The 104,774-nt window shown below is 41.4% G+C and overlaps 2 protein-coding genes across 6 annotated transcripts; both read left to right on the top strand.

The window, feature by feature from the left end:
* The first annotated feature begins 16,294 nt into the window (after positions 1-16,294).
* Positions 16,295-91,928, top strand: acap3a (ArfGAP with coiled-coil, ankyrin repeat and PH domains 3a). 4 transcript variants are annotated; one of them, XM_080496556.1, is made up of 25 exons: positions 16,295-16,446; positions 49,175-49,232; positions 52,590-52,709; positions 53,370-53,423; positions 63,621-63,679; positions 64,003-64,186; positions 65,670-65,714; positions 66,001-66,096; positions 66,481-66,555; positions 68,822-68,833; positions 74,966-75,078; positions 76,223-76,274; positions 76,555-76,655; positions 77,031-77,142; positions 77,691-77,899; positions 79,636-79,705; positions 80,614-80,708; positions 80,794-81,011; positions 81,104-81,193; positions 81,781-81,882; positions 81,979-82,205; positions 83,337-83,446; positions 84,684-84,794; positions 85,590-85,651; positions 91,147-91,928. In XM_080496556.1, exons 1-25 carry the CDS (start codon positions 16,400-16,402, stop codon positions 91,254-91,256), a joined length of 2,532 nt encoding a protein of 843 aa, XP_080352682.1. In that variant the 5' UTR covers positions 16,295-16,399; the 3' UTR covers positions 91,257-91,928. The 4 variants fall into 4 exon arrangements, with proteins under 4 accessions (XP_080352682.1, XP_080352684.1, XP_080352683.1 ...); XM_080496558.1 differs by having other exon boundaries at positions 81,790-81,882; XM_080496557.1 differs by having other exon boundaries at positions 81,107-81,193.
* Positions 91,929-92,427: 499 nt separating this feature from the next.
* Positions 92,428-104,240, top strand: hipk1a (homeodomain interacting protein kinase 1a). 2 transcript variants are annotated; one of them, XM_080497267.1, is made up of 16 exons: positions 92,428-93,014; positions 93,847-94,583; positions 94,777-95,150; positions 95,227-95,350; positions 95,652-95,771; positions 95,849-95,935; positions 96,119-96,300; positions 96,378-96,528; positions 97,367-97,571; positions 97,663-97,781; positions 99,677-99,828; positions 99,915-100,067; positions 100,902-101,066; positions 101,189-101,373; positions 101,606-101,736; positions 102,131-104,240. In XM_080497267.1, the coding sequence occupies exons 1-16, from the start codon at positions 92,972-92,974 to the stop codon at positions 102,575-102,577; spliced, it is 3,375 nt and encodes a 1,124-aa protein (XP_080353393.1). In that variant the 5' UTR covers positions 92,428-92,971; the 3' UTR covers positions 102,578-104,240. The 2 variants fall into 2 exon arrangements, with proteins under 2 accessions (XP_080353393.1, XP_080353394.1); XM_080497268.1 differs by having other exon boundaries at positions 99,680-99,828.
* Positions 104,241-104,774: the final 534 nt, after the last annotated feature.

Genomic DNA, 104,774 nt, shown 5'->3' on the forward strand with positions numbered 1-104,774 from the left:
ACAGCTCGGGACGTAGTCACCCACCCCCCCTCATCACCTGCCTGCTGCTGGAGGGGGGGGTTACATTTTGCTTAGACAATGGCTTCTGCACATCGTGCAACAACAGCTTGAAGTTCTCCAGTTGTTATAATGTTTGTTTATATGTACAAAAGAATACTAGAGAACTAATAACTAGATTTAGACAAAACATTTATTGTAGTATCATGCATTAAATGATATTATTCAGTGACCAGAGTACACCATTAAAGACACAAAACTGATGCATGACAGAGTCCAGTAATGTAGAACACAAACTAACAAAATGTGTATCCAGTTCATTGTCACTGAAATATTTTGAAAACAAGTATTGAAGCACAATTCATGAACATTCAAATGTTCTTATTTCAGGTGTCTGATCGAGGGACAGCTTCAGGAACTTGCTACCTATATTGCAGTAGCTCTGTTTGCTTTAATAGTATTATTATTATCATTATTGTTGATTTTATATATTAGGCTATAATAAACTCCTCTCAAATGCAAAGTAAGACATGTAGGAATGAATGCATGCATTCTGTCAAAAGACAACTTGAGGTTAGTAGTAGGTCAGAAAAGGAAGCAGTACAAACTATTTTGTTCACTTTGGACAACGTGGGGGTCTGCGTGACATAATCATCTCATAATAAACTAGTTCCATCTTTAAAACCTCAGAATCACTTGGAGAAATGCTTTATCAACGCAGCACCAACAGAATGTTTCCAGCTCTAACGCAACACAAATGATTGGTACTATGTTCAGTGAGTTTAGCGCGGAGAATGACGCAGCTTCACAGAGGTGTGAATCGCCTGCTTACAGCGGAGGAACGAGCTGTTTTGATGCCACGCTAAGCGCCGTTCACCTCGCTCATAGCGGTGCATTCACGGTACCTGGGAATTTCTATGCTAACAACTGTAGCAACAGAGAATGAAAACGTTTTCTCAACAAAAGTCACACCCAGACTGGTTTTATAACTTAAATAAACTTTCACACGGTACACAAACTCACCAGGATATTCTTGATAAACTCTCATAAGCTCCGCAACTCGCTCGGCCGCCCCTCGAAACACGACTAACAGCTCGGTATAGCTCGCTCGTACACCGTTGCGGTGCATTCATGTACCTGGGAATTTCCAACGTCACCAAAAAAAGTAATGTATAAGGAAAATAAAACAATCTAAATAAGAAAACAATACCATTGGTGGGAAAATAACCCTGGGTTACATTAGTTTTGCGGTGTTTTGAGCGCAAAATACGTTTAAACAGCGGACACGTCATGAAAAGTTGGTTAGCTGCAATGCTAACTTCCCTAGCAGAGCAACCATCAGGTAAAGTCAAAGCAGCACGCTTCATGGATCTGAAATCTCCGTAAGTTGGATCGTGAATTTCTAATTTTGCACAAATCACAGGGACTGGCCTTCGGAAACGTCTACTAGTCCGTAGAAATATGTAATGGTCGCGGATCAACCCTTATATATATATATATATATATAAATCTAAAAAAAAAAAAAAGCTGAATATTTTGATACTTCGTTATTTAAGTAAATCGTATAGAAACTATAGTGACTATATAGGCCAACTTTTTTATTATATAGCATTATTATTTTTCTGGTCAGTGCTCATTTGCATATTCTCACGAATATGCAAATCAGAAATTTTGCATCCCATAGTCCTTTGCGTCGTAGCATTTTTTGGTTGCCTGGCAACCCAGAAGCTGCAGCTCCGGTCAGACGGCAGCAGAGGTCAGAGTTGAGAGGTCGGAGCAAAGTTTTTGTGAGAGGAGAGCTTTGTTTCGACAACAGTGAGATTTCGAAATGCTGTCAAAAAAAGTTTGGAGATTTAATCTCAACTTTTTCAACACTCCAAAGACGAGGAAAAAAAAGAACACGTCTTCAGGTGAGTAACATCCTCCAAACAAATTAACAAACAGCCTTGATTATTCAATGCAAATTAGCACTCAGCAGTTCAGAGCATCCTTCTGGACAATGACAAAAACACAGATAATTCGTGGAAAATACTGCTGGACTCGTTTCATGTCAAACCAAGTAGTTTCAGAAAATCGAGCTAAACATGCTCGATTTTCTGAAACTACTTGATTCTTGCTTCATTCGATTATCAAAGTTACCCTGTTTTTATTTTACTTTCTACAACACACTAATAATTGATTTTCAAGATGTTTTTACAGTTTTATCATGGATTTTTGCTCAAATATACGTGATATGTCTTTTTTTCCTGTTGCAATTTTGGACAGTTAAAACGTTTTTTTGTTCAATGCTCCTGTGTATTTCAGCTCCTGTTGCTTTTCACCACACTTTGCACATTAAATTTCTCATTAATGACGAACATTTTAGATGATTAAACACATTTTTGTCCAGGATCCATGGTTTGTCACACACATACGAAACAATCTTTCTTCTCCACACTAACAGGACTCAACCTCCAGGAAGGAGATCTTCTCCAAAGCTCCTCCGCTGTTTACACCGTCATAGCGGCAGTTGGGGAAGGCTGCTACGGGAAAGTGTTCCATTGTAAGAACAATGAGACCCACGAGACCGTCGCCATCAAGGTCCTCGAAAAAGCCATGGCGGAGGATGCTAAGAACGAGGTAAATGTTTGGACCTTTACTTGCGCTTATTTACTTATTTTTGTATCCAAATATGTTCTTCAACATCAGAATTTGTTCGAGGATCCTGACACACATCTTCTGCTTTGTTCTCTCCAGCTGGCAATGCTTGACGCTATTAGCATCCTGGATCCTGACCAAACCAACTTGGTCAGGTACTATGGCTCTTTTGTGCACGAGGGATACACATGTTTGGCCTTCGAGCTGTTGTCCATGGATTTGTACGACCTCGTTGATCCGCCTGGACTCAAGGAGTACAAACCATTGAGTCCGTGTGACATCCGGCCCATTGCACAACAGGTTTGTCTTATTGGCGCCAATAATCTCTTGTTGTCTGATCAGGAGAGGAAAATGTGAGTGTGTCCTCGCTAACCTGTTTGTCCTCTCATGCTTTGTCTGTGCAGCTCCTGGTGGGTCTTGATGCACTAAAAGACCTAGGCATCATTCACACGGACATCAAACCGGACAATGTTATGCTTGTCGGTCCAACCACCAGACCGTACAGAGCTAAACTTGTGGATTTTGGATCAGCACTTCAGGTCCCAGACATCAAACTTGGGATGATTCGCCAACCTCTTGGCTACAGGTATGTTCACGTCCTGGTCTCATCCACACAACCTGTGTCAGTCACAGGCTCCATGTTGATCAGTTCTTCAGCTCCCCTGCATTTTCCTCCTCAGAGCTCCGGAGGTGTCCCTTGGCCTTCCTTTTACCGAGGCCATTGATGTTTGGGCGGTGGGCTGCATCCTTGCCTTCCTCTATATGGCTGACAACCTTTTTCCTGTAACATGTGAATATCGGATGGTAGGTCTGCTTGTACCAACATATATCCCGAAGAAGTTGGAAACCTTGTGGGATCATCTGCTGATGTGTCTGTGATTCTGTCTGCAGATGAGGAGCATCGTTTCGATACTTGGTCAGCCACCAGACGACCTGCTCTCCGCGGGGGGTTTCACACGATACTTCTTCACCGAGAAGCAGGCTGGTAACGATTCCAGATGGAGGCTGATGGTAAAGGAACTTTTCTGGTTGATCTTGGTTTAATCATCCGACTTGAACATTTCTATAACAGTTGTGATAATTCTGTTCCTGCAGACACATTTGGAATACCTGGTGGCCAACAATGCGACGATAAAAGGGGAGAATGAGTTATTTCAGCTGCGCAGCCTGGATGATCTAGTTGAGGTAGGTGCTCTCTCACTGCTTCCATCTTCTCACTTTGTCACATCGATTTTAACAAGGCGCCTTGGTAAAATGGCGCCTTCATTACTGACTGTAATTTATAAATTCTATACATTTTTTTAATGGTTTGACACATACAACCTTCAAGTAACTTGATGTTTAGAAGAAATGTTTTGTGGAATTACAGAACATTTCTTCAGGATGCTGAAGTAAATCATTTTAACTACTGGACCACTAGGAAAATATCAATTTATGAATAAACTAAATAATACGGTGGCTCATTTCACCAGGTTGTGTAATTTTCCTTGTTACAAAACTGAAATACGTTTTTTTGTCTGCTGCTTGGTTGCGGTGTAAATGGGCTCTCTGTTTGTTTGTTTGTGATCCGCCTCCGAGCCGATCCACTGACCTGACTTTGTTTCTTCATGCAGATCTATCCAGTCAGGGATGAGGCGGACCTTGAGGATAGGAAGGCGCTGGTCGACCTCCTCAAGGGTCTCTTAAAAATCGATCAAAATCAGAGACTGACCCCCCGTGCTGCACTCGAACATCCCTTCTTTACCATGTCGCACCAGCAGCCGCCCCCCCAAAGTGGACCCTTGGAGGATGACAGTGTGAGTGCACTAGTGCAGCCCCAAGAACCCTCCACCACTGCCCAACTGGACTGCCAAGACTCGGACTCTGGCTTATCTCAGCTGTCCGAGTCTGATAGCAGCTTTGTGATGGTCTCAGAACTCTGTGACGAGGACCTTCTTGAGGTGGGTTCCTCTGAGAGTTCTGATGACAGTGGAGCAGAACTCGCTGACCTCTCAGAGTTGCTGAGTGACATCGTGGCCAGGGTCTCTGCCACCGTCCTCAAGGACGAAGTCCTCGTTGAGGACGAAAGCCGTGAGAGCTCGCCTAAACCGGCAGCAGAACAGCCTCTGCCAGGCGCCACGTCCACAGGACGATTTAAACAAACAAGAAAGGCAATCCGCAGATTCTTTCAAAGAATCCAAAACACACTGTGTTGCTGTTTTGTCAGCCAAGCGGATTAATTCATATCGTTAATTTTATCACTTTAGTTGAGATTGTTCATATTTTTAATTTAGTTCATTTAGTTAATATTGTTGATTTAGTTAATGTTGTTAATATTGTTCATTAATTAATGTTGTTAATTTAGTTAATGTTGTTAATTTTCTTCATTTAGTTAATGTGTTTAATATTGTTCATTAATTAATGTGGTTAATTTAGTTAATGTTGTTAATATTGTTCATTTAGTTAATGTGTTTAATATTGTTCATTAATTAATGTTGTTAATTTAGTTAATGTTTTTAATATTGTTCATTTAGTTAATGTGTTTAATATTGTTCATTAATTAATGTTGTTAATATTGTTCATTAATTAATGTTGTTGATATTGTTAATTTAGTTAATGTTGTTAATATTGTTCATTAATTAATGTTGTTAATATTGTTCATTAATTAATGTTGTTAATATTGTTCATTTAGTTAATATTGTTCATTAATTAATGTTGTTGATATTGTTGATTTAGTTGATGTTGTTCATTTAGTTGATGTTGTTCATTTGGGGGTTTTTTTTGGCAAATAAAAATCTTAAACAAATTATTTGAATTGTTGTTCTTCCAGGGGTTTTGGGGGGTTGTTTTAGTTTGACAAACTGCTGCCTGAAATAAAAGCCAGTGTGGCAGTCGATGCCAGTTCCTGGATGATATCAACCAACATTTTTGAACTGAGGCTACAATATATGACATCCTGTGTGATTTGTGACGTCCCACTTATCTCACATTAAAAGGACCCAAATCAATACTTGGTCACTCAGTGGCAGTACAACACAATTAGCTTTACATTTTACTGGTACTGACTCATGTCCTGGACAGACAGATGGATGAGGAGCTTTTAAATACATTCTCTAAAGTTAATGGGATTTAAAAATGTATATCTATATATTCTAGTAAGAACAGCTGATTTTGTTCTTAATTTACTTATTTCCTGTCACATTCAATTAGGTGTCACGCGGAGCACCATTTATGTAGGGATTTCTTACCTTATAAGGATCACTTGGTACCATTTATGTTGCGTTTGGCTCTCAATACTGATGAATAATTATCGAAGATAGTTATTAATTAAGTTATTGAAATTTTAATCTGATCTGTATCACAATACCTCGGAGCACCACCTGTTTAACAGGAACTGATAGCCAATTCAGTTATGTCAGTCTCACAAGATATACTAAATATTTAATGAGGAATTTGAATTAATAGCTAAATTAATTACAATTGCCACAATAAACAGTAAAGCTTGAAGGATTTTGAGTTTGTGACACAGAAGAGGTCGACATTTCATTCAAATTCATTGATATATGTGTAGGATTGCAACTTAACAAGTTTGTAAAGCAAAGATTAGCTTGGGAAAATTAAGATTTTCAAACATTATATTTGCCCAGGTAAACAAACTGTAAGTAATACAAGCCCTTAGATACTCAGTGTTGCAATAAACATGTATAAGTTTATGTTGCATTTTCAATAAAGGAGACTCATAACAAAGCTGTCCTCACCTTCTCACAATGCGTACAATATATATACAGGTAAGCGCGAGTTTTCTTGCAGGAAAGGAGTAAATGTCCATGACAAACCTTCAAAAAGTACCTCTGACAACTTTAAAAGAATCAAACCATCCATGAATCATGTCATTGTTCTTTATTTTATACACAAGCTCAGGTGACTTTGATAGAGAAAACTCATATGAGCAAGTGTGGAAAGGAAAAAGTCCCTCTAACAGGAAGAAACCTTTGGAGAAACCAGAGTTAGAGGTGGCGTCTTTTCTGCTGAGAGGATGAGGTGAGAGGACAGAAGAGAGGACAGACAGACAGATAGATAGATAAGAGAGAGATCCACTATGAAAGATCCGCCTCCATTCTACTTTTAGAAAACCTAGAACCTCCAGTAAACCAGCACTCTGAGAACCAAAAGTAAAGGTAAAAAAACCCTAAATTTTTAAAAACAAAAAAACTACATTTTAAATGTTGATGAGGGATGGAAGAAAATAATAAGAATAAAAACTAAACTTCGATGAAGCAAACATTTATGGAAGACAGGCCAACATAACCTTCGGTGATGAATCTACACGTTTTTAAATTGAAAACTCTGTGTACGGCTCAACTGAAGAGGTAAGTGTTAGTATGAAAGCAATACTATGAAGGCAAGATCGTGAATACTTTTTAAAACCAAAACCAAAAGGAAGATTCTGAGCTGTTGATATTTATAGATTCACTTTATTTCACTACAATGAGGTCGACACATCTTGTGTTCGACTCGCGAGATTGATTTTCAGGCTGTCGAGCTTCTCTGACTTCACTATTTAAAGATGCAAAGAAGATCAAACTGTCTGATCGTCCAGTTAATTATTTTTATGCCTCCTTGCTAAACTATGACAAACCAATTTAAACATTTGCTTTACAACGACATATCAGCCTAATGCAATGCAATGAACTCTACAAAGGTACCTGTTTGTTGACTGATGATCACACAGTCAGGACAGATCCAGTCCCCCTCGGGAGCCGTACTGGTTAAAGTAGAGCAAAGGAAATGTGTACATGCCATTATCAAGCCTCCTCTGCGGCCTGTTTGATTTTGCTGATAGTGCTGTGCCGATGCTGTACAATCAGCCCTGTGGTTTTAAACCACGCAGCCTGCTTCGCCCGACGCTTCTTGCAAACTGAAGCTACTCAATGAGGAGCAGAGCCATGTGCAGACATGGTTGTGGTTGTGTCTGAACAGAGCGTCTTGGCCTCGCCGACCTCTGTTTTTGTGAGGGTAAGTGCAGCCGTTGTCGCCGCCTGTGGCTTCACCTGCTATTGACACAGAGGTCAGGAGGTCTGATGGTCTCATATTGGCGTCTTCACAGCTCTGAATGCTCCTTTTGACTTGGTCGAGTGGCGGTAGCAGTTTCATTATTTCATTCAGGGAAAAGAGTCTGTTGCCCGTGTGTGTTTTTCTGCCCTCAATAATGAGTCTGCATCACCGAATCACTCTGTCGATTGTGTGATTATACTCCACTTTATCCTGTTGAATCATCAGGGAGCCATGTACAATCCTAATTATTCACATTTGTCTCATTAATGATCTGTTTATAGAGATTGGTTTGCTTCTCTACCTCCATCACTGGCCTCAACATTTCTGTCAATCAATACTGCATGTGAATTACATATATTTTTTACATCTAGAGAAAAAGATTGCTGGTGTTATTGAATTGGAAGCTAAAGATGGACAAAATTCAACACAAATGTCACATGAAGACAACAAAACACTAGGTTTTAGGGGGGAAACATGTTTCAGTTGGAGATTTTTGCTTTTTTCAGTTCAGATTTATACTATTATCCCATTACATATAGAATCAAGGAAGCATATAATCCCTTGAGATTTAAAATGTTTAAAATTCCTCAAGTTTACTGAGAAAAGATTCCCATGGAATTAAGTGCACTAATTTTGAATGCGTTATTTATTTATTTTTTCCCAAATTGATGCATTGAAGTTCCAGCCCTACTTGGGTGATCATGTACGCTCACTAGAAAGAGGAAATGTTTAAATGTCGGCGACCGCAATATCCATTTTTAAGAGAACCAAAAGCATTTCTCAAATTCAGCCTGTCATTATGTAGTGACGCCATCTAGTGGTGACAAAGTTCTCCATGTTCTCTGACACGCACTACTAGAAACAGGGTAAACGATTCACCTTAAATGCATGTTTTGGGACAATGAATACCTGGATAATGTACACATGTACACACAGGGAGTAAGGTATGAGTGCTAACTACTACACATCCGTGTGTTTACACACTGCACTTGATTTAGTAGAAGTGGATTATACTTTCACAGGCCTGTCGCTGTTAATTCTTATCATATTAAATGGGTGCAGTAGTGGTGAGAGAAGTGCAAATTGCAAACACAGATAACCAGAAGGAAACGAAGGAAACGCTCAGCCTGAAGGATGCACAAGAAGCTGATGTGAACAGAAATTCACCAGCTGCTCGTGTGTCAGCTGGAAGTGGACACATGGGGGCAGCATCGTGTCCGCAAAGACCCAAAGTGATCAAGCCTGTCCGATATGTTTGTACCCACTATTGTTTAGACCAGGGGTGGGGAACCCTGGTCCTCGAGAGCCGCAGTCCTGCACGGTTTCTGTGTGTCCTCACACCGACACAGCTGACAGCAATTAGTGGCTCGTTATCAAGCCTTCTGCAGAGCCTCATGATGAGAACTCAGGTGTGTTTGAGCAGGGAAACATCTAAAACATGCAGGACTGCGGCTCTCGAGGACCAGGGTTCCCCACACCTGGTTTAGACGAAAATTCCACTTTGCTTTTCTTTTTCCTTGTCAACGTTTGGACTTTTAAGAAAACCATCAATGTGTTGAAAATAAAAATAAAATCTACTTTTGTTTTTACAATTTTTGTCGTCCAAACTTTATTTGAATTTGGTTCCAAAAGACCCCCCCCCCCAAAAAAAATAAATAAATCTCAAAGTTAAACTTTTCGGCCAGATCAGATTATTTTAGAGCGTGTATTTTAAATAAGATGATGGATAAACAATTTTTTAAACATATAATGTCTGTTGGCTTTAATAACAGACTACAGTCAGATAGTAAATATTAAAATAATTATTATTATTTAAAAAAACAACAAAGATTAATAACAATGGCAATAACAATCTTTCTGACATCACTTCTTACATTAAAGGAAATTAGTTTGGGAAAACAGACTGATGACATCATGGGAGCATAAGATGTGACTCTCACAGTCTGAAAATACGGATTTCACTTTAATTAGTGTTTAAACTTTGTCTGGAAGAGATGTGACCGTGTAATTGTTTCTGTTTTTGCAACATGGCCCCCTCCTCATGTGACTTTGAATCGGATAAAAGCTGCACAAAAGATGGATGAACTGGAAAGTATTTGCTCATCAGAAATCAGAGCAACATGCAGAGAAGTAGTGAGATTTAAAATGGCTAAATTGAACCCTCGTGATATGTTAAAAGTGAGGAGGGCATCCTAGTGATTGATCCAAGTAGGAACTGCTGACACCGAATGATCGCTTTCATTCGTCTTTGTTCGTCTTGAATGCAGCTGCAGAGTTAAGACTCAGGCTTGTATGGCGACTCGCCCTCTCTTTGCCCCCCCCCCACGCTGCACCATCGCTTAGCAACACCAGCCTCCATGTTTACTCAGACTCATCCATATATAGAGAGACTCCCTCACATATGCTCACTTCATCTCACAGCAGTCTATTATTGTCCTTCATTATCCTGTGTCCAAACAGTGTCATTAAACTAAGCCTGCTTATATGTGGGTGTAAGAAAGGGATGTGTTAACAAAGCCATCACATGGATGTGGGGCGACCTGTGTTGTGATTCAGTAGGGGGACACTGAACAAAGCCTTTAGCTCTTCTTGTCCCATTTCCCTCACCTTTATTGATGGGGTGTGTGCAGAGCTCAAGATAGAGCAGAGTTTGTACAAAACAAAAACTGTGCTGAAGAAAACTGTTGGCTGGTTTGTCTCTCCTGCAGACAATCACCTCTGGATCACTGGAGAGCAGCGACACTACTTCTAGTCTTCATCATTAATGTCTTTATAATGTAGCCTCTCATTTTTTAATGATTTAGTTGAAGATCATCACCAAATAAAACCCCAAACTAAATCAATAATGTGTTGATATGGTTTTTGCTAAGTGTCCTCTTTGACATGTCAAGCATCTTCAAGCCAACGATCCAGAGAGCTGGCATTTAGTCTTATAGTATATTTGCCAACAATGCACAAGTACTTTCATAGCATTAGTTCCACAGTTACTGAAGCTTTTGAAATATTTTTTTCATTAATAATCACAATATACTTGTACAGTTTGCATAAAAAAAATGTGTTTCTTATATAAACTGCATTGCTATAGCTTGAGTTTGATATCTCATGTCTATCCCAGCCAAGGCAGAGTGAAGGCCAACGTAAACTCAACTCAGCTCAACTTTATTTGTGCAGCACTTTAAAAACAACTCCATCTGAGCCAAAGTGCTGTACATGAATAGACATAAGACAAGACAGACGCCATAAAAGATCTCCAGCAGACAGAGAGCCACGTTAACACCTGTAGGCCATGTGGTGTCTAGATGTGGGCCTCAAGATATTGTGCTATCTATGTTGTGGCTCTTTGCACAAGGAAGAACATGCAGACTTGCAGGACTGGTCTGGAACCAGCTGCTTTCTTTTCATATTGAAAGGTTGAGTGGACTTTTCTTGCAAACTTGAATGCAGTGATATGAAACAGAGGTGGATGAGCAGCCTTGACTGACCTTTCGTTTACGGCTTTGACCTCAGTAATCTATTTTTCTGAAGACGTCAGCATTGCCGCAGTGATGACACCATCACTTGGACTCTCTGCGTGTCTGGCCGACCCCTCTCCTGCTTCTCCGGGTGCTTTTGCGGCGATGATAAGGATTTCCGGGAATATCTGAACTCTGTCGAGCTGACTAAGGGAAAGTAGCTTCCTGCAAAGAATTTTCCTTTGTTTTCTGTTCCACCTCTTCCATCCCTGGCGTTGCTCTCACCCCTCACTGCCCTCGGTGTGATCCCGTCACTGTCTCCCTCACCGGGATCGCTCTGAGGAGCCGAGGGGCTTTAGAGCCTGCGACTCCTTCAGCAATTAGGATTACTCCAACGCGATTAACACACAACGGCGCCAAGGTCACAACCTGTGGAGATGCGCTGCTCCTCAGAGAACCTGCTCATTATGAGCACAGTCTGTTCCTAAACACCGCCGTCCAGATCCAGTCCAGACTATGAGACGAAAAGGCCCCGCGACCTTCCTCAGGACAACTGAACTATTTCTGTTGTTTTCCTTCTTATTTGTCTTTGTCATCATTTTAGCTCTTTCTCTCATTGTGTCCTTTCTCTTTTGATTCACTTTCCATTTTTTAAGAAGTCATTTTACATCTTTTTGTGTTTGTTTGTTTTTTTTAGGTGTTTTACTTATCTATGTTGTTTTTTTGTGGGTTTAAATACTAGTTTTAAATCAATGCGTCATTGTTTTGTATCATTTTAAGAAACATTTGAGGTCTTTTTGCAGTTATTTCATGTGATTTTTTATATTTTATACATTTTGTATGTAAGTAGAAGTAACTCTTTTGATTGTGTTGCATGACGCTTCAAAATCTCAGCATTTCTATGTTTTCTTTAATATGTCCAAACTATATGTGAGAATTGTTCATGTTTTTCAAGCAGATGTGAAGTAAATGTCCAGCTCAAGTGGAGCATTAGAATCTCCCCTTGTGGTTGAGAGCTGCAGAGGGGAAGAGCTGAACGTGCGCTGTGCGAGGGCGTCACACCCAGGAGCACTCTGGCTGAGACTTTAGCTTCACGGACTAATGTGCATTGGCAGTACTGTTGAATAAGTCAGCAGTGATCTTAAAGTGACCGAAAACAGCTTCTGGCAACATGGGTCTCAAACTCGAAAAGGTCATGTGTCAAGGGCCTTCAGATGTGACCCAGTATGCAGAGTATGATTTATTAAAGTAAGTATGATTAAAGAGACACATATTGTATCTGTTAGTTTAGTGGGTCCTGATGATTATTTCGCTTGGGTGCCTTCAATTGATGATTTGCTTACATTTGACCCTCACAGGTTGAGCTTTGCTTTACTGAAATAGGTCTCAGAGTAAAAGCAAAACAACAATTAAAAGAAATCCTTAAAAAAATAATCAGGACGTTTTTGGGAGGGTAACCCATAATTAACTTGTCTGCTCCATGATACATTAGTGTTGCGAGAAACCACTTTAGACACAATCGATGAACAATAGTTGTATAGAAACACCCCCCCCCACCCCACCCCCGAATCATATTTTGAATGAAAACGTCTGAAAAATACATCAGGAATACTCCACTGTGATGATGCTCCTGCACTCTCTTGACCTGCACAAGGCCATTGCAATGAGCGCAGCAGTTTGTGTGCAAGATTAATGTGAAATACACGTTTGGGGGGTAACGCCAAAGACATATGCATGTATAATACAGAACATCCATGCAGCATCGGTGCATGCCTCATTGGCGGTGGCTTGTCGGGCCTTGCACCTTGCAGTCAGAAGGGATAACACTACAAGCAGTGTGCTCAGCAGCGCCACTTGCAGCTTTCTCCAGCAGCAGACCAAAGAGGGGAGCAAAAGTAGGTCACCATCCCAGAGACCCACACATCTCTCTGAGTGATTCTTGCGCTGCAGTGGTGCTTGCATCTGCCATGAGGGGGCCTCCAATGGAAGCGAATGAAAGAAAGAAAAAAGAGGAGCCGACAGCTTCCATTCCTTATTCCTTCCCTTCAACAAAGGCAGGAGGGCCGTACCCCTGCTCCTGCCACATGCCACTCAGTGCTGGCAACAAAAGCAGCATGACATGAATATGGATCACACACACTGATATGATAGCTCCTAATCTGCTCCCACTGTATCACCTTTCATTTTCAAGAATGCTATTTCTGTGTGCTCACGCTGCATTCACAAGCTCCTAAGATGGTTGCAATTTGCACTGACATCAATATTTTGACTCTGGTGTGTTCATTGTTCAACTCATCTTCTCTGCACAATTTATAGGTGCGCCTACATCTGAAGAATGTGATCCATTTGATTTTGGGCATGCATTCATCGTTCAGCCCTGTACAGGTCTATTGTCCATTGTTAGTTTATGTCCTCGGGAGTAACATTGAAGTGACATTGTTTGTAATGTCTGAAATATCTGTGTACAATATGTGAAATTGGGAACCTGGATTACATGGATTGCATCTGAATGATAATGAGTGAGAGGATCAAAAATGTCCAGAGCAGTGGGTCTGATCTGTCATTTGGGGGCCACCAGAGATCACAGGCTTATTGCTGTTGAGTTAGCAAAATTGGATTTTCTTCTAAGCCCATGATAAGAGATTTCCTACAATGTGGATCCGACTTTGGAAAATGCAAGTTACTAATATTTTGAAGAACCATGACTTCGTTCAATGTTGAGATTCGTGTATCTGCCAAAGTTTGTCTTGACTGTGACATTTTGACATATTACAGACTGAAGGGGATCAATCTTGGGAATCATTGCTCTAATCTACTAAATCCCCGGGAAACATATGCACAGAGTTTCCTGTTTTTCCATCCCTTAGTGGCCTCAGGTAAAGATAAATTGTCATCTGATGATGGTGTTATGACAAGTAAAAAATTCTGAAATATGAATCTTCTCAAGACCAAGAATACTTAAAATGCTTTTTTTTTTTTTTTTTTACCAACATGTGAAATATTTAAATGTATTGCAATGCATAAGACTGTGCAAGATGACATTATATTTTGGTTTTTATAAAGGTTAGCATCTTTAAATATTCACATTTTTGTGCAGATCCACATATGATATTTGCTGCAGGCGATGTTTCATTGGAAAAGTGAAAACTTTTAACACAATGAAAAAGTACATGTACCGTCAGAAGATCGTATTAGGATTTCATTGTATTCTTGTTTGTGAGATTATATAATCTTACTAACAAAATTTCAAATTAACTGGAGATAGGTTACCATATTTCTGCAACACCTGACTGAGTCTCTTGTTTTCAAAGACCTCATTTCGTTGCATAAAGCTGATTGTAGTCAGCCAAGATTGGATGAGATCACCTCCATCAATGGCCTGGGAGCTAGTCTTTTTAAAGCTTTGACAGAAGGGAACAATTGTTCTTTAGGAAAACCTGCGGTGAGATCCCAAGCCAGGTCCCTTTCTCCAAGCTTTTCCTGTTTCCTGTGAATTAATAATAGCCTCTATTGGGGAAATGGATGCACCTAACATAGCATTTACCAGCTGCATGGGAAAGTGAGGGAGATAAGGCAAACCCGTGAGGTGATAAAGGTAAATTATAAGGTACATTTTCTGTCTCAAGCAATTAGTTTCACAAAACATGATGATGAGGATGAAAACAGACCATACTGTATCAGAGGACTGGAGAGCTGAGCGGGATGAATAACAACGTGGGTGTTTGCTTATTCACTGCCTAACACTGGGGAGGATAAAAATATTTTCTTCCCACATTTCAGATGTACATATACTGCAGGACCACAAACAATAGCATTGTCCTGTATTTCTAAATGTGAAAAAACATACAAAAAACTGAACATTATTGAACATGATCATTGAACAGCCGGCTGACAACATTCAAGATTTATTTTTTGATTTAACTATTAAATATGCATTATAGATTTCCAATAGAAATATACTGAACATTATATGATTATTTCCCTTTTGGCGGGAATTGTGTCGCCGTTTTCATTCAAATGAGCAGCAGCGTGATGTCAGCGGTCTACTATGTTGCTTTCAAGTGCTGTGGGAAATTTCACATTCACTTGGTCTGAGCCTATTGGAATGTTGCGCAACCTACACGCAGTAATGCAATACATTACGTTCGTGTATTTCTGCATGGTAAAAATTGTCTTGATTTTGAGGTACTTCAGTTATTTTTTTTAATACATTTTTAGAGGCTAATGTTGCATTTCTGTTAATGTGACGACAATTATATCAAATGATAAAAAAACAACAACATCAACAACAATGGGGATAAAACTAGTGTCATCATGTATAAATGCAGAAATGGAAAAGGTTTAAAAAAAAAAAATCAATGATGTGCTAAAGTATATAGCTAATTATTGCAACTAAATTCAAATGACTTTTTACAGAGAGTTTTTTCCAGCAATTGTAAACAGACATTTTCCTTCAAGGAATTGTACTATATGCTGTATTTAAAATTGATGACTGAATTGTATTGTCTTACATTACGTCACATTATTGTGTATTAGATTACATAAAATGTCATTGGCTTGTGTGTCATGTGATGTTATTTTATACAGTTTATTGTTTGGTATTGTGCTAAAACTTTGTAATCTATTGTGTTTAGAATCATTCGGCATTTCTGCTACATATAAATATTCCCACTGTGTTCCCTTTATCCAATGACTTTGGTAATTGTGATAACTCATGAAATTCTCATTAGCAATATAAATCATATTGAATGCATAATTGTGTTTTATTGAGCATTGAATTATGCATTGAATTGAATCACAAATCTACGTAAATGCATTGACTTTTGAAATGTATTTATACAGCACATTTCACTGTATATCCTACGTGGTAGAATATACAGTGAAATTAAAAATCATACAAGCCTCCGATCATAGACTTGAATGTGTTTTAGGACCTGTAGATTATTGAGAAGAGAAGAGAAGAGAAGAGAAGAGAAGAGAAGAGAAGAGAAGAGAAGAGAAGAGAAGAGAAGAGAAGAGAAGAGAAGAGAGTCCCTTTTCCCATCGTCAAACAAGTGCAGACCGTGTGAGTTATGGGATTTCTGAGCTTTTCCACAGCACGTGAAGGCAGCGGGGGTCCAGTAGTGAGAGGACGCGGCTCCGGAGAGTCAGAGCGAAATTGAACTGAAGCGAGAGAAGCGGCGCTCTGCGGGAGACGGATACGTACATCTCTGCTTTCAGCCACCCGGGAGATGAACCCCGTGTTTTGAACGTGGTGGACAACTTCTCTCCAGCCCAAGATGACGGTGGATTTTGAGGACTGCATCAAGGATTCACCCCGGTTCAGGTAAGACGCGAACTCCGTATTCATTGAACTATTGAACGCATCTCGATTTACAAGCATTTCCAGCCAAAACTGCGACATGTTGCGCCTTTACTCTGCGGGATTAATACTGTGTCCCGGTCGGTGATGGATTACAACCACAGTTTGGAACATCAGTCAGAATCGTGCGCATTTTCTCAGCCCGGTTTCTTCCAGTGAGCAGTCACGATGAGAAAGATGAGCAATGCAGACATATGAGTTGTCACATGGGCTCACTGGCTCGTATGAGCGTCTCCAAAGCTTTAATTAGTCTGCATTTATTTTTAATATAACACAAATCAGCAATCCGCACTCAGAGAAAATGCATATTGCTCACTGACAAGTTGCACTGATTTCTCGTTTGAATGAGCCCCTGTCCATTAATGGAGATAAGTAATAATTACAGTAATAATGCATGTGCATTGTGTGATTTGTGAACAAATCAGAGGGGGTGTGTTTAAAATGGACAAATTGTGCAGGGGTGAACATTTCTCCCAGGGCCACACAGACAAATACCTGAAGGGTCGGGCCACTCGTGTGTGTAAGTTTATCACTGTAATGTTCTGTATGCATCTGCTGTCGCATGTTTCTAAAGTTTTGACATTGTTGGTCAGAAGGTGCAAGACCTTTGTTTGATCAGCTTCGTTATGTTGAAATCCGAACTTGTTCAAACTCATGCAAAACTGCAGGCAAATACAATGTGCATGTGTGTACAGTATGTGAGTTAATTACAAATGAACCAGGAGTGGGCTCTTGTCTTGACACCTCTGCCATTTTGTATAACAGGTTTGACAGTTCCAGGTCTGTTTATACGCTCAATAAAAAGTTTAGTAATTCCTAAGCTTTTTTATTGCTGAGGAATGATTAGTTGGCAAATTAAATGTCCGCTCCCTTGCTTTTCCACACCAGAAATGGTGGTTGTGTCCTAGACCTTAAGAGAAGCAGACTGGGGATCAAAGGTCACATGTTGGAATCCCACAGCTGACAGGTTACCCTGTGGGTCTCTGAGCAAGACCCCTGACCCCCAACCAGCCACCGTAGCGGGTCACCCTCTGCTTCTTGTTGTGCGAATTTAAGGTTAACCTCAATGAGAAGGGGTTAAATGTAGACAAGGAATATTCCAAACGGCATCAATAAAATATGCTTTCTTTCTTTTATTACTAAGAATCCATCCATATTCTATATTGCCTTATCCTGTGCAGGATCGCTGGAGTTGATCCCTGTTCACCATCACAGGGCAAACACACAGAGACAGACTGACCACTCACATTCACGACTAACAGCAATTCATTGTCGCCACTTAATCCCCCACATGCATGTTTTTGGACCGTGGAGGAAACCCAGGCACACACGGGGAGAACATGCAAACTCCACAGAGAAAGGCCCGGCCGGTGTTTCAACCCATCAGCGTTTTAATTATGGACAAATCTGCTTAAATGTCACACAGACACTGACTTCTAGTCGGGGCTACAGAGCCAGCAGGCAGCAGTTTAAAACAGCAGTGAGAAGTTGAAAACATTTGATCAAGAGAATTAAAACAAGGTGGCAAACAGGAAAAAAAAAAGGCATGAAAGTGCGCCTGGAACAATGCACAAGCATATTCAGCTCAATATTAATTTGCATGGAACATGAGCTACTACCGCAGGTTTACATTGTTTACCAATAGACTCTGTCGTAATTTGAGTATATTGTCTCCTTTTTCACATTCGTCTATAAGTCTTCAGTAAAATGTTTGTTTAGTTGCAAGATTAGGACCATCCCTAAAACCTTTAGGCCTCGAACTACCATACTACTAATAGTAATGTGAAATTCCTAATGACATCTGACATCATTCAAAATTTGTGTCTTAGCCTGAAACTAATTGTGCTGTGTGTGATCTTAGAGTTAAAAGCGTGAGTTTCTCCCTGCTCTCGTGAGAGCTGGCTGCCATGCTTTACTTAAATCTTAAAATCTGACCGTTTGAAGTTCAGTCTGCTGGTCAGACAGCTTTCATTACTGTGAGATGGAGATTGATTTCATTCCTTCATTCTCTCCAATGATTAAAAAAAAAAAAAAATCAGCAGAAGGAGGAAGCTCTGAAGCTTGATCTCCCCCGGCCAATCACACCGTATTTGTTGAAAACAAAAAAGTGTGTGAGAACACAATCGTCTCACATTTATCTAAAAGCCGTGCCGCAGCGTATGAATTTAGGTGAGTAACTCGGACATGAATTCTTTCAATGTCATTTTAAGATTAAACTCAAATGGCTTAAGCTCTGTGGAGCTACTAACTAACAGCAAATTCACAAAAACTCTGAGAGCAAGAGTGAGGACAGTGACTCTCTACTGCCACCTAACTTACAACCGTGACATCGCTGACATCTGGTGTACGCCACTTTTAATGTTGTGAAGGAATTCAACTTTTCACATTGATTCATTTGCTGTCTCTTAACTTCTTTTGATAATCGATTTAATTGTGTTGGCCCTGGTTCACGCGGTGTCACTAATCACTGGATCAGAGGAAACTGAAGGTTTCCACACCGACTGCGGCCAAAAAGTCTTTGTGACTGCCGTGCACCAGAGGTTACATAAATAAAGCAGGAATTTTTCTACACCCACATCTGAACCTGGTCCCACTGCGCTGAGAGCCTCTCTGGCTGTGAGAGGAGTCGGGGTCGTCTTACTGTGCTGCAGCTGTGGAAGAAGTCTGTTACCAGTGCATCAAAGGAAAAAAAACACTCCTTCAGCATGTAGAGGTCAATTCAACTGCATTCAGATAAACAACATAATTAAAAACAAGTTGGGGTTTCTGTGGGAAAAGGCATTTTAAATGAAAATAGACTCATTTAGAGTCGGGTTTCATACATTTTTATGCTGCGTGTGTGTTCGAGTAGATTTTTGGCACATTTTCCTAACTGTAGGATTTCTGGCAGCTTTTTTGGGGGGGCGAAGCTCTATGAAGAAAAAAGCCAGACCAGAAAAATTCTCATATAAATGTTGATGCTGATATACAATAAATACCTAAAACAGAGAGGGAATGGAATTATCCACCCAGGTCTTTTGCTCCTGGTGTTTGCTGGGATAAATCCCGGCTGCTTATTAATCTAACTTTAATAAGGGGAATCATAGTGTTGCACCTTGTATCATAAATATATTTTCCGATCAACATAATATAAGATTAAGACCAACAACAAGGAAAGCACAGTTATTTGGAGGTGCAGAAGTCAAAGTGCCTAAAACGTCAGCATCATCTGCATAAGTGTTCGCATTTATCGTTTTCACATCACTTGACAATATTATTGCATCTCCAGTGATCAAGATGCAAAGTGCTTTAATTTATTTTGATTTACTATCCCATTTCATTTCATATATATTTAAAATCTATATCATAATCTTGGTGTGTTTTTTTTTTTTTTTTTTTTTTATCTGATCCTCGAGGTAACATGAATGCAACTCTGAAGTATTTGTGAAATGTACCTGAGTGAATACGTGCAGTCACTTCCCAACACTGCCCTCATGTGCTCCCAGAGATAAAAATCTCCGCTGTCAAATCAAAGACTTCCAGACTTGGCAGCAGCCCCTTAATGACTGCCATCTGGAGCCGGAGGAAGGCGCATCCCGACCTTCTTTCTCGTTTCGTATGCAGATCAGCGAGGCGGCGCCGAGAAAAGCTGCATGCTAAAATAGTCACCTGGCTCATTATTTAGAGCTCTGAGATCCTTCACTGGGTCTCGACGTGAACGGCCGCATGAAGTTATCTCTCATCTGTGCACGTGGAGCGAAAATAAGCCGCCTTCTTCCCTCACGCTGTGCAGATTTTCAGATTTTCCTACTCGACTTGAGAGAGATGTTCTCACATGTCGGCTCTTCTGCGGTTCACAGTATCTCTGCCAGTCTTTTATGTGCCGCCCAGGATGTTCAAAAAGACGAGCAGAGAGGCTGAAAGCGACAATGTAAACGCACGTCCTTATAGTCATTGAGGCCTGTAACGGAGCTTTCACATGGCTCCTTTGTGGAGCTAAGAGGGACGTCACAGTATATAGTGTTATATAACAAGCCCGGAGGAGGACGACTGAAAAGACGAGGCAGAAGAGTCGGGACTTTCATTTGCATTGAACACCACTGCTTTGCACACGTGTAAAATCATGCAAGCATTTGTTGTTGATCACATGTTGGCCAACTCGTTGGCTGAAAGCTGCGCCACTTAATGGTACAATATGTAATTTTCTTTTATTCAATGGGGGGAAAAAAACCCCTAAAATTAGCAACAGAATGTGACAAGAATCAGGATAATATTTTTTGGTTGAATTGAGTCCGTCAAGAAATTATCCTTTTAATCTATGACACACTTGAGAATCTTCACAGGCTAAAACGATGATGAAGATGAGTTCATGGCTCAAAGATCTCTTCCACAAACTGTTAAGTCTGCGGCTGCTGAGACTCAGACAGATGTGAGTCTCCAGCCAGCGATTCGCTCCACATCTGTGTTGGTCGGTGGTGTGATCACACGGTCAAAGGAACTCCCTCGTGTTTGTGTTTGCTGTGGTTCAACATTGGCAACCGGCAACGTTTGAGTTGGGTTTTCTTTCTCCACTGGTGTGTTAGTTTGACGTCACGTTGACAGACGATGTGGAACCTCAGTTGTGTTGAAAAGCTGAAACATGAACAAAAATATTTAGACGTCAACCTGATCAGGTCATCATCATATGATTGTATGATGTTGACGAGTGAGAATTTAACCTCACTGCTCAGTCAGGATCGAGTTGTGTGTGTGTGTGTTGTTTTTTTTTTTTTTAATACAGACTCAAACTCACCATGAATGCCAAGCTTGGGAACTCTCATCATTAATGCCTGCTTTGCCATTCGGCGGGATTTTCAACCTCCCCTTCCCGTCCCTCAGCAGAATATGACCATTGTCCAGCGAGCTCCTTACTTCCGCAGAGAGACAGACTCTTTTCTCAGTGTCTGAATGGCCCAGGGCAAAGAGCCCTCCAGCCATCCTTCCTCCCCTCCCTTATCAACAGCTGGGGGAGGAGATCTCCCGGCGAGGCTGCCGTCACCATGAAGGGCTTCGCTTTGAGTCACAGAGTAGAGCGGAGAGCGGGGATTCAAGGCCAGTGACCTGTGGTGCTCGCTACTTGTGAGTCTCCAGCATCTGTGAGAAACTGACTGGATGGATAGATTTGTGACACACAGTCAGATGATGGGACGAGGGGAGGGTGTGCGTCACACGGCCGGAGCGGCACCGGATGAAGGAATGTGGACTATTTGGAGAAGTGTCTCAAAGAATCATGGGTTTTTGTTCGTTTTTAAGTCGTACAGCAGACAATTAAAAATGTTTGTTCTGTTCAAGCCACTAACGATTAGTAAGTGACTTGTCTTATAAACCAGTGAAGCTACTTGTAATTGTGGCAAATACAGAACGACTCGCCACATGTCAATTAATTAGGCCAGTGTCAGTAATGTGGATGGAACTGTACTATTGTAATGTTGCTGTGACTCTCGGTACTCATTACTGATTCAGTCGTTGGCTGAGTGGGAGGAAGATGCTCTATATGTTAGAAGTTACAGCCAAGTTTATGAATTAAATATAATTAGAAGTAAAAATAGAGCAGTGATGACTCATGTATGAAAGCTACAGACAAATGTCATCAGATACAGTAAGACATCCTTTACTTCGGTTGGAACGATTTACCTAAATTTAAATGTTTTCACTTCAACAGGAGGAGAGAGTGAGACCCTCCATATGTTTTCAAATTAGACGGTTAACAAGTTCACTGAAATTTCCCTGTTCTCAAAATTGTAGTTACTAATGAGCAATGGAGATATGTTCGTTCTTGATTGAAATTGTGAGGATTTTATGTTCTTTGTTGCCGTGAATGGAAAATCTTTAGGTTTTGAGCCGTTGGTCGTACAAAAGAGATGTTTGGAAGCATCTTTTAATTTTGGTGAGCATGTTTTCTCTCAGTTCTCGCATTTCGTGGAACAAGTACCGATTGTTTCCTCAGAATGTCTTTCAATTGTTGCAGGCAACCATGGCATGAATTCAGTACCTACTTTTTTAAACACTATTGGCTATTGTCACTGTTGGTGGCATGATAGTTTATGGTGTTATTACATTTTCTACGCTCTTCTGCGGCAGCTTGATTTGTCTGTTGAGGTCTGCGCCAGCTCACGGCGGTAATGTATTAGTTACTTCTGTGTGCATTTGTCAGATTCATAATGGCACCAGGCACATCGTAACGCTCCGAGGCCTCGGGTTCATCTCGGTTCACAGTTGTGACAAATCGTCTCTGAGTTGCGGGGAGCTCAGCGGATGCGCCTTGTGTTTCCGCAGGATCTGCAGGATCTCCAGCTGCACGCAGCTGCGAGGGATTTCTCCTCCACGCCGTCTTGTTGCTTCTGCTCTATTTCAGACTGACCTCCTTCCATCTTGAATCTGTGTCAAGTGGCCCTTCTGCTCAGCCAAGAGTGCTCCTCCCTGGCCTCTCTCCGGCCGAGTCAAGGTTGGAAGGGGGACGCACCGTTACTGTTAATCTGAACACATTCCAGATATCCAGCTGCTCTCCATCACTCCCACCACCTTTTTCATGCTTTATTCATTACTAATTTTCACTGTGCTTTTTGCATATTTATGTTGAAGTGGGCCCAAAAAAACATAATGCTCTTCCTGACCTCTTGATCCTATTTGGCACCAGTTTAATGACCTCTCTGCGTGATTGTCACATTAGATGCATTAAACTAGTGCTGCAGGATCATCTCCCACACGCAATGCAAGTTTATTCTGCTTTTTTTAATTTTCATCCATGTGCTTGATTTAATGACCAGGAATGCTCAGTGGCACCGAGCCGGGGGCTTTCTCACATCTTGTTACGGGCGTCAGTGAGCTCAGCGCGCTCCAGGTAATGAAAGTGACGGGGATTAAGTCAGCAGAGAGCAGTTTGATGGGTGCCCGTCTTAATCGGGGATTGGCCCACATTCGCCCGCTCAATCCCCGCATGGCAAAGGTGTCACACCTGCCTGACATTCATGTTGTGTCATCCCGATGTGAACGAGTGAACACAGATCTAATGATGTGCTCCGCGATATCATATTTTTGATGAGAACATTGTTGCCCTCCTGCTGAGAAAGCGCGGCACCATTAGCTGGAGAGGCTTTTTATCTTCTTTTTTTTTTTTTCTCTCTAAATGAGACCAGATGAAGGGCTTTTGCTGTTTGGGTCCTTCAAACTCCCCAAGCTCCAAAGCATGTAGGGCAGCTGCAAGAAGGTCACAGTGCAAAGATGATCACATAGGAAGCGTATCATCTGCAAAGAAAACACAAGAGTAGCAAATAGACTGGACCTGAGGGAAGACCTCCATGAGCTAACTGTTTATACATTCCTTGCTGCATGTTTTAATAGTGTCATCTGAAATGTTTAAGGTTGCAAAGTCCACGCCGGGTAAGTTTTTAGCAGTAGTGTTTGTTTAGTGTGCTAACTGGGTATAACTTGATCGAGCTTGACCTAGCATTGCTAAGATTCCCGACATATTAGACAGATCACAACACTGCCATCTAATGGCTAAAATGTATTTTATTCTTCGATGATTAAAGCTGGCTTTAAGTGGCATAAAACATGAATGTTTTAAGGACATGCCTTCTTTCACTGTTCTTATTGGTACAGAAGAAAAATACTGATATTTAGGTCAATTAGTTACAGCTTCTTTGTCATATATGTCATATCACCAGATATACAGTCTGTACAATTGTGTAATGGTCAAATAAAATATAAAAACACTCAGTTAAAACCATTATAATGGCTAACTTCTCATTTCTCTGGCTGAGGGTGCATTATAACACTGCCACCTGAGGCCTGAAAGGGGAATCTCATAAATATTGTTTGACTATCATGCATTTTCTTGATGTCAGAGGTTTTCAGGAGATCATAAGACAAAGGCATCTCATTCACAATGTTTCATTACTGGATATCTTTGATAAAAACAGAAAGTGATGCATAAAAATCGCAACCCCCGTCTTTATAGTGAGAGTGTCCTTCTGGGATCGTCACGCTGGATCATGTGATCACGCGTTTAATTTACCACAGATTTTATACCGGATGCCCTTCCTGACTCAACCCGAACAGTTGTGGTTAACGGCTTTGCTCAAGGAGCAAGGTTGGCAGTAGGATTTAATCCAGCAAAACTCAAGCGATAAACTTGGGGGGACAAAAAGAAACTGGAATAAAAACATTCATTTTGATGGGTAATTACAGAAGAATTGTTGTTTTTCTAACTTATGGAAGCTATTTAAATGTTGCTTTGATCTAAATTTAGCTGTTAGCAATTTTAGGCATGAAGTCTGGGTTTTTTTCTGTTTCAGCTGATAAGTAGAGTCATTGTTCTGCAGTCTCTGAGCTCATCACTGTATCTGAATGCCTTCTGTGTAGACAGATTAATAGCACTCGCTGCTGCTGCTGTGCTGCTTGCCTTTTGGTAAATGACATCCAAACACTGTGGAAACTGAGCTGAGGCTTTTTCTGTCCCTTTGTGCTGTCAATGCTTTGAGAAAAGTTTGAAAAGTGAAGAAAAAAAGTTGCTACTTTTTGATTTGAAATACTTTGCTTTCTAACTGTGTGCCAACATAAGATGGATGTGATATATTGATGTTTCAAGTAAAAATTTACTACATCCGTAGTGCAGCAGCACACTTCAGAAAAGTGGAATTTCCTCCCATTTACACAGTCAGAGAGGTTTCAAAAAGTTCCACCTTGGGGGCTGTTTGGTTGTGTCAACGGACACAGAACGCAGCAAAAGTTTTCACTTGAAAACGTTGTGTAAATGTGGCCTCGGAGATCATGCAAACTCGGTACAGTACAGCCTGATTTTCTTGTTATGAGGTAAGACTTCTTATTGCCTATACTCCTGTGTGACCTTGCCCAACTTTTATGTACGGAATCAAGAATACTTTTTTAAAATATTGCTTCTCATGTAAGTTCTGTACTGGACACTCCAGAACAGCTCAAATAGTCTGACAGCACTGTATAACTACTTATTTTTCTCTGTCCTCGAAGTTAATAGATAATTTGTGTAAATGGAGATTAATCCCTGGTGAAATACTTTGGGAAGCAGAGATGATGTCACCCCCCTTTTTGTGCCTTTTGTGATGAAGTAGGCTGCAGGAGTCCCGGCTGTCCCTTTTCATTTCGTTTTAATGAATAGCAAGACGTTTCACACAAAGAGCAGCGAGAAGCAGGGTGCTGCATACCAAACACTGCTAATCTGCTTGTGTCGGACATCCTGAGAGGTGACAAAGACCTGGACCTGCTTGCACAGGCAGCCAGAGCATGACCGGCTTATTGAGCGCGATAGAATCTAATAGCCAAACCTCAAACTGGCTGCTGTGGCAATCAGTCCCACTCGCCTCCCTTTCAGATCGACCTTCCGGTGTTGCCACAGGTTGAGCGTGCTGCGCTGCAGACATTGAATCAGCACTATGGCAACATCTTGAGCCCAAAATGATGGACGAGAAATAGTAAACTGGTATTAGTATTCCACGCACAGGCTGCTGTGAAAGAGAGCTGCGATGACTAATGCGAGGCAGGGGAGCTGGAAAACAAGAGGGCTGTATCACACAGGCTGGGCAGCGTTTTAATGCTGATAATATCAGCCTTTGGTCCTTTCGCCACAGTGTGGGTGAACAGAATTGCTCATAACTTGGCATTTTGTTTTTCCTTGCAGATTGGATTATCCAAATGGAGGCTAAATTATTTGTGGCTGTACATATCAGATGTCTCCTGGAGAAAATCCACTTTTTCCCCCTTGATATGTAGGAGAAGGCTTTCAATTTGCCCTGGATCATGTGTTCAATGCCAGGAAGCTGAGGAGAGAAACATCTTGAATCATGATTTGAGAACTTGTCTGCCGAAGCGTAGCTAACAACAGGTTGCAGGGATCTGTCGTCGATCGATTAGTCTCGTCTTTGCTCTTCGGCTGCAGCGTGACTCCGTACAAGGCGGTCTGTTATGTCCCATGTAATAGGCTATAATTCTTTGGTAATATAAATACTGGGACTAATGTTCCTGTTGGATTAGGCTGTGTCTGTAAAGCAGAACCGCTGGACGTGCTGCTGCAGAAGCCGTCGAATAATCTGTCTCTGCTTTGATCAGTCTCATTCACTTTGGGTTACAGTCACTTCATCTAAGGGAAAAATCATTTTGGGACTCATTTTTCCTTTCTATTAAAAGGTTAAAGCTGAAATTGCAGAAGCAGATGGTCTAGAATATAATATATTCTTAATATATCATTTTATTTGTCTTTGCTTTAGACAACAATAAGACAGAATAAATTAGTAATATGAAACATAGATAACACATTAAAATGCATATTCAGGTGAGGAAGGTTACCTAGGAAAAAGGAAAATGCTCTGAAAACTGTCAAAATGTAGATTGAGTAATAGGTAAACAATGTCCTTGAAATATTTCTTGTGTATTAAGAGCCATTTCAACTCTTTAATCACAACATTGAATGCTACAAAAAGTTCACTTTGTCTATATTTTGGACATAAACACTGATCCCCAAATTGCAGGGATGCGGTGTTAAAAAGTGATTTCAACTTAAACTGAAAACATGAAGAAATGAGCAGCCAGTGTTTCAAGAAAAAACTATTCAACGGCACATTTAAAGCTAATATTATGATAATTCAACCATGGTGAAATGGATAAAACAAAGTGTGTAAAACAGCTGTGAGGTTGGAGCTGCTTCCACTCATTTTCCTTCAGTAATTTCAACAGTAACACACACAAAAAAAAAGAATTCACAAAGTACTTCAACTATCATATTCAACTGTGCCCAGCTAAGTAGAGGAACTTTTCAGAAGAAATCAGTCTTCATCCTAAATCTGCAGTTTTAAAACCCACAAACCGAACCAGAAACCTCTTGGACTCGAGATCTGCTTTTCATTAACCACATCAAGTCCGTCACTCGGAAAGCCTCCATCCATATCAAGTAGAAATCTAAAATTGAGCATCTGATGTCAGAGTAGTGGTGAACCATTAATAAAAAGCAGGATGGATTCATAGTTTCATGTTATTTACACCAAATTCTGACCCCTATCTTAAAGTTGTAGCAGAAACCAAGGCTCATCAGTTGCTTTGCAATCTCCTGTCCACTTCAGTTTTAGTGATCGGGTCCAAATTTAAGCTGCTTGATGGAGATTTCTTAAGTTAATATCAGATTTTTTTTTTATTATTATTAATCACAATGCATTTGCTTTCATATTTAATATTCTGTTATCTTGAATTTGAAGAGCATGAATGCACAGTGCATGGAAATAAATTGTGTAGTTTAGTCTGTTTTTCATGTTATTTGCAGTGTATTGTACATGTTGATATGAGATAACTATTAAATTCACAATACATTGTGCTCAATCTTAGACCATACCTTCTTGGGTTTTTTTTTCTAAAGCCTTATACTGTGGTGTGCACCTGAGGGGGAGGTTCTCCCAACCAGAATGGAGTGGGTGTGTCGGTCACGTGGTGTGGTGTTGATAGTGGGAGGTGTTTATAAGGGGAAGTGCGGTGACACTGGGGGTTGGTTATCTGACAGGTGAACTGTTAGACGGTTGGAGAAAATAAAGGAAAAGCAACTCGACTCCTTCGTCCGTCTCCTCATTCTCCGCCTCCACAATACATACATTTTTTTTGCCATTTCTTCATGCCTCAGGGCATAGAGTTGCTGTCATGAGATTAGTTCATTAGATATTTACAGTAGAACACATGTCATGACTGGAATTCCTATATAATAAGTCTGAGCTTACCAAACTTTACTTTGCTGAGATATGAAGTACTTTAAGCTGAACGAGCTTGTTCGTTTTGACAGTCTGGGAGTAAATAACTAAAAGGAACTGAGCTTGTGGAGAGACAGTCAGCCAATGACATAAGGCAAATAAGTTCATATTTAATGTTAGGGCTGAACGTCCAAGTCGATTACATCACTAAGTGTTCCTGCTCAACTTAAAATAACCTTCGTGTCCACACCACAATGATGTTATAACCGCAAAGCAGACATTTTTACACACTATACTGACCTAAGTGAAGCACTCATGACTGTATACTGCATGCATATCACGTGTAGTGATCACTTCGTTGAGGATTGGAGCAAAATCTAAAAAGTAGGATCAGTATCTGGAGGCTTCTCATTTAAGTCTCAGCTTGAACTGCTGAGCGAAGGTTGTTGTAAATGTTTCCTTTACATGAGTGCATGACTGAAATGCCAGGGAAGCTTTTGGTTTTCAGGATTAACTCATTTACTTTGTATATCTCGTTTTAAACAAAGTTAAGTCACTAAGTGGAAAATATCCAATTTCCTCAACACGTAATGGCTTCATTGATTCAGTCTCATTTTAAAAACCTTTCCCTTCCTGTTGGTGGCAGAGTGTAAGAAACAGTCCTGTGGACTTTCTTCTTTTTTTTTTTTAATGATCAACCTTCATTTATATATATTGTCTTATTGAAACACATGCTCTCATTCTCAAGCAAATAGTTTCAGACAAATGTATTTTCTGTACAACACAATGAAATAACAACTGTAAAATCAAATTGCTGGTTAAAATTCCTTAAGCAGGAACACCTTTCTAGAGATTTTTTCACCTGCACCAATTCACACAAGCTCACCAATGTTACATGATAGAAGATTTTAAAAATGTTCCCAGGCCTGATGAGTCAGTTTCTCCTGCCACATTCAGATGGTCCACTCAGATTTAGTTGTAAACATAAAAGTATAAACCATATAATCCCTTGATGACCATAGTGTTTCAGAGGCGTTCAAGTAAACAATGTCACCATATTCAATAGCTGGCAGGAAAGTGGCCACTGCAAACTTTTCTTCTGGTATTGAAAGTCATATCAGATTATTTCCTGAATATAAAGCCAATGGTAATTCGAAACGTCTTTAAAAAGTGTTCAATATTGGACAGTCTCTGTTTTATCCACTGGGGACACAAAGCTAACCAACTACATTTTTGATGTAGCACTATGTTGATGAAAACTGCAGGCTGCTTTCTTTATGTGTTTGTATCTTTACTTGTGGGCGTGTGTAATTTGTCAACAGACTCACACAAAAAACCTACTCTAACCTGTATTTGGCCTCATTTCACCACTGCTCTCTCCACATCTTCAAGCGGAGTTGAAGCAGAGTTTGATAAGACAACCAGAAAGTTATGACTAACAGATTTCACTGTTTAATGTCATGTCTGTGAAATGTTTCCCCGGCTGATGGGGCTGCCTGGAAAGAGTCTCCCTCCAGAGAATAGCGGCTGGGTCGTTTCCAGGTGTGTCAACATCAGCCCCGCGCTCCATGTTTATCGCCCAGTGGAATCAGGAAACGGGATGAAGTTATTGATAGAGGTGGAGGATTTCATCTGCACAGCTGTGGCTGTTTGTCACCACCCGGGGAATAAGAAACGAATGCTGGTCAGGGGCTGCTGGGCTCGGCCTCCGCTCAGATTTGAAATGCTGAATCACACGTGTACAAGCATCTGTTTTTGATTTGTTCCATCCCTCTCACTGCCTGCTTTGCACTCTCCCCTTCTCTTCGCCTTTTCCGTCGTCCCTGCCTTCGTCTGTGGCGCGGGGGCGGATCGCTGGTCACGTTCCGGGCCAGAGCCGGGTCTGGGGACGGGTCAGGAAATGCGTCAGTTCGCTCGAATATTGAAAGCAGGTTCAGAGTGAAGGGCAACACCTCTGGGGGACGATTTGTGTGAGGTGGTTACTAACTCTCTATGTTATGATGGCCAACCATGAGGTCACAACATGAATTACTGTAACCCCTCAAACAGCTTCCACAATACATCACAAATTCATTGTTTTTGTAATGTCAACTTATACAATATATACAGTTCATTGCAAAAGACTGACTGAACTGTGATGAGTTGTGTTTCCATATAATTTATATTCCTGCTCTGCAAGTTCAAAATGATCACATTTTGAAGATTAGATTTGAACAAGACTAGTGCAATAAATCATGAATTTAACTATTTTGAAACATTCCAATCAAGTGGCTTTTGCTTTGAAGAACAAATAATGCACAAAGTCATTGACATCATGTATTTAAAAGTTTTTATTTGTCAAAAATTGTCTGGTTATTGCAACGTTATTTCTGGACATTTGACGGCAGTAATAGAGCAGCACTTGACATGATGCTTGTTTTCATTTATTTAATGTGAATCCTGTAAGTTGTAAATGACACCTACCTACCTGTTAATGCTCTCTGTTCAGCTGGATGAATGCTGCATATATTAGTGGTGCGAGGACTTGCTTTGTAATTAAAATATTTTTTTTTCTAAAATACCATCAGTTCATTTATTCAATTCAATATTTTATAAACAAATAAGCACAATAATGTCAACCTGATATTTAACATGTTTATTCTTCAGGGAACAGCATGAACAGATGAAACCAGTTGGATAAGGAGGGAAAGTCTTTCAGAATATATAGCCAAGTGCAATTGAATGGGTTTAATTGCTTGAAGATTTACTGTTGTGCCCCCCCCCCCCCCCATCATCCCTGGTAGGTTTAAACTCCATGCTGTTATTTCAGTGTATAGACACATTCGTGTCAGTTACATTTAAGTCAGGATGCAGAAAAGCTTCAGGCACACTCTCTTACTGAGGGGCTAAACATTTGAATGCCGCCCAGTACTGCTTGGCAAAAAGCAATGAAACATACGTTGTAGTTTTTTTGTTTGTTGTTTCCACTTGCGGCGCATCTGGTTAAGTTTTGGGTTTGTGTGTGTGAGGTTTCAGTCCCAGTTTTAGTACGAATGGCGTACTGTGTAAAAACTAGTCTATGGTACAAGTTCCAGTGACTATTTTTTTAAATAATTTTAATCTTTTCAAGCATAACCCTGGAATATATCTAAGTGTATTCCCATTTGGTTCAGGTGAGAGGCATCTCAAAAGCAGTTGAAACTTGATTACATTTCTTAGAAGAAGTTTTTGCCTATTAATCATGTAGCTTCACTGGTTGTGGTCTCGTGAAAGGAACCTTTATGTTTATGACATAAACTGATGAAGCCACTTGAACAAGTGAGGAAGTCTTCCACGACAGACAACCATAACTGTTTGATTCAACTGCTTTGAGTGAAAACCCTGAATAGTGTTGGAGCTACCTCGACTTTCAAATTCAAGAGGGTCTCTTTAGCTATAGCGGGTGTGTTTTTCTTTTATTTCTTATACCTATCACATTTATGGATTTTGGATGTTAATGATGTGCTAACCGCCAATTCTCTCAGAGTTTGTTTGTATATCCCACCTGAATCCCGCTCACGAAACCACGAATAGTTTCATATTCTTTTGCTTGACCTTGAACGTACTCGGGAAGCCGACAGCTCGTTTGGTGTTTCACATTCCCCTCAACTCATTTTTCATTGTTTTCTCGCTGTTTGTTGCGGCTCCCCCTGGAAATTGTGGTTTGCCGAAATGGCCAATGAGCCATGACTTGATTTCATTTCTTCTCACAAAACTGTGTAATTCTTCATTCTTTCCTCACTTTGTGAGTCTGGCAGAGCTGTCGTAGCTGCGACTCTCCAGAGGGTCGTTTCCAGTGCTGTGTTTCAGTATTGTTTAGCTGAGGGTGTTCAGCTATCCCATGATGCACTCCGCCACACTCCTTGACATTTCAGTTGTCACAAATTTCTTTCGCAATACTTTTGGCGTCATCATGCTTGTCTTTTTTACCCCTAATTTTTTGGGGCAAATGAAAAGCTCAGGTTGAGAATGTGTAAAGTTCATGTTTTCCATGGGACGCACTCTGGCTTTGTGTCCTTGTTGTGCTTCCTCGCAGGCTGCGTCAGGGTCCGGTTGGATCTCTGCTAGTTGACACAGAGGTCAGGTTAACATTCAGGTCTATGGGCTGGTGTGGACGGGGTCACGGGGTCATGGAAGGGAGCTGGGGAAATGACGTCAGGCGCTTGTTGCTGACAGCAGAGCTGAGGAAACACCTGGGGGGAACTGTAGCAGGAAATGACCCCCCCTATATGATGACATTAAATGTCTGTCATTCAGCTAATTTTTATTCCGTGACCTGAAATTGATGGGCCAATGTCAAGAGCAGCTTGAGTTATTTTGATTTCATTGCTCTCTAGTTTTCAAGAAATGTGAAATGAGTTAGATTCTGCAACTTTTCCCTTCCATGTATCTACTCAACTAAGCTTTTACTCAACTTCATGTCCCATCACTGCTGACTGGGTGAAGGCAGGGTACACTCAGGTTGTCGGCCTATCACAGGATAAACAGACAGACACACAACCAAAAAGTTTTGTATTCACACCTTAGTCGGCAATGAATCTCAAAACCCGTTTTTTTGGACTGTAGGAACAAACACATGCAGCTATGGGGCAAACTGCACAGAGCGACCATCATATCTAGAATGTGTAAATCAAGAGTGTTAACCACTACACCGCTATGTCCCCTGTCACTTCCTTTGGGAATATGGTCTGCGATTATACACATTCTGGGTTTTTTTGGGTAGTTTTCCAATTCTCTTCATATCATGAACAGCCTGTCGGTCTTAATAGGATAGGTGTATCGGGTTAATTTGGTCCAAAATACGAGTTGGCTTGAAAAAAACCAAGTGAGGTTAGTGTATTTTTTTTTTTAAACCTCTGGATTACATGTAAGACATCAGACTTTGCAATCTAAAGTCTGTTCTGCAGCTCGTTGAAGCTGTTGTTTCTGCGAGCACCATCTCTCAAGCTTCTAGACAGGAAGGAGCTGAATGCTTCACACGTCTGGTATGTCTTTCTAGTGCAAGCCAAGCTGCATGTTTAGCCCACAAAAATGCTGGGAAGACTCCCAGCTCAGCCCCAACACCGTCAGACACATCACGCCTGTGTAGGGATTTTCACAAGAAGGGAAATTTAGCTCTTTCACCAAAATGTCAGGGTGTTGCTCTGTGATATTCAGCTATTCTGCGCCTCTTTTTTTTTTGTTACTCTGCCCAAAAAAAGGCTTCAAGAAGCTCTGGGTCTGTAGGCTTTATTGTCTTCCTCCCTTCAATGGAACATTGTCCAGGCCGACGCTCACAAACCCTGGCCTCTTCACGATCCTCTCAGTGTCTGTGTGTGTGTGTGTGTGTGTGTGTGTTCCTTCTTCCGTCTTCCTCGTCCCGAATATCTCCATTGACATTTTTGCGTGTTGCAGTCATCTCGGACCACCCCGAGTTAATATAAACCTGCGCCACCGCCAGCCAAGACCTCTCATATCCCGACCTTTCTTTGGCCTTCCCTCCTCCACACCCTGCTCTTACAATACTTGCTGTGACACCGCAGACGTCCTCTCGCATCCTCTGAAATCATAAACACACAGTTCTGATGCTGTCCATTCAAGCCCGTTTCCCCTTGTGACGGCGCGAGAGGAGGCGCTCACAACTCGACCTCATGCAGAGGGCGGCTGCAGACACACAAGTGTCGCTCGGCTGAAAGGGTTAATCTGTGTCACATTTCCACTACATGACCATCTTTGTTGCCACGTCCCCATGGGCTGTGATGGCCTAATTGTGCGACCCTCTCCCCTCCCCAACACACACACTGACACCACTGTAGCTGATGGGGGATGCGTGGAGCTGGCGCTGCATTATGCATGGCGAGTACACCCAGCTGGTTTGTTAAGAGGCCTAATTGCAGCCACGGTTAATGGGGGGGTTTCCCTCTTCCGTCATTTCAGCGGGAACACTTTTGAACCTGTGCTCCTTTCAGCCTAGCTCTCCGTGTGATATCTTGAAGTTATCTGGTCTTCATCTGAAAGTCTTGTGAAAAGTTGTGTGCTTTGCGTTAAAACATGATTAGTTGATGGAGAGATAGTTGCTGTGTTGTTTGTGCAAGGTGTAAGAGGGTATGCGACAAAACTGCCACACAAGCAGCCAAACATTATACTTAGCCCATCTGTATCAGAGCCGTCTGCTTGTTTCATGCCGTTGCGAGTGTTTTTTAAAAATCCTTCAGATTTTAGAGCATCTTCCTCCAAATAAGCAGAACTTCAGATGAACTAAATAAGTAAACCAATCATTAAATTGACCCACAGTGCTAATGACTCGACTAATTTATACAGATGTGCTTCATGCAGTTGGCTTCTTGCTTAGGGTGGCTATGGATCGGTTAGTGCAGTGGTTGTCAGTAGGAAGGTTGTTCATTCGATTCCCCATCTCCCCCTGTGTACTTGACAAATTGTTCTTTTCGCAAGACACTGAACCCAAAATTGCTCCCAATGGATGACTTCAGTTCTTCGCATGGCAGCTGCCTCCATGTGTGAGAAGATGGGTGAAAGTGATTAACAGTATAAAGTGCTTTGAGGGCTGAAGCAGTGGAAAAGCCCAATACAAGTGAAATCCATTCACCATTTGCTCGAGCTCATGTTGCTACCTTGTCAATACAACAGTCAATATTCCAGGATGAAACAATTACTGAATGAATACATACAAGATGAGTCACTCAGACTGAAGTGACTCACTGACGTTCCATCCGCTACCATGATGACCTTTCATGTATTTGTGTTTTTTCCAGTCCAATGTTTTACACAAACAAAGTGGAGAATTTTTTTTCGGATATTCCTGTCCTAGTCGGGAAGAGCTGTACTAACTTTGACGCCATTGGGAGAAACCAGCTTTCCCCAGCACAATTCTGAGATTTTTACTTGATAAAATACTTCATGATGCTTCCCGTATGTTTAAAATTTGCATTAGTCGGGCCTTGTTTGCTCGGGGTGTTGGTTTATGTCACGGCGTTGCCAGACCGTTGCTCAAGAGGAGCTCAGACAGTGGTGTCAGTGGGAGATTTGGTCAGGAGTCGTTACGGGCTGTTGCATCACAGCCGCTCTGCTCTGCTCTGCCTCCGGAGTGATCTGGGCCGACACGTTTGCCTTCACGCGGATGTTTCAGCTTTTAAAAGTGGTGAGAGTGAAAGCAGGATTGTTGCGTCTTCCTGTGTTTAAAGGGACTTCATTGTTTATGAGAGCCGGAGACTTCGCTGCTGACCCACAGCAAATCAAGGTCGCACAGGATCCGCTGGCCATGTTCCCAATCATTGTTCCTGGGTTGTTGTTTTAAAAAAAAAATCCAAGACAAGTTACTCTAACTAGGAATTACAAGTGACATGTTAATGTTAAAAAAACTCACTGTTGCTTTTAAAGATCAACATCGTAGTTCTCTGTGTGTGAGCACCAGTTAAACTCTGATATCTTTAGGAACAGCATACTGTGTGCGAAACCTCTAAAGCAATATTCTAAATCTATTTTTAGTGTGTGACGTTAGACATGTTTTACAAACTAAGAGCTAAAAACAAACATATACAGTGAAGACTGCCATAAGTTACCTTACACATTTCTTCTTTAAGATTCAAGAATCAAGCTGCAGTTGTCATGTTTGTTTGTTGTTTTTTTAACAGATGCGAGTTTGCCATTCGCACTAGCAGTGTTTCTGAACTTGAAGAGTTGCATGCTTTTTCATATTTGTTGTTGTTCTTTGGTTTGACACTCTACAATTTATTGAACTTCAGTCTGGTATGGTAATGAATGCTTTGTGATGCAAATATAGAAAATGTTATTGCCATAACAATACATCTGCATTACGTTGTGGAGCCTGACTGTAAGCTGATCAAAAGTGGAGTGTATTTCTTTATTATGGTAAAGCAACTGCAATAGGTTGATCTCTATGTTTAAAAAGCCCCAAAAACCCCCAAATCATTTATTGAAAAGATTTGTTCTATGACTGTAGCTCAGTGCGTACTTTTAAAAGTTGAGTATTTTTCTTATATTTGGTTATGACTTGTAATTAAGGGGTGACACGGTCTTGGGAGTTTTCGTTGTGTTAAAAAGCAGACCAAAGGACAGAGATGGTGTTTCTGCGCCTGTCTTGTTGGATCAGAAGCCGTGGACCCCGACATACTGGATAACATGTTTTACTCTGGCCATTAGTGGGATCTAATATTGCACTTATACACTCCTGGGACTTTCTTCTGACTGTCTTCAGTGCTGAAAAGGATCCAGCTCTCCGACTGCAGAATGAAAGGAGATATTGTGCAGCAGACGTCTGTTCCAAAGCTGACCCTTATTTAAAGCTTTGAAATATTAGTGGAAGGGCTGACACTGGAAAGAAAACTATCGCAGATCCAACTCCGATGCAGTGGGAGTGCAGCTCTTTACCACATTGGGAGTCTTATAATTGCGTAGGTCAGGCCATTTGCTGTGACACATCCGCTCATATTCTCAAACTGAGCAGTTTGGCTCGGATGTTCAGCTAATAAGCCTCACTTTACCCGGCCTCTGCACCCTCAAAATAATCTGTCTGACATAAAGCTAAAAATAGGTAATCCAGATGTTTTTCTTTTTCTCTGCGGCACAAATCCTCCAGCCAGACGAGTTATAAATGGAAACAATGTTACTTTCCCTCATTTTTAAGAAAATCTCAGAGGATGACTTCAATGAGAGGAGAGAAGCTGCACTTGATATATTTGCATATTTTGTACATGAAAGGGCCTTTTATCATCTGGTGATTATTCTCTTTATTGTCTCCGACTCGCGTGCCGATGCTTGCTTCAGTTTTAATTGCTTCTCTCTCTGGTTAGACTCCGCCTGGAACAGTTCCTGCTTTGAATTTATGCATCCTGGATTTCAAATAAAGGCGGGAACGGACACCTCAGCCGTTACTTTTGCGCTTTCCTCTTCAGCCGTGAAGTAAACAGTGGGTGGTGTGCTCTCTGAGGTTTTTTTTTTTTTATTTTGGCAGAGATGCCCTCCTCTTGTCTGTGTGTTGCGTAAGCTTGAGAAGCGATCAAACAGCAGCTGCTGGAGGGCCACTGCGGGGTCTGGAGTCAGGGGTTGGCCAGTCAGCTTCTGAAAGTGTCAATGAGCCACAATCACATAAACTGCTCTAGATAACATACAGGGAATTTTTACATTTAGTTTGCAAAGTGATGCTTTGGGTTGTCAGGATCATAAACTTTCACTTTGGTTTGAGTCCATGACTTTTTTGCATGAACACACAGGGTATTACAAATTTAGTCATGCAGTTATAGTTCCTAAAGATATATTACCTTTCATTATTAGCCGCAAAGCTGCTGTCTCGCTTTGCACTGCGCTAGTTACTATTTCTCTACTGTGTTGTTTGCTGGAGGAGCAGTGCCTCATCAATCCAAATTCAGTCCATTTGACGGCAGCAGCAGGAAATATTGCTTATTTATGTAACATTAGCATGAGTGACAGTACCTGCAGTGCATCAGGAGCCTTAAACATTGACTCTGGTGTGAAAGTGAGTGTGTGGTTGTCCGTAACTTGGGTCAGCTCCAGCGATCCGGCACACAATTAATCGGTACAGAAGACTGATTATTACTCTGGATATTTGCACGTTTTGTTTACTTGCGTGAAAGTGCATTCATATCTGTGTGGAATTTGAATTATTTGTGGAGCACTTTGAGTTGCATTCCATTGTCTGAAAGTTGCTCTATAAGTAAAGCTCCATTGATTGTGAAAATATTTCCACTGCTTTAATGCAGCAAGACAACCCTGTCATGATTTACTATTTTCTAGTGACTTGCGCAACAGTGTTCATAAGTAAAACCCTTTTGACAAGTTGTATGATACTCATGTATAAAACATGTTTGTTTTTTTTATTTTCTGTTCCAGTATAGTAACAGGTATCTGCTTTCAATGGAAATAAATGTGTTCTATGTACAAGACTGATTTGCGTTGATGATCAGTTCATAACATTGTGATTTACTTGTCGATTGTTCAAAATGGGGACTGATTTCCATTCTTCTTTTTGGCTGTCTTGAAGAACAACCTTGGCCCGAGACTTTGCAGAAAGAAACTTGGCAGCGGGACCTTTGTTGGATTCAAATGTTTCTGCACTCTGTTGTCGTGCATGTGGAAAAGATGGGATTCATCTGCCCAGATTAAGTGGGAATGTTATCCCCCGCTCAGGGACCGCTTGCCTGGCTGCTTTTACTGCCTGTGAAACGCTGGTCGGCGGACAGCGCCAGAAATAACGTCTCTCGCCAAGGAAGGATCTGAAAATATGCACACGTGTTGTTCAAGGTCCGGAAAGACACCGACGGGATGATGGGAGGGGACGAACGAGAGGAGAGCATAAAAATCACAATCTGTGACGCACTGTTTGAAAAGCTTGTTGAGCTCTGTTTTGTTTTGTTGTTTTTCTTAAAGGGGCATTCTGCCAAGTTTACACACAGAGATCAGTTTACGCATCACGAGGAGTGCTAAAGTTGTCCTCTCAGGCTTTGCAGAAGCAGAGAAAAATGGTTTTTGGAAAGCCTGTTTTACACAAAAAAAAGCACTTGGAATGCAGAAAAGAAGTGAAGTGAAAAATTGTGCGAGTTGTGAAGTGTTGCTTGGGTAAGGCAGGGACCCCAAGGGACCTTTTTTCAGATCAAGATACAGACTTCTGAGGGTGTGTTGTGATCACTTGGTCTGGACTAAATTAGAAAAACACCAACAAAAGAAGAAAAATGCTCCTTGGTCCAGTTTATTCTGTAAACACACACTTTTTTTCATGTCTGAGCCAAAAGTACAAAACAAAAGGAATATTTTGACTTATAGTCTGCAATTGAACTGACACTGGTGCTGAGTGCTGGGCCTAGTGTACTTTGGGGATTATTATAGTGGGGTTTTTTTTTCTTCACCAGATGAGATCTTGGGAAAATTTTTATAAAATGTTTAAAATGAGTCAAAACAGCAAGAGGAATTCAATTCATCTTGTGCAAACACAGCATTGAAAATATGTTCCAAGAAGTCTGTCATGTCCCATGCTTTCAGAGGACCTTTGTCCATCGAGCAGACCCACAAATCAGCAGTTAAATAAATGTTAAAAAAAAGACGGATGATAGAAATCTGCTCTTTGATGACTCTACCTTTATTCGATCAATATAATACTTTATAGTACTTTATAGTATTGTATTGATCCAATGCAGGGTGGCATAGTGGGGCAGTGGTTGGTACTCTTACCTCATATGGAGGATGACCATGGTTCTAGTCTCTGTGGAGTTTGCATGCCGGCTGTTACTTATCCATGTCTGATAAAGATGATGGAAGGTCTTATGGTTCATCTTCCTTCTGCATAAAATACTACGTTACTGCAAAATGAGGTTTTCTTCCACCGAGATAAACTGATTAGTACCTCAGGCACAGTGATCAACAACTGATGTCTATGTTGTCATTTGCCACTTTGTTTTATGAACTTTGAAATACATTTGGTCTTTCTGTGCAGTTAAAATGTCAAGCGAGTATTTCAAATGGCATTAGAGTAAGAAAAATCTCCATTGGTGAGGACAACCATTTATAGCTCTTGGCAAGTAAAAAGTCCCATTATACAGGATAAATCATCAACTATTGGCATTAATCATCCAATTTTCTATTATTAAAGTTCACGGGAATCGTGTTGCGGGTCTGTCTGCATTTCAGCGGGTAACTCCTTATATATTATTTTAATCGCAAATAGATTTTTGTGTCTTTTTGGTTGTTTTCTAAGGAGATGCTTCAAGCCTTGAGCTGCTTATTTTTCCCTCAGGATTTATGTGCTGTGGTCTGTGGTGTTCGGAGAAACGCTGCGCGGCCAACTCGTGGAGGAGGAAGAGTTGGCAGGGGCGTGGCGGCGACTGAATAGGGGGAAGTTGAGCAGGGGGAGGGGAAGATATCGGGAGCAGACGGGCAAAAGTTCACACACAGCAGGCGGCCTGGTCATCTGCGGTGGAGCGCTCCACGCGCCGCCAGACGAGATATCATCGTCTGCGAGAAAAACCATCACGACTGTTGATTTTGGAGAAGTGCCATAAAGAGTCAGGAATATATATCGTCCGCGAGATTCAAGTCACCTCATCACCTTTGTTTCACCCTCGTCTCCTGCATCTCCTGCCTGACATCTTCCAGCTGTGTGCAGGTGTCCTGATGGTGGTCAGTCGCACTGGCCTCAGCTGGCCTCCATGTGCACATACTGCTATTTACTGACAGCGCGTCCCAGTTTAGACTCTGGTCAGTTCCTGTAAATGAAGTCACTGCAACACATGAAGAAGGAACGGATAGAGCGGGCCATCCATGATGCTTGCAGGCAGGGGATTTTCTTTGGGCCTCAGTGAGCCTCAATGATCCCTGATAAACAGCATCCGCAAACTGGTTTTCAGCTGGAAGGGAAAGGTTTGAGTGATTTGACGTGAGCTTATTGAGTGTTCGATTGTGTAATATGGTGGCTCAAAATGACAAATCTATCTGTAGCCTTACATCACACAGTGAGAAAAGTTTGCAGATCGGCATTTTAATAGAACTGCCTGTGAGCAGTATGTTGCAAATTCAAGGTTAAAAAAAAAAAAATTCGCTTTCACGTTTTCAGCATGTCAGGGATGGGAACTTTCTTTGCGGAAATGCTGCAGCATTTTTCTGGTATTCGCTATGATTTCGTGAGAAGATAAACTTGTTCAAGCTCATTGTTAAGACACAGAAGTACAAAGTAATAGAGTTCACGTTTGCATGATATTTTTTTTTTTTATAATTTAGATTCTTTGGCTATACAGAACTTTTTCCACACAACAAAATGCTACAAGAACAGCTGGAGTCTTGATGATCTTAATTCGGTTGTTTCCTGAAGGCGCTGGTGGCTCATGTGGATGACGTTATTCTTACATATACAAGTACTTTATATTGGTTTTCAATTTCTGAATGAGAGCAGATCAACATTGTGCCATCAAACTTACTTTTATATGAAATCAGACTGAATACACTGAATAAACAATTAAAATGATTATCCCCAACGAGGAGTGTCAATATCAAAGATGGTTGCCAAGGGCAGCGTTCATTTTTATTACTTACAGTTGATTTTCTCTGGATACTCTATAGTAGATGTCGGAGTCGGCAGCTGTATTGACACAATACGTCCCTTCATCTTCTATACAAGCATCGGTCCTTTTTAGGCTTGTGTAAGAGGATATATCCATTTTAACACTCTTTGCTTTATCTAAATTGCATTGCAGGGCTTCTCTTCACATGCAACCACAGAATTGTGCAGGATTGTCCCAGCACGGATGATTCTACGGTGCTGCATGATGCAGTCGGAGCTGCTCTCAGCCGTCACAGCCCTGTGATTTATGAAGCCTTTGCTTGTTTTGAGAGGGGACACACATGCCCTGCTGCCAAAATAGACCCAGTTTTTTTTTTTTTTAAGGGGGAGGTTTTCCAAATGGATGAGCATGACTGGGTGGCAGTCATTGTCGATTTGATTCACTGACGGAGCAATGGGGACAGTGATGGGTTTGTCTTTCATCTCGTAGATTCAGCTTTCAGATGTCAGGACTTGGTGCTAGTTTACGGAGAATTAATGAAATTTACTTTGACTGAATATATTTCTAAAGCTGATGGCACTTTGTTTGGTCTTTTAATTTTATTTTCATCATAAATGTAGTTGTATGTATTTCAACTGCTCCATTTTGTTGTCATAACAATGGATTATTTGTTCTGTGTGTTTGATTTGGCTCTTTTTACAGGCCGTTTTGCAAAAAATGACCAATTGTCTTTGAAAACTATTCGCAAGTCATTTTACATGATTGTTTATTCTTGTCAACTTAATGACATATTTGAGTAAGAATTTTAAGATACAATAATTTACAAGTGACATTTTACTTTCTTTTACTTTCGTCATGTATGATTACCTGATTATTATTCAGTCAGTTAAATTCACAAGAAAGTTGCACCACATGTTGAAAAAAAAAAAAAAAAAGGTTTTCTCAGTGATTTTCCTGTGATTGATAAAATTCAATAGATGTTCTGATTGTGAATTATAATATATGTTAGTTCAATTAATTTTTACATTTATTTGATTGCTTTCAGCTTGAAATGTTTGTTTTTGGTCAGATGCACAATTTCCTATAAAAATAACTTTAAACCAAACCTTTCTGTTAACTGGAAGAAAGTGGAATGGAACTTATTCATAATCATAGTTTTACGATAGCAGTTAATGTTGAACATTATTTATACGAATGAGTAAGTAGGTAAAATCGGATCCAAGGGAGCTGACGGTATAATAGGCAAGTACTGATAGGAATTGCAGCCTTACAAATTTCCACCTTTAAAACTCATGTCAATGCAAACCATCAATTATTCTATCAAGTTAAAATACAGTAATGTGTAAAATCTTGGATTCAAAGTAACATTTCCATTGATTTTTAGTGCTGTCGGCAGAGGATTCCCAACAATAACTCTCAATAAACGTGATCATAATTCTCAGCAGACTGATGATTCAATGGGGATGTGCTGCTCTCCGGAGTAGGGAGGCCAGAAGCCTGGAGGCCCCTGCCAGGGCACCGTGTGTTGGCCTCTGTATCGACTGAACCAGTGGGTGGGCTGGGAGGGTCAGTCAGTCTATGAGGGGGTGCGTAAATGAACGGTTGCTACTCAGCTGTTTGGCTGCGCACAAATATTTGGCACGGTTGAAAAACATAGTGGGGGGTTGTCGAAGGCCGACCTCCACTTGTAGAAGAGCAATAATGTATTAAGTGACGTGGCTGATGAGAGCGCCTGTCTGAAGACGTCCATGTTAACCTCGTGATGGACGCGAACGTCAAGTGCATGCGGCTAAATCTCTGCTTACGGCGGCGCCCTATTAAGTCGGCCTCCGGCGAGTTGTAATTGAAGCATAAATGAGTAATTATTGCCGCTGCATACATGTCAGTTCTGCGAAACCATTAGTGCAGACGCATGCTGGGAAAGAGGGCTTTTACTTTTGATGCGGCGACTGGCGATCAGTGTTTACGACGGGCCCCATGTAGAAGGCAGGCCAGACACGTCCGAGCCTTCACGTGGAAATAAAAAGCCTGGGCTTATGAGACAACAGTCACAGCTCTGAACACATGTTTGGGAGGGTATTAATGGAGACATCTGAACTCCATTTGCACCTTCACTGCATTAGGATTGGGTTACTCACTACAGATTACGGGGCTTCGTAATTCTTCAATTACGAGGATGGTGACGTGAATGTGACACCAGCTGGATGAGTGCAAAGGTCTCTTTGGAGGTCATAACCAGGTTAGGCCTGATAAAAATCAGCTACCCAAATGTTGATATTGATTTTTATTTAGTTTTGAAGGCTCAATAAATTGATTTTGACCATAAACAACAGTGAAAATGTCATCCTGCATTGCCTTTTTAAAATTGCCCTATTTAAAACTCGATGTACAGTATTTACATACTGTTAAATGTTCTGTTTTCCATATACCTGCAACAAAACTGCAGTGGTAACAAAACATTAAAAGAAATCAGCCAATCGGATTCTGAATATGAGAAAATAAAGATATTTCTCATATTTAATTTGTCAGTTTAACACATTTAAAAGACAATAATAATTTCTATCATTATAAATTATAATTTCTATCCTTTCAGAACACATCCATCATATCAGAAAAGAAACCCTGATAGAATGAACTTTTTTGCAATATTTTAGCTGTGCACTTGGGAGTCAGTTCTGTTGCATGCAAAATGTCAAGACATGCTGCTCACCTACTCACTTCCAGCTGTTCATTCAGCTCAGGTTTTCCCAAACTGGACCCATAATGAAGGGAAAAAAATAGCAATTCCAGCAGCATTTTGGCCAATTCCATGATGTTCCATGTGTTTTAGAGCTTATTAGATTCAGATGTGAGTGAATCTGAAGAGTCCAGAGCTTGACAAGCCTGCTTAGAGTTACGCTTTCTTGAATAGTTAACTGAGCGGAACAGAAGATATTTTTGAGTTACTGTTGTGAAAATGCACTCGGTACATTTTTCTTTAAGTGGTTGGCATCAGGTGGCCCAGGCTCCAGGGTCACTCCCACTCAATGTACTGGTGTGCACGAGGAGAGGAAGCCAGAGAAGCAGAGGGTAATAGGAGCCGGGCAAACTGGGAATAACTGGAGCCTACGGGGAGCTTGCTGACACTCCCCCTATTCAGTCTGTCATTCAGCCTGACAATGTAGCCTCAATTAGGCCACTAAACAATCAATAATATAATAAAATGGTGCTGGTTCTCCAGACAGGAAGTTCCTTTGTCACAATGGGGTCCCCAGACAGGGAGACCGACGAGACGCCTTCGTCTCCCTCCGCCTCCACCCCCATGTTTTCCTCCACACTGGTTCGTCTTCGAATTCAGACGGAGGATGCTGGAGAGGTTTGGGAGCATTGTGCTTGATTGCAGATACTTGAAGCTCACGTCCACTCTGTCTGTACAGCTGCTGTCATCTGTTTGCCAGCGCCGCCGCGGGACCCGGTGGACAATTTTCTCTCCCCCAGCGGGGCCGCTGTCTGGAGGCTTTTTTTTTTTTTTTAATCTGCTGTGGCCCAGCTGGAGGACGCTGTAGGTTTTGGTTGTATTTCAGGGGTCAGTACCTGGACCGCGCTGTTGGCTTCCTCTCCTGCGTCCCACCTGCTTAGTTTAATTCCAGACCACCAGGCCTCTCCGTCTCTAAAACACAAGCCCTCTGGGGCCGTCGGCCTGTGGCCAGCTGCTCTTCTCCCAGTTATCACGTTCAGGAGCCGAGACACGGCAGCAAGCAACAACATGCATTTCAAGAAGCACCACTTATTTATGTCTTCTCATCCACACTCAAACTGATGTAACTCCACGAACTACAAATCAAAATGTGTCTTTCTGGGCGCTTTCTCCTTTACTTTCCATCTTTATGCAGCACTTATCCAGCAATTCTTTTTTTTTTAAACTCTTTCAAATATTACAGATAGGTTTTCTCTCTTTCAATGCATCTAATTTTTCAGAGGTAAACGGAAGCAAATCTTGAATATAGGATATTTAGTAACACAATGCATTAAAGTACACAGTAGATGAGCAGTTTGCATGTTCTACATGTGTTTGCAGGGGTTTTCTTGAAATCCTCTGGTTTACTCTCACGGTTCAAAAAGTTGTGTTTGAGGTGTATAAGTGACTCTAAATTGACCACCCATTTCCACCTGGGAGCTTCTCCCGCTCTCAGTGGCCTCAATCTGGATATAGAAAATGGATAAAGAGGACAAAGTAAACACAACTACTTGCTGGTTGTGGTGACTTTTGTACTATTTTTGGAACATGCCCCACATGCTAATCACAAGGTCCCTTTAGAGGTACCGGAGTCCCAGGGCCACTGTGTTCTAACATCTTTTGGTATAATGCCTCAGACACATTTTATCAAACAACCTTGTCTGCTAATTTGGGATATTAGTGGATCAAAACTACAAGATTTAAAATTTTAGACCAACTTTGGTGCACAGATTCCTTGTTTCAAGTCCAGAATGTTAATTCTATAATGGAACATTTCTTTTGAATTGCAAAATTCATTGAATACTTCACACACAAAATATTTACCCTGACAGTAATTTTAGGAAAACGTACTCAGCATCATGTGCAGCAGTTAAATTGAGCAGTGGCTCAGGAATTACACAAACACAGAGGTGTTCTGCCACTTTCTGGGCCAGTAAACGGTACCTCAGCCGCTCGTCTGGATGCTCCGTCAGCACGTCACCAGCCAGAAACCACCCGAGCTGCAGCTTGCTCAGCACAAGTCTCCCTGTTTATTATGTTTTTACACCACTGCTTAAACACACCACCTCATGTCAGATAACTAGTCTCAGACCTTACAAGTTCTAAACATAATGTGTTGCTGCTGCACGGCCCTCATCAGCCATTGAGGACCGCCGTGTTTATGTGAGTCGGGCTGACGTGAGGATCTGCAAACGGGTTCCCTGTAAAACCGAAATCGACTTGTTGTTTTTTTTTGTCGCAGCTTTGTTTTGAGTCTTGTTATTGTCTGGGTCGCTCCTCGTGGTGTGAATGAAGGTCAACTCACAAGCACGTCGGGGACCTCTGTGGCCCACTTAAGAGACGGTTGCTGTGGCTACAGGCCCGGGGCTCTGTGTGCATCCATTATGGGGAGGCATGTGCACTGAGACAGTGGCAGTTGATGTGAGGGGCATGGAGGGGGGGGGGGGGGGGGGGGGGGGGTGGCTACAGCCTGGAGGGAGCAGCTGTCCCATGAACCAGAGTCTGCACATCTGGAGTAGCGAGCCGGGCCGTCACCATGGGGAGCCTCACTGGGTTTTTGGAGAGAAGTCATGTTACTGGGAACACATACCGTCGGCATATTCATGTTTTTACGGAAAGATCGGGCTTCACACATGGAAGCTCGGCAGAGGTTCACAAATCTGTGACACACCGCATTCAAAATCATGTGGTCATTCAGCAGGAAAGGTAGTGGTGGTCTAGAGGTTAAGGAAGCAATCTTGTGACTGGAATCTCACCAGTCCACCATGTTGCCACTGTGGATATAAAATGAGATAGGAGTTAGGATTCAGAGTCAACCTATCACAAACTGGTCTTCAGTTGTGCTGATAAACTTTTTTTGTGCGCTCACTGCCCAATGTGTGTGTTTTTGTCTATTTAGGTAATATAAAGTGGCAATTAAACATTAATATTGGGGTGTCATGGCTCGCTTGGAAGAACGGCCGTCTCCCATTTGGAATGTTGCAGGTTCGATTCCCATCGATGCCTGCCTACATGTTAAAGTGTCCTTGGGCAAGACACTGGACCTTAAACTGCCTGGGTGAATGTAAAGTGAGAGTGAGTGGTTGGTGGTGGCCAGAGGGACCGATGGTGCAGATTGGCAGCCTCTCTTCTGTCAGTCTGCCCCAGGGCAGCTGTGGCTACATACGTATCACACCATCAAGTATAGAGGGAATGAATAATGCAATGTAAGGCACCTTTGAGTGTCCTGAAAACTATTACTAAGCTATAGAAAATGTCTTAACATTCTGGGAAGCTTGCATTGCTTCCAAAGCCGAAGTGAGTCAACAAAGGGTTTTTCCACACATTTCAGACCACCTAAAAGTCATATCCATCAGTTTTTCCAAGCTTGGCTTTTCCCAGATTGACTACCTGCTTTCTTCCAGATGTATCAGCTATAACTGGCAGGATGAATAACTTTCATCTCTTGCCTCATCCTTTCCTTTCTGGCCTTGGGTGGATTAGCCTGCTTGGCCAGACTCAGGGGACGAAAAACGGCACGTGTTCTCCACCCCCCACGGCTTTCACTCTTTTTTTACGTGGAGAGTGAGAGTGGAAGGAGGCAAATGCTCCGGAGAGGAAATATCCGTCAAAAGCTCTAATCTATGCAGAGTGCATACACGCATTACCTAAATAATCAATACCATATTACTCCACATGTGGACGTGTGTTGTCGTAACCTCAACTGATCCCCTGCTGCACAGCCCCCGAGCCAACCACACCCAGGGATAATCTGGCAGTGAGCAAAGCTGTTTTCATTGCTGATGTCATTTTAGAAGCCGCTCTTTTTATGTGATAATGCGAGGCTTAATGGGCTCTGGCGTTTCAGGAGGCCAGTTCTCCTCACGCCTTTCTACGGCAGAAGCAGCTCCAGCCATCCACACTGATGGTATATTCAGATCTTACACCTTCAGAGGGATCCACCTATGACCTCTTCTGTATTATGTGCAGATAAATGACATGGGATATTCCCCCCCTTGCTTCAAAGTCATCATTCAATAGACTTGATGTAAATATTTTCCTACAGCAGAAGCAAGAAACTTGGTGCGAGGATATTACTAGCTAAATGTTTAATCGCTTTCATCTTTCCATTTTTCAGTCTCCTTGTATTTGCCTTCTTATAAATCACAATCTATGATGAACTGAACATTAGTTCACACCTTAGATTTGAACAATTGTCATTTGTATTTCAGTTTCACTGGACTCATGGATTCTTTAGGAGCCTTTCCAACACGGGGGATCAATTCACGTTGTTCTAAATAACAGTGCTCGTTCTCTTTCCCCTGACTTACTGTGACTTGGTCATGTTTTTTTTAATTCTTTATTTTGTTTCAAAATGTATTTCTTTTATACATTTTCCTTGATTTTTGAGCTTCTGACACTTACTGCTTTAGATATAAAATATAAAATATTAAAGTCAATTAATTGGTAATCACAATTTCTTTTTAAATTAATGTTGATTAATCACATTTTCCTTTCTATTTTAAAATTCTTTCCTTTTAGACTTTTGCAATCATGATTAATTGACAATGTATTATGCAGCTTACATGGATGGGAATCATTTGTACGGGACTGTTGTGACAAAAACATGATCTGTTGATAAAAGCAGAGCTGTGGATCATCAGCAGCAGGAAGAAATTGGAGCACCAAGACACTGGGCACTAATCACTTTGGAGTCCACAAACTCTGACATCAGCTCAGTGTGTGGAGGAGTTGAGGGAGTGGTGCTCGCAGGTTATACGTCATGCAGCCTCTGGGTGTAAATCATACCTCTACCGAAAGGGTGGAGGCTCCAGATGCGGTTGGACGTGGTTTTGGCGGTGGCAGTGTTGACAGTGAGTGGGTGGCGAGGGGGCTGCGGATGACCCAGGCAGCCTCACTGTGTGGAGACCTCGTCTGTCACTTTGTTTTGACAGAGCCGGACTGCCCCCAGGACGCCGTCTCGCTCACTTACACACTCAGAAATGTCAGGCGGTGGGCGGTGGGCGTTGGGCGCTGCTCAAACACCTCCCAACTTTGGCTGCGTCTCGCTCCCTCTGTCACTCACAGATTTACAGGGGCTCTCTGAGAAATCACAAGCAGATTGTGCAGCGGCTGCTCATCAATGACATAAATGAGCTTCGTGGACTTTGTTTATAGCTCCGATCACTAAAATATCACTTGTAGTAACAGATTCTCCTGCTTTTGTTTTACAGGGCAAATATTGACGAGGTGGAGACGGAGGTCGTGGAGATAGAGGCCAAGCTAGATAAGGTAAGAAGACATAGAGTCAAGGTGCACTTTACATCATTTTTATTTGTTGGGTTTATTCTTCATGCACATCAGCTGAAATATATATATAAAAAAAAAAAATGTAATAGTCAAAGAAGAATAGCTACCAGAATAATTAAAATTTAAATGCAGTCACGTTGTGGCTCTTTGATTATTTTCCTCCTCAACAAAAAGCGAGTTGAGATCCTGACAGGTTTGCTCCACTTTTCTGTGTGTTGAATTTAAATGAAATGGGAACTATACCCTTCGGCTAAGATTCTACTTGTCAATGCACCCAAAGGCGAAACTGCTGCTGTGATGACTTAATAAACAGCAGTGCTTTTATTAGCATTCCCTGAATGGTAGAGAGCTAACTGCACACTCCAGTTATGTACATTAATTATTGGAGCAAATCTGTTGCTAAACGTAGGAAGCTAATATTTATTTCCTGTAGATACAGGCTCATGCTAATGTTGCTCCGTTATCTCTCTCGGTTTGTTCAGGAATGATGAGGCTCTTCCAGGAGACAAGAGTTGTGTAAAATGATAACAGTGCTGCTTTTCACTGCTGTACTATTGATTTACTACTGGTATAGCTTAAAAAAGTGAATATCTACATTTGCTCATTGGCAGTACTTGTTCAGAAGTAGTATGTTTGACTTCCTTCCTCAAACAATTTATTGTTTATTATTACTTGCCTTCACAGTTGTATGAAACACAGCTTTATCATCACCTGCACTGACATGGTTTTCATGCATTGTTTTAGTGGCACCATTAATGTAATTGTTGCCTATGAATGTTGCAAATTTGCTTAGTTTTATCATCCAATGAGCAACTTGATGATAACATCCCGAAACAACACACCGGTGCTCATCTGCAGACAAAACTGAAGCTTTTCAAAGCAGCCATGAACAGCAACGCCCCAAATTTCAGCCTCTTCTTTTATCGTTTTAGTGTTTCTGTAATTAATGCAAAAGATCAAAACTTCTCTCACCACTAAACTAACTAGTTTTTTCTTTCTTTCTTTCTTTTTTTTTAAAATCCCGAATCTGAAAATGTGCTGAAACTACACATCTCATGCCTGGAAGCCTGTGCTGCGTTGCATGTCTTAAATCATTCATGAAGGAATCCATGCAACATATGGGACCTCGTGATTTTCCCAGCGATTTTCTCACACTCTTTGCAGACATGTACGGCACTAAAACTGCATATCGAATGACTGAAATGCAACAATATTTGGTTCTTCACCATATATTGTGTTGCAACACACATTCGACTCATGTGCCTCTCAGCTGCTCACCACTTGCATTACATTACTCCGTAGTGCATAATCCCACCCTGCTAACGCTGGTAGGCTTGGCCGCTGGCATTCATCTCCCGGCATAATGGACTGCGTAATGTCGCTGTGTCCCGCTGAACAGCACGGCTCAGGTTTGGTGAAACGTGACGTGGCTGCAGGGCAAGACGGGGATGACTGAGAGCATCAGACTGCATGGTTTTCAGAGCATGCGGCTGTAATGAGGCAGCCAGATGCTGCTCCTGAAACGCTCATGTCACCGGTCCATCTGGTCCTCTGTGACTTCGGATCTCAGTATGTGTCAGGATTAGTCAGGCTGCTGTTCTTCCACTGCCAATAATGACAGAAACCTCCTCTCGTACACGTGTATTCATTCAATTCACTTGCATAGAATACATCAATTCTGCTGCTGTGTGATCTTGTTTTGTTTCGGTTCTTTTCTAAATTAAAGAAAAAGAACTCTTTTGTAACTGTTGAAAAGTCTAAAGATAGATCTCGAAAGACAGAAAAAGTGTTATCCACAAGGAACTTTGCTTTCTTGAATTATTAGATGAAGGTCTCCAAAGAAGTTGATCTGATTTTTCTCAGAATAGAGAAGAAGATGGATGGATAGAAATCATTTCCATGTCTGGTTAGCAGCTGGGATATAAACAGATTTTTGTTGGAGGAGAAAAACACTGTAAAGCAGAAAGGGGCAACATACTGAAAACACAAAATGGAGACAAAAGCTTAAGTGTTGTGAATATGAGCATATGAGCCATAAAACCCAATTCCCCTCAGGCACTGATTCACTCACTGATGGTCACATGAAACCTCGTCTTTAGGGTTTGAAAAGACTGCTATTTAAAAACTCTAAATTTTTCATTTATTCATATTTGTTGTGTGTCAAGTTTTCACTCAAAACTTTAAAATCTGAAAAGCTCAAACTCAATAGAAGTATTCCAATGTGGATCGGCTGAAATCACACGAGGAGAATCTAAAACCCCTCTTCCTTTGTCTCAGTACATCTTTTGAAGAAACTATGTTTTTTGTTGGGTTTTTTTTATTTAAAAAAAATTGTAAGCGATAATAATTATGCTCTAAAAGATGGTGCACTTATATTTTGGAAAAAAGTCTTATACTTCCCCAATACGCTGGAAGCAATGTTTTTCTCCAATTACCTACATGTGTATCAGTGGGAGTGTGTCATGGAGGTGACTGATATTGAGTAAGTCGCCACATGTTAAAGAGTCACCCAAAACGAGAGGCCTTTCAAATTCTATTTGCTTCGTTGTTACAACTGAATAAAAATCAAGCATGCATTACTGGATGACAACGATTGAACTGAATTTTGTTCCCAACTTAGCCGCTAATGTACACCTGAAGTTGTACATTTAAATGAAACATCCAGCACATTTTTGTAATCCCTTCATAAAAAAAAAAAAAAACAATAAAAAAAAAAATGACTGTCACGTCTGAAAATGCATCGATCAGATCAACTTCATATAATTAATTCAGATACTTGTTTACAGTTAAATGTTACACCAAGGGCAATTTATGAATTTGCATGGCTGAAAAACTACAACAAATTAGCTGACAATAAACTCAGTGATTGTATCACTTCCTAAAAAAGATCATTAAATGACACCACATCCTTATCATGCCTATTGGTACCTGCAGCCTTGCTGATGCTAGTTTATTTAGTGATGATGTCAACATTATGATGAGAAAACTTAATTGAACCCTCAATAACTCAATCCTATGGATTGTAAGATCACAACTGGTGAAAGTATGTAGTGAGACATAAAACTCTGAAGAACAAATATGTTAAAAACAGCCAAGTAATGCATCCATATGTATTCTTCATCCCAAACCTTTTTGTGCATTTTTGTCCCAGTTGGTATAGCGATGCAGAGATTCAGTCTAAACAATGTAAAGATTAGCCAATAAAGATACTACAATATATTGTTAACTCTATCTGCAGCCATGTTAATGCTGATTTATTAGGGGAAATGCTTCACCAATAAGCAGTGAAACCTTTATTTTACCCGCCCTCCCTTAACCGCCTGTGTAATTTGTCCCCAGCTGGTGAAGCTATGCAGTGGGATGATCGAAGCTGGGAAGGCGTACGTCAGCGCCAACAAACTCTTCGTCAACGGCATTCGGGATCTGTCCCAGCAGTGCAAGAAGGACGAAATGATCTCGGTGAGGAGACACAACAATTCGCTCTTTTATTGAGACCTTGTTTGATCCATCACATTGTTGACTTGCCAGTACGGTGGATCTGATTGTTTCAGTGTGTGTTCCCAGATCAAGGGGACTTTCCTTCTCTTCAGACGTTGGCAGCTCTGGCAGCTCTGTTTGTGTGTGAATAAAACTGATTACTAACAGATTAGTCAGTGGGGATCAGATGGGTTCTGGAAACTTACTTTTGGCTCTTCCCAGCACCAGCATCCTGGACTATTTTCAATGCTGCTAACATTAAGTGCTATTACAAGTGTTTTTGGCTTAAATCAAATGAGTAATTGTGAGTTTCTTATTAAAGTCTTGTTCACATTTGTAGTTTCCATTATAAAAAAAAAAGGGAAAAAAAAGAAGTCATGAATCAGCATTGTTATTATAGCCCAGTTTCCTGTATAATGTGCAAGTGCATCTCGGTGACATTAACCAGGTCTGACTCAGTTAAAGAAATTATTTATTTATTTTTAGTTTTGATCAATCGATCTTTCAAATAAACTACATTGTTTCTTGTGACAACTTTTATTTACATGCTTCATTATCCAACTGCAAATATAGCTGTGGCAATGAGAATATTTCTGCATGCATTGCGCAGTTAAAGAAAGTCTCCTGATGTTGTCTTTGCAGGAGTGCCTGGAAAAGTGCGGCGAAAGCCTCCAGGAAATCATAAACTACCACATGGTAAGTCGGCCGTGAGCCTCACATACTGTAGATTGAGACAAGAGCTGCAGTAAGCTAACGTTAACTGGCATTTGGAGCCACACGAGGGTCCTGCCTTCTCTTTTGTACGACTCGGAGGGCCGCACTGAGCTGCAGTTGAACTGATTCCAGTTTCTTTCACACCTCATTAAACCTGTCAGTGGCTGTGTTGGTGCAACATCTCAGACGACATCACTTATGGTGAAATCTGCTATAAAAAAGACACTGGCACCCTCGATTTAAGACGTTTTGATAAGGAACATGCCGTAAGTGGCACTATTTTTCACTAATGCTCCTTGAATACGAGACAAGGCAAATAGAGGTTAAATGTTACTTTAACTGAGGCTTTGAAATCCTTTATGAGAACAAATCTCAGGTTGCCAGGTTGTGAAAAGCCTCCCACTGGCAAGTTTTTACCTTTTCTTGTTGCCAGTAAAGTCTCTCTTAGGAGCATATGAATGTTTAGTTTTCTGTTTTTATAATGAAATCACTCTTAATGAGTTGATAATCTGTGAATTGTCCCCCAGATGGTCTGCATTCCCTCTGAATGACTCAATTTCTATTCTAATGTATTTATAATTTGCAAGCTGTACATAAATATATAGGGAAGTTATTACATATAGATTTGAAGGAATTTTAAGTGTTTACTGAAATGCATGTGGTTATTAATTTATTGCATGTTCATACACCAGTAACCAGAATATTGCATATTTCTTTCATACTCTGCAACATTAGAAAAAAAAAAACCCATGTACATGACATTGTGACTCTAAGTATGCATGGAATGAAGCACATAAAATACCCTGAGTAGCCCCTTTATGATACAACTTGTAAAAATCTTTACATCCTTCCTTTGTGGTGGGACTGGAAATGTGATTTAATGTGGCTTATTTTATTGCTTCTGAATGGCAAACTGAACATTAACTAAAATTCTAAAATTTATTATCAAATGAATGTGCAAACACACTCGTTAAGTAAGAATGGACATCATGGTGTGGAATATGTTTTTGATGAGTTTACCACTGTGTTTTACACAGCAGCTCAAATATCTATTTTAATGGTTACATTTAGAAAGAAATACATAGTTAGTAGGATTAAATCCACACTTCATAGGCAAAACTCGCGTCAAGATGTAGGCATGGTTTCTCCCAGTGGTGTGAGAAGCTTTCATAGCATCAACACGATAGTGAATGTGTGTGTGAGTGAGTGAATGTGAGTGATCATTTGAAGAGCATTGAGACTACTCAAGTGTTAAATGTGCTATATAAGTAAATGGACCCCCGACTGGAGGTCCATTTAAAGTGTCAGTTTTAGAAACAAAATGATGAATATGCAATTGTGAATCACTTGAACTTTTAAGGCAGAAAGACCAGAAAGCAAGTTTGTAACTAGAATACTTCACTACTTCACTACATGTGAAACTGGGATTTTGTTAATATTTTTAAATTAAATTAAGCCTGAGTTGATTGGAAAAAACACAAATATACCATATGGATTAAGTCTTTGCCAGCGTTCATGGTAATATGTTGGTGGACTCTTGATTGTTTTGACAAACTGACATGGAAACACAGTATCCACATCCTTTGGACAAGCACAGCTTTGTAAATTGTAAATCTGATAGATTATTTAAAAAAAGTGGATGCAATGCATACATAAGAGGTACCTTCAAATGATTTACCTCCTATTTTATTTATTTTATGTCCTTAAAATGATTCAGGTAGTATTTAGTGTTTAGGCCAACTTATATCTCTTTACAGCCTGGCTTACTGTATCACCTACATCTATCCTCCGACATTAAGCACAATTTGTGTTTTACTGCCCCCCCCCCCCCCCCCCCCCCCCCCCCCCCCCCCGACCCTTTGAAGCCCATTAGCTTGAACCCCTGAGCTTGATAGGTGTGTGTGTGTGTGTGTGTGTGTGTGTGTGTGTGTGTGTGTGTGTGTGTGTGTGTGTGTGTGTGTGTGTGTGTGTGTGTGTGTGTGTGTGTGTGTGTGTGTGTGTGTGTGTGTGTGTGTGTGTGTGTGTGTGTGTGTGTGTGTGTGTGTGTGTGTGTGTGTGTGTGCGTGCGCGCATCACATTCCTTTGGCCGAGGCCACAACAAAGATACGCCATCACAAATCAGAGACCCCCCCCCCGTCCCCCTCGTCCACTCCCAGTCTACAGGAAGAGAAGGAGGTCAGTTTATAAATGGAGGGGTTAATGGCTCAGGTCGTCCGGCCAGGCAGACATGGGCTTGGCCTCTGGACAGCAGTAACCCTGACTAACCTTGACACATGCTGGAGGGTGTTTTACATATGGGCAGCCATTTATACAATATAGCTGGGCATATACATCATTGTGTATACATCATTCAGTTTTGAGAGGATGATAAACAGCGTTACATCTCATTTACAAAGATCTTCAATATGTATTTCATGGCTGCCGCTCGGCAGTTATGTTGGTTAAAAATGTCCTTGGTGTTTGAGGCCTGTAAAGTTCAAGTGTGATGGTTTCAATGGCGGTTTGCAGGGCACTGTTACTGCTGCTCTTACACTGCAGTAAAAAAGCAGACCCCCACCCCCACCACCACCACCACCACCCCATGAAGCTGCATGATTATGCTCCACGCAGGCTGCTGCTGCCTTTAATCCCACGCCTTTTTCTACCATTTTGGTTTTTTTTTTTTAGGGATCACATAATACATTTATTATTATTCAAACTCCTTCCTATTCAGGCCTAGTTGTCTGAGATATAATCTTAAGGGGACATGAAAGTGAGGTGCGAAATAAGAAATAATATGACACGACATGGAGCTGGGTCAGTACAATGATAACCTAGTAACTATAAATATCATCAACGGCAAACTCTTATTCCTTTTTTTTACTAGAAAGTATGAGCATATTTAAAATGGTTGACTTTTAATGGAGTTTTCACAAAATGTTTTAGGAACATTGTGGTGAAATGTTCAATGTTTTCATTGAATAATTGCTGGCAATGTCTTCTTTCTCATTTTTACACTTTTGCAAGGTGATGCCGGCCAAGATTAAACTCCTCTGGGCAGGTTTTGGCCCACTGGCCACATGTTTGACACCCCTGGTCAGAATCAATCAATTGCTCACACATTCAGATCCCCTCACTGGTATCCAAAGCATTGGATTTGCATCGTTTTAAAGCCTCTGAAAAGCTTTCGACCAGGTCCACCTTCATCTGACTTCTCAGTCGTATAACGTCCTCTTGTTTCTGAGACCCCAAGAGCTCGACATTACACCAAGTTGCAGATTTTACCTCAAATACAAGCAGACTCCAAAAAGTGATTAGATATTATTATGAATTTCAATTGGGATAGTTAATAGAAAAAGCATTGTTGGCTGGTTAGATGCTTTCAGCTTTGCAACACAAGCTTTTAAGGAGAAAAGTCAAAGATGTTTATCTTCTACCAAAGGGTAGGAATTTGTCCTTGTCCTTACACCCAATGAATGTAGAAAGTAGAAAGCCGCTTTTGCATTTCTCACACTCTCAGTAGGGGGTTAATACAACCATGACAGTACTTTCTGCTGCTGGAGTGTGAAATATCAGTCGACTTTTGTTCAGCTGCCTCTTCGTAAACGAATTCCGAAGTCGCCAGTCGTAGGTTCACGTTTCGTTTTGCCTTTTTCCCTTCCCGTCACGTCACATCAGAGGAAATCCACGTGAGCTCTGTCAGTCCGTCAGCATTTGTGTCAGACTTCCTGACAGATCGCCCGTTTGTCGGCTTCACCGTGTCACACTTTGGAGACCACAAGAGAGCGTGGTTTGGCCCGGGCCCAGCTGGCGTCTTTCACTGTAAGCTCAGCTGGGCTTTCCAAGCCTCCTCATTCCCCCCTTTCTCTCCCCGCAGTCCATTAGAGCCGAGAAACTGACTGGATGTCGATACCACTTCCTTTCAGACGTTTTTTTCTTTTCTTTTTTCTTTGTTTCAGTCATGCAAAAGCACAACAGAGAAGTGGCTTGTGAGATCAGTCTGACACAAGGGGGATTCCCTTGAGAGGAAAAAAAAACTGATGTGTCGTAAACATTTTTTCTTCTTTTTTTTTGGTCATATCTCATATGTTTATATTTTAATCAGGAAAGACGCCATGTGCATTTCGCTGTGCAGCCCAGGGACTCCGGCTACACTGCGCGGATGAATAAGAAATGATGATGGTTATATCTGCCACTTGTGAAGGACGTCGCTCTGTGCGCATGCAGCTGCTGCTGTGCACTCCCCTCGCAGCAGACACTCAAGAATATTAAATGGCAGCGTACAAATGGGACCGCCGAGTGCCAGCCGCCCCTGTCGCGGGCCACGCTCGGATGCCTTCAAAACCCAGAAAAGAAAACACAAACGGGCTCGTATGTCTGAACATTACACATTGGCTAGCAAACACCGGGATCTAAGTGAGGTATGAAAGGTTTTCTTGGCCTTTACTTCCTTCCATTTCCTGATAGCTTGGCTCCAGTCCGACGCCACACAACAGATCAGACTGTGTGAGTCTCAAAATCAGGCCAAGTATAGCTTTTCTTTTTTTTTTTTTTTCTTTTTTTTTTTTACTTCAGCTTCAATCCTGCAATCCTTTCTAAAGATTTCACAATCCGTAGTTTTTTTTCCCCCCCCTCCGCATACAGGCAAAAATCAGGCCAGTATTTTTATCCGTTTCTGTTTAATTCAAGCATGAAACTCCATTTGAATACTCAATAAATTATTGACTCGCGTTCGACTCTCCGAACATACATTAGACATGAAGGGAGACTGACGCAAACGTGCACGGGGCGTCATATATGTGAATTGTCAAATCTTAATGCATTGGAAAACAGTAACGGGTCCTATATGAGCGGCCGGTGGGATTTAAAAGTAAGTAGACAGGCAGAAAACATGTCTAGGTCATAAATAAATTTGGTCCTCCGATGCATTTTCTATATGATATCCTGGATTTAAATGTTTTTGATGAAAAATGAGTGTCTCTCTTGATAGACTGTACATACTGAATGAGTGAATTCCCTTTGTGAGATGCCAGTGTGTCTTGGTTATATTTGGAAACAGGAAAAAGTGGGGCGCAGTAGGAAGACGCTTTCTGCTTGCAAATAAAATCCGGATCGTTCCTCGCTGCATTCTTCGCCCGTGAAGTAAAAATACACCCAAACATGTGTGGCATGCTTAAAAGATAGAACATAGGATACGAGCACAGAAACGCACACAGACGTCTGCCTCATGTGTCCTCTTATTTCATTGTCATTGTGCTTCTTCAAGCCATTTTCTTGTTAATTAAGTCGGCAATAAGTTTTTCTTTCAGGAAAACACAACAGACTTTAGAATCTGAGATTATCTTCTCAGCTGACTGGCCTTGGTTGATGTTTATTGCCCCTATTGATTTGGGGCAGTCGAAATCAGAGGATAAAGCACGTGGATGGAGTAATTATGACAAAAGCAAAGTAGGGAGCCCGGAAGAAAAACCATTAACCCTAAAAAGCAGAGAGCCTGTCATAAAGACTACACAATATTTTCTGTACAGTTATCTCGATGATGTTGATGTTTTTGTGCTTCGAAATTTGTTCTACCTTCTTGGGCGTGACTTTGTTGAGATGTGACTGTGCCATGTTAGTATTTCTTCATTCTATATACATTATACATTAATTGCAATATAGGATCTGGCAGCACCACTTCCACCATTAGCATTCAATTGATTACCACTGCAGTAATGATCATCAAGTTTTGTTTTGTATGCTTTTTGCCATAGTGATATTTCTCTGATTTGACATACCAACATAAGTGGATTGTTGAGTCATATTGCAGTAAAGAATAAACACTTGTCTTCTTTCATTACATCACTTTGTCTCAACATGCTGGTTGAACCAGAGAGGAATTAGCCAACTGATGGCCAATACAGTAGTTCATTGTGAATGTGTCTGCAGACGCCTCATTCCTCGGCCCTGATATCAGGTCGCTGAAGATGTGCCAGATATCCTCGTCTTACGGACAACACGTTTGACAATGTTTAGTTTTCATTAAAGCACATTCCTGTGTTTATCTTGATCGGTGGAGGCATCAGAGTGAAATGTTGTAGTGATGAGTAGTTTTAAGCCCAAACAAAGCGACGCCTTGTTCATTATACTGCCCCGAGTAATGTGGATGAAATGAATACTTTAAGGATTGTGATCGGCGTTTAAGCACCACTTTTTTTTATTCATTCATAGTTTGAAGTCAGCACACTTGTTTTCAATGGGATCACTTTTACAATATAAATATGAAGGCACTCATAGAGTTCATACCGCCACCTGACAGGACAGTTTCCCTCTCCCAGCTCTCCGCTCCCAACAGTACATATGTACATTTATATATCTGGACCATTGTGGATCCAGAATATTGTTCAGATTTATCTTTAAAAAAATTATCTTCTGCTGCTTCACATATCAAATCAGCGTATTAAATGTGATTACAAGTGAATTCATGCTTCCATATTACATTTAAAGCTAAGGATTTCTTTGTTATCCTGGATCCAAAATATCTCCAGATCTCACCAAAATTTAAATCACTTCTTTCTTTGCATATTATGTGTTAGTCTGCAGTTTGACAACATCCGTCTATAATTTTTGAACACGCAAACAAACCAACGGCAATCAAAACATCTCCTTCCTGGCAGAGGAGAATTACAATATGTTACATTAATGCTTGTATGTCTTATTTATCTCTCTGATCATCCAAATCCTTGTCATTGTAATTTGTCAAAATTTAAATGGAAATATTGCAAACAAAAATACAATTCTTCATTTGACAAATGAGGGAAACGATCACATCCCATAGCCTCGCTTCCTCTGTGTGTCACATTTGGAAAGAAACATCCTCAGCTGACCTTGCGTGTTTCAGCCGTGCTGGCTGGCTCACCACGTGCAGAAGCGACCTGGTGGCATCTCGGTCTCGTGGTCGTAGGGTGTCAACTTGCCACAAAGCAGCTCCGGAATGCAAAAGACTGTACAACCATCCCCAGAGCCAGGAAGTCTCCCCTCAGCCATGCACAAACCTCACAGAGGTACACTGGCTCAGCTGAAATCTTTTTAAAAAGGCTGCGGTTTGTCCCGAGCCACCGTACACCCCGGTCCTGTCTGCACGGTGCTCAAATCAACCTGCCACAGGAGTGTTTATGGCTGCCGCAGCCTGTCGCTCGGGCTGATTTGGTTGAGTCGTGACGTGTTTGTGGGAGCGAGCCTTTCAGTTCCCACTTGCACTTTTTTGGTGGGGGAACTTGTTAAACTTCAGCCAAACAAACTGGCCACATGTATGCAATCCAGGTCCAAACAGGGTCACCTCAGAGCACGCCACTTTACGAGAGGCGGGCAAGATCGCCTCACCTACCAGCGCCGCAGGGGGGGAAGTTAAATGCATGGCCTGAGACGCGTTTGTAAGATGCTCTGTTCTTCCAGTCACACGCTTATTTGGTTCCAGTGGGTTTATGGAGCAGTAAAAGGCAGCTTTAACCCGCGATCCAAACAAACACATCTTTTATAGAAGTGTTGGAAATAGGGTTAAACTGACCACTTCCATTTTTGGCCCACATTTTAAATTAAAACTTCGCCAAATTGCATTCGTCCCCATTATTTTAATGCTGGCTCGTGGTTCTCTGTGTACACTGCTTTCTGGGACAATGACAGAGAAGCGTCTTTCTCATCATCATTGCCTGTAATCCCTCTGTTAAAACACCCTAAAGCCTTGTTTTATAAGGCCAAGCAAACTCAAATCTTCTAATCCACACATACACTCTCATATCCAATTATTCAGGCAGGATGAGGGTGGAAACCCTTTAACTAGGCTGCATGCTCACTTGTGGTGATAACACATTGGGCTGTGACAGTTTGACTGGTTTGGTTGGATGCAAACTCTGCAGTGTCACATTGTGCCAAAGGCCTCCTCTCCTCCCGCTTTCTACCCCCCCTCTTCCTTCCTCCCTCCCTGCCCGAGTGACCTATTTTTCTGCAGCAGCACAGACGTTCTGCTCAGAGGGTGAAACAGAAGAGGAGGGATCTTCAATGTAAAACACTTCACTGAAGGCAGCGTGATATTTGGTTAGAGCAGACATGTTCGAGTCAAAGCAACGTCCCTCCTCCATTCATCCCCTCGTGCTTTAAAGGCTCATTTGCATCATTTCCTTGTATAGCACACAAAGGGGCAAAAGTGCACTGTTGCCCTCTGTTGGTGACACATGGGCTGTAAAGTGGTTCAATAGATGTACATGTCATGTCATGGTTTTCACACGCTCCTGAAAGCTTTTCTAAAACCCATTTTCTCAAAAGAAACGATATAAAATAGATTAATCTCTTTATGATCTTCATTGTAATACTTAACTTTTTTTTTTTAATCAGGAATTTAAATGTAAAAATGCCTGCAAACATGATGAGGTTGAGTGGAGAGTGGAGAACAGGTTGAAGGTCAAACTGTCAAACCCGATCGCTGTTTTCATATTCTAATAATTATCTCCCACTTCACCCTCCATTGTTCTCGTCATTTTCCTTTTCTTCTTTTGGCTTTTGCAAGTTTTCTTAGCTTCAATACTCAGTTGCAGTAAGATATATAAAACATTTAAAAAAAAGCAAAATGTGAGGTTTCATAGTTTGGGGCTTGTACAGGGTTTAGTGCAGTGGTTCTCAACTATTTTCTGTCATGCCCCCCCTAGAGGACCAAAATTTTTTCAGCCCCCCCCCCCGAATTGTACTACCATTGAGAACCTGATAATATTTATTTATTTATCTGTATAAACCACTGTATGATTTGCTGGCACCAGCATTCTGCATACAATCGCCTGATTATCAAAATAAATTAATAAAATGAGCTGGAGGCCCTTTTTTTATCGTTCAAGCATGAATAAAGACACTAATACTGAAAGTTGCGCCTGCCTCACGCCCCCCCCTGACACCCCACCACGCCCCCCCAGGGGGGCTCGCCCCACCATTTGAGAAGCACTGGTTTAGTGGATGTAGTTAATGTACTAATCCTTTCAGTTCAGACATTCAGTTTGTGAGCCAATTTTCGACTGATCCATTGACAAAATATATCACGTTCAGAAATGTGCATTATGAGTGAATGCTATTACTGTCATTTAATTCATATACGAGATCCTTTTACTAAATTCATTTATCTTAACTGTCTTCCAGTTTACACATTGCATTTATTTGTTATGACCATCATTTACCTTGCAGGGTCAAACCATTCACATCAGAATACTTCGACTTTTTAAAATGTACAGCACAGAAATGGAAAGAAATCCACAGCCGGTGTTGTCATATCTGCTGCTCTTACCTACTCAATGTGCAACATTAGACAAATAAGCAGTAGCTGTTTTTACTGTAAAACTGCATTGAATGTCTTGGGAGGCCTGTGTTAGTCTGCAGGCCACACATAAAATCTTTCCATGTACACAAGAGTGAAAATGATGCCACATCACCAGCTGCATCATTTAAAATGCAAGAAGTGCATTAAAATCTTGTAACTCGTTAACAATACAAGTGTGAGTGCATATCTGGTGGTGCCAGTACCGACACTTGATAATAGAGATAATTTAAGAATAACGATAGCATTTGTCAGTTTTTGCATTTGCTTCTCCATCCAGCTTGCTCTGGTATACATTTGAAAGGCGTATGTAATTTGCTGTTTTTATTTTTTCTTAGTTTCATTTTTTTGTGTTGTGTATAGCCCATCCTAAAGCTAGTTTTGTACTTTTGATTTTCATTCATCAATTTTTGCTTTTTTTTTTTTAATTGAAGAGCAATGGGGAAAAAAGTACCCAGTTGGCATAACTTCACCCAGAGTTGAGACAATGTGACAGACTAAGTGCTTTCTAATGTCACTTAACTAAAATACAGTTCATTCTGAGCACTACAAACTAAACTTTTCACTTCAACATGTCACACACATTTCAAAACACTCAGAACAGATCTGACATCCTGCCTTTTTTTCTGTCTGAAAAAGGTTCAACGAAAGAGTAAAAGTTTATAAATATACCACAGTGCTATAGAGAAACAAATTCAAAGAGTGAATCAACTCAAAAGCTTTGAATCAAATTATCTACAGTTGTTTTGATGTAAAACAGCTTTCTTATATTTACAGTGTGAAATCTGCCATACATTGTCACGCGTCCCAAAGTCATATTCAGGGATTGATGTGGGTTTTTTTTTGTTTTTTTTCCTCTGTTCCAGATACTGTTTGATCAAGCCCAGCGGTCTGTGAAGCAGCAGTTGCACAACTTTGTGAAAGAGTGAGTAAACCTACTACACACATTGCTTCGTTTTGGGAATCCCTCCAGAACTTGAGCGTCATAAAATATTCAGCACAGGTAGAGAAAGGCAAAATCCACAAGCTTTAAAAAGCAAACGTACCCTTGTAACCCACGAAAACCATTTTTACCTTGTTTAATTATTAAACAGAGTACAACCTTTTTCACCCCAAATGCGTTGTCAGAGGCTGTTATGAACCGTTGAGCTGAAGCGGGCAGCCATGGGGACCGCCTTTTTGGAGGTTGTTTTTTTTTTTGTGTCGAAATAAAAGTGAAGTATCCTAAGCTTTGCTTCTCTTTATCAGGGATGTTCGAAAGTTCAAGGAGACCAAGAAGCACTTTGACAGGGTACGTGAAGATATGGAAATTGCACAAGTGAAGAACGCGCAGGCGCCCAAGAACAAGCCTCACGAGGTGGAAGAAGCAACCAGCACACTGAGCATCACCCGCAAGTGCTTCCGGCATCTCGCTCTGGACTACGTGCTGCAGGTCAGACAGACGAGAGTGAAATGAATGACCATCCCAGTTTGATTTACAGTGGCGATAAAAAGCACCAGTTTTATGAGAAAAATGAACGTGATGTACTAAGCCATCTTTTGTAATTTTATTGGCTCGGCTATTTTGATGTATAGATATATATGTAGCATTTTATTACCTGTGCTGCATGGAATTGATCTCGTCTCTGTACAAGGTAATTTTATCAAATAGATTTTAGGAAATGAGAATAATGATAAGTATATACAATTTGGTCAAAAATTCCTGAGAAATGAGAAAACTGAAACATTTCAGAAAAACATGGCAGATAAAGAATGTCTAGTGAATACCAGTTAAATAATGTTTTTATCATATATGCACAGTAAAAAAAAAAAAAAAAAAAGAACCTTGAGACACCTAGAACAGAAGTTCCAACTGTTTTTTTATTTCCCAGAAGTTTCTTGAGGAAACTTTGTGTGGCTCCTTTCCGGTCGCTGCAACATTATATGGTAAATGGTAACTGCTTAAGATTCAAAAAGGTTTCTTCATCTGGTTTTCTTAAACGTGTGCAGATCCACTTGATCAAGTTCTGATCCACAATCATGCAACATTTCTTTTAATTAGGCCTTCTTGCAGCATAGCAATGTTATGATCTCGATCCTTAAAAGAAGCATGTCAGCAGAAGTAAATTCATTAATGTTTTGAGGAGTGATGCTTCTATGGATACTGACTACATAGACTGCATTCTCCTCATTAGTATAAAGTAACTGCATTCAATAGAGGTCTAAATCTGATGTTAATTTACTAAATCCAGGATGAACTTCAAAAATCTTCCGATTTTACAATGGTTGTGTGGTTGATTAAATTAACGGGCATGTGTTACCACATCAGCCGGTAGCGACGTCAGCCTTCCTGTTTGTGTCACACATTCTGCGCTCTCGTCGTGCACAGCATGGTTTCATTACGCCCGCGAGTTGTAACCTCATGCTCTCGGATGCCTGCGGGAACCGAAGGGAGACTGATTCAGAGCGAACGCTGCGATGGCCGTGCCCTCTTTACATTCTTCAACTTGTCTGCTGGCTGCCTTCTCTCGCAGCTCTCAGACATCCAACCCCCTTTTATGTCATAATTGAAAGCGTCTGGAGGCAGAAAAGGTCAAAGCTGTAGGGCAGTTGGGCTATATGTACATGTGACCTCTTAAATGTACCACAAAATATTATTAAGTTTGCATCAGTCGGGCTGCACAATGAAAAAAAAAACTCAAGAAAAGACACGGAGTCTCAGTTTGTTTTCTTAGCCTAAAAGAAACAAAACACATCCGCTTCGATGCAAAGAGACGTTTTGGGTTCGTCAGCGGCTGCCTGCTCTGCAGTGCCCACTAGAGGGAGCTCTCTCAGCAGCTTATGCAGTGTCTGCAGTGATTTGTGGGTGCCTTTGAAGATTGTGTTTAAATTGTGTTTGTTCGTGTACCCACTCTTCTTTCTCCACTTCTCTGCAGATAAATGTCCTCCAGGCAAAGAAGAAGTTTGAGATCCTCGATGCTGTAAGTCAGCGACAAAGACATCAACACTTCATCCCAGCAAAATGTTCTCTATTAACTTTATACACTTAAAAATTACACGTTTTAAAATAGATTTTGTATTTGTACAGATAATGATTAACTTCACCTTAGGAAAAAATCTTGAGTGACTGATTAGTGGAAATGTAAACATTATGCATGCATTAAGACGCAGTGCTATTGCATTATTGCCTTATATTGCACAAATCTACTCTGTTGAAGTTATTAGTCAAGCACGTAGCCGTTGTGCTTGTTTGTTTCCTCCATGCAGATGCTGTCGTTCATGCACGCCCAGTACTCGCTGTTCCAGCAGGGCTACAACCTGCTGGATGAGATCGATCCCTACATGAAGAAACTGGCTGCCGAGGTGAGCAAAGCATCTTCTTCGTCATTGACGACAAACGCCGCCACCACACAGACTGGTTCGTTCTCCTTTAAACCATTGACAAGGAGCGGTTATGTCATTTGTCTGTTCAGTATTCTTTTACTTTTTGGAGCTGTTTCCTCGCACACAAAAAAGCCCTGCTCTTTGCTGCACATTGTTATTGTGGCTGTCCCGAGCTCAATCAATGCCTGATTACTCAACACTGACCCGGACATGTGATTGGAGGACGGGTTTATGCGTTGCAGTCAGCTGCTGCGAATCACTGCGGCTCTGCAGTGTTTCCCCTCCGCTGTCTGCTCGGGGTTGTTTTTCAACTGCAATATGGACACCGGACGCACCTTTGATGTGAAACAACTTATTTTTCAGCTGGATCAGCTGGTGATTGATTCAGCCATGGAGAAGAGGGAGATGGAGCACAAGCATGCAACTATTCAGCAGAGGGTGAGTGACACTCGCTTTTTAATAGAGTAAATGTTTCCTCCTACCTGTAGTTGGCAGTAATGGTTGCCTTTGTCGTTTTGATCGCATGCTGTCGGGAGACATCCAAGTGATGTGTGATTGTTTGTTGAGTGACCCTTTTAATCAAACCGACTTTAGCAGCGTCGCTTCTTTCAAGCATTGCATCACAGGTGATGACGAGGTGAAAGCAACACAGTTATAAGTAAGAATAAAAAAAGAAGAATTATTCTGAAATATATAGTGTGACATTGCAAAGCGGTGTATCGTGCAAATACATGATATTTTGTGGGTTTTGCTTGAATTAAACGAGGATTTCTAAAAGTGGTTCAAGTATAATCGCAAGCCTGAACTTTCAAATAAATAATAAATGTGCCCAGTTCAATAATAACAGGACAGGGGTGTCACGTGATCCATAACTTGCTCAGCTGTGTTGCACAGCGTAAAGCACAGAGCCTCACATCACATCTCTCCCGTCCAGTCCTCTGTGTTGTGAGTGCCGAAGGATTAGACCCGGGCAGCTGGGAAGTGTTTGATTAATCTCCCCAACAAAGTCCAGGCATCGATTGAGACGTTAAATCAGGTGGAATTAAGTCTTTTAGGAGATGATAATCCCGCCATTGTCTGCCGCACAGGTCAGCCCACGTATGCGGAGGAGTTCTCAAAGTACTCTTAGTCCTGTAAAGTGCTGACTCTGAAGTCTCTGTGAAGTTTTTTGCTGACTGAGGGGAGTGTTGAGCACCGAGGCTGTTTCTTGGACCGGAGTAAAATATTCCTCCAGTAGACTGAGTGAACTTTGTGCAGATTTTAATTGGCTCCAGGTGACCTTCTGGTCTTTTTTATTTTTGGCTGTTTTACATTTTTGTTGTCGTCTGTGTTTTGTCATGATTTTTCATCTGTGGTCAACTTTAGCCTTGTCACTGTATATTTGTGGACTTTTGTTTATCTTTGTATGGTCAATTTGTGTCTCATTGAATGTTTTGTGGTTCTTTGGAGTTGCCTTTTGTTTTCTTTGGTAATATTGTGCTTATTTGCTATGATTTAGTGACTAGTAAAGGTCTTTTGTGTACCTTTTAAGCTGTTCTATACTGTTTTATAGTCCTTTTTAATGTTTTGTGTCTATGTGTGAATATGCCCCTTTTGATGATATCGCAATTTTTTGGTCGCAATTGCTTGCATCCCATTTCTTTGGTTGTTTTCCTTGGCTGTTTTTTGTGTATCTCATTTGTTGTTTAATGTTGTTTATTTGTGACTCAATCAAGTAATTTTATAATTTTTTATCATTTTCATCAGATTTGGACCGCTTCATTTATCCCATGCAAAGGAATCATTTTTTGCTGATTTTCCACATGCATACAATAAATTAATGAATAAACAATCAGACAAATCAGATTTTCTGAGTTTGAGATCTCTGCTGTGAGTTTGACGATGTTTGTGGTCCTGATAATGAACTTTAGAGGTTATTTTTTGTGTTTACGTTTGGTAATTTTGTGTCGGTCTGATGTCATTTTCCATCTTTTGGTGGTTGTTTTGTGTCAATTTAAAGCCCTTTGGCCTTTTGTCCTCGTGCATATTTGGCCTGTCCAGTAATCCATCCATGATTCTCCAACTCAAACTGTATCATCACTGTATGTTTTAATATAAGCCTGTCCACCTTTATGGTCAATTCATTTTGAGTTGCAATGGTTTTCCATGTCTCAGCTAGCCAGTATAAATATACTTTTATTTTGTCAAAATAATAGAAACCATAAATGCAGGGTGCACTCCTTGTCTGTTAATAATTCAGAAAGCCTTATTTTGGCGGCTCCTCTGTATCTCAGGATCAGTGGCCATCTGTCAGACGGCCCCGGTCAGCTCTGTGGCCTCCAGGCGCTGCAGTCTGTGTTTGGGCCCGCAGGGATGGGCTGGGTCACATGTGGGCGCCAGTTATTGATCTGCTTTTACCAGAGCTGTTCGGCACTGAGCGTCACACTACGGCCCTCACCGAGGGCCACGTAGTTGTAAACAAACAAGGTCACCAACAAGCTTGTGTGAAAAGTTTGTGTTGTTGCAGTCGTAGGTAAGAAGGGGCGGGTTTGCTCATTTGTGATGGAAAGCCAGAAAGGAGGATAATCAGGAGGTGCACTGAACCTGAAAGATTATCTTATTATCCTCACTTAAACCAGTCTGTTTGCCGTTGGACGCCCTAACGCTTTATTCTCCTCTTTTCCTCTGCTCACATGTCGTCCCCAATGCCTCCGTCTCCTCCCAGACCCTCATGCAGGTGAGTATTTGTTTTTCCCCTCTGAATTTCTACTACAAAGCATATCTTTGATTTGTGTGTGTGTGTGTGTGTGTGTGTGCGTGTGTGTGAGGAGGGGAGTTGGCAGCGTAGCCAGCAGTGTTGGCGGGGAGGAACATTAGCAAATCCCTTTGAAGTTTTCTTCAGCTGGAGTCGAACTCCAGAAGCCTTGAGGGCGAGCTGAAGTGCATCCTGAATCATTTATACTGAACAATTAGAAACACTGAACTTAGTTTGAATGGCCTACATAGAAACCGTCTGTTACGTCAAGACACTGAGAAAAGATCATTGCAGCGACTGAAAATGGAGAGCAATTCAATGGTTTACTGCAATATAAGCTTTCCTTTGATTGGTTTTCATTAATATTAGATTTATTCATGCCAAATCCTGAAAAGAAGGGAAGATTTTAGTTGTGGTCCACTCTGTGTCTCTCTTTATTTTATACCACTATTTTATATGGTATTTTATTTTACTTGTTTTCTTTTCCATCGCATCCAGCTTGTGCAGTAAGCCTCAACTTGCAGAGAACAAAAGAAATGTCCTTTCAGTGCAAGCAAGAAAACAAAAAGCATGGGAGCAGAAAGGGACTTAAAGTGCTCTAAGCAGGGCCTGTCACTGTTGCTGGCAGGACGAAGGGTGCATGAAAGGCATCTAACTGCCAGAGCCATTCATTTTTAACTGCAGCTTTAATGGAGAAGTCCTGTCCAGGCCTTGCGACTCCGCCTCTTAGTCTATATTCCTGCATTGTGCCATCGACGGCCTCTGTGCATTTATCTTTACAGCTTTAACATCTGGATAGACACCGTAATGAAATAATGATCTATACTGTTGTTTTGTTGTGCTTTTTCAATCTGCATTGTTTATTTATTGCACAGGACAACTGAACATTGCTACAGAAAGTTTACATACAACAAGCATCATCTAAAGCACAACAATACATGTTTTATTTAGGTTGAAAGATTTCAGATTTTCTTGAGTCTTTTCAGGTATTTTTAGCCTCTGGATGTGGCATATGACCTTCAGCCCAGGAGTTTCTAGAATCGTTTTGCAGTTTTCGTGTTGGCCTGAGATAGTTTGTCTTCTCTGGAGCAATGAAAGATTTAGCCTGTTAAAACTGTGAAGAAACAGCCAAAAGTCCAGTTATTCATATTCAAATAAATGTTTTGTTGTTGATTGAAACACAACGTAAACCCCACATTTTCTGAAATTAATCTTATTATTAATAAGATTAATTATTATTATCTTATTATTTACAACTTACTAAGCTCTGAACAATGCTGCAGAGGAAAACTAGATATCATAGAACAATCAATTCAACAAAGCTGTTATATTTTTGTTTTAGACTCCTGTTTACACGTAGATTATCACAGTCTTTTCTGTGTTTTTTATTTAGTATTATACCTTGAAATAAATCATAATTTCTAATGCAATCGTTAAAGATGTAATCCATGATCTTGTGACAGGTCTGCACAATGTATTGCAGATTGATCATTATTGCAATACTGACATACAGAATATAAATATGGCCAATAATTCACTGGACTGTCTGTGATAAATCACGTTTCCATTCACTGTGGTTAAAATAAAAATTCCAAAATGTATGAAGATGAAAGAAAAGTGCAATTGATTGCAGTTGTTTTCTCAAAACAAATTAGGAACTAAGAAAACCTTTCAATTCAATGATTAACTCCCCCACTACCTGCTATGAATTTGATTGAATTTGATTTGAAGAACACATGAATTCATATTTTATTGTTTGTACTTCTTCAATTAATTGTTTACGTTGTTGCTTTGAACCACCCAACAAACAAAATGTACATCCAACCATTTCAACCCAAAATCTTCCATCTTCCATCAATTTACTGCTTTTCCGGTTACAGCTTGTTGTTTCTGATTTGTATAACACTTGTGTTGATCTACAAATAATAGCAAGCTTTATTTGTAGAGCACCTTTCAGGACATAAACATATATAAAGAAAAATGTGCATATATTTGTAGTTACATAACACATTCATACATACATGGATACATATAAATGAATGTATTAAATCACAGTATAAATATTGGCCAAGACATAGTGGAAGAGTAAGAATCATTCAAATCCTAAATAATGTTTTGGCTTTCATCAGTAGTAGACATAAAGAATCAAATACTTGTCTTGAGCTTCATTTGTCCTTTTGAAGATGCATTCCACCGCAACGTCTTCAGAAGTTATTTGTCCTCTCTGTGTCAGTACTCTCCACCTTCAGGAGTCCCAGGAGGTCTCCATATGTATGCACAGAAATAGCTTGTCACACATTTACTCATTAGCACATGATGCTTCAGCCCCGGGTCTTCATTAAGTCAGGGCATCCGATGACGAGTGACGACTGAAACGTCACCTTGTCATGTTGCCAAAGAGCTTTCCTTAGACGGCTGTGGAGGATTTGACATGCCACCAGTCGTCGTTTTAGTAGGACTTTGTCCTTTTCAATTTGACGATGATGATAGTGATGATTATGATGATGATGATGGTGGTAATTAACCAAACCTTTTATATTTTATCTTTGACGTGACATTACGGTTTGGAGTATATTCAGACAGGAATATGAATGCTTTTAAAACCAATAAAGTTATTAGAACATTTTTGAAAGGACCCAACTGCAGCATTTTGTACCATCTGCAGCACTTTGCAATGAAACTCTTTCAAAGCACATTACAATATTCAAGACAAAAAAAGTACATGCACATTTAAATGTCCACCATAGAAAAGCTTAATTCTGGCTAACTGATCTCAGGAATCATTTAAACATTAATTCATCCCTTTTTTGCCAATTGTTCTTTGAGTGATTGGTGTGAAACGTAGTCTAATTTTGACACGTAAGCAGGAGTATAGATACTAAAAGGAAGAAGTACCAATGTAACTTCTTTGCTTAAGTAAAAGTAAGGAAGTCTCGATTTTATTAGTTGTTAACGGGGTGGGGCTCGTAGACGCATATGTATGCACACACAATCTATAACTTTAGTTATTTTAATAGTTTCAATGTGGGTCCAGCATGTTAATCATTAGCATTAAGCCTCGTGTATATAAGACATTGTGAATTCTATTAAAAACTTGGAGTGACTATTGCTTTGAGTCTGCAAACCTTTAACCATTAACAGACCTGAATATTATGTCTGCACTTGCATTGTGCTTGTGTCCACTCATATCTTTGTTTACCTATTTATCGTTGGATTTGTTCTGGGTTGATGGCTGAACTGAATTGCCCTGATGAGGATGAGTCAAGGAGTATACCTTGTTCCCTCTTCAAATCAGTAGCTGCTTCCTTCAGCTGTAGCTATGAATCCTTCCAGGGGGCCAAACAAGAAGTAAAAAGCCTGTTTAAAACTTTTAGAGGTAAAAACACCAGAAGAAGAAAAAAAAAAAATAATCAAGTACCGTAACAAACTACAAATACTTTTCCCACCTCTGCTTATTCGCTGTCATCTCAGGACAACTTTCTTTGCATGTACATCAATACATAATGACATCCAGGAGGCTGCTGACCGTCTTTGACGTCTCATGTTTTTGAAAAGACGTTTTGTTTCCGCCGTGGTGACGTCGAGCAGGTTGATTGAGGATTAGCTCTGCGAGCAGATGTCCGTCAGGTACGCTCGGCACAAAGCCGGTTTGTAACGGATGAGAGCTGTCAGACAGTAGTAAAGTGGAGGCACACAGAGGGATGCTGCAAACAAACACTTGACAGGAGACTGAGTAATCGCCGCCGCCGCCTGGCGTCAGAGCTTTGCAGCTTGGCCCGCAGGCCGTACGGCAGCAGCAGCAGGTGGACGCAGCAGCAGGAGATGCTGTCGTCTGCATCATCCGCTCGTCTTGTCTTTCCTCTCCGCAACAATTTACTTTCTGTGCTCGTAACATTCGGATGTCTCCGTCTTGTTCAATAATTCACGGATGTTCAGTTTCTGTCTGTGTGACGTTGCCGCGTTAAAAATAGATGAGCTTTGTAGTTGTGGGCTTGAGAGATTGCAGAGTACCACCCAGTGTGCAGCCTGCACGGCGTCTCCTCGTGTGTTTGTGGTGGGCGACACTCGTAGCGTAGAGACTTAAGGTAAGATGCATGGCGCTGCTTTCTCACAGATGGGTTCAGTTGCATTGTTTCCCATGTAAGCTGCAATGTCAAGCCTTCACCAGTCGTTTGTTTGCTGATCTTGGCTGCCTGCCAGATAGATTCCCACTGGGTCAATGGGGAGGGGGGGGGGGGGGGAGGCAGTGAAATTCCCACCTTCCCTTGCGAGGGAGGTGTGTTTAGAGAGTTGTAAAACTGAGGCACAACTCTGGGCTGAAGCGTCAAAGCAGCCTGTGCGTTTCTGGGTCAAGAGCAGCTCCGGTGCCGCCCCGCTCCTCCGCAGCCCCCTTGCCCCGGACACTTTGGCAGCTGTATGGTAATTAGTAGTAATCCTGAGGCTCACAGGCTGGCAGGCAGGTGGCTGTGGCGTCGGGCACACATGACAGTGCTGGAATTACGCTCCTCGCTTGCAGCAGCACAAAGCGCTGCGAGAGCTGCACCACTGGGACTGACATGCTTCTCCTCTGAAGAACTCTTTTTTTTTTTTTTTTTTGCCTCTTTTTTTGTGATTTTCAATGTTCCTGGAGCGAAGCAAACGTTTAAAAATGAAGATCTTGTGCCAGTGGGACCACAGCTTGGTGGGTTGGATTTGGAGATTAGTGACCAACTTTATCGTTTGAACAATCTTGTCTGATTTTTGCTGCAACTTTTAGAACTGGGTTAGGGCGTTAAAAGCCTCCTACCAGAGAAAATGTGCTTTCTATTGCTCTCTTTGTCTCCATTGATTCCCTGCTGTTACTTTCTCTGAGCACAGGCTGGGATTTAAGTTCCCAGCCTCTATATTCGATGGGTACTGTATGCATTCTTATTATAATGAACTGCAAGACATCCACTGCCAAAACAGTTGATGTGTGCCTTAATGCCTTGAAAAAATGTTAGAAAAACAACTTTTTCTTGAATTCAATTCAATTCAATTTTATTTATATAGCACCAAATACAACACAGTCATTTCTAATGCATCTAATAATTTATTTTCAAAGATGTGTGCATACATTTATGTTTCTCAAAGAGTTTCATTTAGGAACTTTCTTATGTGAATGATACGTTTGGAGAAAATATCATGAGCTCTCCTGTTGATGTGGCTGTGATGTAGAGTTGGTTGCAACAAGCGTTTCCTTTATGCTAGAAATTTACTGTCTCATTGTGATTTTGATGCCTCATTAAGATCTTCAGCTGAACCTGGATTGTGCAAGATTTCTTCCCCTATTTATAAAATATTAGAAAATAATAGATATGTCTTTTGTTCACACACACACACACACACACACACACACACACACACACACACACACACACACACACACACACACACACACACACACACACACACACACACACACACACACACACACACACACACACACACACACACACACACACACACACACACACACACACACACAGTTCTTGGCGGACTGTGTCTATTTTTATCAGTTAAATGAGCTCCTATATTGTCGCACTGCACATTACTTTAGAATAACACTGATATTTACAATAAGTGTCCTTTATCCTTCTTCCATCACTAACATGAGATTTAGAACCATAATTCTACCTTTTTCACGTAGCATGACAGTGCCAAGTCTAACATGGTGTGTCAGTCGGAGGTTAGCAGCTAATTTAACCTGAATCACACTCTTGTTTATGTAATGATCTGCGTCACTTTCACATCTGTTGAGTTATGAAATGCCCCAGTGTGGCAGGCAGGAAGCTGGCATGCAACCTTAATACATACATGTTTGCACACGTGACCATTTCTACATGATCGCATCATTTCTAATGATTCAGTTGGACTCGTGAACTGTACATACAGTAAAGCGTACATCGAATGCCGCCGGTATTACTGGAGCAATTCACATGCAGCCTTCACACTGCAGCAAAGTGTTTTGGCTTCTTTCCTCATTTGATCATTGAAAGATTTTTCGCATCTTTTTTGGCAATTATAAGCAGAAGGCCTCCGATTTCCTTCTGGCACAGCCTGGACTAATTTCGTGTCGTTTCCGTTCCGCTGTAGGACTTTTCATATGACGACTCTAAAGTGGAGTTCAACGTGGACGCCCCGAATGGTGTGGTGATGGAGGGCTACCTGTTTAAGAGGGCCAGCAACGCTTTTAAGACCTGGAACAGGTAACAATCGGAACATGTGTCTCTATATTTGAACTCTAACATACCCCACATAGTGCAGTATATATGGTATATTCATTCACACTATATTCATTGATGCACAGTATAGATTAGATTGATTTATTTATTTCTTATTTTTATTTAATGTGAGTTTCTGTTGCAGTGTAATGTTGATAATGCTTTGTTTTTTGTCATATTTTTTCTCTCATGACAAGCTTCACTTTCTAACTTTCAAACAAAAATGACTACTTGGCATGACAAAAGAAAACTGTCTGCCTTGTGATAAACTGCTGGTGTAAATTAATTGATGGCACTGGAACAAGCCAAGCGTAAAATACATGACCGCATGCTACATATTGAAGCACATTGGGTTACTGTAGATGTGCGGCACATGATATACTCGGTGCACAGCAGTGGGCTTTCATAAGCAACATTTCAAGGAGACTATTCAAGTGTAAAATGTGCAGTTAAGTTTTGTAGTTTTGACCTCATGAGTTTCTTTCTCTGCATCACAATCTTGTCTACAACTAGTTAAAGTTCATCTAAAAATCACAATTAAAACCAGCTTTCAGTGTTACAATTTGTTTTTTGTTTTATTGTTTATTCATTTCAATTCAATAAAAATGTAATTTAAAATACTTAAGTCAAATAAACACCAACAACGATCTGTGTTGCAAAAATCAATCATCTGATTATGCTCAAACAGATATAAACTTGCTATAATCTACATGTGAAAAGAAGCTGTATTTCAATAAAAAAAAGAATTGTCTCCGCACTACCGAGTCTTACTGTCATACAATATAAAGTGATTTTTGCTACAAAGGACCTTAAATGTGGCTTATTAGTTGCACTTGATCAATAGTTGAAGCTGACATAATACTGCCAAGTAGATTTGACCAAAAAAGGGTCACTTGCCTCATACAGAGCTTTTGGTTTTGCAATTCAGGGTATTAGTTTTGAAGAATTTGAACAAACATAAGGCAAAACATCAGGGGAAGGATCCAGTGTGGGACTTTACTAAATGTGATGTATGTCACTAGGTCAGTGATGTTTCATATTGATGCTTCTTGTTCTGCAGTTATTTACCTTCAGTATTTATAGGATATACATTTAATCTATGTTTTATTCATTGGCTTTCTCTCCCCAGACGATGGTTCTCCATACAGAACAGTCAGCTGGTCTATCAGAAGAAGCTGAAGGTTAGTCCACAAATCTTCCAGCTATCACGTTTTCCCCCCGGGGGGCCGGGTAAAGGTGGGCCCTGAGAGGTTAAGTGCGGCGGTGGTGCTTCTTAATGTTCACTGAAATCCATCACTGCTGATTTGTGAGCACTCAATCCATCAGTGTGGCTCTCAGGTTATTTTCAGCATGACATCAAATATGTAATGGGCAAATATACAGAGGAATCCATCTGACAGGGTGGGGGGGTTGTTCTCAGCGAGGAACAGTTGTTGAAAAGTGCGCGTTTGGTTTTTGCAGGACTCGCTGACGGTGGTGGTGGAGGATCTTCGGCTCTGCTCCGTCAAACCGTGCGAGGACATCGAGAGGAGGTTCTGCTTTGAGGTCGTCTCTCCATCAAAGTAAGACACAGCTGTCCGAAAAATATTTCACACAGCCTAGGCTTCCTAATCCTCTTCTCGTTTTAAGATACTATGTTAACAGCTGTTGGAACCATAGGCAAAGCACAATTTGTCTTTCTACTCGTTAGTGGCTCTTAATAGGAAGTCTGTTAACTCCTTATGTTTTCTCCAAATGGTCTGTTTCACTCATTGTTTTACACTGAAACTTATTAGGTCGGTCAAGGATGGAAGCATAAGGCATTCATTTCAAAGAGGAATGTCATCTTGATTAAATATTCAAATAATTAATCAAAATTATGACAGAAACATTAAATTATAATGTAATTGTTATTCAGCTCTTCAGAAAAATACTCATTAAACCTTGAACTTTTACAGGAGCTGTATGCTTCAGGCTGAATCTGAGAAGCTGAGATTAGCGTGGATTCAGGCAGTTCAAGCCAGCATTGCTTCAGCGTACAGAGAGAGCCCAGACACCTACTACATAGAGGTGAGTCACTCATTGTTCAGAAAATATCCAACAAGTTTCATTGTTTGATTTGGGTATTTTTGTTTGGCTTGAAGTCATATTCACGCTTTTATCTCGCATACATTTAGAAATCTCGTTCTATTTATGTCAACAGCAAAAATGTATTTGACATTGAGACACTAAACACAAACACACATACATTTGTGGGAATCTGGACATTTGTCATGTTTGGCATTCTTACAAGGGTGTAAAATATGGCAGCAGTTGCATTAACACATTGAAATTTCTGTCAAATTATGGTTTCTCTCTTGTAATGCACCATAATGTCACTTTTTTTTTTTATCGACTGAAAAACTTTTAATTCTGTAGATGCCATTCAACCAGTCATTACAGTTTATATTGATATTTTTTTGCTCTGTTCTGCTGATGCATCGTCACAAGTTGCAAAACCAATTTGACGTTTTCTTATTTTGTTCTCTGACGTCTAAATGAATAGAGTCATCTGCAGCAGACCGAACAACTGAGCACACTTCTTCTAATAGCGGTAATCTTTGTCTGTTTCTGTTCAGCATCTGGACAGGACGGCGTCTCCGTCCACCAGCAGCATCGACTCGGCCAGCGAGCCGCGGGAGCGCAGCATCCGGGTGGAGACTATCCTGCAGCGGATCCAGTGCCTTCCGGGGAACGAGCACTGCTGCGACTGTGGCCACGCCGACCCCCGGTGGGCCTCCATCAACCTGGGCATCCTGCTGTGCATCGAGTGCTCCGGCATCCACAGGTACCGTCCCAGAGTGCAGGTGCAGGTTTCAAGTGGAGTCCTCCACCCTCAGTTGATTGTTTTTGGGTGGATGTGATGGATTTCTGCTCTTTGTCTCCTGGGTTTACTTTATTGAAGTGGAAGACTGATCGATGGATTAAGTATAAATAAGAATTAAACGTCCATCTTTGGCGTTGGATTAGGAGGTAACCCATTTCACAATATTAAATGATTGTGTGATATGATATCATGTCCAGTATTGGAATAATGATATGATGTGTGATCAATTCAAACACTTTAGTAAATTAGGCTATTGTTTTTATACCTTGAGATTTGTTCTGAATGCCAACACTCTTTCTCTTTCAATCAGTTTATATCTTATAATTCGTTAATCTTTCTCCTTTTTTAATCCATTGCAATTAATGCACTTTACTTTTATGTTTAATATCCTGACAATTTTGAATTTGCAGAGCATGAACGCATAGTGCATGGAAACATAATTTCTAGATCCATTTTTGTGCTTTGGGTGGCAGTAGTGAGTCTCTCAAATCTTCCCACAGTCCACTTCTAAGGGTTGTCTTCTTACTTAATAGTTTCCCACAGCTGCTGTTTCACCCTTTCGTTCATGCTTGTGCCACACATTGACTAGATGGTAGAAAATCTATCACATGCAACAATTAAATGCATTACCAATTTAGCCATGTCTGCCGTTTTAGCCGCTTAAGCAGATGCGGCTCCTTGTCAAGTTTCAGTGTTCAGGTTAATTATATGGTTCTGTCAGTTCCTTGTTGTATTGTTATTGAAAATGCCAAAGTCGGCCTCAATTTTCCAGCAATGTTTTCACAGCGCTAACCGATAGTTGGAAATTTGACTGTAAAATCCTGTAAAGTGAGGCCCTATTATCTAAATCCCCAGAAGCAAAGCATGTGTTTGAATGGAAGTAACTAATCCCTCTGCTTCCTGTAAACCTGCCATGTGCTCTGCAGCTGAATTAAAAGAAGATGTACCAGCCGTCTGTTACTTTAATGTGTCTACTTGGTCTGCTAAAAGCAGCGTGCACATTATGCACACAAACACACACACACACTGTGAAGGGATTAAAGTTTCTCATTGGATCAGTCGAGCTTTAATTGAGAGTTTTCATTGAGTAGGAAAAAGGCAGTGAGGACTTCAATTCAGTGTCGCATCCTGTGATGTAATTGAACGGGGCTTACTATCTTCATACAAACACATCACATCGCCACCGTTACATCATCGGGGTTAGTTCACAAGTGCCTCCTGGGAACAAAGCCCCCTGGGGGGGGTTTTCTGTGTGTGTTTATTTTTATGTTGCAATTATCACTGCTTATGCAATCCTGGGCTCCATCCTCTGTGTGACCGCACCTGTTGAATATTCATGCTCCATATATCTGGACTCGTCTTCTCTCACTGAGATCAGACCTCGTCTCTTGGTACAATGCAGTTTCTTTCCCAACGTGCTACTGTTGCCTGGATACCAGACAGCAATTTACATGACATTAGAAGTGCGGGATAACACTGGGAGCTTTTTAAAGCAGGTCACTGCACAACTACACGGTGTATGACTCATTTGTTGAACTTCTTTTCACAATCAATGAACGTAAGCTGTTTTTTCTTTTTCCAAGCTGCCTCACAGTCATAACCAAGTCCTCTGATTTTATGGCCAAATTGCTTGACCAGAAAACAACAGCAGCAGCAACAGCAGGGTTCTCTTGATTGAAAATATGTCTTTCTTGCAGGAGTCTTGGAGTTCATTGTTCGAAAGTGCGATCACTCACGCTGGACTCGTGGGAACCAGAATTACTAAAGGTACCAGTTTGTCTCAACTGTGCAAAGCTTTAAGGCTGGTTTACAATAATGCTGCATATTTTTCATTTAATAACAGCGGGATAACATCTGATTGGATCCAAATGTATTTGTGAACGTAAATGTAAACAACCCCAAAAACATACCTCTTGTTATCACGGGGTGCTGCAACTAATCTTGGTCTAGTAAAGGTGACGACAGGGTACACAATGAACAAGGGCAGACACACATATTTGTCCTCAAACCTACAGACATTTTAAAGTCAGCCTGAACCAGACTGTAGATCTGAGCTGAATTCTGCCTGGAAGTTTCTTCAAAAACTGTGCAAGTGTGTTGATTTATACTATATTGACTTCATTCCTTCGAATTCACTCTGTCAACTCTCATCATATTTCAAACCATTGCAGTTTTCCCTCTTAAAGCCAAAACTGTTGCACAATATTGTATCTTGATCATTTGTTTGAAGAAGTGTGTGACATTTTGAGAATATAGATTAGGAAGAATAGGCCAGAACATTTCTGTATTTACATTTGTCATTTATAATAATGCTACAACAGTCAGTTAGCGTAGTTCATCAATCAACTCCTTTCTTGTATTAACATTTGTTTCTTTCTGACTTGATACATAACATGGTATAGCTAATCTTGTGGTTGATATTATGTGATTATTTAAAATATTATAGAAAATATTATCATCAAAAAGTACAACAACATCATAGACTCATTGTTATTTTGACTAATGGCAGTTATTTCCATGTTGCACTGTTTCAAAATGCAGCTCATTGTCTCTGATTTCTCTGATATCTGCAGACTTGAGTCACGATCTGCAGCTTCATTTTCAGCATTTTCTCCATTTTACATGCTCAACTGTACATTTGTTGTGAGCAGAGTTTCTTTTATTCTTCTTCTTAGTTAATGTGCGAGCTTGGAAACAGCGTCATCAACCACATCTATGAAGGCTCCTACCAGGAACACGGTCTGAAAAAACCGCTGCCATCCAGTTCAAGGTAGGAACATCTATTGAATTTAGCCCCCTGGCATGTATGTCACTATTACATAAGCTTCAAATTATGCCATTTCTGTGTGCTGCAGGCAAGAAAAAGAGGCCTGGATTAAGGCAAAATATGTTGAGAAGAAATTCCTGAAGAAGGTGGGCGCCACAGAGATACTCATCAATGGGGAGAGGAAGTCGGGTCGGCGGTGGAGCGTGAAGAAGTGTCGGAGACACAACAGCGCCACCACGGTACCCAAAACACGGCGGAGATACCGACAAGATCCTGGCAGCACCTCCCCCTCCACCCTCTCCTCAGGTACGACACTGACCCTCCCATGTTTGTCTGTTCACATGTTTCACTGAGATGTGTGATGTTTAGCCACATAAAGTTGTATTTCTGGTTCACAGCAGCTGCTAAGTTCAGACGAGAGTCGCTGTTTTGCCCTGATGAGTTGGACTCTCTCTTCTCCTACTTCGATACGGGGTCTGGGCCTCGAAGTGAGTCACATTTTATATGCTTTCACCTTTAATATGGTAGATTTATACCTAAAAATAAAGAAATTCATGTGTCGGTAATAATTTATTTTTTTTAGATTGATGCCTCGGGGAAATAAATCAAATTATTGAGAATATTGTTTTTCTCAATGTTTATTAGTCTTACAAATGTTCCATTTTGCATATATTGGTAAAAATCAGTTTCTATTATCAATCAATCCAACAATCCACTTTACTTTCCATACCTCTGTTCATGCAGATTACTGTATTTTACAGACAAAAGTTGTGCGCAAGTTTTTTGATGTGACTCTCATTTCATAATACAGTACACAAACTGGCATTAATGATCAAATGGACTCCCGCCGACAGTTAAATGCATGAATAATTGTGTTTCCTTCTGGTTGTCCGATGACGTGTCCAGGCTGCAATGCCGCCTTTAGCACCTTGTTGGCAGACAGACTTTATCTCCCTGTGTCGATACAACACTTGAATCCTGTGCAAACTCTTGCATGAGCCTGTGCCTGTACAGAATACTGATGAGTCTGAAAGAGGCAGCGGTGACTAATGTGTCCATGTTGTGGCGTCTCCCGGTCCGGCAGGCCTGAGCAGTGACAGCGGGTTGGGAGGCAGCACAGACGGCAGCACAGACATTCTGGTTTTTGGCTCGGTGGTGGGCAGCGTGACAGAGGAGGGTGAGTTCAGCTGCATTTAGCAAAAAATAAATAAATAAAGCTGCGTTTTTCTTTACTCACAGTATGAACACAATGTTATGTGTCTGGTTCCGTCAGAGTGCGAGGTGTCTGAGGACTCCAGCGGCGAGGCCGAGCTGGAGGCGGAGCCAGAGACGTCGGACCCAGAGGACCTGAGGGACCTTCATCCCGGAGTGCTGCTCTACAAGGCCTCCAAAGCTCGCAACCTGCCCGTCATGGCCGAGGCGCTCGCTCACGGAGCAGATGTCAACTCAGTCAACGAGGAAGACGAAGGAAAGACGCCCCTCATACAGGCGGTGATCGGGGTGAGTCACTCCACAAAGCAGGTCCAGACACTTCTCGCACTGGAAAGCATGTATCCCAACATCCACACTCGTATTGAAACTCTGTGTTAAAATCAGGAGAGCTCAAAGGAGCAATCTACCAACTTTACCAGAAGGGATGAAAGTGCTCACCGCCTTTACTTCAATAGAAGTACAAATTCCTCAAGCCACAGTGTGATCTAAAGATATACTGATAATGCTGTAATGTTTAAATAAGCACTGTTGCGTTCCATTTTAACGTAATGAAAATGATTTTAAGAATGAAATGTGTCTACATTGGAGAAATTTCACCCTGAAGTTCTTTTATACATTGGCTTCATACTATTGAGCACCTTTGTCCCACTGTATTATAAAATATGACTTACTAACACCATTAAGCGGACGTTTTTCTTTGTCAACCTCAATACAAAAATCTGGGGGGAAAAAACACCAGTACCATTACTTTTGCTCAACGTTTGATTACAAATTAATCATATGACAATAATTTGTTTGAACGAAACAGGAAGAAATGCCTGTTATGTCAGCTGGGCTCCAATTCATCAACCAAAATCTTGACAGATTAGGAAATGAAATGGATGAATTGATAGATGATAGACTTAGATGTATTTGTACTTTCTTCAGCTCCATTTCATACAAGTTTTCATGTTTTAGGTATAATGACAAAATTATTATTGACATTTGGAGGCTCAGCAATGCTCCTCAGGGAAGATTTACGTATAGAGAACACATTTGGCTGCTGTATGAAGTACTCTACTTTTTGCTTATTGTAATACATATTCTAAACATTTGAAATAAAGTTCAAATTGTCTTTCAGATAATTAGTAACTGACTAAAGGTCAGCACAATTTTTTTTTAGATTCTAGCTGAAAACTATCGGAATTAAAGCAATATTATTAATCATTTATCCAAAATTCTATGCAATATCCATCCGATTATTTGAAGAATTAAACAAACTGTGACAATAAAGATGAATTTGTATCAAACCGAACACAAAAGTGTCCAGAAACAGCTGGGAATCTGCCCAGATGTATTTAAAAGTGCGTTTAGCCCCCGCAGTCGATCATTAAAGCGGCGTTGTCTGTGCCAGGCTAACTGCTGTAACTTCATTTTTAGGGGTCATTGATCGCCTGCGAGTTTCTGCTGCAGAACGCTGCTGACGTCAACCAAAGGGACACGAGAGGGAGGGGCCCGCTGCATCATGCCACATATCTGGGACACACGGGGTGAGTCAGGAGGCACAGTGCAGGCAGTTTGATGTTTGACGTCCCCTGCTGTGCTCTGTACTTGCTGCACAGGCTGTTGAAATAAGACAACAGGCACATTGTTGTTGGAGGGACGATCAGCGTGGTGACACACATCATGGATCTGTAGACTTAAATAAAGGGCATGCAAGATAATTTAGTTTTTCTCTCTTTGAGTAATTTACTGGGAGAACTTCAAGACTGGGGTGTGAATGTTCTCTATATGTAATAGTATTCTGTTGAAAAGTGTAAAACTGAGCAAAATGACATTGTAATTCACAAGTTACAGTTAAAATGTAACTGGATGTCTTCAAAAAGGCTTTCATAACTATGCCGTCTCATCCTATTCAACACATAGTGTTCTGCAGACCTGTGTTTGTATCCCAAAAGTGATGTGTTCTGTAAATGGTATTGACTTAAAATGGTTAGTTTTAACGAAACAAGAAAAAGCTGGACATGACCATGTGTGGTTGTGGTTTCCAACCCCGGCTCTTGGAAATCTGCTGTCAGGCATGTTTTAGGACAGCTCAGTGCTTCGACATACCTGAATCTAAAGGTTATGCCTTCAACAAGCTGCTAGGAAAGCCGAATTGTAGCAGTAAGATGACTAAAGCATGCCTGATTGATGGTAGCGTAGAAATGGTTACTGTCCAAAAGGTTCTGATAGTTACCTGCACGTGTACCGTAATGTGCATTTGCAGTACTACCCATTTTAGAAAAGTTCCTTTGGAAATCGACACTTGGATTTGGTGTGTTTGAACAACTTTGAACTCTGGAAAGCATAATTAAAAAAGTTAATTAGTCGTGTTGACTGCAAAAAAAAAAAAAATTCCCTTGAAAACGAAGACGATTCAAGTGAATATTTGAGAGATTCCTGGATAGCGAAATTGCTTAATATGCAACCAAGCTGTTGAAACCAGCTTCGCTGATCAGCAGTTTTTTGCATGTGACTGAACAAAATACTGTAATTTATTACTGTGTTTAAAGTTACTTATTTCAAACGTGTTACTCCCACTCACTGAGTCTCCAAACTCAGGAAATGACTCCCTATTCTCATCGGAAAGATGTCAGGGTGCCAATTAAGAACCCTAAGCACATCTTAAGATAATAGTGTTTGTATGTCTATTGTCAATATTTTCCCATTTGTTATTTAACAATAGATTTCACTGATATAGCGTTCCCTGTCACTAATGAAACGTTTTGCTTTGTGTTTTTCTAGGCAAGTGTGTTTGTTCCTCAAACGGGGGGCGACACAGAACGACGGAGACGAGGATGGCCAGGACCCTCTGAGCATAGCCGTGCAGCAAGCCAATGCAGATATAGTCACCCTGTATGTTCATTCTTCGTAGCTGTAACTGTAATTACGTAATTCATAGTGAGGCACATAACTGTTTCCAAGTTATGGTACACGCATTGAATTGGTGCTAGTATTTATCAAGTGCTCTTGATTAAAGGATGCTGACAGCTGGATGGCCGACATTCTTCAAGATGGTTTTAAATTGAATCGTTTAGTTTATTGATCATCTACACACGTTTTATCCCAAGTGAGCATCATGGAGGCTGAGCCTCCCTGAGTGTTCCCCAGACAGATCATCTGTTAGCACAACCACACTTACACCTACCAGCAATATGAGACTCACTCGTAAGCATTAGCTGACAAACCTCTTGTCGAGGAGTATGGAAGGAATCCTATACGATCGCTATAGTTGTTTCAAATATACGTTGAATCTCCACAGAAAAACTTCAGATGAGCAAAGTTGACTTTCTGTCATGAGAAACGTGTGATTTAAAGCATATTTGATTCAAATTAGCTCAGTAAAGGATCTCCTGTGGTAGAATAGCTGATATCTTTGAGAAATCTTAAAAACCATCTTTAAAAAATGGCAGCTGTCTTGTGATTTCAAGTGGTCGGCATGGTTTTTTATTTCCAGATATGACATACCGACTTCGGCACATTTAACTCTCTGGGGAATTCAAATAATTAAGGGACTTCTTCTAAACTAGCCCATATTTAATCAAAAGTATCAGCCATCTTGACAAATCATAGCGTAATTTTCCTTGTCATGTTTTGATGGACGTGTATTGTTGTGCTTCTGTTCACTTTTGTGTTGTAACTTTCCTTCAGACTGCGTCTGGCCCGGATGAACGAGGAGATGCGGGAGTCGGAGGGCCCCTTCGGACAGCCAGGTCAATACCCCATCAGCAGCCCCACTGAGCAGCAGTATAAGAAATGCATCCAGGAGTTTATCTGTCTCCACATAGCCGACTTCTAATGGAGTCTAGTCAGGCTGAGCCGGTGCAGGGGGGGGTGCCCGTTAGACATACGACGAGACATGTTGGATATCCGAGCTTGTCTTTAAAAAAAAAAAAAAGACGTTCCACTAGCAGAGCTTCTTCCTCTCTGTGTCAGAATATTTCCCACTCCCCTGCACAGTCTGTCGACTTCAGACCTGCCAGCAGTCATCTTCCCCTCTCAGGATGTACCAACAACTCAGAGTTAATCTCCTTTACATGATGTCACACTTGACCAAATCAGTGGTGATTTTTTGTTGTTGTTGTTTTTGTTTTGTTTTTTTGAGCGAGGTGCTAAAAATGCAGCAGAGAACTCACTGCCATTGAAAAGGTAGTCACTTTAGAGAATACTGAGCAGAAATGTACTTTTGGGACCAATCATGCCCTTTTGTATGAAGAATTTTAACGGTACAGGGTGCTCTGAACCAAAGACCTGCTACATCTGTCCTGGCAGTTGTTAATCTAGTTGTATTAAGTTTGAACGTTTGAAATGGACTCAATAACATGGTACAATCTTCAGCTTGACCTTTAAATGAACCTGGCTGAGTATAATTTGCACACGTTATCTGAAAGGGTGAATTATTTCTCACTAACTGTATTCGCTGAGATTTCATGAATTGTTGACTTTTGCATTAACTTCAAAATTCATACCCAGCTAGTAAAACCAGCCCTTTGTGTGTGTATTGATGGAAGATTATTTAACTAGCCATTAAGGTAAAAGTCACGCTTTCTTTCTGTCGTTCCTTCTTTGATTGAAAGCTTTGACTTTAAATTTCCACTCAGCCATTAGATAAATTAAAAATAAAATAAAATCAACCTTCATAACATTTTAATGCAGAATAATATTTGATGAAAACCTATAATGGTAATTACTATGTTGCTAGTAATTGTGGACTTTATCCGATTGCTAAAATATAAAGAAAAAGTACATTTTGATGTACATCAGGGTTAAAAAAAAAAAAAAAAAGACAACAAATTGTCCAAGAAGGTGGCTTATTTATGTTAAAACATGGCACTTAATAGTATTTGATATTTTTTGGCAAAAGTAAAGAGGCTAATTTGGACATGTATTACTTTCCAACCAGAATGCTTTTTTTTCTCCTCTCTTTTAGCGGATTATCCTTTGTTGCAAATCTGTTTCTAAATGTATTTTCCCATCAAAAAATGTAATGTTAACATGACCCACAGATGTGCAATATCTGTATTAGAGTAATAGAAATGCAGTTGAAATTAGGCATAATCATCCTTCTAAGTGACATCCGGGATATTGTTCGAAGGCTACATTCAAATATAACCAGAGTAGTTTAGGAAAACACACAGAAGTAACACATTATTCCACCTCACAACTTGTCACAGCATTTGTAGCCTGATGATTGGTCTGAACGTCAGATACAGTACATGCAGAGTTCCTCACTTGTCTGTTCAGGATCAGATTGTTTTCTAATCACGCATGTTTGACCAAATGATGGCAGAGCTCTTTGTCTTTTACATTGTGACAATACGAGGGGAAACTGTGACTGAGAGTCAATCGTGGCAGAATCATTTCTCTCATCGACGGAGAGACAGATTAGAGCTTTTATGTGAAAGCGAAATGATGCACTTTTTCTAACCAGCAGTGATTTTTGTTTTTTCATTCTTATTTATGACAACAACAGAAAGAAAAGGGGAAAAAAACCTACCAGAGCAATAGTGCAATGATTATTTCAGTGGAGATAATCAGTATTTTTTCTATTGTGTTGAACCGCAACAGTGCAGATGGTATTTTTTTAAGCTGGATATATTTTGTTAGATTTTATTTTGTTCACGCACAAACAGCACCAGTATTACAGTCTCATTGTGAGATTTTTCTCCGTCACGTCACTAGTTGGTGGAGTTTTACTGCAGAACAAGCTGCACTGGTAGATGGACGTTTTTGATAAACGACACACCAAACTGTATATACAGTATTTCTATGTTGAAATGTTTGTTCATGGTAATCTGATGTATCACACCTAGACCATTCTTAGTTTGTTGTTTGCTTATAATGCATGGGTGGCTGTTGCCCAGGTCCTCCGAAGCCCTTTTGCTTTCATATTAATTTCTGTATCCAGTATATGTGAATATTTGTCATTTGCTATTGTTGAAATCTCTAATATATATATAACTGCCAAATCATGACATCAGTGCATGGAATGACGTTCATTGCTGATATTGACGGATGCAGAAGGACGAAAGGCCCTTTTTCTAAGCTGTCTTCCATTGGCTGGAGGATTGTGACTGTGGATGAATGCCACCAGCTTTCAGTGGTGATGATCACTCCTGTAGTTGTAGAGTAGTAGGGCCGAACAGTTTGGTGGTCCCTTACCATCAATGTCTGGGAACACTGGAGACAGCAGGTTACTGCCATACATTGTCATGGTAGCTAAACTGGCATATAACCGCTCCATTGGAGCAATGCACGACTGCATTCAACTAATTCGACGCAGCTCATTGTGAAAAATGACTTTGCAACACCTGCCCATTTAACTTTGTTGAAAGTAGTTCAAAGAATACTTTGTTAAACCTGAATACAAGGTGTAAACTTTTCCCAGTTCGACATGAGCGATTTGGAAAAAATCTCCAACAGCTGTTCATTCAGGTTGATAAGGTTCAAATCTGGGGACATGGTAGCCTGGCTGTGTATATGTATTAATTTACTCAGATTTAACCCTGAAATGAGTCTGATAGGTACTTTTAATTCCCCCCTTTCTCACAGCAAACGGAGAATAGGCTTCAACCAAATTATGTAAAGGTTTGAAGTGGCTCGTCTTTAATAAAGGTCCGTTGGATTTACTTCAAACCAAAGACATCCAACAAATGTTTTTTTTTTAAATATATTTTCTTTTACATAGTCGGCTTTTCTGCAGCAGCAGTGCTATACATTTGTTGTCGAAGAGTTGGCGAATATAATATCTGTAATCAAGACTGTTATTCTAAAATCGATCCATGTTGAGTTTGCTATGAAAAATAAACAATTAATTTGGCTTTTTTTTTTCCCCTCCAAAAGTCAATGAAGCTGGTAGATTAGTAAATAAGTCAAATCAGTTTATAGACATGCTTAGCCATTTACCTATTCTGTGAAAACAACCTTATCATTTCTGTACAGTCCCTCGCATGTATTTGCCAATGAAATACTTTGGAAGGAGGCGTCAGTAGCTGCGGTTACATGGATTGTAGGTAATCCGATTAAAATGGTGTCATGTGAACACTTCCATCAGATGAATTTGGCACGATCGAATTGAAACAACGATCAGACCAGAGGAGGTGACGCAACCCCGTTTCTGGTCTGTGGAAACGGCACATTAGAGAGCATGTTAGTATTTTTGCACGTTATGCAACATCTGTGCTGATCTATTCTCTGAATGAGAAAGTTTCTTTGGCGTTTCAATTCCAAGTGAAACGCAAGACAAAACAAAAACAAGCTTAATTAATTGAGCGAACAAGTTCCAGGTCGATGTGGATTCAAAAAGTGACCATGTAAATGCAGCTGGTGACGGAAATAGCAGCTCACTCGCTACCTCTTTCTTCCTCTTCAATGAAGCACTTTTAAAATATTCTCTCTCTCTCTCTCGCTCTCTCTCTCTCTCTCTCGCTCTCGCTCTCGCGCTCGCGCTCGCTCTCGCTCTCGCTCTCGCTCTCGCGCTCGCTCTCGCTCTCGCGCTCGCTCTCTCTCTGCAGCCTTTGTCTTATTTCGTGCAGTATGAGGTGTGATGGCCACACAACAACAAAGTTCACAGATTTTACAATGAGAATGATGTCGTGCTTGATCAAACAATCGTTTGCATTAAGCCATCGAAGGATTACATGTTGTACAGCTCGGTGTTTCTATGGTGACTGTTGTGTTTATAACCTAAAAACTATTAACACTTCTTCTTCTTCTTGCTAACATGTTATTTTTACCTTAACTTGTATTTTTTTTCTGTCTATGACTGTTACCTGTACAATTCTTTTGAATATTGTAAGAAAATGTTGCATCTCTGGTTTTACAGTACATGTGAATATTAACACTAATTGCTACCTGTGTTTTCTCCCAGTGTCCTCTGAAATGATGCCTAAAATAAATGTGTGACTAAAAACTAACTTCTCCCTCTGCTTCTCTGACTCTTTAATTACTAAACTTTGTTTGATCTGCTTGTACACCTTTACTAACTGCGCAAATGTAAATTCTAACATGAATTCTAACCTACGATATCCAGTGCATGACATGAATATTCATCCCTGAAATTGTCTAGTTTTCTTTAAACACAGTAACGGTCACAAATTAAAGCATAATATTGGAGACGTTAGCAATGTAAATCCTAAATATATTCTTTAATGCAATCATAGAATTGCCATATCTCACAATAGCATGCTATTTATGGCAGAATTAGCGAGAATAATCCTGGGTTTATTATAATTTTACAAGATGATGTTTTTTAATTCTTTTATTTGACAGGGATATTGCTCGGTGAACAGAGATATAGCTGAATGAGTCATATATATATATTTATATATATATATATATATTTATATATATATATATATATATATATATATATATATATACACACACTTGTTTTATGTACTGCTGCCAGAACACACTTGTAAAAGAGATTATTAATCTCAATGTGGTTCTCCTGACTAAATATAGGCTAATGCATGAACACACAATAACTTGCTACAAAAGTCTTAAAGGTTTCAATACTTCCCTTTCAATGAATACATTTTTAAATATTTCTTAGTATTAGATGCTTTGAATGCTATTAAGGCTGTTTGTAATTCTACAAAATGTTTAAAAATGTACAACTTCAACTGTGAGAATGATTACTGATGTGATCCTAAAAGCCAGCCCCATTGATGAGTCTATCAGGCCTCATTAATGATAGTGTTTATACAGTTGAAGAAACAGAAAAAAAACAGCAATTTTTTACATTTCGGGGTGGAAATAAGAAAATAATTGATCTTCACTGCTTGATTTGACTTGAATATTCTTCTGATGGTGGAAATTGAGTGTTCCACTCATAGATTCATCTGTGGCGGGAAAAACATAAAGGTGTAAGAATTAAAAAGGAATCTTTAATAAGGTCTGAACCCTTTCTAGTTCAAACAAACAGAGGAAAGCCCAGGAATGTTCATCCCCCCGTTATTGGCCGAGCCTGGGAGCCTCTCAGCAGCACAAAGGACCTCAGCTACTTTTGTTGTTGCTGTAGATTTAGTGGTTGCCATGATGACTAGAAAAATAAAAGCTGAGTATTTGCAAAAGTTGAGGAAAGTTTCACAGCTCCGTGAAAGATGTTTTTTTTTTTTTTGTGTTCAAAGGAGAGAAAAAAAACATGAGTAATCTTGGTTGTATGGAAGGTTTCATTGATATTTCCTGTAATGTTTTTCTACAGCTGGAGACGCCACATACCTCGACATCTTCCGAGAATTTTCCCACATGGCCTCCCACAACCCGGAAAAACTCAAACGAAGGAGTTTGCACTTTCGGCACTCTTTCAGGTAGTGGGCTGTGCCTCTGGAGAGGAGGGAAAATACTTGAAGCGTGTACCTTCCGTCACAGCAGGGGTCCAGCAACAAGTGATGGAGAGTAGAGGCTTGATGCTGTCAAATATATTCCACTATCATCATCATATACTACCTGATTAGTTTCACGCCACAGACAAATCCACAAAAATCACACTTTAAAGTGCATTAAGAGAGAAAAAAAAAGAAGTTTAGCTGCATTTCAATGGAGATAAAACCTTTATTTTGATAGGATTTTGTGGTTTGGATTTGCTGGTCTTTTCCTCCAATTTGTGTCTGAATACTTCAATAGTGTTTTTGTACAGCATTAGATTAGCATTTGTTTTTGTTTTCTATTTCATTGGTGTAAATCGTTTATTTGCTGAAGGAATCCATACATAAACGTACGTAAACATTATTTCATCTATGCATACTGCATGCATGTAGTCCAGTTACATTTCATACTCCGACTTGAATTCAGTTATCATATAAAAAACATTGATTCTGTTGCTGTTGTTTTTCTTTTATTGACTATGCTGGTGTAGTCTCTTTGTGATGCCATGTTCAGATGTACCACTACCAAATGCAGTGCTCATGTGTCTGTAAAACATGCTGTAGAGGCAAATAAATGATAATATATCTCAATGAATGATGACTCAAAAATAAACATGGCCTGTGTGTTTCATTCTTGATGACGCAACAGCCCCCTCTTGTGTTGCATTGAGGCACACGTCGCATCGGCTTGATTTTGATTTAAAATAAAATCTATTTGAATGTTATCTAACACGTTAAGGGCTTGCATCTTTTCTAAGAGAAACCTGCAGAATGGAGGAATGGAGCGAATCACGAACACCTTCACCATGATAATGCTTTATCTAATTCGCAGTCATGAGACACTGATTGAAGCCAGTTAATCACAGGACAAACATGAGACACACTTACATTCATACCTCCCAGAAATTACTTGCTCAACAATGGGGAGATTTTCATTTGTCGACAGTAACAAAAATAATACAAAACAGAATAATACATACTAAAAACAGTAACAATAACAATAATCTAGAAATGATAACGGTGCCCGTATTTCACCAAAAAATGTTGTTAGCGATTGAATTGAAAATTAATAACAGGGATGATCCTGACGGCTCGATGAAAAGTCGACAATTTTGGTTACGTGCCCCCGAAACGTTACGTCGGGTACGCAGTCGGTACCGGAAGAAGAGCGAGTTAAAGGTCCTTGGTGGTGATGATGATGATGATGATGATGATGATGGAGCTCCGTCCAGGCGGCTTTGCTCCGCGGGTTGAGGTGTGACATTTTCAGCTACACGATGCTGAATCCGCCCGCTTTCCTCGCGATGTGACAGCGTACCGGAGACCGGAAGCAGGCATGACTCGATGCTCGTCGCGAGCTCGCTAGCTGTTAGCTCAGTTAGCACCTCGGGGCTCCACCGGGCGGCGGCTCGGAGCGCCAGCAGGCAGCGGCTCTGCTCGGACCTCCAGCTGGCGGTGTCGAGGACCTCCAGCAGGCGGTGGCTCGGCTCGGAGCTCCAGCAGGCTGCGGCACAGAGCTCCAACCTGCGGCTGGTCGGAGCTCCATCCTGCGGCCACACCGAGCTCCAGCAGGCAGCTTGCAGCAGCCCAGCTGATCCGCCGCAGCAGCACGCAGAGCCCTGCTAGAGGATGAGGATGAGGATGAGGATGATGAGGCCTTGAATGTCAGATCAACGTCCGTGTGAGCGGTCATCATCTGATCCAGGTAATTCCACCAGGGCTGCGCATCTTGCAAGCTTCACTAATGTGCTATACAGGTCATTTTTGCTATCGGTAGTAATAACAATTGACATTTCATTACAGTTTAGAATAATGTGTAATAAAAGTAGTAATTACATCATGATTACACATGATCATTTTAAGGTTTAAAGACCTTAAACATTTTACCAAAAAAAATTAAATAAATCATAGATATGAAAAAACTAAACATTCATGCACACTTGCATTTTTTTCAAGTAAGTTAAATTAATCTTTAGTTGAGATTGTGTGGTGATTAAAACTACAGTTTAAACGGGAAAATGGTTTCACAATCTAAATTTAGCCTCGAATTGTGAAACCACAATGATATTTGGTATTTGATCATGTAATGTCTATCCATCTTCTATAGGCCACAGCTTAATCCAGCAACCAGCTGACTTAAAGAGGGCAGGGTTCACTAGTCCATTTGAGTTGTTTTAGTCTGCAGTCTCCAAAGCTGGTCAGTTAATAATGACAACGACTGTAATTATTGTATTGTGAATTTGTCGTGACCACAATATCAGCATGTACATTATACACTGTGCAAAAGACTGACTTTACTGCCATGAATTATGTGTACTGTGCATTCATGCCCTACAAATTCAGAACAGCAGAATGTTGAATATAAGGAAACGACTGGTTCTGACTCAGACATAAACTCTGTAGTATTTGTGTGGAACTAAAACTACAACAACTCAGTCCAGACTTTAGACCAGCATCGTTCACCGACCAGCTCCTCGTCTCGGTGAGTGTTGGACGTCGTCTCGTTGACTCCTCCACGTCTTTGCTTTCGTCCACAGTCATGGCGTCGCAGCTGCAGGTGTTCTCCTCTCCCTCCGTGTCCTCCAGTGCCTACTCCCGTTCAAAGAGGCTCAAAGTGGAGAACCCGTCCTGGGATGTGTCCAACCAGCACGGAGACAACAGTTACTATGAGCAGAGCCCCTCCCAGGGGGGGCCGGCGGCCTCCACCTCCGGCTCCAACTTCAACCCGCCGTACAGCTCCAGCGGGGGGCACCCGCCCACGGCGGGCTCCCGGGAGCAGACGGTGGTGCGGGCGGCAGACAGCACAGGCAGCCTTCGCGGACCACCTTCGTCCTCCTCTTCGTCTTCCTCCTCGAGCCGTCGCAACAAGGATGCGGAGTCTTCCTCGCAGCCCTGCGACCTCTACCACAAGCAGTACAGCCTGAAGAGGAAGAGCGAGGAGGTGGACAGCAGCGACAGCGTCCAGATACTCGAGGAACTCTCGGCCCCCGTGGTCTCAAACCGCACCGGTGGCGGCGGTGGGACCACCACGGCTCAGTCCATTGCACACTCCACCTCCACCACCAAGAGCAGCAACTCCCACAGCGAGGGAGACTACCAGCTGGTCCAGCATGAGATCCTGTGCTCCATGTCCAACAGCTACGAGGTGCTCGAGTTCCTGGGACGCGGCACCTTTGGACAGGTGGCCAAATGCTGGAAGCGAGGCACAAACGAGATAGTGGCCATCAAAATTTTGAAGAACCATCCCTCTTATGCTCGGCAAGGACAAATTGAGGTAAACGTTCATACGACCATCCTTGGAATGATGAACACAATTCAAATAAAGATATTATTTTATGTAATTTCCCTTTATTTCAACCCAAACCCCACTTTCAAAAACATCCCCTTCCTGTGCACCTTGAACGTGTCTCTAATTTAGAGGATGTCCTCTAATTAACTTTGACAAATCGTCTTCCTCCCACCTGCAGGTGAGCATCCTCAGCAGGCTGAGCACCGAAAACGCTGACGAGTTCAACTTTGTCCGCTCGTACGAGTGTTTCCAGCACAAGAACCACACGTGCCTTGTGTTTGAGATGCTGGAGCAGAACCTTTACGACTTCCTGAAGCACAGCAAGTTCAGCCCCCTGCTGCTGAAGTGCATCAGGCCCATCCTGCAGCAGGTGGCCACGGCGCTCATGAAGCTGAAGAGCCTGGGGTTGATCCACGCCGACCTGAAGCCTGAGAACATCATGCTGGTGGACCCGCTGAGGCAGCCCTACAGAGTCAAGGTCATCGACTTCGGCTCGGCCAGCCACGTGTCGAAAGCCGTCTGCTCCACCTACCTGCAGTCCCGGTATTACAGGTGAGTGTTTCAACCTGCTGCATCCGCATGAAAGTGACCATCAATCTGCCCGCCCCTGATTGCGGTGTGTTTATAGAGCTCCGGAGATTATTCTGGGACTTCCTTTCTGCGAGGCGATCGACATGTGGTCTTTGGGATGCGTGATCGCAGAGCTGTTTTTGGGATGGCCTCTTTACCCCGGTGCCTCAGAGTACGACCAGGTAACGTTTATGTTTTTTTCATGATACACAATTACAGTCATGAAAAAATTCATGACTGTAACTGTGCGTGTAATTATTGAAGAATGTATTGGTTTTTATCATGGACTGCTTGTTGTAGTGGTTTGTACAGTACGAAGACTCTAGTTCAAGTCTGAGTCTGCCAGCATGGGTGTGCTTGTTGTTCCATCTCTTTTCGTGGATCTTTCCTTACTTCTAATGTTCCATCTACATTTGGTTTTGGTTTTGATTTTGAACTGAACGGGCCTCCCACTTCTTATTTTTCCCCACTCTTCTCTCTTAGATCCGTTACATTTCGCAGACGCAGGGCCTTCCAGCCGAGTATCTGCTGAGTGCGGGAACCAAGACGAGCCGCTTTTTTAACAGGGGACCCAACTCCAGCTACCCACTCTGGCGGCTCAAAGTAAGCAACGTCAGTGTATAACACTGAACATAGAACTTGCCTACAGTCCACTTAAACTGTGGCTATTCTTCCGGCAGACGCCTTCAGAGCACGAGGCGGAGATGGGCATCAAGTCAAAGGAGGCCAGGAAATACATCTTTAACTGTCTGGATGATATGATGCAGGTGAGGATCCTTTTTTGGGTACAGATAATCCTGTAATCAGAGGAGAAATCCTTCAAATGTAGAGAGAGTCACAGAATAATCAACACTAATATTGTCATGAAATGTTTGTCATATCTTCTCTTCGTCCTAGCAAATAGTTTCCCTTGTACATTAAGTCTGACCTCTTGGATAAACTTCCTGCAGGTGAACATGACAAACCTGGAGGGCACAGACATCCTGGCGGAGAAGGCCGACAGGCGGGAGTTCATCGACCTGCTGAAAAAGATGCTCACGCTCGACGCCGACAAGAGGATCACCCCGATGAAGACACTGAACCACCCCTTCGTCACCATGACGCACCTGCTGCACTTCCCCCACAGCTCGCAGTAAGAGCGGAGAGTGTTTTGCTTTGGCTGTGATTCAGCATTCCTGCTCCTCTCTAATGGACCCTGCTTTATTCCAGCGTGAAGTCCTGCTTCCAGAATATGGACATATGCAAACGCAGATGCAGCGCCTTTGAGAACGGGAAAAATATGTTTGCCAGTAACAATACCCCGAGCGCAGCCACCAACCTCACCGTCACGTTCAGTAGCCAACTCAACCAGCACAATCAGGTGAGCAGACGCCTCTGATTACATAACCTCAAAGGCTTCATTAATGGCTTAGCAGGAGCTCATGTATCTGTTTTGTACCTTTAACATGCAATATCTGATATTTTCCTCCTTTTGTTGATATCAAGAGAGGATTTCTCTCAGTTCCTCTCTCCTCCTCCTGTTCTACGGAGTCAAAGGCAGGAAAAGTCCCAGTGTTTGCTCTCTCTTACATGAATCATTCTTGGAACAGTTGCTTTCCTAAATGTGTTAGGCGCCTCCATCTGGGGATACTTTTCAGCTCATTTCTGTGTTGACTCTCAGTCGGGCTCTCAAACACACGTTCTGACTGAGTCATGCTCTTCTGGGAAGCTGCAGGGGCTCGTGCCCGTCGCCCAGATACACACAGTATTATTAGAAATGAAGAGGAGACGAGTGCATGGAAGCGGAAAGCCACAACTATCAAGTTGAAATGAACTAGAATCAAACATTTAAAATCTCTCTGCCGTCGTATGTCTCCGTTTTCTCACTGACAAATATTGATTCTAGTGCTTGCCAGTTAGTAGAAGAGAAACACTTCATTAATCCAGGAAAGAAAATCTTATGTACACACAGAGAAAGGGCGTAGAAAATAAAGTCTATTTTACAGATACAGTTGTAAAGGTTGATGGCCACAGGAAGGAGGATCTCCTGTGGCTCTGTGTGGATTCTCACTGCGATGATTTTGTTTCTGAAGGTGTTCCGTACAGTGGATCAGGATACGATGGAGGGGGAGGGAGGCATTGATCAGGGCGGGTCAACCGGTGGTTCTTCTCTCTGCCTTTACTTCATTCGCAGTTTATTTTTTTACTCTCTGTCTCAGATGGCTTCTACTGGAGGTCAGTCCCTTTCCCTGAGCAGTAACGTCCCGCTGATCAACTACCAGCCCGGTCTCTACCAGCAGGCCACCATCAACATCCCCGGTCTGACCCAGCAGGGCGTCCCCCTGCAGACCAGGCCCACCCAGCTCTGCACCCAGACCGAACCCTTCCAGCAGACGCTCATCGTCTGCCCTCCCACCATCCAGGGTGAGAAAGAAGGCAATAGTATTACCCCACGAAGTGTCACACAGACTTTCTCTTCAGTGGCATGCAAGTGTCGTCTTTTTCCACCCCTCAGGTCTCCAAAGCGCCAACAAGCCGTCTGGCTACCCAGTGAGAATGGACAACTCCGTCCCCTTAGTCCCTCAGAACCCGTCCTCGCAGTCTCTGCACATCCAGCCCAGCATGCTGACCCAGGTGCAACTCACCGCGTACACTCATCCACTCCTCTGTTGTCACGTTCAATTACTAAAACTCTAGTTATGCTGAAAGACTTGATATTAGAAATTGGTTTCAGTGGTAGTTTCGTACAGTGTTCGTGATAAAAGTTTGATGATGATCAAAAGTGTGAATAAGAAAAGAAGCAGAGAATTCAAACAGCAGCTGTTTCACATGCTGGTGTTTATCCTGTTTAATCTGTGGTGACATCTGTCAGCTAAACCTGTGAAATCCGCAGGCTGCACAGATTCAACATTGAAAAGAATCTTTGAAAAAGTGTGATGATGTTTGAAAAGATCTTTCTCGCTTTTTTTGTATATTTATTTGTATTTGCATTTTTCTTCTTTCTTTCTCTAGTTCTTTCTTTTTTATGTCTATCATTTTCCTCTTTCAGTCAATTCCTTTCTCGTTCCACTTTTTTCTCCAATTTTTTCTTCAAAAAATGTTCTTCCTTGTTTTTCATTCCAAATAAGTTCTTTCTTTTTTCTTTCTTTCTATCTCTATCGTCCTTTCTCTCTGTCTAATGACATTTCTAGAAATATGTAAAAAAAATTTGGTCTTTTCAAGCAGAACATTTCTTCAGTGGAACAATAATAATCAGAAGCTGATTGTTTTGGGTTTGGACAGACGGCTCAGTGCTCCCCCCTGGTGTTTGTGATATAAAAGTGTTTTTACAAACACTAAAGTTATGTTCACACAGTCATGGTTTGAGGCTGCATCATTGGCCCAAACGGAGAAACTCGCTTCCTGGTGAAGTGTGGATGTGTTCTTTGTGTATTTGGATCTGTTAACGTGTCCACTCCCTCCACACCTCTTCATCCTCCTCCTCCTCCTCCTCGGGCCTCCTTTGGCCCGCTGCTGGCAGGCGACTTGTTCGCCTCCATGGTGGGTTTGTCATGTTTAGGCTCGGTGTAGATACCGGTGGGCTGCAGGGGTGGAAACAGTGGTGGCTCACTGGAAACATTTACCTCGACACTGGTAACCTCTCGGGTGACCTCTTTTCTTCATGGAAAACCTTCTTTCCTTCCCTCTGTACATGCAAATACTGTATCTCAGCAGCTGGATACACATGTGCAACTCACCGGTCCGCTTTGGGCTTTGAGTTTCTGCATTTATACCCTCGTTCTGTGTCAGAAGCAGAAGAAACGTTGGCAGTTGAAGCATTAGAGTACTGTTTGGAACTTGTTCCCCCAGAGTTGTGCAACGCTTCTGCAGTGTTACAGATTATTTTCCTACTCACACTGAGGCTTTCTGGAATACTTCTTTTACTCACCTAACACTGGGGCAGCAACACTTGATGTATTAATAAAGATTAGGCTTAAGCAATATACAAAACACAAAATTTTTCCACATGTGCACTGTTAAGTTTAGTTGTTTTGGGTATTAAAAATATGTTTTTTTATAAACATCAATGTAAAATGTTTATATGGTTTATAGAATGCATAGAGACTGACAGTCGGATTTTTTAAAATACTCATCACACTTGTCAAAAATATTTAACTGTCTTTCATAATGGGCTTTCATACTATTTTTGAGATTAATTTGTGCTGTATGTGAACTGACATCCTGAATGTCTCAGTTTGAGGTTGGATTATCTCTTTTCTCTGTGTGCAGGACTATGGTTTTAAAGCTCAGCATCACACCTGATACAAGATGCAAGAAGTGGTTTTTTTTTTTAATGCAATAACTACTATCTATTAAAAACCATCGGGGTCTCTGATGGGTTTGTCTAAAGACTGCATGTTGCTAACATGTCTGATTCCCTTCATTTGACTGACTATCTTTTTTCCCCGTGCAGTGCAAATTGAATTTAACATGCGTTATTACACGGTTTGGCACGGTTTTTCAGCATGTGTGTGTGTGTTTGCATGCAGCAGGGCTGGCCAGCAGGAACACAGCAGATCCTCATCCCTTCCACATGGCAGCAGATGCCCGGCATTCCCATCCACAACCCCGGGCAGGCTGTGGTGCCCGAGTCCCCGCTGGGAGCTCAGATCTCAGACGGCCAGCAAGCGTCCAGCTGGAGGTGAGAGACCCCTGATGGGACTCGACACCTAATCACCGTGAGCAGCCCAGCACTCATAGAGGAGTGTTTATTTTATTCATGTCCAGGGGCCGTCACGGAAGCCAGTGTGACGCAGCGAGCCAGCCGGAGTCTGGCGCAGGTCGCCATGCGGGATCTCAGAACCACGGCTCGGGAGCAGCTTACTCCAGATCCCAAATGGGAAAGAGAGGGAAGGGTCGACACGCCGAAAGCAGAGTCAGGTACGCACCGTCACGCCTTTTAGGACTTGAAATAGTACGACAGGTTCAGATCATGTTATTAGAACAGCTGTCTGCTCTGCTTGCAGAGAAATGCAGCACTAAAATAAAGAATGTGTTATTGTCTCATCTGACTATTTCAAAAGAAAAATAATGGATTTATTCTTATATGTTTCAGATTTTGTTTGTTTGTTTTGTTTTTAAATCTCATTTTTCTTGATGGCTGTTTTTATTTGTTATGTGTATATTTCTTAATGTAGGTTTGTCAGATTTTTACCATTAATTCCACTTATATTTTATTTCACTTTTACTCACCCTAACCCTATTTTATATGTCTTTTTCAACTTTTTTATTTCTGTCCTGTCGTCACTAGCATGTAGTTCTACTACTTGAAACTCCTAAACACTGTAGTGTCTCAACAATTCAAAAACTTCCAGAAAGCAGGGAAATGCAGCTTGTGTACTTACTCACTAAGATGAATTATAGTGATCCAAAGATGCTTGCAGAACAACTGTCCAATCACAGACACACTAGATCTTTTCAGGACTGTTCAAAACAAACAGTGACACTGAAAAACTGAAGTCATCTGAGAAAAAGAGACACTCAGTTGACTCACTTGAGTTTATATTTTACTTTTATTCATATTTTTTTTCCCTCATCTTTAAAACAAATTAGGCCACTTAGATAACATATTCACTTAATGCAATAGTATATAATTGTTTATGTGTTTGAAAAGACAAACTACATACAATCTGGAAAATATATAATGCTTCTAGTTTTAGACAAACTTTAGAGTTTGTATTTTTTAAGCCAGTCATGTTTATTTCTTCTCTCCAGGCCAGTGTCGTCGGTTCATTCCTCCTCCGTGGTCCACAGCTCGTCTCTCGCTGGCGACGTGTCTCAGCCCATCGTCATCTCGGACACGCCGAGTCCTGCCGTCAGCATCATCACCATCCACAGCGACTCGGAGGACGAGAACGAGACAAAGTTCCCTGCTGCTTGGTGAGCTCTCCTTTCTCTGCTTGGTCACCAGTGACGATTATCTCAGGAAGGGTCAACGTTGTTATTTCCTCCCCTCAGAGAGAGATTTCACATGAGATCGTTCATCTTGTGCTTTCCTGCAGCTCTGGAACGAGCCAGAGGACTAATGTGATCAGCTGTGTGACGGTGCACGACTCCCACGACTCCGACTCGTCCACGAGCAGCCCGCTGGCCTCGTCCCAGCCCAGCAAGTCTCTGGCCATCGTCACGCCCTCGGTGAAGAGCCAGCCCGGAGAGAGCACAACACACAAGGCTCCAGCAGCTGCAGGTGTGTACACGTGCCGACTGGACTCAGGAAGGCGTCTTTCATGTCGCTGTCATGCCATGTTTTTCAGGATTAAGAAACACTCCTTCAGTAAATATGAGTTTGGTGAAATGCTAACCATAGCTAACAGTTACCTCAGTGAGCATCTCGAGTAACGTATCACTTAATATTGCAACAGCTGCTCTGTTTTACTTGCCTCCGTGCTCACACTGAACTCCCGCTTTCCATACTTCAGAACAAGCCACAAGCGGCTCTGGAAAGTCCAAGAAGGCATCAGCTCCGTCGTCCGGGCGGGCGGCAGAGTCCACTGCAGACCGCCATCATCGCGCTGGTTCCAGCAGATCTCAGCCACTCAACCTCAGCCAGGTGAGATCACAATAAGAAATGTATTTGGTAAAAAGGAAGAAGTGAAAAGAAATGCAACCAGGAAGATGTCCAGTCACAAATTCAAGATATCTTATAATAATAGAGTTGGCAAGTAAAAGTTTTAGAGGGTCAGCTGAGGAAATGCCTCTTATAGCAATAACAGTAGCATCTCTGCTGAAGGTTAAGTTGATTTGCACTATTTTTTTCAAACTCAGGAAAAACTCACATTGTGTGTTGTGTACTAGTCATGAACTGCATTTAGGGAGAACACACGTGGATTCCATGGACAGTGTGTGTTTTTTTGTGATCATAATCGCCGTTTTGTATACATGCAACCCGTCGGTGGATCCGACTCTGCCCGTGAAGTTCTGCCTCACTGTCGTCGTGTCGCCAGGTGCAGCAGTCCGTGATGGCATCCTCCCAGGATCAGAGCGGAGGCGGCAGTTCGCTGAGGCGGCAGCCCACCTACCCGCCTCCCGTCTCCTCCCACTCATCCTACCGGCTCCACGAGAGCACCCTCTTCACCTCCACCCCGAACCTGTACGCCTACCCGGCCTCCGCCGCCCTGGCCTCCGTGTCGCAGGCTGTTGATCAGATGCAGGGGGGCTCGTCCCGCCACAGCCGGGCCGGCGGGGCTTACTCCTCGCTGGCGCTCTTCCAGAAGAGCGGCAGCTTGGCTCTGGGAGGCTCGGCTGCAGGACAGTACGGCAGCACGCACCAACATCAGCAGCTGCCGTCGCAGCAGCAGCAGCAGCCGCCGCCGCAGCCACTGGGGTCGCAGCCTTTCCAGCGCACCGCTGCAGCCTACCAGAGAAAACTCAACCAGTATCCCTACCTGTGAACACTGACGGGGAACACAGCAGCTACACTTGAAGGACCGAACTGAGACCAGACCAGACGAGCACAAGCTCATCGCAGGAGGCTTGCGATCAGACTCGCTTTCAACTTGACTTTTTACTTTGCTGTGTCTTCATATTTTAGTCATGATCAAGTGTTTCTTTTTTAACCTTTTTTCAGTTTGCTCTCTGAGGCCTCAGTGTTTACAGCTCTGTTCTGATTTGAGGCCCCGTTTACACAAACGTCTTTCAGTGAAACTGGCGTTGGGAGTCGCAGAAACTTTTTGTTAAACAAGCTGCAACTTTTTTTTAACTCTCCGTCTCCATGGAAACTGAGATTGTACAGTGCTCTATGCTCATAGTAAATAATTCTACACACGCGCGCAGTAGTAACAATGGAGGGATCCGGGTGCTGTTTGTTAGAGAAGCGCTGTTAAATTCAAAAGAGTAAAGAGCACAAAGTGGACATTTACATTTTCTGGATCGCTTGTGGAGACTCATTTCTTACTTACAGCAGATGCTAGGGTTTATACGATGAAGCTTGAGCTTCGAGATCGAACTATTCTCTGCATGCATGCATGAGCACCCACTAGTGGCCTGACATGCAAATGCCGCATTTTCAAAACCTTGTCATCTCAAACCAAAAGCGCCGTTGTTTCCAGTGGATTGTTGTCGTGTAAGCGTGGCCTTAAACAAGAAATGAGTTACCGCTCCGATGTGTTTACATTAAGTCCACATCATTCGGAGATTTTAGTTCTCTTATCCTCCATAGCACCGAAACTTAATGGATGATCCATACAAACGTTGACAGTTTTATTCACATTAAACTGATGGGGAGCTGGAGCTTGTCCAGCTACAATCTATTTTGCAATCTTCAAATCATTTCATGTGAGATGTGTTTCAAACGCCTGCTATGCTGCTCGAGTAATAATTGTTTTTAATATAAATATGTTACCAGGTTAGTTTGACACATCCAGAGGTCAGTTTGTTTCAGATTGTCTGCACATTGTGATAATTTTGGTTAATACTGTGTGTTTCATTCACGAATGTAATGTGTGTGTGTGTGTGTGTGTGTTTTATTCGTGCTACAAACAAGTGGAGGACATAAGCTAAGTACTGTACTCTATAATAATGTGTCGCTGTGTTTTTCATGTTACTTGTGTTCTCGTACTGACTCCCAACTTTAGTATGTCCACTGATTTTAGATTAGGCTATGATGGAGCCTTTTTTTTTTTTTTTTATACAATTTTAAAAGTAACTGTTAAGGTTGCATGTGTCTGACATGGAGTAGCAAACAGGAAAAGTCTGTAAACCGCAGCGCTAGTAAACGGATTAGTTATTTGTGCGACAATCGCGTTCAAAATATGGAAGAAAATGTCAAATTTTGTGTCTCATTACGTGATGTCTGTGGAGTAAAAACGTGCACATGAAATCCGATTGAATACATTCGAATCATTTGCAGCTTAAAGTGATTCTCACAGTGGTGCATTTGAATTGTGAATAATCAAATCTGAGGAAGCTGATTTCTAGAGAATATAAATTTGATGTTCGGTATGTTACTGCTTCTAAACAAATCATTGGTTTGGTGAGGCGATGGTTGTTTTTACAATCCTGCTGTGTTGTGAAGTGCTACATTACATAGAACACACGATGAACCTTAACCCGTATATACGCAATAAAATCTTTTCAAAACATGACTTAAGGATTCGGTAATTATTCACATTAAAACAATGCAGAACAGAAGCCTGTGGAAAGACCTGCCTTGTTTCATAAAATGTGTGGTTTTCATCAGGTGGCATTTCAGTTCAGAGTCCAATTTGATGTTAATGGTCCCATATCATGCAGAATTGACTTTGTAATGGTTTTCCTACAGTAATATGCGTCTCCATACCTGGAAATGACAGTCCAGCAGTGAAGAAAGTCTGTCTTCTCGTTCTCTGGCTTGTTAAACTGTTTTGAAAGCGTGGCTCCAACGAGCAAATTGGAAAGCAAACTATTGGTGACGTCACCCACGTTTTTAGCCAACCCCAATCAGATAGCCCCTCCCTTTGTCCCGCCCACAAGCAGCACTCTTCGCTGTTTTTTTTCCCACCTCGTGACAGCAGCAGGTGTTTACCTTCATCATAGAAATATAGCAGCAAAGATATGAGCCAAACAAGCCAGATGAACTGTTATTAATTGTATAAACGAGCAGTGGAGCGG

This window comes from Blennius ocellaris, assembly GCF_963422515.1.
Source record: "Blennius ocellaris genome assembly, chromosome: 5".
In the NCBI taxonomy this organism is placed as follows: domain Eukaryota; kingdom Metazoa; phylum Chordata; class Actinopteri; order Blenniiformes; family Blenniidae; genus Blennius; species Blennius ocellaris.

Coding starts and splice junctions, on each gene's coding strand:
- acap3a (XM_080496556.1), top strand. CDS start 16,400: ATGACGGTGGATTTTGAGGACTGCATCAAGGATTCACCCCGGTTCAG. Junction 80,709..80,793: donor CCGCTGCCATCCAGTTCAAG/GTAGGAACATCT, acceptor TGTGTGCTGCAG/GCAAGAAAAAGAGGCCTGGA. Junction 81,194..81,780: donor TACGGGGTCTGGGCCTCGAA/GTGAGTCACATT, acceptor TGGCGTCTCCCG/GTCCGGCAGGCCTGAGCAGT.
- hipk1a (XM_080497267.1), top strand. CDS start 92,972: ATGTCAGATCAACGTCCGTGTGAGCGGTCATCATCTGATCCAG. Junction 95,772..95,848: donor ACCCACTCTGGCGGCTCAAA/GTAAGCAACGTC, acceptor TTCTTCCGGCAG/ACGCCTTCAGAGCACGAGGC. Junction 96,301..96,377: donor CACTTCCCCCACAGCTCGCA/GTAAGAGCGGAG, acceptor GCTTTATTCCAG/CGTGAAGTCCTGCTTCCAGA.